Source organism: Drosophila nasuta, chromosome 2L (assembly GCF_023558535.2).
Source record: "Drosophila nasuta strain 15112-1781.00 chromosome 2L, ASM2355853v1, whole genome shotgun sequence".
In the NCBI taxonomy this organism is placed as follows: Eukaryota; Metazoa; Arthropoda; class Insecta; order Diptera; family Drosophilidae; genus Drosophila; species Drosophila nasuta.
Window position 1 is genome coordinate 28488697 of NC_083455.1, and position 111090 is coordinate 28599786.

The 111090-nt window shown below is 39.1% G+C and overlaps 14 protein-coding genes across 32 annotated transcripts; 10 read left to right on the forward strand and 4 right to left on the reverse strand.

The window, feature by feature from the left end:
* Positions 1-21958: 21958 nt before the first annotated feature.
* LOC132799027 (ubiquitin-ribosomal protein eL40 fusion protein) lies at positions 21959-22954 on the reverse strand. The gene is made up of 2 exons (XM_060811155.1): positions 22837-22954; positions 21959-22540 (listed from the first exon to the last, which is right to left on the reverse strand). The coding sequence occupies exon 2, from the start codon at positions 22525-22527 to the stop codon at positions 22141-22143; it is 387 nt and encodes a 128-aa protein (XP_060667138.1). The 5' UTR covers positions 22528-22540; positions 22837-22954; the 3' UTR covers positions 21959-22140.
* Positions 22955-23079: 125 nt separating this feature from the next.
* Positions 23080-25707, forward strand: LOC132799023 (putative lipid scramblase CLPTM1). Its single transcript, XM_060811149.1, has 2 exons — positions 23080-23474; positions 23536-25707. The coding sequence occupies exons 1-2, from the start codon at positions 23430-23432 to the stop codon at positions 25441-25443; spliced, it is 1953 nt and encodes a 650-aa protein (XP_060667132.1). The 5' UTR covers positions 23080-23429; the 3' UTR covers positions 25444-25707.
* Positions 25708-26035: 328 nt separating this feature from the next.
* On the forward strand, positions 26036-33922 carry LOC132799017 (ral GTPase-activating protein subunit beta). 13 transcript variants are annotated; one of them, XM_060811119.1, is made up of 17 exons: positions 26037-26456; positions 26521-26740; positions 26859-26888; positions 26962-27360; positions 27432-27692; positions 27818-28417; positions 28835-28936; positions 29052-29192; positions 29263-29806; positions 29863-30077; positions 30217-30387; positions 30524-30664; positions 30824-30841; positions 31166-31729; positions 31793-32379; positions 32447-33276; positions 33344-33922. In XM_060811119.1, exons 1-17 carry the CDS (start codon positions 26265-26267, stop codon positions 33456-33458), a joined length of 5130 nt encoding a protein of 1709 aa, XP_060667102.1. In that variant the 5' UTR covers positions 26037-26264; the 3' UTR covers positions 33459-33922. The 13 variants fall into 13 exon arrangements, with proteins under 13 accessions (XP_060667104.1, XP_060667105.1, XP_060667102.1 ...); XM_060811115.1 differs by lacking the exon at positions 30824-30841 and having other exon boundaries at positions 31112-31729; XM_060811117.1 differs by lacking the exon at positions 30824-30841 and having other exon boundaries at positions 31121-31729.
* Positions 33923-35516: 1594 nt separating this feature from the next.
* On the forward strand, positions 35517-56808 carry LOC132799016 (cadherin-related tumor suppressor). The gene is given in 12 exon segments (XM_060811114.1): positions 35517-36173; positions 38713-43162; positions 43164-43469; positions 43471-44367; positions 46144-46458; positions 46512-46745; positions 46813-47014; positions 47081-47373; positions 47673-52262; positions 52264-52332; positions 52334-53988; positions 54105-56808. Coding segments are annotated over 11 exon segments (15588 nt in total). The 5' UTR covers positions 35517-36173; positions 38713-38839.
* LOC132799019 (uncharacterized) lies at positions 56748-66229 on the forward strand. Of its 3 annotated transcripts, XM_060811129.1 has the most exons (10): positions 56748-56831; positions 57837-59699; positions 61276-61623; positions 61689-62164; positions 62231-62306; positions 62369-62402; positions 62466-62655; positions 62710-62927; positions 62993-63080; positions 64654-66229. In XM_060811129.1, the coding sequence occupies exons 1-10, from the start codon at positions 56820-56822 to the stop codon at positions 66221-66223; spliced, it is 4875 nt and encodes a 1624-aa protein (XP_060667112.1). In that variant the 5' UTR covers positions 56748-56819; the 3' UTR covers positions 66224-66229. The 3 variants fall into 3 exon arrangements, with proteins under 3 accessions (XP_060667112.1, XP_060667113.1, XP_060667115.1); XM_060811130.1 differs by lacking the exon at positions 62993-63080 and having other exon boundaries at positions 64654-64807; XM_060811132.1 differs by lacking the exons at positions 62369-62402; positions 62710-62927; positions 62993-63080; positions 64654-66229 and having other exon boundaries at positions 62466-62589.
* Positions 66230-66274: 45 nt separating this feature from the next.
* On the reverse strand, positions 66275-67332 carry LOC132799025 (RNA-binding protein 7). The gene has a single exon (XM_060811152.1). The coding sequence runs from the start codon at positions 67251-67253 to the stop codon at positions 66504-66506; it is 750 nt and encodes a 249-aa protein (XP_060667135.1). The 5' UTR covers positions 67254-67332; the 3' UTR covers positions 66275-66503.
* A 654-nt stretch (positions 67333-67986) lies between these two features.
* On the forward strand, positions 67987-69614 carry LOC132798519 (uncharacterized). The gene is made up of 5 exons (XM_060810402.1): positions 67987-68822; positions 68882-68923; positions 68984-69085; positions 69147-69258; positions 69351-69614. The coding sequence occupies exons 1-5, from the start codon at positions 68048-68050 to the stop codon at positions 69559-69561; spliced, it is 1242 nt and encodes a 413-aa protein (XP_060666385.1). The 5' UTR covers positions 67987-68047; the 3' UTR covers positions 69562-69614.
* Positions 69615-69676: 62 nt separating this feature from the next.
* On the forward strand, positions 69677-71285 carry LOC132798520 (uncharacterized). 2 transcript variants are annotated; one of them, XM_060810403.1, is made up of 3 exons: positions 69677-70672; positions 70734-70947; positions 71004-71285. In XM_060810403.1, exons 1-3 carry the CDS (start codon positions 69862-69864, stop codon positions 71206-71208), a joined length of 1230 nt encoding a protein of 409 aa, XP_060666386.1. In that variant the 5' UTR covers positions 69677-69861; the 3' UTR covers positions 71209-71285. The 2 variants fall into 2 exon arrangements, with proteins under 2 accessions (XP_060666386.1, XP_060666387.1); XM_060810404.1 differs by lacking the exon at positions 70734-70947 and having other exon boundaries at positions 71004-71108.
* Positions 71286-71595: 310 nt separating this feature from the next.
* On the forward strand, positions 71596-72413 carry LOC132798610 (uncharacterized). The gene has a single exon (XM_060810536.1). It carries the CDS (start codon positions 71884-71886, stop codon positions 72316-72318), a length of 435 nt encoding a protein of 144 aa, XP_060666519.1. The 5' UTR covers positions 71596-71883; the 3' UTR covers positions 72319-72413.
* Positions 72414-76680: 4267 nt separating this feature from the next.
* LOC132799024 (glutamine synthetase 1, mitochondrial) lies at positions 76681-79309 on the reverse strand. Its single transcript, XM_060811150.1, has 2 exons — positions 79114-79309; positions 76681-78781 (listed from the first exon to the last, which is right to left on the reverse strand). The coding sequence occupies exon 2, from the start codon at positions 78772-78774 to the stop codon at positions 77575-77577; it is 1200 nt and encodes a 399-aa protein (XP_060667133.1). The 5' UTR covers positions 78775-78781; positions 79114-79309; the 3' UTR covers positions 76681-77574.
* A 4446-nt stretch (positions 79310-83755) lies between these two features.
* Positions 83756-90817, forward strand: LOC132789247 (ATP-binding cassette sub-family G member 1). The gene is made up of 7 exons (XM_060797136.1): positions 83756-84265; positions 87164-87281; positions 88027-88216; positions 88512-89351; positions 89418-89586; positions 89654-89754; positions 89812-90817. The coding sequence occupies exons 1-7, from the start codon at positions 84073-84075 to the stop codon at positions 90310-90312; spliced, it is 2112 nt and encodes a 703-aa protein (XP_060653119.1). The 5' UTR covers positions 83756-84072; the 3' UTR covers positions 90313-90817.
* Positions 90818-91830: 1013 nt separating this feature from the next.
* LOC132798943 (ATP-binding cassette subfamily G member 4) lies at positions 91831-96898 on the forward strand. The gene is given in 12 exon segments (XM_060811018.1): positions 91831-92270; positions 93370-93507; positions 94015-94077; positions 94157-94426; positions 94491-94614; positions 94675-94762; positions 94832-94925; positions 94986-95139; positions 95223-95736; positions 95794-95962; positions 96031-96287; positions 96378-96898. Coding segments are annotated over 9 exon segments (2037 nt in total). The 5' UTR covers positions 91831-92270; positions 93370-93507; positions 94015-94077; positions 94157-94218; the 3' UTR covers positions 96807-96898.
* Positions 96899-98852: 1954 nt separating this feature from the next.
* LOC132798684 (S-adenosylmethionine synthase) lies at positions 98853-105860 on the reverse strand. Of its 4 annotated transcripts, none has more exons than XM_060810904.1 (7): positions 105844-105860; positions 104778-104944; positions 102517-102594; positions 102266-102388; positions 100921-101033; positions 99566-100245; positions 98853-99491 (listed from the first exon to the last, which is right to left on the reverse strand). In XM_060810904.1, exons 2-7 carry the CDS (start codon positions 104908-104910, stop codon positions 99386-99388), a joined length of 1233 nt encoding a protein of 410 aa, XP_060666887.1. In that variant the 5' UTR covers positions 104911-104944; positions 105844-105860; the 3' UTR covers positions 98853-99385. The 4 variants fall into 4 exon arrangements, with proteins under 4 accessions (XP_060666887.1, XP_060666811.1, XP_060666735.1 ...); XM_060810828.1 differs by lacking the exon at positions 105844-105860 and adding an exon at positions 105634-105762; XM_060810752.1 differs by lacking the exons at positions 100921-101033; positions 105844-105860 and adding exons at positions 102018-102130; positions 105229-105427.
* A 919-nt stretch (positions 105861-106779) lies between these two features.
* Positions 106780-109280, forward strand: LOC132798598 (sodium/hydrogen exchanger 8). Its single transcript, XM_060810559.1, has 2 exons — positions 106780-107608; positions 107684-109280. Exons 1-2 carry the CDS (start codon positions 106893-106895, stop codon positions 108939-108941), a joined length of 1974 nt encoding a protein of 657 aa, XP_060666542.1. The 5' UTR covers positions 106780-106892; the 3' UTR covers positions 108942-109280.
* The last annotated feature ends 1810 nt before the right edge of the window (positions 109281-111090 follow it).

Consider the following 111090-nt stretch of genomic DNA (forward strand, 5'->3'; position numbering starts at 1 on the left):
GAAAATCGACCGCAAAAACAGTAACAACTTGAGCGATTCAGAAATTGCAATATACGTGTACGTTAACCAACCAAGCCACAGCAGGAGGAGACAAGGTGCGGCAGCTGGTACGCTGGCAGCAGACCCCAGTAGAAGTTAGAGTGCTCGTATAGAGTACTCGCATTGCGGTGCCACACGACACGCAATTAGGAGGTCTAACCACAGCCTACAGTGTGTTTCAAAGCTATGCGACACTTAAGAATTTGAACTTGAATGGCTAGCAGAACAAGATTATTAAATCGTCACAATCATATAGAATCAATGCACTGAAAATTAGAATTATCTTTTTGCTATTTTTTTTAACGGTTTGCCTTTTTAATCAACAGTATTCTTTCTAAGAGAAGTGTGCATATTTTGGTTAGTTGCCTGCGATCCTGCTTTGTACTTGAAAGCATTCTCTGGAGGCGGCAGCCAAAATTCAAGTTGAGGAAAAGCTCTTCGACTTGTCGTCACCGTCTCTAAATTCTTCTTCCACGATTAAAGCATTCGAACAATTGGCAAATAACTGCCCACCAATCCAACCGTTAGTGTTCGCCACGAAAATGGAAGGGGAACTCCTTTCAAACAACAGTGGCATTTCCAGCAAACTAATTCAAGTGTTCCGTGAAATGAGTCGAAAATTGGCATTCGATTTTCGAGTCCATTGCACATTGCAACAGTGCACAACCAAAGAGAACGCATAAAGGCATACTGCTTTCAAGTGGATAATGTTAAGATTCTATTTTGCAAAGAAATGTTTCAAGTACTTGTTTAAAAAAATGCTGCCCGAAAACCTAGAAAGTTGCCATTTTTAAAGGCTAGCAACCAATTTGCAACTTGCATGTGAAGGCAAAATTAATTATGCCATTCAGGCTGGCAATAATTCTCATATATCCATACATAACCCCGAATCATATGCGTGATTTGTATTTCTCATGCAATCCAGGATAATTAGAGAGAGTTTCACAAAGCTAAGACTATGTAACAAGCGCGAATAACTATTTGTGTTTTTAGCAACAACCATATTGCAATCGACATAAATTATAAAAAGTTTTAAGTCTTATAAATAATGCAATACGCTTACATGATGGCTTGTCAAGTGCCCAAAACTTCGTTTTATAATCAAAGTTGTATTAATGCAAAATGAGAATAGTCAATTGAGCTTAAAAAACATTCTATGTCATAGAAGTCCGCAGCTTGTTGCACTTCCAAAACTGAAAATATCACTGCAACGGTAAAAGTAACAGTAACAGCAGTTTTGCTACATGTAGTCGCCATAATTATTCACAACTTTTGCGTAATGAGAGTGTCGCAATGGCGCACCAACAAGCAACGTTCAAATTGTGCCGACTATGCTTTTTACTGTTTTTTGCTGGTGCGCAGCTCATTAAATATTTAATAGTTAAATTAAAAGAATATGCACACTGTGCGCAAAATGAACTGACATGGCACATGGCCGCAATGGAAAATCACAAAATGTGCAGTTGCAGCTAAAAGTTTCAACATAGAATAGTATAAGAGAGCGACATTTTGAAGAGCGCCAAGACTATAGCAATTATTTACCAAAACGTTTATTAAAATTTCCCTTTTTACAACTTGTTAATTTCGTAATAGACTTTCATTGTCCTGACAAGCTCGTTGAGAAGAAACTTTTTGGGACTTGTAAAAGTGGTGCTCGCAGCCTACCAACGATTATAACTGATAGCTAATAGCTGATGGCTGATGGCTGGTGGCTGATGGCTGATGCCTGCTTCGGCACCCACCTAGTCTGCTTGGAGTCTAGGCCTGGTTGCGAAATAAACTTGTTTAAGTGTATTTTTGTTTTTATTGATCGCTTGCGGTTGTGCACAATTTAGATCAAGGATATCGATAACGGCTTCATGTTCATGCCAAAGCATTTTGTCAATGCTAAAGAACATTTATGCCCATTTTCATTTTGGCACGCCGACAACGGCAACTCAGTGAGCGCCTTATGAAAACTCGATAGGCAAAGTGGAAAATAATGTGGCTCGGAAGACAGCGACATTGTTGTTGTTGTTGCTGGCGTTGCCGTTGTCGTTGTCGTTCTCGTTGTGCTTGTCACTTGGCCGTTTGGCAGTCACTGTTCTGGCTGCGCGGTCGTTACCGGAGTACGGAGTAACAACAAAATTACAAAATTAAATTATTTTCAAGTGAATTTATCAACATGGCATAAACGATTCTGTGCAGCTCCCGGAAATTGCTAAATATTTTTGTTGCCAATTGAGTTTTTCCGGGGGCTGACATTAAAGCTGCTTTGGCACTTATGATTGTGTTATTAACGACATAATTATACAATTAAATGCTTGGTCATATCGCCCGATCGCATAAACAAATGCTGATTTCATTATTTCAATGGTTGCTTCCTCTCCAATTTCGATTGGGTCACAACTAATGAGTATAATGAGTATATAAACCTATTCATTGCGACAGCCAAGACGGAAGGTATGGCATGTGAGAACAAGAGATGACTCTTGCTCTCTAATTTATAGAATACAGCAAAAGGAACTCCGATTTCTCAAAGCACTCTGTCAATTAGATATGATGCTACATGCTCCATGCGTCCTCTGCCCCGTGTTCCTTTTGCCCTCTAATTCATCGATACACATCGATACAGACATGCTGCCCAACTGATTTCATAACAGACAGCTCGCAAAACACATTACTATCGATGAGGCACAGATAGTCGATTGCTTTTAAAACATTCTTAGACTCCTTAGAGGTGGAGTTGGAGCCACGAAAAGAGACAGATCCCGGCTGACCAATTGCTAAAGCGAATGCAGCCTGATTAATTAGGCCATTAATTTTGTTAAATTACTCTAATACATTAGGGAGATCGAAGCCATTTATCAAAATTAACCTGAGGACCAATGCAAATGAATAAACCTAGCACACTAATGACTCTCATGAAGCTCTAGTTAGGCTTGAAATAGCGATGAAAACAACGTCAGTTTGCTTGCTCTCAATGATTACGATTACGCGGCATATCAATTGCTCAAAGTTGCGTCGAATACTATTGTACAAACTGAGTACACCACGTCTTGCTTCTTTAAAATTTCATTGGTGAAAGCTAGTCTTAATCATGAATTTGCAGCGCAGTGCGGTTTAAAGCGAAGCTATCAAAGTTGAAGATGTTCAACAATTTAAAAATATCGAACAAACTTAAAGTTTCTCAAATTGTTCATCTACCCTATGTTTGAAGACAATTCCGCAAATAAGAATTTGAATCACCGACATTTAGACATGAGACTTATCTGTGCAATATATTGCAAAGCTAATTTTTTTTCGGTTTAGGAGTTAGGAGTCTAAGTATGAGTACAGATCTGAACCGTCTATGCTTATTTTCTTACAATTGCTGGCATATTATAATAAATGCACTGTGACCCATCAAAACACGCTGGAGCTATACATTCAGTTGCCTTTACCACTCCGCTCCTCTGCCTTCTGTCGTCTGTTGGTGTCATCAGCTTAAAGTTTCTAAGAAGCAGGGAAACAGCCGCACCCGAGATACATACACATAGGTAGTCAACTCGGCTTTACATTTTTATGTGTTGCTATACAAGCTATACAAGCTATTGGTGGCTGTCGAGTAGGGACAGGACAGCCCAAGCGAGGAGAAGACAGCAAAAAGAATACAACAACGAAGAGGGTGAAGGACAGGGCGGTGGATACTTCGCTACTACTGCGTGGGCGGCATTAATAATTGAAATATTCACTAACAGAAAGTTGAAGACGTTAATGGCGCTCGTCAAGGCGAAAGGGATGAAACTGCCATTGCCGCAGCCACTGGTGTTTCTCCTTTAGCTGGATGGTTCTGACTCCGACTCCGACTCTGACTGCGACTATGACTGTGACTATGGCACTGTTGGTTGTACGCCACACTTCTTGCTTCGTGCTTGATTGAGGTTTACTTTGCCGAGAGGCTAATGCATAAACCATGCACAGACATCAACAAGCATCTTACATGAAGTGGCTGCTGCGCTGCGCGTCTTAGTCCTGATCTCTGTTAGTGTCTGGAGCCTGGAGTCTCAAGTCTGGCCCAAAACAAGCTAGGCAACATATTTTCTAGCTCATTATAAGGCAATGGCAAAGGCAACGGCAACAGCAACGGCTACAGCAACGGCTTTGACAACTGCTGGCTACCACGGCGTCGTCTATGCAGCACAGAAGAGAGAACACACACACAACGGCAACGCCTCAAAGCGTTGCCCAAGTTGTTTAACTTGTCTTTTTGCCTTGTTTTCTCTTTTTGCTCCGTTTTTGCTGCTTCCTGCTTCCTTCCCCAACAAATATTTCTGCTTCACGATTGCAAATGGTGTAGCCCGTCATATTCCATTTCCATATTCCCAAAACGTTGGCATCTGTAATGAGCCTGTGCTCACAGGCTACGTACAACTTTTCTTGTTTTGTAATTTAAAAATAATTTTGCTGCAAGTTCAAAATTTGTATATGCGTGTGTCTCTGTGCCTGTGTATTTGTATGAGTGTGAATAAACATACATACACGTATATTCTATTTCACTTGGGGGGATGCCGCGGTCCCCACTCCGACTCCGACTCCCACTCGCGCTTCTGGTCCCCATTCCTGGTCACTGCACCACGTGAAGGAACACGAGGATGCCAAGAAGCTCGGCCTCTAGCCGGCGGCAGGCGTTTGCCTGCTCACCCGAATATTCCCGTAGCAATCATTTGCGTTTATTATCATAAGGCGTTGAAGGCGCTGCTGTGGCTGATGTTGATGTGAAGGGCAAACGTTCTTTCCCACTTCCATCTCCATCTCCACCTCCATCCCACTTTGACTCCCACTCCCATGGCGCAACCATAAAGTTGCTTCTCTACACACTCATATACATATATTTATATATACATACAGACCCAACTATATATCTACTTATATACAAATAAATACGCATGCAGATATACGATTTGTATTGAACATAAAGCAAAGTTATCCGATTTCGTGGAGCTTTAAAGCAATATGCTTAAACTTAAACATTGCCTGTATGTATGTATTTATGTGCGTGAGTGTTTGCACGAGTGTGTGTGTGTGTGTGCGTGTGTGCGTGTGTGTGTGTGTGTGTATGTGTGAGTGTATGTTTGCGAGGCACAAACTGTAACCGCAAGCGCCAAAAGGAAATAAATGTGCGACTTTGCAATGAAACAGGCATTTATGATGCCATAAAACAAACCAAGCACAAATATTTCTAACTCATCTTAAAACAAGTATGCCGATTTGTATGGAAGTGTGTGGGAATGTGTGTGTGTTTGTAATATATACGGACATGCATACTATACTCCAAATCGCATGCATTGGTGTCTGTATCCGTGTCCATGTTTGTGTGGAGAGTGAAGCCCTCTCGCCTGTTTCAAATCTTTTGTGTGTATTTGGTCGTGGTTCCAATTCAAGTTGAGACACGCATAAGTGGATAAAGTTGAGGTTTGATTAGCGCTCAAGTTAAAAATGGCGGCTTCAAATTATTATAACTTTATCGAAAGAGTATTTAGCGACTCTGTATATATTGTTCTCAGCCAACAAATTGAATATGCCTCGTTTGCAATAAAGTCTGTTGCATAGTTCGAGTTGTACTGTGTGTGGTAATGGATGTTCTTGTAGTAGTTATGTGTGCGGACCCCGACAAATTTGTAAAATTGCGAAATAAGCCAACACGCATTTTAATAAAAACGACAGAAACATAACGAAAACGCCGTTAAACCCATAACACGATGAAGGGAGTAGCAACAAAATTTGCAGAGCACAGCACACACACAGTGAAAAACCACAAAATACAAAAGGCAAAATTACTCCCTCAGGAGTTCGGTGTGCTCTCAACAAAAATACCACAAGCGTTGAGATGGAGCGGACACGGACGTGCCGGGGCAGACAGAGGAGAAGCTGTTGACTGAATACGTAGCCAGAGAGAAAGAGAGAGAGAGAGAGAGAGAGAGAGAGAAAGAGAGAGTTTGCCAAATGCTGAAAAGTAAGAAATGAAACGTCGCATATTAAAGTCGCCTTTCCGTTGTGACATCAACGTCAACGTCGTCGTTGTCCCCGTCAACTTCAACGTCATAGTCGACGCCCAAAAAACGGAAGAAATGGCAACGAGAAGGCAAACGAGGCGTGGAGGGATGCTGCGAAGGGAGGGGGTTAAATTATTTTAAAGTGCTTTGCGGTTATTTGGTTGCGTTCGTTACTGCTCTTTTGCCTTGACACTTGAGAAGATTTCAAACACACAACGTCGAAAAAGTTCGTGTATTTACATATTAAAGTGAAATAATTTTTTGTTCTTTCATGGATGTCGCATTTGCATGTTTGCAAGTTGCGCAGCTTTTCATTCACTACGACATACGGCACATTTTACGAGTAAACAGTGTTAATGAAGTCGCATTAATTTGAGTGCATTATACAAGACTACAACAGCAGCAAAGCCGGCTAGCAGCACACAGCAGACAGCACACAGCACAATACGAGTATAGCACAAAGAAAGTATATAGCACGCAACGAATTTCGAGTAAGATGTGTTGAGCAGAGGCCAAAAAGGCAAACAACAATACCGAAACACATGTGGTATACACACGCTCTCGCCACAGAGCAGAGCCAATGACAATCCAAATATTTAGTATCTGGGTAAAATGGCTAAATGGCACGTGGAAGAGGAAGAGCAACAGGAGCTGCTTGCAAGCAGCCACCGAGCAAAAGAGTTTGAAATCATCAGCGCCCTCATCGTCGTCGTCGTCGTCTTCGTCGTTGTCGTTGCCGGCGCTGGCCTCCTGCAGCGTCGTAAAAACGGTGTTGGCAACATGAAAATCTTGTCATATTTTTCTTGTTTACTGTCAACATCTTTGTACTTCAAGTCCCATTATGTTAATTATGATGAAGTAAACAGGACACAGTTGTTATTTATTATAATTACCAGCAGTCAAGCTCCGAGCTGAGTTGAGTTGAGCACAATGCCAGAAGACACAAGGCGCCAACGCAACGCAACGCAACATAAAATGAATTTGTTGCCAGTCCTGACCCATCTCTTCCATCTTTCCTCTACCCCAGCAGCCAGTAAAGAAACTGAAGTTAAAAGCCAGTAAGGAAGTGGCAAATTCTGCGACCAGTGAAGGGGGTAAATAATTGACCGGGTTGCTGGCATTGTAGTTACTATTAAGTTCGGCAACGGGCTTTGAGCTTGTCAAGCTTCTCCTTTAACTAATTCACTTTAATTGAAATCGTTGACATTCTTGCTATCTCTATAACTTGCGACAGCAGCCAGCAGCTGATTGAGAGATGCAAACCCAAACCCAAAGACACATCCTCGAGAGGAAATAGGAGGAGGAGGAAGAGCAAGAGGAGAAAGCCATAATAATTTCCTAATTACATATGTATACAGTCAGACAAAGACACAACGCCCCATTGAAGAGTGTTTAACATGGAAACGGTTATGATGAGTTTTATTGAAACTTTGTCTTTTGTTTTCAATAACAAAAATACAATGGAAATTCCTAGCATATTTTGCTGCTGCATTGTTAGATAGTGCGATAGGCATAGCATCGGCTTGTGGGTAGTGACTGAGAATGAGTAAGGTGCTTTTTTCGTATTCAGCACAACAACAACAAAATACAAAAACAATCAATAGAAAATGGTATGCAAACAACCTTTTGTATGCGGGTCTGCGCTTATTTGTTCAAGAAAGTAAAAGTAAAGAAAAGCAAAAGCCTCGCATACACGCACACACGCATATAAGCATACATACATATTCACATTCACACACACCCACAGACAGACAGCGAGCTATGAAAAAGCACATACGACAGCAAATCGATGCTGAGAAGTGTTTTTTTACCGAGAGCAGTCCTCTAGTCCTGTTTCCTAGCTCTGTGGAAGGCAGTCAGGACATCGCCGTTTACTCTTGAGTTTGTGGTGCACTTTACAAGTGGTCGTCTGCACCACGCCAACGGTTCGGACTATGTCGGATCTGCTCCGTTGCATTGTTTGTCCCCGCCCAAATGCATTTTTAATAATACAACGAACGCTGTGCTGTCCAAAAACAATGACATTAATTAGCAGCTCTTTGTGATTGCAGAACAAAAAGCAAAATGCAGTCATGGTTTGTCTTCTGCTGCCTTGCTTCAGTTACTTGCCTCATTCTCATAGCTATTCTACTTATTCTTCTTCTTCTACTACTACTGCTGCTGCTGCTCCCTCTCTTGTTGTGCTTATTGTGTTTTGCTGTATGTTCTGTCTATTTTTTGTATTATGTGTACAGACAGCGGAAAAATTCATTACACTTTTGCAAAGCGTGCAATTTTTATATTTAGAACAAAAACGCTTGAAATTGAGTGTAAATGAGAAAAATGGAGCCTTGCATAAAAGCCACACTAAAATCAACGAAAGTACGATAGTGTGTATGACTAATATTTCTTTACTTGAAACATATCTTAAACTGATTTTAGAGGCGATGAAATCCATTAAGCAAGTTACGTATATATCCTATGCATCTAATTTACTAGCCGTGTCTATTATTTTCTGGCTAACAGTTAACAGTCAGCCTGTAAATACAATAGCATAACCTTCAGTTCCATGGAATTGTTGTTCGACGTTATTGCATTCTTCTGCTCAATGTGCTGATAGACAGCCCAGAGACTATTCAATTCCCTCGCCTTTGCAGTTCACGCTCTCCTTGTTCCATGCCTAGCAACTAGTTGGCTGGAGCTCACACTGTGAATGGCGATTGATGTCCTGCAGGCAAGTTTTCAGCACACAGACCTCTTAAACATACAGAAAATTCAACTCCAGAGTCGCAAAAGCAGCAGCAACATCAAAAAAGTAGCAAACATGTACGTCGATTTATATAATATATCTCACACAATTTCAAGTGCTAGCTAGTTTGTGTGGATATGTGCATGTGTATGTGTGTATGTGCCACTGGTTGTAGGTGTCTGTCTATTTGAAAAAAATAAACAAACCGCGCCATAAATTGCAACTTTGTAATTTCGAGAATGTAAACAGGAAATGTTTTGTTCATTTTACTCACGACTTTTCCACTGCAGTTTTTATTTATTTTTTACTAAGGCGACAAGAACAATATCCTTCGGCTCAGTTTGTGGATATTACTGCTTTCAAAAGTACTCAACCAAAAATGTTTGATCACAAAAATAATGATATGGTTGACCAAATTAATGGGATACATTTGTATATCAGTGTTTATTAAACCCATGCCAATAAATATGCTACACTTTATAACGTTATGTACAGCCAGTTGCAAAGATGGCATATAAGAAACTTCGCGTCATTAGTAAAGTCTTGTATGAAAATTCTGTATAAATATCAATTACTCGAATTTCGTAATGACCGCAACGCCAAAATGACGCCATAAGACAAAGACAAAAAGCAATCAAGCTAATTTATTTTTAAATTTTCTATGTCCCTGGCTATCTTAACAAAATTACCTTATTTAAATTTTACTCAAATGTGATGACATTATTATAGATTGCAGTGCTGAAGTATAATTAGGCAATACATAAATGTGGCGTTAAACTAATTGAAGCTTTATCTCGCACATATGAGAATGCTAAGTACATAAATGGAAATATACAAACACACACACATCCTAGCGCTCACCGCCAATGCATTTAAAAGTTATTAATTCCCGAAAAATAAGCATTTCCCCAATAAAGCAGCGACCTGAGCTGGAGAAGAGAACGGCAGCATCGCAGAAAATATATATAAAACAAATTTATAACAGAGACGTGACGAGCTTATTGATAGACAGCTATGGTCATGGAGATGGTAATGGGATCGCTCCCCATACAAGTGATACAATCCTATATTCGAGTTTTTATTCGGACATACATAGATGCAATGAAATTTTATTGCGCATTGTAGTATGGACAAGAGTCCCGTATATTATCTTAGCTATGTACAGTATGCATTAAATCCTTAACTCTGAAACAAGGATAATTACACTTTTCACTCTATATCACTGCTATGGATTGTATTTTACATAATGCCGGGTTTTCTATAATTAGGTCATTTAATTATTGCACCTCAATTGCTTTCAGTTAAATTAAAATGTAATTCGATACTTCGATTTAGATTAAACCCAAGAGCGTATCTTGTTGTAGTGTTCATATTCTAATATCCTTCCGATTGAACACATCTGAAGTCATCTTTATCTTCGAGCAATGACCTTTCTTAAATCCAATTCAAAATACCTAATTTCATTACAAGACATCAATGTGCTCTCACCGAAAAATTTAATTTTCCAAATCACGAAGAGCATTTGTGGTTTTACGAAGGCTTCGAGCTGGTTGAAGGTGGTTTTCACAAAATTTCTGGTTTGGCAAAATGAAGGCTGAAGTGAACAAGAACAACAACAACAAAAAACGCATTTCCCATAGACTTAACACAGTTTGTCGAACAGCCCAAAGATGTGACCTTAGGGGCAGAGGGTCAGACCATCAGTTGGTCGAGTCTGTCGTATGTCGGGCGTATGTTTGTGAGTTTTGTTTTCAATAAATTGCGGCAATTGGAACCCCAAAAATCTACGGCAGCAAGTGCGAGTACGTCATATCTGTTATGTCCTTCTTGACCCTGCCCTACTTTACCTGCTCAGTGGCAATTCCATTTACCTAAAAAGGTTGCAGCAGACACGAACAACAACAAATGAAAATAGAAACGAGAAAAATAAAAGTAAGAGGAAGAGACAGAGACAGACCTGAGAAGTATATTGAACCAGTTTTATTTTTAGAGATTATAACAATTTTGTACCCGCTACCTAAAGATTAGAATAACGTGTTAGACAGTGGGAGGCACTAAGTTTGAAATCTCATTTATAATTCATTGCGCCTTAATTTAGAATATTGAATAACCAGTAGAATTGTGAAGGTCTAAAACATGAAAACCCTACAACTATATAATAAGCGCAAAAGTAATGAAACAATGAATACACTTGACTATTAGTTTTCTTCATTTGTTCATTTCCATTTTGCTATTCGTATTTCGTTTGTTCATTCATTTTTTCGGTCGTTCGTTGTCTAGTTTGTGGTTTCTTTTGGCTTGTGCATTCCAAGCACTTCTGCTTAACTCATACACAGATATACTCATATATGTGTGCAAGTGTGAGTGTGAGTGAGTGCACGATTGAAAGGTAAAGAACAGGGTAAGACATGCATGTGCCTTGGCCAACCCGTTGGGTAATAAGTAAGTAGAGTGTACGTGTGTTCGAATAAACAGTGACAGAGACCGTGGCAGAGACACAAGCAGACCAGAAACTAAAGAGATGCAGTGCAGCTAAAAGCAACGGCAAAAGCAAAAGCAAAAGCACGCGATCTCCAGCTAACGTCGCGCTGTCTAGCTGCTTCGCACTGCCTGCGCTGACAGTCGCCAGCGAAAATAGATTGTGGAGGCAGCTGCTGCACCAGTTAAAATGGGCGAACGAAAGGAAGTATTGCAAGTGGCAGAGCGGAAACGGAAAAGAAAAATATTGTTTCAATTCAATTGAAGTTGAAATTGCATGATTGTGACCAAGCCGGTCGATAGAAGAGACGTATCGAGGCCAGGCAAGACCTTAAAGAGTGCATCTCCCTGCATCTCTTGTGATGCAATGAAGTGAGAAATTACACTAAGTACAAACACGACTACGAACAAACTCCAATCTCTCTGAGCATGTTTTATATGACATCCGAATTAAGGTCTAGTTAGTCAACTTACAACTTAACATCTTTGCCGAACTTTCAGTTGTTTACAAGTTAAGCAAAACTTTTAGAAACATGTAATGTTTGTAATAATAATAATAATAATATTTGTAATCAATATTTTAAATGTGTGCAAAATTAAGGAGAAACAATGTGCAGGTGAATTTAATGAAAAAGCTGAGTTATCGACAATAATCCAGTACAAGGCATATCCAATCAAATTTTGCAATTAGTTGCAAGAGGCTTCTAACAGTTTTCGATTAATTAATTATTAAATAGCGGCTAAACGTGAATGTTAAGCAAATTGAGAGCACGGCAGGGAAATGCGCTTGCTTAAACATTTATGTATAATCTACATGTATAACAATGGGAAGTTAATAAAAACAGAGAAGAGCACTAGAACGTATGTGTATTTGCAAGCAATGATTAAATGATATGTTTGAAACGGTTCTGTTAAAAGTTTCTCTGTTCCTCCTATAATAAATAATTGTGAATCAATACAAGAGAAGACAGTGTTCTCAAGTCATCAAATCATGCTATCTCAAAGCGTCAACCGGGTTGTGTCCTGTCTTTCTTAACACGTAGCTCTGAGACCGAAGCAAGTATAATAATGTTTGCATAGCTTTTGGGTTTTATTACTCGGCTGTGTAAATGCAAGCGCAGCATGTTTGCAGCTCCACCGGTGCTAGGACAGCAACCAGCAACCAGCTGCCATTGCTGTTGCTTTCAACGTTATAGTCATAGTCGTGGTCGTTATGGTGCCACAAAGTCCTTCTAAATACCTTTTGTTTTACAGTGCTTGACTGCTTTGCGGACGGCTACGAACCCGCCATCAACGCTACACTGACTCTGTGCGGCCATTTACATGTTTTACTCGCTTCAGGATTTTATCTAGTAGCTGTTGCCTCTGTCGCGTGAAAGAAGCATCAACTTCTCTTTAGTCTCCAAGTACCCCCAGTCTAGCTGTTCCCGTCTTGTTCGCCTCGCTCTTTTGAGTTGATATACTTAGCAGTACATTTGTTGTCGTCCTTGACAACGACATCAGCAACCTCCTTCGTGCTACCGCCTGCTTCGCGTCAACCTTTCTCTCTACCCCAAAAGATGTGTTGGTGCTTATCTAGTCGTACTTGTCAAAAATTCGGTAGCTTCCTCGCCCATCGCTCATCGCCCAACGTTTTCGCCCATTTGCCCACCGCTTATTGTTGTTGCTTTAAAAGCCAAAACTTATAACTCTTGTACTATTGCTTGTTCTTGGTCCTTCGGCCCTTGGGTTCGTCATTTTAGGCATTTTCTTGTGCGCTTTTGTTTTAGTTATTTCTTTTGTTTCTTCATCTTTTCGTCTTTTCTTGTCCTGATTCCCCTGCTGTTCTGTTGCTGCGGCTTTGAAGTTTGTTGTCTTGTCTTTAATGACATTGGAAATTGCGGTCAGGACAATTAATTTCCGGTTGAAGAAACATTACTTTAGTTTTTGCAACCAACGCACAATTCCTGACACTCTACCTGACCATCATCTGGCCACGAACCTGATCGACCATTGCAACAATGTAATAAGTGGTCCATTTTGGGAATAGGGTTGCTAAATTTAAAGATATTTTTATTGATCTTAATCATTTGAAAGCAACCTATCAGATCAGCTCAGCAGAAATATAAACATACCGCTTATAATAAGCATAATTTAAGATCGGATTCGGATCGAAAAATATGCAAAAATTACTTAATAAATAATTTAATGGCATCTCATAGTTAAATACTCTCGACTCAGCTTTCTTCATTCATTTCGCTTTTTCATTCGGCACATATCTTACCCGGCATAAATATGAGAAGTTACCAAATTTCGGCGAGTCTTGCAAGTTCTATTGGCCTCTTGTCCCCCACACAGCACAAGGATTGACATAAGTTACAAATCACTTACTAACACATAGTCACACTATGCATGTACAAGTATGCAAGCGGACTTGTGTGTGTGTGTGTGTGTGTGTGTGTGTCCCTATGCGAAAAGTGTCGGAAAAGAAGCCGTACCTATTTAGCATTCAAACGAACTTATTCACCAACACCCACGACGAGTATTCTATACACCCTATACACACACATGTGTATGTTGTACGTATGGTTGTGTTTATGGATTCGGGAGAATGTACGTGCATGGGCCTAAGTGCTGGCTGGCTTGGCAATAGGAGCCAAGCCAAGCCAAGCCAAGCCAGAGCTAGCCTCTGCGACAACCGAGCGGGCGCATGGAATACTCATTAAAATTTCAGCCCACGTACCCAATCTGCACTTAAAGGACCTTTCGAGATTTGAATTTTTCACATGTTTGCAGCCAGTCAGTCAACGATTATTTTTTCCGATGCCCAAACTCTGCCCAGTGCCCAAAGTCTGTACTCGTGCCGTAGCGTAGTTGCGTCACCTCAGGCCAAGTGAGTGGAGTATATAAAAAAGTGTAGCATACATATGGGCTGAACGGGAGTGTAAACTATACTCGTAAGTGCTATGACATGTTATGCACGCACTTCCGCGCATGCTGAGGCTGGGATCGTGAGTGTGAATGTGTGTAAGGGTGAATGCGAGTGTGTAGAGAGGTTTGTAGTTTGGAGGCCCATTGTTATGGACAAACAAACAAGCATTGTTAGCAGCAAGGAAGCTATTGGCGACAGTTCTTGAGTTCTTCACTGAGGTAACTGAGAAAAAATACAAATTTGAACTGTAGAAAACGGTTTGGCTCCTGCTTCTATGCTATTTTAAGTACGGCTGGGTGACTGTTGTCCTGGCATCGAAACCACTTGGACCACGACTCACCCACGTCGTTATGGTTACGGATGCGGGTCGTTGTCGTTGTTGTCGTTCTTATTCTTTTTCTTGTTACTGAGGTAAGGCGGTTGTGCCTAGACTGGGCCCGGCCATCTTGACATGTCATCAAAAACACATTAAATGAGTTTTTATGAGCTCGTTTATCCAAACTGTTGTCCACCTTTTAAGCGGGATCTAGGCAAAAGTTCTACAACCAAAGTTATTCTCATCAGACCGAATCCGAGTCCGGAAATTGCCATTGCGTGGTAATTGAAAAGTTTTTTCTTTTCTGCTCAAGCTCTCTCTCTATCGCTATCGCTATCGGGCTCTCTGCGTTTGGCAACAAAGTGGCATTGCTGTAAATTAGTTTTATAATTTTTTACGCTTGCCACAACAATAAGCAAACTCGACGGAAATTTGACAAGTTTTTGCTTTTTGTCCACATCCATTGTTGTTGCCTACAATTATTTACAAATCAAAATAATATATTTAAACATTGGTTTCCAATTTGCTTTCCCGCTGTCGCAGTCATGGCCACAAAGGGAATATTATATGTCAAACGGATATAGAAGGAAAGCAACGCTTTAAATTAAATTATATCGCAATCTGTGCTATTAAATACGGGCGTAAGAGTGCAAACTGTTGCTATACTGCGATAAGTTCACCTCTCAGTTTTGTCCATTGGCCTGCGCATCCTCTTTACTGTGAGAAACTGATGCAAATTTAGCTCACAACAGACCACAGGCTCACCAAACTTTCAACCAATATTTATTGTGTAAAAATTCACGCCTAGTCGCAGTGCCCGGCATGCTGAGAGAGAAAAAAAAATAGAGATGAAGCACAAACTAGAAACTTTGTCCTTTAAGTTCAACATAGTCATACTCATTAAATTTGCTAATTGAAGCTATTAGAGAGGAAGACAGAAAAGGATGAGTGCAGCAAAGAATTTATCTAGCTCGTCGAGCTCGTGGCGAAAATGTTTGTTAAATTATACAGCAAATTACAAGTAAATGCGATTAGTCGAAAAAGTTCAACCAATCTTTAAAGTGAAACTTTCCTATTAGAAAATCGAAATTTTTAGCAGCTTTAAAGTATTGCACCCATAAATTATAGAAGCGACAAAACCTATAGATAATAAATGAATTATTCGATGTAAATTACACACATTATAAAAAACAAAGAAACAAGGAGTCTAGACTGCACAATTAACCAACTGCTAAGGAAGGCAGTTTAGTTGGCTGAGTTGACATTCTTTCGCTAGATCAAACTTTGCACAAATGTTGGCATTTCCATTGTGGACATTAATCAGAAATGCATGAAATTGGTAAAGTTTCAGAAAGCTCACGCCCTGCACAGCAGCTGTATGCTATGCTTGTAGCTAGCTGCATTACATTGCTCAAGTCAAACTTCCAATCGAAAGATTTCGTGTGTTTTGGACATTGAAGCATAAAACAGGCTCCGGAGAATTGCTTGTACTTTCCAATGTGCTGTTTGTACTGCTTGATTCTTGGTCTGTGACCTCCAGCTTATTGATATATTAATAGCGGACCAAAGGGGCTCTGAGGTTTGATGGCCAAACGCCAGAGGTGGCAACGTGTTCTCGACAAGTCCCCAGCGCAATTTGCACACGCTCTACAACCATGTTTTGTGGTTGCTACACTTAAATCTTCGAGCAATCCTGGCTTAGCAGCATATGCATTTGGCCGAAGGAGCAAATAGCGAGTGGAAGCTTTTCACGTCCGCGCATAATTGCATGAATAATGCACTTAGCATTTGGCAAACGATATACGCTCTCTAAGTTCTCGATTCTCTTGCAAGCAATGGTTACCTTCCAATTTAAGGTAAAATCAAAGAGTTAACTGCCTGGCAGCAGACTTTGGTCTGAACTGAAGCACAAGCAAGCTCACAAAAATTACGAAATAAATTACAAGACGTGCGAACATGCCTGATGAGTATAGGACAAGACAATTGTTACGCATATAAAGTGTTGGCCAAATCGAACACAAGTAATTTAGAAATAAGTGCTCTCGAGCAGTCTAAATCGAAATAAGCATGCACAGTATGCCAGTGGGAGAGCGGAGAGCGGAGAGCGGTAAAGGTTTGCATATGCGAATCGCATGTTTGCATTACACTGAAGTCGACTGACAAAACAATTGAGCATGCAGGGCATGTTACAGCTTACGAAATGTACTGTCAAAAGTGCCACCCAAGCAACCCAGAAAGGAGGCCAGCAAACTCGACCCGAAACCGACCCGAGTAACCCAAAAACGCAAAACAAAACATTAAATGAACTTTTCATTTGCAGAAAGGCCAAGCAAATTTTGGGTGAATAGTTGGCATGGAAAACTGAGCAGAAAGCTCTGAGTAGAGCATGCTTCCGCTTAACTCTTGCGTTATTTTATTTAGGGGCTCAAGTTTGTTTAGACTTAGGGAACTGAGAAGGAAGTGAAACATTTTCAAAAATTTCCTATGCACTATTAATGGACGCAAATAAGGCCTTCGACTGCGAGGGGTGTCTAAGATATTTGTATGTATATTTTCATTCCAGCACCATAAAAGAAATATGTGAAGCGACTTACCCTCGACTAATTCCAGTTTGTTTTTTTAACAGCACTAATTGGACAGACTCCTCGACGATTTTAGTATTATTTGAAATCAAGCAGGTTCTAGAGAAAAGGAAATATGCATTAATATTATATAGCATAGGCAGCCGTCAGATAAACAGTTAAACGAGTTCGTCACAATCTTTTTGATCAACTGCCACACACGAAGGAGTCTCGTAATGGATCAAGGCGCGGCGAGCTGAACAAGATAAGTAATGAATGTGCTTCTTGGGTAAGATGTAAAAATTGTATATTTTAATAGTCAAGTTATTCTGCATTGATGGGAGACACGTCGACGGCTTAGCTAACGCTTGGATTGGTTCTGGCCATGCCGCTGTGGTTAACCAAAACACTACAAGGGGCCAAAAAGTGCTTGTCTTGGCCAGTCAACCGTAAGATCGCTACAGAGCGAAGCGAGAGCACTTGTAATCTAAAATCAAGTGCTGCTCCTCGTCCATTCGAAATTTGTTGTCGTCCTGCAAGGCAAAATGGCAATATGGCAAAACGGCAAACCGGCAAACGACTCTAGTCAAGTGCTCTAGCCTGGCCTGGCAGCCAATCTGTCTATCTGTAGCATTTTATTTATGCAAAAGTAGCATTTTTTCTTGCAAGCCCCAATTTAAAGTTGCCCAGCAGAAGCAGTCGAGGTCTTACCAGCTGAAGAGGAAGGAGGGGACGAGAAGGGCAAGAGACGGCGTGGTAAGAAGAGGGCGTCATTTGCCTGGCCCATGGCCCATTTATAAAACAGGCAAACGAGCAGCCAACCGTTCGACCAACAAACAACTTCGTCGTCGTCCCACAAGTCCTTGTCCTAAAGTCGGAGTCGCCATCGTTGGTTTACTGCTGGGACAGCTGGTCAAAATTAACAAGTTCCAGCGCATGCCTGGATTCTGGTCTCCAGCATCTCCTTCGCTATCTGTACGAGTGTCTATATGTGTGTGAATGCGTGTGTGTGTGTGTGTGTGTGTGTGCGTGCGGGCATCTGTATATCTATATATGTATAGGTGTATGTATGTCACAACATAAGCAATTTGTTGCAAACTTTCGTACAGCTGGCTTTTGTTAGGCCCCAGCTCAGTGCAAAAGTGTGTCGCTGTATTGGTGTATTGGTGTGCTGTCGTGTCTCTGTGTTGGTAGCTTGGTGTATCGGCGTGTCGGTGAGACAGCCCGCAGAACTTTCGTCTCTGATGCGTGTGCGGAGCGAGCAACAATGGCCTCAGACTCAGCATCAGCCGCCTTTGGGCCAACATCAGCTTGTGTCCGGCCGTGGGCGTAAGCCTGGAAACAGGCGCCGTTTGTTCGCCTCGCTTACTTCCGTATTTTCGTCAGAGTCGGAGTCGGAGTTGGGAACGGTAAAGGGAGCGGGAATGAGAATCTGAATGCGCCGGGTTGGTTACTTGGTTGATGGCAAACTTTTTAAAAGATCTTAAATTTCTGTTGTTTTGTAAAATTGATGAAGTAATTTGTTTGGTGATTGCACAAACTTTGCGTGTCAATATTTAAAAAAGAAACACCAAAGTTAACCTAAGTTGGCACACACACATACACACCCACTACTTCAAAATTCGCATAGCTTAAAAAGGCTTTTAAGTACAACCAAGCAGTAGCAAAAATCGGTCTTCACTGCAACCACAGCACCAAGTTGCAGATCAGATCAATAAGTCGTTTGCACTGTTAATGATTCAAATAGCTTAGGAACTTTATGAGCACTGACTTTATGGCCAGTTGAAATCTACAATTTAGAGTGGACAGCGCCAAAAAAATGGCAATTGAAATTTACTTTAAAATTATATATAGGAAATATGGAACACGAAATGATACTATCAATTTTTGACATGAAGACATGAAATATTTAAACCCAAATAATGAAGAAATAAAATATAAAAGTAAAAGTGATTTTTAAGTTGAATTCGATATTAAAAAAAGGTAGTTAATATCGGACAAAATATAAGCAAGAAATATATGCTAGTTTCTAGCTAGTAGATTGTGGTGCACAGTGAATATAAAATAGAAGCAGCGAATGTCGCCAAATTTGTAAATTTGTGAAAGCAGTTAAAACCTCGCTCCAAATCCCTTTTGTATTGGCCTAACCAATTGTTGTAACATAAGAAGAGCAGTAGTGGAGTAGTAGTAAGAGTAGTCTAGTGTAGTTGTAAATGTTATTGTGAGTCAACCGCCCCACTTTAGCCCCGGCACTTAAGTGGATTTTTATTAAGTATTTATCAAGGAAATCAATATGTCATCTAACCGGTTGTCTGTCTGTTGCTTTGTACGTCTGTTTATCCTACGAGTCGAGTCTGACGGTCGAGTTTCAATGCTTCCGCTTGGATTGAGCTTATTGCTATTGCTATTGCAAAATGCTCATTCATTCATTGCCTGTGTGGCTGAAGAGTCCCGCAAACAAACGTCCCATACCCATTACCTGCTTCTGCCGCTGCCTCTCCCATCCTCAACATCTTCCATTGAAGCTCACACTCAGAGCCAGAGTCAGAGTCACAGGGAATGCTCGCAAGTACGATTGAAATTGAATAAAATGACTTTTCAAATTATTTGCGATACAACAAAGCGCCATGTGGCAGAAGTGCTTATCTGCGGAAAATGTTAACTGTATGACAAAACATAAATTGTAGATATGCAAAACCGAAGAAGCACACACACACGCGCACACACATAATAGCGCACACAGAAGTCAGTCGTACAGAGAATTGTATTCTACTCATAGATATCTGGCTGGATGCTCACACACTCACACATGTAAGTGTTTGAAGGGTAGATGTGGAGTCGACTCACATGTACACATCAGCATATGTGTGCATTTGTACGAGCGTGAGTGCGAATATGCGTATGCTGCGGAAGAGTGAGAGGGGGGAATGAGGATGGGGGTGCAAGTCTGAGGGGATATATAAAAAACAAATAACAATTTTGCGCTCAAAATAGAATACAAACAGCACAATGCGTTCGAGGCATGCCAATGCGCGAATGGTGGATAAAGAGAGGAAGAAGTGCGGCGATGTGTATATTCGTATGTATGTGTGTACGCATGAAATGTAAATGTAAAGCGTGGAAAGAGAAAGCCGGGCAGAGTATCGATTTATGCATATTAAATTACACGCGCTGCGTACAATACACATTTGTATCGAACGAAAGCCTTACACTTGGCGCTCCTTTGAAAATATTTATACTCATCTCTTATTGGCCGCCTGACATCTCAATTGGCGGCTACGCCGATTACCGCCTACACCCACCACCACCTCCTCTACCTATACAATACTTGCGGCATACACATACATCCATACAAAACAACTACTACTCTCCCTGTATGAGCCATTATTACCATTGTGATCCCACACTTGCGACCAATTTATAAACGTTTGGCTCTTCGGCTTATCTTTGTCAGTTTTTCTTCTTGCGTTTCGTCTTTTTTATTTTCTTGCTGCTTGCCGCTCACCTTCTCTCCTCCTCTTGCGCCCATCCTCTGTTCATGTGTGCACACAAAGATAGTAAGTTTGTATATCTGGTGAAACTTAACGCTGCCCAACTGCTGAATTGCCTCAACTGTATTGAACCCAACCGCAACTCGCACTCAGATCCACTCTATTAACAATTTGTATTCAGTTAGCTGGACCCTCATTTCACTCTTCAGTTGGACAAACGACACCGATTATAGCCACTGCACTTGTTCTGACAATGCAAACGAGGCTGAACACACTTATACATATTGTATACACAACAGTATCTGTGGATATAGTGAACACCCCATATAATAATCATCAAATATAAACAAGAAAGCATGAGGTTCAATAGATCGGATATTCTCGTAGTAAGAAGACATTATATTTTCCTACTAATAAATTTTATAGGTCTCATAAATTTAAACACACAAAGTGTAGTTTGAGCAAACGAACTGAGTATTTGATATAGTGAACAAGCTTAATACTTTGCAGTAATCAGTTCACTATACCCAGACATGACTATAGTACATATGTATTAGTGTAAGGAGTGGCCTTGGATGGTGTGTGGTTGCGCCACCCGCACACTCTGCAATATTAATGCTGCTGAACCGCCCACAAAGTTAATGCCAAGAAAAGCAACTGAAAGTGGCCAAAAGCATCAAAGCAGCAGCAGCGAGACTTTGTTGGAATCGCGCCCTGAGCTTTTGGGAGTGATAATTTTTGGGTCACTCGGAGACTGCGACGACCATTGTTAATTATTCTGGTCACATCTGTTATGTAAACTACGTCCCAAGCATAAAAAAAGAGCAAGGACAACAACACGACGTACTTCAAAACGGACTCCAAGCGAACTCGTGCGCCCAAAGAATTAAAAAGTTACAAAAAGCGCGTTAAAAAGCCACCCAAAGTGTTGGATATATTTGAAGTGTACCTTTTTAAGCCCTCTTTTTGTAATTTGCCTTCAAACGGCCGCCAGATCCCAAAAGAATGTAGAAACTGCACTTTGTTAATTTTTTAAATATTTCGCTTCATGTTCAAGATGCCTAGTTATATATATTTCATGAAACCAAACATAAGAACAGACTATGCGAACAATAGGGTAAGTTTCCAAATAAAACCATCGGACAATTTAAATTGCCCTTACTACCGTTTTTGTGTGTTCATAAGAGAACAATCCAAGCTGCATGGACATTTCCCATACATACTGAACATATAACAATTGACGAGACTTTCGACATTCTACAAGTTGAGGACTAGAGACGAGTAATGAATATGAAAACCACTTACATATTCAGAATGCACAGTGATGAAATGAATCCTAGGGTAACAGCTTAAGTTTTCTGCTCAACACACTTTTTTGGAGATTGCTCGCGAGACCATAACAAAACACACATGAAACTGGTACGAAGCGCCTTTCAGCAAGTAAATACATTTCGCTCTTAATCATCTTGATAAATTTACAAATTTATATTTACTTAATTGAATAGACGATGATCTTAAAAAGCGCCCAGACAATTAAATGTCCAAAGATGATGTTTTGGGCGGGCGTTCGAACAGTAAACTGCAAATGGAAATGCGAATCATCTACTTCAACTTCTTCTTGGGGCGCAGGTTGTTTGTGTGTCCACACTTCTTCTTGCGGCAGTTGGTGGCACGTGGATGCAAACGTGCGTAGCATTTGCGGCAAATCATCTTGTCGCAGTTGTACTTCTGGGCTAGGATACGCAGAGATGGTTCAATGATACCACCACGCAGACGCAGCACCAAGTGCAAGGTCGACTCCTTCTGGATGTTGTAGTCGGACAGAGTGCGGCCATCCTCCAGCTGCTTGCCAGCGAAGATCAGACGCTGTTGATCTGGGGGAATTCCCTCCTTGTCCTGGATCTTAGCCTTGACATTCTCGATGGTGTCAGAGGGCTCCACCTCCAAGGTGATGGTCTTGCCAGTCAAGGTTTTCACGAAGATTTGCATTTTGACGGTGTTGCTGGAATCGTAACATAGAATGCAATTTAGATGATTGTGTTGGCAATTTGTTGTAAACGACACAGTTGAATTTCCATATCAATTGTCAATTTTGTCTACGGTGTCTCATGTCTCCCATTCGAGGTTATGTTCGACACAAGTCAATGGGCGGCGATTGTTTGTTACACTATTTTCACGGAATAAGTTGTGATTATAAGTAATTATGTTGCACAAACGCAATTATTACACTTTACCAGCACAACTGAATCCATGATTTCACTTTCTACCATTTATTTTTCGTTATTTTCCGCAACTTACCAAGAGAAACGTGCAACCAAATGCTAATTCACAAAAGAAAAGAGTGTGTACACTGTATACAAGCAGCGAACACGTATGTTTAACATAGATAGAACAACACTGAACAGTTTCGTAGCAACATGCTTTTGAAATTATGTCAAAAAATATATCGATAATATTATTAAATAATTCTACGTAAAAGAATAGTTGAAATAGAAAATATGCTAAATATATTAAAATAATTATTTTGTTGTGTTGAAGAAGTTATCTTTTTACTTATAATATCAGCTGTTTTTAACAGACTTGTGGGCACACTGTTATCTAACATTTTGAGTCAATTAAAACTAGTTTACATGAACTGTTAACACAATTCGTTCATTGCGAATGCAGAGTGTAATTAATAAAAACACTATTCGTTTAATTTTCACAAGCATGGTAGTCAAGCCGCTAATAAACCTGAACATTTGCAGTGTATCTTAAATTGAACAGTGAACAAGTTGAGTAGTTCGTAATTGAACTGGTTCAGAACAACAGACAACTCTTAAATCTAGGCAACGAGAAAAAAAGTTGTGTAAAAGAAACGTGTATTAATTAAAAGTACACGTACACGCAGTATGTCGAACAATGATGTCGCCGTGCCGGCGACGGGAGAGGCTCCTGTGAGTTTATATTAAATTTACCGAATATCGCCCATCTTAATTACCCTTTTCTCAAATTTAGGTGGCGGGTGCTGAGGGTCAACAGCAACAACAACAACAGCAGCCAACGCGCATGGAATCTTTTTTTGCCATGACAAAATCGTTGATTCTGCGAGCGCTGATCATTTACTTTGTTAGCTCGTTCTTTCGCCGACCACAGCCAAACGCTAGCCAAGACAACGCAGTGGCCAATGCGGGTCCCAAAATAACCGCGTGGAACTTTTTCGAGAACGGTACAGATTTCGACTTGCACGTTTGGCTCTCTGAGGAGCCAGATGTGGTAAACTTCCAGCAGAAGGCGAATTTGTTGTGGCTGCAAGAGGACCTCACCTATGGCGACTGGATCTCAGGCCCCACTGGCAATGGCATTTATACACACAACCTTAAAATCAAAGCCAGCTCGCATTTGATGAACAATGGCAGCGTTTATCTACACGCATTTGTAACCCGCGCCGGCGAAAGCCCCGATCCTAAATCACCGAAGTACTCGCGAAATGGTCACATGGGTCATCAGCAACACCAGTTGAACAAGTACAAGAAACTGCGCGTAAATCGCAACTATAATCTGCTGGCAAGCGAGAAGGAGAAGTTGGAGCACGAGCTGAAGCACGCCAATCTCAAAGATCAGATTGTGTCCCATTGGCATCCCAACTTGACCATTAACCTGGTGGTAGATCAGACAAATTGGGCCCAGGGCAGCGTGCCTGCTCCACTGGATGAGTATGTGAAGTTCGTAGATGGCGGCAAGACTTATTTGCCAATCGTGTTTGTCAACGACTACTGGAATTTGCAGCGGGAATATCAACCGATTAACCAGACAACGCCTGAGTTGGATTTGCAGCTGACCTTTCAGCCTCTAGGCATGTTCAAGTGGCAATTGTATGCCGCCAAGCAGATGAAGAGCAAATGGGCTGGCAACATGCTGGGCGAAATAATGGCAGCTGGTGCTCCCGAAGAATCAGACGAGGATCAGGACTCGCTGAAGGAAACTTTGCTTGATACAAACATCTATCTGCTGGGTATTACAGTTGCCGTATCCATATTGCACTCGGTGTTCGAGCTGCTCGCATTTAAGAACGACATTCAGTTCTGGAACAATCGCCAATCTCTGGAAGGACTCTCAGTGCGATCTGTGTTCTTTGGAGTGTTTCAATCCTTGATTATTCTGCTATATGTGCTTGACAATGAGACGAACTTCATGATTCGTGTATCCTGCTTTGTTGGTCTTGGTATCGAGGTGTGGAAAATCCACAAAGTCGTTGATGTCAACTACAACAACCAGCAAAAAGTGCTGGGCATCTTTCCGCGCATCAGCTTCAAAGACAAGGGATCGTACTCGGAGAGTTCCACAAAGGAGTACGACAAGTTGGCATTCAAGTATCTGGGATGGGCATGTTTCCCACTGCTCATCGGCTATTTCGTCTACTCGCTGCTCTACAACGAGCACAAGGGCTGGTATTCCTTTGTGCTGAACATGCTGTACAGCTTCTTGTTGACCTTCGGATTCATTCTGATGACACCGCAGCTGTTCATTAACTATAAGCTGAAGTCAGTAGCTCATCTGCCTTGGCGAATGATGACCTACAAATTCCTCAACACCTTCATCGACGACATCTTTGCATTTGTTATCAAGATGCCGACCATGTATCGCATTGGCTGCTTCCGTGACGACATTATCTTCTTTGTGTTCCTTTATCAGCGCTGGCAATATCGCGTTGATCTTAAGCGCGTCAATGAGTTTGGCTTCTCTGGCGAAATGGAGGAGCAAGCCGCCAACAAGCGGCAGCAACTCGAGGGTGAGAAATCCGCCGCCGGTTCAATTGAAGGAGTGCCCAACAATACCACAGAAGCAGGAACAGCAACAGCAACCAAAGCAACGCCGAACGCGACGCCGACCAAAAAGACAGCTGCACAAAAGAAGAAGGACTAGATAGCCGTGCATCCTAGACTATGCATTAGAACAATTTTAACAAGTAATAATCGTGACATATACTCCATTTGTGTGTATGTATTGTACTATATATATGCAAAAATAATCACACTTTCAGTATACATAGCAACGGACGGTTAAGCAGCCAAATGTTAGCCGCAGTAGCAAACATATTTTAGTGGTAATTGTATGTGTATTTGTTTGTTTTTGACCCCATGATGGTCCATAGCATTCGTCATTGAAATAAATTCAGTGTGAGAAGTATATCTCTTAATCTTATCTTATCAATCAAAAAACATGTCGTTTTTATCTTCTACCTTTTTTTTGGGATGCAACAGGTGTTTCGAACTCGAGATAGGCCATTTTTCTCATGCGCAGTACCTTGAAAACTAATGCACCCCACTAAGAATTTTTTATTGGAGTCAAATAAATATTTGAAAGTTTTGACAATCAATACATATTAAATGCGTTTGCACCAGAGGATTAGGATAAATCAAAAGTCAATTTTAAATGCCCGCGTCAAACTGTAATCGAAGCTATCGAATAGTTACATGATGTTTTGCAACACTAAAAACGACCGCTGACGAACACTTGAGAAGAAGAAAAAAGAAACAAACCAAAATAAAGGAGTGTACAATTGGCAGCAGAAAAATATTTATAAAATTCATTTGAACTTCATTATTCAATACCAGGGACTATCCTTAACTTGGAATGCATCGTTCTGAACCATCTTGTCATTGCAACAAAGTTAATTTGTAACGAGCGACTACGAAAAGTTCAACTGCTTGGAAAGTGGAAAGTGTTGCGAGTGAACAATCGCCATGTACTCTGAGTGGGCTTCGCTGTCAACCCAGATTAGTGCCAATAGCTGTGGTGCGCAATGCTTTAGTGTTTTAAATAAGTTTCCCGCATCTGCTGGACGGGAAGTGGTTATATCTGTGGTAAAACAATTAGGCACAAATTTGGGAATCACGCAAAATGCAGAACCTAGCCACTTGGTCAAGGATGAAGAGGTAAATACGACGCACGCAGCCAGACAGAGAGAGAGAGAGCTCAACTATCATCTTCCTCTAACAGGTCAAATGGTGCATGGATGTCATTTGCTTTGGCCTCTCGTTGCCACTTCAGGAGCATGAAACCATCAAGGATTGCGTCAATGTTTATTGCGAGTGGTTGACGGCTTTGCATCCGCAGCCTCGCATTAGCGTTCCCAAACCCATTTGTGAGGATGCGAATCTCTATGCCAGACAAATCATAAATCATTTCCACAATCTCTTTGTGCCGCGCCAGGGTGAAAGTAAGTTGGCACAAGTTTTGAAAATAACACTTCACTACATATTGAATATTTGATGCCTGCAATCATACAATAAATCTATTAACTGCAAACCGTAACTATTCCATTTAAATATTTCAAGTCTTGCCATTTCTATACCAATCGAAGCTTGGTAGGTGCTGCTTGGATCTGTTATCATTTGGAATTAATTATCTTATAGTAACATAAATTCGAAATACTTGCAGGCAGTGACACCATCAAGCGTCAGGCTGTCCTTTGTCATCGCGTGCTGCGAACTCTTCAGCAAACTGCTCAAATATCACAGCAAATGGATCGTCAGACTTGGGACACACTGCTGCTGTTCCTGTTGGCCATCAATGAGATTCTATTGGCGCCACCAACGGTGAAAGATGATGTTGGCGACCAGTTATGCGAACGAGTGATCTCTGTGCTCTTCGAGGTTTGGTTGTTGGCCTGCGTGCGCTGCTTTCCATCGCCCTCGTTGTGGAAGACCTTGCAGGAGTCATGTGCTATGTGGCGTCACCGCGTTGCTCTGGTGGATCAATGGAACCGTGTCAATTTGGCATTAACGGCACGTTTGCTTGAGTTCAGTTACGGACCCGATTTTACTCAACTCAAGATTGGTAGGTGGCAATTACAAATATGCCAAATTTTATAATTGAACTAACATGCCTGGCATTTCGTTCACTTGCAGCCGACGAGGATAGTCAGCTTATACCTGCGGGCATGTCAAACGACTGTGTGGCCCAGACTTGGTATCGCTTCCTGCGCATGATCGGCAATCCCACCGCACTATGTTCTCCGCATTTGATTAGCAAGTCCTCGCACTTTGTGCAATGGGCGCTGACTCATGAGAAGGGCGCCGAAACACATCAACATCCGTGCCTGCAAATGCTGCCGCAGATCTTTCTCAATGCTATTAAGGGAATCTCCAGTCAAGTTGATGCATTTTTGGGTAAGATAAACCATAAACCTGTCTGCGGTATTTGATTTGATGGGTTCAGTAGTCTAGATGGTTCATTGCTATCTCTGTAATTTTCTCAATCTCACAACTTAAATTTTAAATTATCGGCGATGTAGGCGTTTATCAGCCAGCAGCTAATCAGCAGGACAACGTAGTTACGAATCTGCTTGAGATACGGCACTCCCTCAACGAGGCCACCTCGTCCACGCTTCAGCAATTCATACACTCGAGCAGCGTTTCAAATATTAGCACTCAACAAGCTGGACAGCAGCAGCATCCGCATCCGCATCATCACCATCATCTTCCGCATTTGCATTTACATGGCGCCGGTAGTTTTCTGCGCGACAACTTTGTCAGCAGCTCGGCTAGTTCTGCTTTAAATGCCATCATGGGCCACCATCATCAGCAGCAACCACAAACCCAGGCAACAGCAGTAGCAGCAGCACAAACTCAAGGGCATCTCAGCCATGGCCATGCTTCTCCCACCAACGTTTGCCACGGACCATCAACGTCAACAGTCCCTGTAGGCAGCGTAAGTGCAGGTGGCAGCCACTCAGCTGGCGTGGTAGGCTGCATTTCGTTCACTCCAGCTGAGCCAATGCTAATGCCATTGGCGAACTCGACTAGCAACAGCAGCTGTGTGACGCCAACGCCGCCTCTTCAGCGTCGCTTAGCCAAAAGTTTCAGCGTAGCTCCGTCTATAACGCAGCAGAAGGGTGCGATTTCATTAAATAGTCCATCGATATGTTGTGACGCATTTCACTGTTGCAGTTTATGTTTATTTTATTACAAATCTGCAGTTGACGCATTATTATGCCTGAATTTTTGTTTTTTCATTTTTTCTTGTACACCTGCATGATTTGATTTGCTGTGGTCCTCACATTAATATGTATTCTACTGCCTGAGTTTTTGAGTTTGCACATTCACTCTCAAGTCTGCGATGAGTTTGTTTGTACTCATACATACTCTGCTAATAGTACTCGTTCTCCCATGCATAATAGAATTTAATTTATCTATTGTACGCCCACAATTAAAGCCTCGCATGCTCCGCTGCATGTTGAAATATCCAACGATCCGCTGGCAGATGTACTAACTAATTTCTCACACGCTTTCCCTTCCCACTCGCTTTGCAGGCTTAAGCAAAACTGCGCTTATCAGTCTAACACGCAGTTCGGCGAATGCGGCGGCCCCCACAACGCCAACTTCAGGTCCGCCCTCATCGAGCAGCATCAATTGTGAGTGTTGTTGTGCCAAGTACTTGTTGCTTCTTTTTTCTCTCTCTATTAACTAGCTAATTACTCACGCTCTCGCTATGAATTCCATCTACTACCTATGCCTCTGCCTCTATAGCGTTGCCATCCATTGGAACTGAAGTTCGGACGACGTTGTCTGTGGCTCGTCCAAAGTGCAACAGTATTCTGCATTTATTTGGCGAGTGGTTGTTCGAGGCAGCGCACATAGGCGGCGACACTTGGTTACAGAACCGTAAGAGTGAGTATTCGCCTGCAGTTTGAAATACATATATAATCAAACAACAAATATTTTTTAACATTTGCTCCAGGACAAGCATGTGAAGCCAGCAAGCGACCGTCATCAATGATAATGGAAAATCGCAAGGGCTCAATATCGCTTTCACAACCAAATTCACTGAACGACCCGTCATCATTGCCGCCCACTCTGACCATAGACAAGTATGAATCTGGCCGTGCTGAAGCTATCGGCACTCTGTGTAAGATTTTCTGTGCCAAGAAAACGGGAGAAGAGATCCTGCCAGTCTATTTGGCCCGCTTTTATATGGCACTACAGCAGTGCCTAAAGATTACCGAGTCGAAAGAATGCGATGAAACATTGGCGAGTATTTTGCTGCACTCAGCCGATTTATTCCGTTTGGATCTGGATGGCATTAATGTGCTACTACCTGGCTATATAGCTGCATTGGAAATTGTGCTGCCCGACAAGGACTTGAAGCTAAAAACTCAGGCAACTGCATTTAATCGAACTGATCTGCGTCGCTCAGCAATTAACATTCTTCTGTCGATTATGGTGCTTCCCCTTCACTACCACAATTTGCCTATCCGGAATTTGACTTCGGACTCAAATGAAAAGTAAGCGTGCAAATACATTGAATATTCTGCGACTATATTTCCAAACTTAATGCTAGGCCGCTGACCTTCATTCAACTTAAAGCGCGCTTGATGAATATTTTAATGAATGCCCTGCAAGTTGAGACGGATGCTCAGAACACTCATATGCTGCTTGGCGGATTGTTGCTCTGTGTCCAGGATGCGGTTACTTTCGAAGAGTGCGAGTTAAGCGGCAATGAGCATTTAAGCGGACAAACTGGTCAAAATCATGAAGATAATTTGCTTAGCTCCGGTAAGAGAACATTGTCAGATTGAAAGCAAATATTTAATTTGATGCTTTTTCGTTTCAATTATTTATAATTTTTTGTGCATTTTGTTTTTGTTGATCTATCTGGTTTGAATTGGTGTTGCCAATGTGATTGTGTCATCAGCCTGCTCGGAGCGTTCCGCTTCGTTAGTCAGCGGCACAGTAAGCTTTGGTGGGCAAACCCCAGCAATGAGCTCGCGTGACACGGCCTCAGCTCACGAGTATCCGAGTCTGACTATATCCGATGATATATCGGTGGATTTTACACATGATTTTGAGAGCATTGCATCATATGGTAAAGTAGATCCATTTCAAAATTCCAATTATGTTATATTTATGTTTGTGTATTTGTGCTTCATATTGCATTTTTTCTCCACGTTAATCTTGTGCTTTTTCTATTAAATAATGAAAAACAATTCGAAATATTACAGATAACGCACACGCTTTGTTTGTACGGGCTACTTATTTGGTTTGCCACCGCCTCATTTCCTCGTGGAAAACGGATTTAAATGTTTCACTAGCGGCTCTGGAGCTGTTGTCCGGATTGGCACGCCTGCACATACGTGAAACAGGTAGAGTACTTGGCTTGCACACATGATTTATGATGTGTTTAATTCTCCTATAATATAGCAAATGTAAATTCTTCTCATCCTCACTGTTATTTGTCCTGTTCCTCACCACACTCTATTTTCCATTTGAACTTGTTAATGTTAATAACTAAAACACTGCAGCAAGGAAATTAGCAAATGGTAATTTACTAACTATACTAACAAATCTCACCACTTTTATTTTTTTCTTTTCTTTTGTGTTTCTCTTCTCTAACACCCACTCAATAATCCTTATCGGTTCATATCGCAACACTAAAAATATTAAATCACAATCGTACGGCGGTAATTGTTTTATTTGATAACTACATATATGCATATTTATATGTTTTGTGTTTTAATTTCAACGGTCACCATGTAAATAACCCACACAACCAAACAAACACCACCTGAACCCACATACATACATCTTAGATTCTTTAGTCAAAATTGTCGAACCAAGCCAAAATCTAACGATAATCTCCACAGACGCTCTAGAGTGCAAGCGGGCAGTCAAGTGGATATGTGACTATATTTGCTATCAATGCTCTCGACCTCCGCCTGCCCACAGTAAGGATCTGCACAGCACAATCGTTGCAGCGTTTCAATGTACAGCAGCATGGCTGATGCAGCATCCATACTTGCTGCAGGATAAAGATTGCCTGCAAACAGTCCTGGAGGTTGTCGAGCTGGGTATATCTGGTACGAAAAGCCAAAGCAAAAATGGCGATTTACCCAAATTCAAAGATGAAAAAGAACTCAAGCCTGCTTCAATGAGAGTTCGTGACGCGGCAGAGAATCTGCTTACAATTATTCTGGAGCAGGTCGGCTATTTCCCAAGCGAGTGCGGCCCAGAGTCCATATCTTCACTCTTAAATGAACTGGCCTTAATCAAACATTGCACGCATCCGACTGGAGATGGATCTGTTGGTGTTTGCAACACTGAGCAAGCAATTTCCAAGTTTAAGTATTTTGTTACCGAAAACTCGACTATTTTGGCGCTTCTAGAAGAGCCTTTAGGTAACGATCAGGATCCGCAACCAACAATCACTCGTAAGTAGAATTCGTACACTAATTTCATGATTTAATAATAATCCATTTCATTTAAATTCGCAGTCCTTATAAGGGGTCCATTTGGTCGACATGCCTGGACCATGCAACTGCGCCATCTACCGCGCAGCAAGTCTGGCATCAAGTATCATGCCGTTAATCCAGGTCGACCCATACCCTTGAATGACATAACACAACGTCCCGAGTGTGAGCAAAAAAATTTCCCCGAAGGTGTTGATAAAGTGCAGCCCTGCGTGGCCGACTACTCAATACCAACCATTGAGCAAATACGTGAGCAGTATGGTGCCAGTATAATAGGTGATTTAGAAGCAATGCTTGAAAACCAAAGCATACATGAGAAGCTAGCTTGGGCAGAATCTGACAATAGCATGGACAGTCTGTCACATGCTCAGGAATGCATACCTCCCGCTGTCTGCCACGAGTTCCACGCGGCTCGTCTGTTTCTATCTCACTTTGGTTTCCTTAACTTTGAGATACGTAATCCGCAGAATCCAAATGAATCTTTGGGAGCACCGCCGCAAAGGCCACTGATTGTACTTGACACGACTGCCAGCGCTTTTGCAGCAGACTTAGAGAATCTAGATAAACTCAGCGCTCGCACACACGATACTGTTTATGTATTCTACGTAAAGGTAAGGCGTAACTCATTGAAATCATTCTATCAAAATCGTTTCGAAACATTGTCTTTGCCTTTTTCAGGCGGGTCAGACAAGTGCGTCTCAAATAATTGGCAATATGGCAGAGGATCAGACATATGACTCCCACTTTGCCAACATGCTCCAAACATTAGGTTGGCCAGTTCAGGTGGCGGATCACTCGGGATGGACTGGCTTCGTACACAATTCATGGTCCCTCAAAAACACAACGGAATCGACAGATCGCAATCAATCAAATGTATCTAACGAATTGTCCTATAATGGTGCGCAACATGTACTTTATTGGGCGGATGTGTCCGCTGAGATAGCTTTTGTAGTACCCAATGCTTGGAATATGCGCTATAATAGTGACATTGATAGCTGTAGCCTGTCGAGCAATATCAGCGACCAGAGCACGGCGAGCAATGTATGGATGCGCGGAGAGGATACTGGGCCGTTAAAGTCGAAGCCAAGAAATCTCAGCTTAGAGCTTGACACTGGCAGTAGAAACAAGGAACCAATACCACCCACTCGACGAAAGGGTACTGTTTCGAAGCCTGTGTTGCTCGCTCAAGCTCCAACAAAGATATTTCTCGTATGGCTGGAGAGCTTTGAGGATTATTTGAATTTCCCTGTTGAAGATCTTCTGGCCTACGCACGCACTGGAGAAGAGCTACATTCGATGCAAATGCCAAAAGCAGCTGATTGCCATGTGATTTTTGTACATTCTCTGCAGTCTGGTTTGCTGCGAGTAAAACTCTTGGGACCATCTGGACGCATGAGCTTTGCTACACCACTTGTCGACGGCATGGTGCTCAGTCGTCGTATTGTGGGCAATTTGGTTCGTCAAACGGCGCTAAACATATCACGGCGCAGACGTTTAGATAACGATAAGTAAATACTAGTAATTTGTAACCAGTTTGAGTAAGTAAAATGCTAATTGCTTGTTTACTATTTGTAGTTACCAACCACCACACGTGCGTCGTCGCTTGAAGGTGCAGGACATAGTCCAAAAGTACAAAATGGATCTGACCGAGGCAGAGCTCTTGGCGCATTTGTTCCACCGCTCCATTTAAATCGAATCAACTAACAATAAGTTAACTTATTTTACTGGTATTGGCGCTATTCTAAATGCATTTCAATGTATTAAGCTAAAATAAACTAACAAAGTTAGGTTCTCAAAAACACAAGCAAACAAACAAGTTAACTTTTAAGCTATAAAGTCACACCTTGTCTCAACTAGCTAGCCACTTTTGCCTCATCGCCCACATGCTAACAAGACGCGATTAAAGCATTTACAGAATGCGCAAACTCCGTACTGAAATAACCCAACCACTACGTACAACTCATAGAGGCTGGCCTCGAATGCAGGCAGGCTGCATATATTTTTGACCGCAACTGCACAACGGCAGCAAAAGGCCTCTGCGTGTTATTGCAATATTTCTCAAAAGATAAGAATGTGACTATAGCTGGGCTTGGGTGCATGCCGAAGCTGAACGTTTGACGCTAACATTTTAGATCATACACAAATAAAATCGGGCAAAACATATTTTTATGCGCATTTTTACTATTTTAAGTGACTGCTTTATGAGACAGCCGCTGGTTCTTGGTTTCTGGCATGTCTGCCAGCTTGGCTAAACTATTTCCCATTCTTTTGGCAACCACGCTTTGTTTTTCAATAGGCACTGCGAGCGATTCAAATGACTTAGACAACGAACATGGCTGTCTCAGAACTCCAGTTTCTAAATAACGTTACCTCACATATTGTAACTAAAAGCTGACCCACAAAATAACTAATTCTCAAGTAAAAGAGCAAGTCTTAAATATACACTATGAAAGGCGGCATTTTAGAATCAATCCAAAAGATTGCTACCCCTTTACATGCATTTGACACTTGTCGGGATCATCTACTCGTAGTGTTCGTCAAACACGCATACTGGCATTTTAGTTCACACTAACACCGAAGCAAACTCAGGTCGAATCACCAAACACCAAAACAAAACAAAAAAATTATAAAAGGAGGCATCTACAAGCAAAACAACAGCGGCAAAGTAAACGACAACTAGCCATAAGAAAAATGACCAACGATAATTTTAATTTGAAACCAGTTTCTATGCTAAACGAAAATTCAGCGGCGCTGCCGAAGACCCAAAAGCAGCGATCCAAGGAATCGAAAAGAAGTGGCAAGCTAAACAACAGAAAATTATCAATAAGAGACAAAACTCATGGAGAGAGAGTATCCGCTAGTGAGAGAGCAGAACAAAAACAGTCACAAAACTAGAGCTTGGTCAACGCAAAAGAATTTCTTGTTTCCAAAAGACAGGAGACACTGAGTCACGGCGAACACCGAAACCGAGTGAATACGATCACAGCCAATAGCCAGCAATACTAGCAGCAAGTGAAGTAGTGGTCATGGGACCAGCAATATCAGGCGAGTAATTCTTATATTCTTATTCTTATTCTGCTTATATACGAGTTGCCGGTGGCTATAGAATCTCGTTGGATTGGCTATCGCACATACATACATACATATGTATAATATATAGCAAATGCTGGAAACCGCAGCTCTCGTGAAGTCTACGTAGTTATAGCAGCGAGAGCGAGAAAAGCGGGAGAGCTGTGTTAGAGCGTTAGCAGAGTTTCCGAACAAGAAAATGAAAAACGAAAATGCAACAAGTGAAAAATATGTTGCGGGCGACGGCAATGCAGCGGCAGCGCACTCTGTTCATTGCGCTCACTGCTCACTGTTTGGTGTTCAGTGCTTGCTCCTAGCATTGTCCGTCTATGCGCTTGCGATACAACAGGTAGACGGCTGGGTCTAGGGGCGAGACAGGAGGCAGAAGGCAAAAGGAAGGCGCAACAACAACAACAACAAAACAAGCTACCGCATTTGGTACGTTTATGACAAGAGCAAGAGAGCCATTCTCTCTCATTGTGTTTCTCCAGTTTTCTGTGGCCCAGTCCGGCTGTCCGTCCTTATTTCTCTCGGTATCGGTCTCGGCCTAAACCTGTCAAGCGACTTTTCGAAGCCAGGCTGCTGCCACTATGATCATAATTTTGTGTGCTGCTGGCTGCCTTTGAGTTGCAAGTTCTTCTCGCAACTCTCAGGCAGTTAGTAACGTTGCGACCACAGAGCGAGTGGCAGTTGGCTGAGTCTTTAGCTGGGAAACGTGTCCGCGTAAAATAAAGTCTTGACAAAAGTGAAGGTGCGTCGGATGCTCAAATTTCGTTCGCTCGTTCGATCACATAAATACGGTTACCCACACTCAGGCCCCCTCTGTTAATGTGTGTGCGTGTATGCGCACATGTGTGCGTGTGCTTGTACTTGTGAGTGTGCTACATATTAAACCAATAATTAGATTTATGTATAGATATTATACATACCCCAATACATAAGCACAAATTCCAAAAAATCTCTGGTAAATTAAGTGCGACCAGCATTGCGTATGGGCAACACGGTCCGCGAGTGGTTTTAAGCCTTCTATCAGTTTATATGTGTGTGTGAGTTTGAGTGTGTCTCTCTTGTCGCTGTCGTTGTATTTTTATAAGTGAAAAATTCCAACAACGTTGCAGCCCGCACTGCACTGCAGCCACAATAAAAGAGCACAAATGAAGCAAAACACGTTTTGTTGAAAAAAATATGCTGCGTCTGTTGTGGCTTCTGACGATGTTGCATTTGTGTTTTCGTGAGTGCGCGTGTCGTATTTGTACTATAGGTGTACCAGCTCAACAAACACCAACAGCAGCATCGAGACTATCACAACACCCATTTTAAAATGTGAACTAAAATGGTAGGTATTTTTATTCGTCTAGTGCGAGTAGATGAAAACAGTTTTCTATTTCTATTTTCCCATTTGCTATTGCCCAAAAGGTCCAGTACAACTGACGAAACATCACAATAAATTTGTCAAGAATCAATTAACCTTGCAAGTGCTTACCTAAGGAATTTCATATATCTTTCTCTCTTTATGGCTCTCTCTCTCTCTCTCTCTTTGATTTGAGCTCTGCTCTCTCCCTATCTCTCTTCCTCTCTTGATGCGGGTAAAAGTAAAAAACTTATAAGTCAATCTAGAAAATGGCGTATATGTGGTATGTATGGTAAAGCAGCTTGTGAGGCTGCGGCGCATTGTGAGGTAAAAAGCTAAGCACAGAAAACTAATGGAGCGACAAACCTAACTTTGAAATTCAAACAAGATTAATTGTTAAAATATTATAAGGCAACGGTAACGTAGGCAGCGAGTCGTTATTGTAATCTTTGGCGTCTTTTGTTGTCTGAGGAGGCTGGCACTGTCAGTTGTTCAGAGTTGAGCTGAGATTGAAACGCCCAGCGTTTGTTGCTGTCTCGTAATAGCTTAAATTGTGTTGTTGGCGTCGTTAGAGACATGTAAGAAAGAAGCATAGACGGAAAAAAGAAATACCTTCTCTCTCCCAACTAACTAATCTTGTACCTTTTCTCTGCCGCCTGCTTGTCTCCCTCTTTCTCTCTATCTGGCTCTCTTTCTATGCACAAAAAGAAAACATTTGAAGCATAGACACTGCTCAAAAGCGAAATGTAAATGACTATGGAAATATGAAAACACGTTTTTGTCAGTCATTTCCCAGCTTTTCGGAGTAATAAAGCGAAAACGCAAATAAAAAAGAAAATACATAATAATAAAGATTATGTATTGATGATGATCTATGTACATGTATGTATATTTCTATCTGACCTTATGTACAATCAATTTTGTAGGCGCCTCTTACCAACGAGCATTAATTCCAGTTGATGGTTGATATTACCATGATTCCTTGACCATATGGCCAAAGTCAAAAAAATACGACTTTAACAAAATTCTATCTCCACCTGAAAGAGCCTTTGCTCGTATTAGCATTGCAAATTATACACACAGATATGGTATTTATGAGCTCTTATAAATAGTTCGCATAACCATCTTGAAGTCTATGCATAGTAAAATAGAAGCTGCTTCCATATTGATATTCAGATCAATCTTTGCTAAACCACTTATGTATATGTGGGAACTATTGAAATGGACACTGCAAGTGAGAAATATGTTTAATAAATATCTTTATGAAACTGATTAAAACAAACGAGAAGAGCATTGGAGAGAGCAGACTCATATTAGTCAAGCAAGCGGCACTCAATCGATAATTCACGCCAACTGAATTTATATCTTTCTTTCTTTTTTCTATTCCCATTCATTCACATGTTTATGTTCGTAGCCATGTACATATGTATATGAAAGGGTATAATATAATACGAAACACTAATGCGTCTATGATTGAAAAGAAACAACAAAAGAAAACCAAAACGAAGATAGAAAAAACAACTAACAATACTCTTAGAACAGGTAGATTTTAAAGATTAATGAACGGGTTCAGTTTCAAAAGCTTTCGACGAATACAACATATCTAGGGTAACAAATTTACGATGGATGTGTCTTCAGTGCTTCAATGCTGATTAGCTTTACCCGCATAAGAAACAAGAAAAAACTAGGAGATATCTCTACATATATTTTAACGTGTGTTTTGTTTATAGATTCATTGGCATTGTGATGAAATCATTTTCTATGGTTAGAATGCAATGTTTGGGTCGAATTTATAGTATGTCAGTACTTACCTTTATCAATTCCATATGTAATCATCTGTGATCATGTTGTCTTTTGATGGCGTTTAAAGTTGCATAGACATAAAACATGTCTTTAGTTAAATCGCCACACACGCGATATAAACGGACGCTTTGACTTTACGATTTGTTGTTTATTGAATTATTAGGTCGGAATTCCTTCGAAATCACCTTTTGTTTGGTGTTTAGTAAGATCGATGAGCAATCAGCTTTCAATTAAATATGTGTTGATATCAATTATTCTGATAATTTATTTGTTTATAACTTCTGAAAGTAAAAAGAAGGAAGTGTTTTCATTACTAAAAGCGGCAGTCGAGTGTTACAAGCTTAAGCATTGGGGCCGTCATAGAGTCATAAGACCACAGCAAAGACTGTAAAAAATGTTATGCTCGACGAAGTATAAAATAGGCAGATAAATTGTTAGAGGCGTTAGCACGTTAACAATTAAATCAAAAGTATGTGTGAACTTAAACAGAGGGGGATGGATATAATAAAGTAATTTACTAGTTTGTATAATCATTTGACGCATGCTTATATATATAATATTTCAGTGACAAATTATTTGATTTTTTCTTGCTGTATCTCTTTTCTACTTATATAAAATTATTTTAATAAAATGTTGACTATATGAATATAGGTAGAATATTTATTTTTATATTTATTTATTTTAAATAATTATTCAACAAATTCTTCCTTCTTTATTGCAGATGTCTGTGAAGATTAAAATGAATTAAAAATATGACGTGTTGTAAGTTAAGTACAAATTGTCAAACAGTTAAAGAAGAGCAAAAGCTAATTGCTAATGAAAACTTTGCAAAGTAAGAAAACAAGTGAATGAAAGAAAATCTGCGAATCTCACCAAAATCTTTAAGGTTCTCAGAGAAGATGCACTCACATCTCTCGATCCGCCACAAAAAGAGATGGGGGATCCTGTTGCACTTGATCGTGCTAGCAAATTGCTGGCATGTCACATTTCAAGTACCTGAGGATTCAAGAGCTACGCTGGAATTCTCATCTCCCCGTGGACGCAGTTATGCGACAACTTATGAGCAATATGCTGCGTTTCCAAGGCGTCGTAGCTCCTCACCATCAGGTGAAATGCAATCACGTGCCGTGGATACTAGCGCCGATTTTGAAGTATACGAAGGACAGCCTCGTGGAACACTTGTTGGATTTATTCCAACGAAACCCAAATTCACATATCGCTTTAATGAGCCACCACGGGAATTTACACTGGATCAAATAACGGGAGAAGTCAAGACGAATGCTGTGCTGGATAGAGAGGGAATGCGCAGTCACTACGATCTTGTGGTGCTCTCCTCACAGCCAACATATCCCATAGAAGTACGCATTAAAGTGCTCGACATCAATGATAATTCGCCAGAATTTCCAGAGCCTAGCATTGCAGTTTCTTTCTCGGAAAGTGCTGTGACAGGAACTCGTCTGCTCCTTGATGCGGCAACAGATGCAGATATTGGCGAGAACGGTGTAACAGATCATTACGATATTGTGGCTGGTAATGTGGACAAAAAATTTCGATTGGTGACTACAACGAATCCCAGTGGAGATACTTCCTATTTGCATTTGGAGACAACGGGCAATCTAGATCGTGAATCACGTGGGAGTTATCAGTTAAATATATCCGCGAGTGATGGTGGGACTCCACCTCGACTAGGCTTTCTTCAAGTCAACGTCACTATACTGGACGTAAATGACAATCCTCCGATTTTCGATCACAGCGATTACAGTGTGACATTGAATGAAACAGTCATGCCAGGATCGCCAGTTCTGCAAGTGATGGCCTCCGACAACGATCTGGATGATAATAGCAAATTGACTTATTATTTGGCAGAAACAGAACATCAGTTCACGGTTAATCCCGAAACTGGTGTTATTTCTACAACGGAACGCCTAAATTGTCCGCAACAAACCACCGAACAGACACGAGAGCCCACGAGCAAAAATCATGCCCTGAAAAGTTGTGTTTTTACAGTCTTTGCTCGTGATCACGGTTCGCCTCGTCAAGATGGCCGTACTTATGTGACTGTGAATCTAGTCGACACCAACGATCACGATCCTATCATACGCTTCCAATACTTTCCGCCTACGGGCATCGTAGCTACCGTCGATGAGAATGCCAGCAATGGAACTGTGGTAGCCGCTGTGTCCGTAATAGATTCGGATGATGGCCCGAACGGTGAGACAACCACTCGAATTGTCTCCGGTAATGAACTACATCACTTTCGTTTGGAGAAGACGCCGCTGTTTCACATTGTGCGCGTAAATGGAATCCTTGATCGCGAGGAGATTAGCAAATATAATCTGACTGTTGTGGCCACCGACAAGGGAACGCCGGAACGCACAACGATTGCATATCTCATAATAGATGTAAACGATGTGAACGACCATGAGCCAGTGTTTGAGAAGTCTGAATATTCTGCTGTGCTCAGTGAACTGGCACCAAAGGGTAGCTTTGTTGCCTCAATCGCGGCCACAGACGAAGACACAGGCGTCAATGCTCAAGTTTACTATGAAATTTTGTCCGGTAATGAACTCAAGTGGTTCAACATTGACACTGCCACAGGTCTTATTGTAACAGCCGGATCATTAGACAGAGAAGTCCAGGGCAGTGTGGAGCTAAGCATTTCCGCTCGTGACGGCGGACCAAATCCTAAGTTCGCTTATACTCAGCTTAAGGTCACTATTCTTGATGAGAATGATGAGGCACCACACTTTAGCCAGCAGGAACTTAACATTATCTTAAGCGAGGATGTTGAGCCCCAGTCTATGGTCGCCTTATTATCTGCTACAGATAACGACCAGGGCACGAATGGCTCGGTTACATATTCTTTGGCGCCTAGTGTGGAGCGACTGTACCCACAACAATTTGCGATCGACTCCATAACGGGCCAATTAATGACGCGCCGAACTCTTGATCGTGAGACAATGGCGAATTATGAAATTTTTGTGATTGCACGCGATCAGGGAGCACCGGCTCCGCAATCTGCCACAGCTACTGTGCACCTCGCTGTTGCCGATGTCAACGATAATAATCCTGAGTTCTATCCCAAGCATTACATCTACACACTAAAAGACACCGAGTCAGATAACAAGGAAGGTAGTATGAGAGCTCTGCTAAATGTCACGGCCACTGATCGCGACGAGGGCGATAATGCCTTAATTACATACAGCTTGGAATCTGGCGGTGAGGATATTTTCAGTGTCGATTCAGCAACTGGTGCTGTCATCTTTAAGCTCCATGGCAACAATATGAAAAAATCTTACTACAGTCTGCGCATCTCTGCTCGAGATGCTGGACAGCGGCGTAGTACTCTGGACGCCATTGTAGAAATTGTATTGGAATCGACTACTGAACAACTCGAATTTAATTTACAAAAACCATACGAATTTCAAATAGTTGAGGATGCGGATCAGAAGACAGCAAAGGTCGGGCGGGAGGTGGGCATAGCGCAAGTAAAGCGTGCAAGTGGAGCCATTGAATATATGATAATATATGGCGACAAAGCAGAGAATTTTGCGATTGATCAGCGCAGTGGGCGTATAACCACAGCACGCCCAATTGATCGAGAAATGCAGTCACAGTATCAGATAATTGTCATCGCTCGCAGCATTGATGCAACCACTTCTCAACATCGGTTCGCCTATGGCAAGTGTTCTATTCACATAACGGTACTCGACTTGAACGATAATGCGCCCAGTTTTGTGCAAGAACGAGATGCAGAGACTTCTATTTGGCTGCCCGAAAATACGGCTGCGGGACAGGAAATCTTTTTGTCACGTGCACGGGATCGTGATGCGGGTGTGAATAGTCGTATCACCTACAACTTGACCTATAATCCAGATCAACAGTTTCGCATTAACGCAGCAACAGGAGTTCTTTATTTGCAAAAGCCTATACGTGCCGAGCCTGGAAGTGTCTTGCAAGTGGAGATTATGGCCACAGATGGTGGGTCGCCAGCTCTAAGCAATAAACTTAGATTGCCTGTTCATGTTGCTGACATCAATGATCATACACCTGTCTTTGATCACACATCTTATGAGACTTCACTCTTAGAGACGACAAAAGTAAACACTCGTTTCTTTGCCTTAGCTGCTTCCGATAACGATCTAGGCGCCAATGGTCGAATTTCCTATAAGATCATCGAAGGAAATTCCGATCGTAAATTTGGCGTTTTTCCTGATGGATATTTATTTGTTCGTGCTCCTCTAGATCGCGAAGAACGTGACTATTATGCGCTCACAGTATCCTGCAATGACGGCGGTTCTCCTCAACGATCTTCTATGGTTCCCATTGTCATCCACGTCATAGATGAAAATGATAATCCACCACAATTTACCAACAGCACATTTACTTTTTATATACCCGAGAATGCACCGCCAGATACATTTGTTGGCAAGCTTACTGCAGTCGATCGAGATATTGGTAGAAACGCCGAGCTGAGTTTTAGTGTCCTAGCGAGCTCCCAGGATTTTGCTATAGATAAGCACAATGGGTTTATCAGAACACTGCGACCGTTCGATCGCGAGGCTCTAGTTCGTAACGCCCGTGGTGTGGACACCGCCGACGACGAGGAACGCAATATAAATAGTGGTGGCTCCAACTATCTGTTACTGGAGGCCATGGTTTCGGACAATGGTGTTCCCCCACTTCACGATAAGGTTAAGATTAAAGTCATAGTCACAGATGTTAATGATAATGCGCCAGAATTCTTGCGAGCACCTTATCAAGTAACCATTTCCGAAGAAGCCCCCGAGGGCACTCATATTATGCATGTTTTTACTCAGGACGCAGATGAGGGTCTCAATGGTGATGTATATTATATGTTGTCTTCCGGAAATGAAGGAAACCAATTCAGTTTAGATAGTGCTACAGGCCAGTTAAGTCTGCTTCGCAAATTGGACCGTGAATCACAGGAGGTGCATCACCTAACTGTGACAGCGCGGGATGCAGCACTAAAGAATCCTCTTAGCTCAACTGCCAATATTACCATTACCGTACTAGATGACAACGACAATGCGCCGGAGTTCACGCAGTCCAGTAGCGAAATTTCCGTATTGGAAACTAGTGTCATTGGAACTGAACTAATGCGTTTCCGCGCAAGCGACGCCGACTATGGTGTCAATAGTCAAGTAGTTTTTTAGTATTACGGCGGGCAACAGAAGAGATACATTTCACATTGATAGCATTAGCGGAAGTTTGTATCTGCATAAGCCACTTGACTATGAGGATATCACCAACTACACTCTGAATATTACTGCATCTGATTGCGGCACGCCACCTTTGTCAACAACGGTACTTTACAATGTCATCGTTATGGATGACAACGATAATCCCCCGATATTTCCAAGCACGGCAATCGTGCGACAAATCAAAGAAGGCATACCACTAAAGACCCCAATTGTCACAGTCGTCGCAGATGATCCTGACTCTGGTCTTAATGGAAAAGGTTACATACGTCATAAGCAAACAGGAACCAGAACTGACCGGTGGTCGGCACTTTGGAATTAACACGCAGACGGGAGTGATTTATACACTACGTGAAATCGATCGCGAGTCTATTGATAACTTTCGATTGACAGTTGTAGCTACGGATCAGGCGCAACCCTCGGATCGTCAACTTTCCACCGAAAAGTTAATCACAGTCATAGTCGAAGATATCAATGACAACGCTCCAATATTTGTATCAATGAATGCAGCTATTCTTCCTAGCCTACCCAATACGACAATACCATCAAGGGGCAATGGAGGCTATGTTATGCAGGTGTTAGCTCGCGATGCAGATTCTTCGAGCAATGGCCTGGTAACATATGAAATTGTTGGCGGCCATCAAGAACTGTTCTACTTGCAACGCAACACAGGAGTCATCACTCATGTCCATGCTAATCACTTGCAGGACAACTTCGAAGTGCGCTACCAATTAACCCTAAAGGCCACGGACGAGGCAAGTGGTGAGCGCAAGAGCACTGAGACTTATATAACAATTATAACGCCAGGAACAGCGATGAGCGATGAACCAGTTTTTGATAAGCACAACATCTTATTTGGATCGGTTTATGAGAATGAGCCGATTGGTACTAGTATCTTAACCGTAAATGCTCAACTCGGGGGGGCAGAAATCGAATACTATGTGACAAATGTGACTGCACCTATAGACTCGACCTTTGGACAGTTAAGCAATAGTGAATCACGAGTGCAAGTTGATCGTCTTTTCGACATCGATGCAAAGCTGGGAATTTTATCGACGGCTGTGGAACTGGACCGCGAGGCTGGGCCTCCAGCCTATGAGATAGACGTGTATGCCATCGCATTGGGTGGAAGGCCTCGAACCGCCCTCACGAAGGTAAGTTATTCTATATATTCTTTATTCAAAACAAAAACAATTTTGAAAAATTGTGTAATAGAAACGTCAAACGCTAGATTATTTTGTAAAACATTCACTCTAGAAAAAAGCCATAAAATGTTAGCCGTCAAAGTTCAAATTCCTAATTGCTTATACATATGTACATATGTAGTATAGATTACTTATCCCAATAATAAGAATCTGGCTTTAAATAACAACTTGAAATATTATATATAATAATATAAGAATTATATGTCTTTTGTAGATACATATAGATTTTAAAGTGAATATTTTTTACTTAAATTTTTAACGGAACTTATTTTGTATACACACAAAGTGCGATTTGCAGCTCAGATATTATACATACATACAAGTGAAACCTCAACCTTTTGTTCATTAACAATATAGCTGCAGTTCAGACTGGAGATGCAGAAGGAGATGTAGTTGTGAATGCTGTTGGGATGGACATTATTGGGCCTGTTTCAAGTGCTTATCAGTATAAGTTGAGGCCACGCTAATGCGCTTTTAATGTCTACTGTAGATATGAAATGTTGATTGTACGCAAAAGCTGGAAACTTCTCGAGATTCGGTCACCTAAAGAGCACATGGATACAACACTCTGTTTGCTAGTGTGTGCATGTGTGGAGGCCTTAAAATGCAAATCACATCAGACATGAGGAGCGATACCCATGTATTCTACTCAATGAATGCGGTGCTCGACTAAAAGAATCATTATATCCAATCATTCCTGTACCAGCCAGTAGGGGATCACATACTTCGAGCAGCGAAACTGCATAAATAGGCCGTAGGGATAAAATTATAATATATAAGTTGTTTCATTGGCAGTCGCCTTTAATTATGGAGAATGCCCCACCAGAATCCTTAAGATGTATTTCAGTTGGAGACCCCTTTCCGTGTTGGTGTGTAGCGCATACCACAGTCGAAGTCCTGATGTCAAGAATTGCAAAATCTTCGACCTGTTTTCACTCACAACAGTAAACATTTTCGGGTTCTCCTCTCGTCGCTCTCACATTCGTATACACATACATACATACATATATATACAGTCATTCTCGCCGTCCGGCCCTTCAACGGACGTCTTGTTATGCGCCTCACACTGTTGATTCGATGCCAACCCGACGCTGTTTACTGCTTTCCTCTTGGCTTTTTCTGGCAACCATTGGTGTTTCTTGATCCCCCTTCAGGAATCTTCCGCTTCCCTTCCCACATGACCTGATGCATGCGTAGGTATGCCAGCAATGCACGCATGCAAATGTGTATACGAGTAGTTCCAGTTCTGAGCAGCGCAGCTTCTTGAAAGAATTGCTTGTACCAGCGAAGGTTTAAGTGCACGCACACTTCCACATGCATACACCATATGTACATATATACAAATACGGGTACACAAATTCACACATCTTTCACATACATGTGAATCTGCAGCTTGCGTGTTAAAAGTATTTCAATCAATTTTATTGTTTCTTTGATTTAAAACGATTGTCATGTTTTTTCGGAATTTGTGTTAATTTTGAAAATATGCATTACCTGTCTGCAGAGTACATTGCAATGGCTTCAAATACATATAAATGAAGGCATTGATATATATATATTTCTAAGGGGGGTTGTCGATCCCCTATTTCCCCACAATATATGTTGGTATATAGTAAAAGAAAAGAGACAATAAGGAGACGAGCCTGGCATTGCCTACGATAATAGGAAAGTTAAATTATTTACAGCTTAGTCATCGATTCCTTTGGAACCCCTTTATATTTGCAGGTCAAAGTAAATGTACTGGATAAAAATGACAGCCCGCCAAAGTTTCTTGATACGCCACTAATGTACACAGTGAGCGAAGACCTAGAGATTGGTCATACCATAGCAACAATTCGAGCGACTGATCCTGATCCGGATACAATGGGCAGTATGGTTTTCTCTCTAAGGGAAGGCCATGATGGCAAATTTACCCTTGAACCAACAACTGGTAAACTTCAATTAAAAGATGCATTGGACCGTGAAACAAAAAGTAAATACGATTTGCGTATACGTGTTAGTGATGGAGTCCAGTACACGGAAACTGATATTGTGATTCAGGTAAGCATTAACTTCGTCACTTCTTAACGGTAACTTATTACTGAATCTTTAAGGTGGACGATACCAATGATAATCCGCCGGTATTTGATGAGTCTATTTACTCCTTTGATATACCGGAAAATGCACCACGAGGCTATCAAGTTGGTGAAATTGTGGCCAAAGATGCAGACTTAGCACAGAATGCTCAAGTGTCATATTCAGTCATTTCTGATTGGGGCAATGATGTGTTTAGCTTGAATCCTCAAACTGGAACGCTTACTCTAACAGCGAAGTTGGATTACGAAGAAGTAAATGTCAATTGACTATTTGAGATAATTTCCTTACATAAATATAAATATTTATATTTATAACCAGATACAGCATTACATATTAATTGTACAAGCCCAGGACAATGGTCAGCCCAGTCTCTCAACTACCACGACTGTATATTGCAACGTGCTCGACTTGAATGATAACACACCATTATTCGATCCTATGAGTTATTCGAGTGAAATATTTGAAAATGTTCCAACAGGCACAGAGGTGGTGACCGTTTCCGCAAAAGATATTGACTCTGGTAAGTAATATTATATACACAAAAATTAACAATAGAAGTCCGAAAATATCTCTTATTTTGTTATAGGTAAAAATGGTCTTATTGAGTTCAGTATAACAGGCGGAGATATGGATAACGAGTTCGAGATCAACAGCAATGGTACTATCTCCACTCGCCATCAACTCGATCGGGAGCATCGCAGTTCTTATACCTTAACAATTACTGCTCGCGATTGTGCTGATGAAATTGCCACATTCAATGATCTTAAGGAGACACAAATGAGGCTGAAATATCGTTCGCCAAGACGTTTCTATAGAACACATGAGGAGAATCAGTTTCTGTCGCATCAAAAACAAGAGCGATTATCATCGACGGTACAGGTAAGCTACTATGCTAGATAAAAATGTAAAGGTAGATAGTTATAAAACAGAATAAAACTTAAGAGAGCTGTGCCATTTAAGAAAATAAGTCTGAGTCTGATCTATGGCAAGGTCTGTTTAAAATTTGTATGTTACTTTGGCAAGCCCTCATTAAAAAAAAGAACTGGTTTCACTAAAACTGAAACAAGTATCATATCACATCGTTGGCCATGAAGATCGCAACATTATCTAGTTTACATTGCGCAATTACAGTCGACAGATTTTCTAATCTCAATTCTTTCTCTTACGATATACAACAGGTCACCATACTTATCAAAGACATCAACGACGAAGTGCCCGTGTTTATTTCCGCAAATGAGACAGCTGTTTTGGAGAATGTGGCCGTGAATACAGTTGTGTTTACTGTGAAAGCCATTGACAACGATGAGGGACGTAATGGCTATATTGATTATTTCATCGATAAGCCTGCATTAACTGGCGGTTATAATGGAGTAAAGCTGCCGCCGTTTACTTTAAACCCAACTGATGGAGTCCTACGTGTAGCCGATGCACTGGATCGGGAAATACAAAATAGCTACATTTTGAATATAACAGCTCGAGATCGTGGAGATCCACCACTTAGTACGCAGGCGCAGTTAACTATCAAAATACTAGACGAAAATGATAATACTCCAGTGTTCGACCCAAAGCAGTATTCAGCATCAGTCGCTGAAAATGCCAGTATTGGTGCCATGGTGCTGCAAGTGTCCGCTACAGATATGGACGACGGAGACAATGGCCGTGTGCGTTACTCTATCTTTGCAGGCGATCAGAATCGTGACTTTACCATCAGCGAAGATACAGGTGTTGTTCGAGTGGCCAAAAATTTGAACTACGAACGAAAGTCGAGATATGTATTGACTGTACGTGCTGAGGATTGTGGTGAACAGGAGAGTGCCAGTGATACGGCTGAACTGATAATCAGCATTATTGATATTAACGATAATCGACCTACATTCCTTGATTCCCCATACATTGCTCGCGTAATGGAAAACACTTTGCCGCCCAATGATGGATACCTCCTCACTGTAAAAGCTTATGATGCTGATACACCTCCTCTCAACTCACAAGTGAGATACTTTCTAAAGGAAGGCAATGTCGATCTGTTTCGCATCAATGCATCAACAGGCGAAATAGTTCTATTAAGAACTCTGGATCGTGAATTGCAAAGCGAGTATATTTTAACACTTGTAGCCATGGACACTGGATCCCCGCCCTTGTCGAATACTGGCATTGTCAAAGTTGAAGTTCAGGATATAAACGACAATGATCCCGTCTTCGAGCTTCAATATTATCAAACCATTATTCAAGAAAATCTTCCCATTGGATCTTTGGTGCTTATAGCTAATGCCTCTGACAAGGACACTGGTCCCAATGCCAAGATTCGCTTCAATTTGCTGGGAGAACATATGTCTCACTTTCACATCGACACTGATACTGGAGAAATTGTCACGGCTGTAATTTTGGATCGGGAGAGCATTAGTGTTTATCACTTAACTCTCATGGCGCAGGACAGTTCTATTACCGAACCAAGAGCAACTTCTGTGAATCTAACAATTATTGTGGGGGACACCAACGATAATATGCCCAAGTTTGATGCGAGTACTTTCAATGTTGTCGTGCCAGACAAGATACAAGCGGGCGAGTTTGTTTTCGGCGCTAAAGCTACGGACTCTGATGAAGGATTGAATGCAAAGATCATTTATAATATTAGTGGAAAGGATCAGCAGTATTTCGATGTACATCCCACAACGGGTGTTATACGCACTAAAATGGAACTGGCGCATAAGAATACACCCCACGTTGACATAGTTTATAACATAAAAATTCATGCAACTGACCAAGGTAGCATGCCGCGCAGCTCCACAGCTGAGCTAACAGTTCAAGTGCGTCCTGCTGAACTCTTCCCTGTATTTTCGTACATGCCCATTACACAATTTACGCTACCTGAGGATGTGCAACCAGGGAAATTAATTGCCAAACTAAATGCTTCATCGCCAAAAAAGGGTACTGTAGCTAACATAAGATATAAGATTGCTGGCGGTAATATGGCTCAAGCTGCAGAAGTGGATCCAATAAGCGGTGTGCTAAGTGTTGGATCTGATGGACTCGATTACGAATTGGCTCATCAATACGAACTGTGGATTGAAGCAGCTGACTCTGATAAACCAAGTCTGAATACTGTCACTCTGCTCAAAATTAATGTCACCGATGCCAACGATAATCCTCCAGTTATGGAGAAACTTGTGTACAACAGTGAAGTCATGGAGGAGGAATCTCCACCACAGTTAATTGCAACTGTCAAGGCTAATGACAAGGACTCTGGTGATAATGGCGAAGTCAGTTATCGTTTAAAAAATGATTACAATGGCACATTTGAGATATTTAATTCCGGAGAAATATACACGACTATGCGGCTAGATCGAGAGGAGCTCAGTGATTACGCCCTGATCGTGGAGGCTGTCGATCAGGGAGCACCTCAGCTAACAGGCACAGCAAGTGTTTTGCTCCATCTGCTCGACAAAAACGACAATCCACCCAAATTTACACGTCTCTACTCACTGAATGTGACGGAAAACGCGGAGATTGGCAGTTTCGTTATTAGCGTGACATCTTCAGATCTGGACTTGGGGGAAAATGCACATGCCACATATTCGTTCAGTTCAAACACTGGAGACAAATTTAAAATTGATCCACATAGTGGAAATATAACGGTAACGGGTCACATCGACCGTGAGCAACAAGATGAATATGTTTTGAAGGTAGTGGCCTCCGATGGCGCGTGGCGTGCTGAGACGCCGATCACAATCACCATTCAGGATCAAAACGATAATGCACCTGAGTTTGAGCACAGTTTTTACAGCTTTAATTTTCCAGAACTGCAGAATGCTGTCTCATTTGTGGGCCAAATTATAGCTACAGATCGGGATAAGCAGGGACCCAATTCTGTAATCTCATACTCCTTACAATCGCCATCGCCCATATTTAGCGTCGATCCCGCTACCGGGGAAATATTTAGCAAAACTAAAATTCAATACAAGCACTCACAGTACACAAGTTCACCAGAGAACATGTTTGCACTCAATATTCTGGCCACGGACAATGGCAAGCCGCCTCTGTACTCCGAGTGCTTAGTTAACATCAACATTGTGGATGCCAACAATAATGCACCCAAGTTCGAAAAGGAGGAATATCTGTCTCCATTGCCAGAGCATGCTAAAATGGGACAACGTGTGGTTAGAGTTCGAGCAAATGACGACAATGATGTTGGCGTAAATGCAGAGATTGATTATGCTCTGGTCAGCTCCAATACAAGCTTATATTTTGCCATCAACAAACATGATGGTTGGATAAGTCTGAGAAAAGAAATTGGTGCTCGGCCAAACACACGATTTGAGTTTAAGGTCAGAGCCACTGATCGTGGTGTGCCACCACAATCAGATGAGTCGCATGTCGTTGTAATTGTAACCGATGAGAATCGTTATATTCCCGAATTTATCCCACTCACTTATCAAGTGATTGTGCCCGAAAACGAGCCCATTGGCTCCACAATACTCACAGTTACTGCTACCGACAAAGACATCGGACCTAATGGCATGTTGCGATATGCTATTTCTGGTGGCAACGAGCGAGAAGACTTTAGTGTTAACGATAAAACGGGAGCTATTACCATAATGCGATCGTTGGACTACGACTTGTTGCAGGACTACCACTTGAACATTACTGTCCAAGATCTGGGCTATAAGCCACTGTCTGCTGTGGCCATGCTTACGATTATACTAACTGATGTCAACGACAATCCGCCAATCTTTAATCAATCGGATTATCATGGTTATATAGCGGAAAATCAGTCAGTGGGCGCTAATGTGTTCCAGGCCCATGCCACAGACAAAGATTCGCCAAAGAATGCTATTATACACTATTCATTCCTCGCAAGCGATCCAGATCGTCACTTCTTCACCATTGATGCCAAGAGCGGAATAATTCAATCTGCAGCTAGTTTCGATTATGAAGAGCGTCGTACTTATACACTTCATATAAAGGCTAGAAATCCCGACTCGATCATGGAGAGTTACGCAGTGCTGCATATTCACATCTTAGGCGTCAATGAGTTCTATCCTAAATTTTTGCAACCTGTTTTCCACTTCGATGTATCGGAAACTTCCATTGTCGGTACTGCTGTGGGATCGGTTCAGGCCACAGACAAAGACAGCGGAGAAGATGGACGCATCTATTACTTGTTGGTTGGATCTAGCAATGACAAGGGATTTAGTATCAATGCTGACACTGGCTTACTGCACGTGACAAAGAGTTTGGATCGTGAGACTCAGGATCGTGTCGTGCTTATGGTGATGGCCAAGAACTATGGCAGCATACGAGGCAACGATACGGATGAGGCACAGGTGATAATTTCCATACAGGATGGAAATGACCCCCCAGAGTTTGTAAAGCATTATTATGCATCGAGCATATTGGAGTCGGTGCCGGTCGGAACATTGGTGACCACAGTTAAAGCTATAGACAAGGATGTGCGTCCGCAGAATAATCAATTTATCTATTCAATTATCAACGGCAATCTAAAACACAGTTTTAAAATTAACGAGGAAAACGGCGAAATAAGCACGGCTGCCATGCTGGATCGAGAAGACATTGGGCGCTATAATTTAGTGATTGGGGCTATCGATACGGGATTGCCGCCTCAAACTGGCACAGCCACAGTACGAATTGACTTGGGCGACATAAACGACAATGGACCAACTTTTAGCGCCGAAGGTCTCCTGGGTTATATATCAGAAAACGAGCCAGCAGGCACAACTATAATGACCTTGGCAGCGAGCGATCCTGATTTGCCCAAAAAATGGCGCACCTTTCAGTTATAAAATTGTAGGTGGCAAACACAAGACCTGGGTAAGTGTTGATAAAAAACACAGGTCTCGTAAAGTCTACCACCAGCTACGATCGCGAAACAACTTCGACTCTAGAAGTTGTTATTGAGGCAGAGGACAGTGGCATTCCCAAGCAACGATCCCAACATAAACTCATTATTAAAGTCCTCGATCAGAACGACAATCCATCAACTCCACGCACTGTGCACGTCGCTGTCAACATATTCAACAACGAATTGCCAGCCAATATAAAGCTCGCTGATGTACATCCTAACGATGTCGATATTGTTGGAGATTATCGGTGCAGTTTGCACGGCAACGGTCAGCTGGCCATAAAGAGTGGCTGTGACTTATATACAACATCAGTGACAAGTCCAATTGCATATTCTTATAGTGTCAGGGGTAGCGATGGCAAGCACAACGAAGTGAACTCAAATGTAACTGTTGATTTCGAGAACTTTAATAATTTAACCATAGCCAACACTGTGTCACTACTTATAAGAAACATGTCTGCTGTGCAGTTCCTTACGCAACATTATCAACCCACTTTGGAATTAGTAAAGTCAAGATTTGCTTCCAACGATCAAGTGCATATTTATAGCCTGATAGATGTGGAAACCAACCAGACGAGTAATACAAATGTTGAAGCGCTTCTTGCGGTACGGACACAGCAAAACTATAAACAGCCAACTAAAATTGTAGAACGACTGCGAGAGAAGCGCTCCGCTCTCTCAGAGCTACTGCACTCCGAGGTGGTCATCGGATACGAGCCTTGCAATACACCCGAGGTGTGTGCCAATGGAGGTGTCTGCAGTGCAATGATTCGACTATTGGATATGAACACCTTCAGCATAGTTGACAGTCCAACACTGATTCTCAGTGGTCCTCGCTTCGTCCACGATTACACTTGTCAATGTGCTAAAGGATATGCTGGAGAACAATGTGCCAGGAGACAGGACCCTTGCATACCCAGTCCGTGTCAAGGGCAGGCACCATGTCGACGGATGGGCAATGATTTTCAATGCGACTGTCCCACTAATCGAGAAGGCAAGCAATGTGAAAGGGAACGTAGCGATGTCTGCTGGGGCAAGCCTTGCCGTAATGGCGGTAGTTGTCAACGCAGTCCAGATGGCTCGTCATACTTTTGTCTATGTCGACCGGGCTACCGTGGAAGTCAGTGTGAGAGTTTAGCTGATTCATGTCGTCCAAATCCTTGCCTGCATGGCGGCTTGTGCGTAAGTTTAAAGCCGAGCTATAAATGCAGTTGTCCTTCTGGCCGATATGGCCGACATTGTGAACGTTTCAGTTACGGCTTTGATCCGCTCTCCTTCATGAGTTTTCCGTCTTTGGATCCTACCACAAACGACATTTCAATTGTATTTGCTACAACTAAATCGACAGCCCTTTTGGTCTACAATTACGGTCTGCAGACTGGCGGGCGTTCCGATTTTCTGGCGATAGAGTTAGTGCAGGGACAAGCGTACTTTTCATCAGGTGGCTCACGAACTGCAATAAGCAGAGCTATGGCTGGCTCCAATCTCGCCGATGGCAGTTGGCACAAGGTTACTGCCACTCGCAATGGGCATGTCATGTCATTAAGTGTCGCCAAGTGTACTGAATCTGGTGATGTTTGTGCTGAATGCACTCCAGGAGACTCCAATTGTTATGCGGATGTTGTCGGTCCAGTGGGGTAAGTCATTTTTTTTAATTTCTCAGAGAAAAATTTATCAAAAGCAAATTACAAGAATTGAAATTTTTTTCCCAATACACTCGCCTAAATTAAAAAGGAATGCATTCTACTTTCAGAACTCTAAATTTTAACAAGGAACCAGTGCTTATTGGAGGCCTCGCATCCGCCGACCCTGTTCTTGAGCGACCTGGTCAAATACACAGCGACGATTTTGTTGGCTGTATTCACAGTGTTTCAATTAATGGACGAGCCTTGAATCTGAGTGCACCGTTGCAACAACATGGCATCACCCCGGGCTGCCATAAACAATCCTGTCAGCCATCTCTGGCAGCAGAAAGATGTGGCAAGTTTGCTGGGCAGTGCATTGATCGATGGACAACTTCGCTGTGCCAGTGCGGAAGTCACTTGCAATCGCCGGACTGTGGCGACTCGCTTGAGCCTGTAACTCTTAGCGATGGCAGTTTCCTTGAATTTAAAATCTCAGAGCAATATCGTCGCATGCAACTTCTTGATAGTCTTTACCATGACAAGAACGCATGGACCACTCGCTCAAAACGTCACTCAATTGACAATAATAATGTCAATACATCGACGTTGTTTTTTGAGCCACCTAAGCTGATAAGCTTGCTCTTCCGCACTTACAAGTCACAGGGTTTAATTCTGTATGCCGCTACTAATCACATGTACACCACAATCTCTTTGCTGAGTGGACAGCTTGTGTACTATTCCAAACATCATTTGTCCATTAATATGACAGTGTCCACACCAAAGGCGCTTCACGATGGCAAGTGGCACAACGTTAGTCTACACAGTCATAGCCGTATACTGCATCTACTCTTAGATGGCCAGCGAGTTGGCGATGAATTGGACCTTGCTGGAGTGCATGATTTCCTCGATCCCTATCTGACTACACTCAGTGTTGGAGGTACAACTAATGGTCAGTTAGATACTGAACCATTTGCGGGTTGCATTGCCAATTTTACAATAAACAACGAACTGCAGCCTTTGAACGGATCGGGAAGCATTTTTCAACAAGTGAAGCACCACGGCAAAGTAGAGCTGGGCTGCAGTGGAGCGGATCTTGGAGTTGACGCTGCCCAAGTTGCCGATCCATTGAGTATTGGCATCACACTGGTTATTGTGTTCTTTGTTATACTGGTTGTGGCCATATTTGGCTCGTATATCATCTATCGTTTTCGCGGGAAGCAAGAGAAAATCGGTAGTCTCAGCTGCGGAGTTCCCGGATTTAAAATCAAACATCCTCCACCAGCAGCTGTGCCACAAAGTCAAGTGGCGGACCATGTCCTAGTACGCACAATACACACTAACGAAACTCCCACTCCCGCTACAGATCACATACGTCCACCTGGACATCATTTGGCTGGGCCCGAGCTAATTACAAAGAAGTTCAAGGAACGCGGTGACCTGCCACCCACAGCAGATCTTCCGCAGCCTCAGCAAAGGCCTCAAAGGCCGGACATCATTGAGAGGGAAGTTGTTGGGAAAAGTCCGCCAATTCGAGATGAACATCATCTTGCAATTCCACCACTGAATCCACTACATCCCCTCGATCACGGCAGCTCCGTTGACATGGGCTCCGAGTACCCTGAGCACTACGACTTGGAGAACGCAAGTTCAATTGCTCCCTCTGACATTGATATTGTATATCATTATAAAGGATATCGTGAGGCAGGTGGCATGCGCAAATACAAAGCAACCACTCCACCAGTTGCTGCATATACCCACCACAAACATCAGAGCACAGCAGCCCAGCAGCAGCATCGTCATTCTCCACGTCACGCTGTCAACGCCCCCTTTGTACCTCGCGTGCCCAATCAGAACAATCAACCACCACCCTCGACATCAACATCTAGAACGCATCAGACAACACCACTAGCACGCCTCTCGCCCAGTTCTGAGTTAAGCTCGCAACAACCAAGGATTCTAACCCTTCACGACATTTCCGGCAAACCTCTTCAGAGCGCTCTTTTGGCGACCACGTCGAGTTCAGGAGGTGTGGGCAAGGATGCGCTTCACAGCAATAGCGAACGCAGCCTCAACAGTCCAGTGATGTCCCAAATGTCTGGTCAGAGTTCGAGTGCAAGTCGCCAGAAATCTGTGGCTCCTCCCCAAGCGCCACCACAAAGCTCAATGGGTCTAACTGCTGAGGATATCGAAAGACTTAATAGTAGACCCAGAACTTGTAGCCTAGTTTCAACACTAGATCTATCATCGAGCAGTGAAGCGCCAACGCCGCGTGTTTCAGGCGGAGCACTTCATCTATCGCTTGGCGGAGATGTTGATGCGCATAGCTCAACATCGACAGATGAGAGTGGCAATGATAGTTTTACTTGCTCGGAAATTGAGTACGACAACAATAGCTTAAGCGGCGATGGCAAGTACTCCACCAGCAAGAGTATGCTTGACAGCCGGAGTCCTGTGGCTCGAGCGCTGAGCGGGGATCCAGCGAGAAATCCAAATGCGGTTAAGACTCCGCCGATACCACCACATGCGTATGAGGGATTCGAATCGTCTTTTCGTGGTTCACTTAGTACACTTGTTGCCAGTGACGACGACCTGGCGAATCACTTGAGTGGCATCTACAGAAAAGCAAGCGGCGCCGCTTCGCCATCTGCCACAACTTTGGGCTGGGAGTACTTGCTTAATTGGGGACCCAATTATGAGAATCTAATGGGCGTATTTAAAGACATTGCTGAACTGCCTGACACAAGCTCACAACAACAACCACAACAGACAACTCAGCCCGTGTCAACATTACGTATACCTAATGTACAAAAAGCACCAGAGGAGTATGTGTAAATGACTCTCTTATGTATCGAATTGTATGTATATTTTATGAAAACTATGCCTTCCTAAATGTTAAGTATTGCCATTTGATTTTGTAATGTACAACATAACCGCAAGGATGTTTTAATTAAGACCCAATATAACCATTGCATTAATATTTATCAACTGTAATTATAGTTAAAAACAATCATTAAACGCCTTGTATCAAGGTTACACACATCCTAAGTGCATTCCTACTTCCATAAGCATCAAAGGGAATGCACTGACTGATTTTTGAATATGCCAATAGAAATAGTAAGCTAATGCACAACTACAAAAAGACACTATTCTTAGTTCTTAAATATGAATGCAAGTACTTGTGCATGTGTACTTCTGTTGTACGAGCATGTACGATATATGTGCTATATTACATTAGATTGAGCTATTCTATTTATTGCCATTTAAGTACATTGTAATTTTCACCAGCATTTATACTAAACTGCATTAGTATCTACAACTTTCGCATGAATACAAAATTTATTAGGAATCTAGATGTAATATTCTGTAAATTACAATTAACAAATAAATACAAGCTTACATATCTTTAATCTCGAATTATTCTCAATTAGATGTCCAAACTGCTGATTAGTCAATTTGACACTTTTCATTTGCCAGACTTTATTTTCGAAGAGACAACCTGCGCTTGTGACCTGCGCAGAAAGTGCTTCTAATTTTTCCTTAAATAAGGGGTACATTTGCCACTACAAAAACAGAGCAAAAGTAACTAAAAGTTGCAGTCGTTGCTGACTACTGGGAAACACCAGACACAAGTGAACAAAGTTGAAATAATCGATGCCTTAAATTTCTAAGTATATTTCTTGAAATACGAGAACTAATTATGAGATACTTTAGTTTGAATTTTAGTAAGCAAACTCAATTATTCAAGTGAAAAGACGATGCATATTGTGAAGCTCTGAAAATTGGTTAGATAATTGCAGTAGTGTACCTGCGGTTCCGCCATGTTCTTTCAGCGAATTTTTGACCGAAAACCCATTTCACAGAATGGATACACCGAAAACAATGAAAGTGTCATTTATGATTTGAGTGGCACGAGTGTTGGCATTGACGATACCAAGGATAACAACAACAATAATAACAATCAATCAAATAACAGCGAAGTAGCCCCCGTCAGCGGCAGTGATAATAGTAAAATGCATCAACGACGCACAGAACCTACAGTAGGATCAGTGCAACTAACCCCCCTATGGGAACATGTTCTACGTACGCGGCGCTTGCCGGAAGCAATTTGCCCGGCTACAATGTTTGGCGAATTCCATGAACGTCTACAGGATCCAGAGTGGCAAGTGCGGCAGCATGCTCTACGCGTTCTCGTCGACGTTCTGGTGGTGATGAAATCGAAGGCCGACAAGTACAATATTCATTTCTTAGTGGATCTGATCAAAAATCTGGGACATCAAGCGCCCACAGTGCGCAAAGGAGCTTTAGATTGTTTGAGAGTATATCTCGCAGAGACAGCCATACCCGAGGTGGTCATGCTGCAGATTTTAGACATCGGTTTGAATCACCAATCTATCTATGATGAGCGTTTGAGCTGTGGAGTTTTGCTGTCACTGCCCGCATTGCTTCAATCAATTTTACACACGCCGCAACGACACTTCATTGTGAAGCATACTATTGAGCGTATACTGCAGCGATTGCAGCGTAAGCAAGCCCAACAAGAAATTTCAATAAAAGTTCTGGCAAAAATTAGCGAGCTGCTTGGTTTGCAAGAGTTCGAGAGTTATTTGCATGACGTGAATGGTCAGGATGCCTTGGCCCTGTACAGGCATCTCTGCAAAGTATATTTAATTTCAAATAAGCCTACTACTTCTACAAACGGTAATGCTGGAGCCTGGCGAGCTATTCCTCGAGAATATACTTGGCGTGGCAGTGGATTTTCTCAAGCATCTGAGCCAGAATCTTTACTGATGACCGAGAAAGGCGGCAAGGTGATTATGGAAACGGAAATTAAAATCAACGATGATACCCTTACTATGCGCATCCTCGAAGCAGAGACTGAAACCGAGGAGACAGATAGTCCCATTATGGGTTCAACTGAGCTTGTGTGTCGACCATTAGCAAGTGCTACGTCTCAAAGAGATTTAAATGCGGGTATTCTGCAAATTATTAGCGACTCGGAAATGGAAGAAATAGCGGAGCCATCTCACAATGAAAACAATGAACTTGGCACGCCCATTCGTGGCTTGAAGCGTGTCACTTTTGGTGGCGAGGTTGTAAAAATGCGCACACCTGACAGCGATGCAGCACCTTCGGCACATAATAATGAGAGCACAACAACAGACCAAAGCAAACTCAGCGCTATTTCAGTATCAGCGATTAAAGGACATTCATTGTTATCAACGCCATCACCATCACCAGCAGAAGAGCTGAACTCAGAAGAGAATTCGAACTCACCAAATGAAAATGCCATGACAGAATTAACATTGGAAATTCCCATTGATAACACAAAGCCCTTGCCTAGGGCACATAGTGCACATTCCCCAAAGCGAAGTTACAGTGCCATGAGCGAGCCCCCAATTTCGAATTCCAGCAATTTCACATCACCAAAGCCAGAAATGACACAGTCTCCTGCCTTTCGCTGCCGTAGCATAAGTCCGGCTGGCAGCAGCAACGTCAGTCCGAAAGTGCCCCACAAAGAGATCGAAGTGCTGCATAACCTACAACGTGATTTAGATCCCTCGCCCCGTTCAATGCGTCGCATCGACTGTGTGGCAACTACAGACACAGTTACACCTTCGCCTACAACAGCATCTGTAATGTCAGTAGAACTGCCTTCTACACCAAATACGTGGGAAGACCTAGACATTGTGAGCTATAAAACAATAATGGACCTTCGCTCAGGGGTAAGTGTATAATCTGATTTTATTGAATTTATTTCTGGCCTTTTTGCTCTGGCAAGTTGAAATTATTATTTTGATTTTAATTTATTCAATATAATCGAATATAAAAAGTATTTATAATTATGCGTCTCATATTCTCGAGACAACTATTCTCTAATCTTCTACACTGGGCATGCTGCCATTAGTTTTATTGTTGCTTGCACATAAAAATTAAAAAGTGAAATTGTAACGCACGCTACCCCACTGCCAATGACCATTCTATATGCCAACTGGCTAACTGGGTTACTAGGATATATACATTTTCATATGCGTTCATAATTTGCCTTCATAATGGCCACCCAAATTTATTACGTACACGACACGCATTGCCCCCTCTTCCTCCAACATCAATATGTACACATAGCTGCTGCTATTATTTTACCGGCAAGCCGGGTGCTTACTAATGAAAACTTAGCGATAAGTGCAGGGTTCAGTCATACACATATTAATGGCAGGCAGAACAATGCTAGCCACTGCCACTGAGGAAAGCTGTACCCTTTTTGTTGTAGTAGAGAACTCCAACCAATGACCTATTAATTTTTGACATGAACTATTCAAAAGTTATATATTTTATGAAACGATTTTGTGAGTACTTCGAGTAACTATGCTCGTCAAACTTTTAGGTAAATCGTGGGCGCTGCAAATTTGAAAGCAACTTCATTTGAATTGGAACATGTGATATGCTTGTAAAATTGAAGTTGAACTGTGACAGCAGAATACGATTTAAAGTCTTAACCAATCCTTTTTATTTTGATACTGTATAAACGTGTACACATGTCACAATCGAACGACTCGAATAGTTGACAAAAATTGTGCTATCCATATTCTCATAATAAGAATTAAAACATTAATTCAAAATTTATTTCTTGAGCATTCAAAACATTGGATCTTTTTAATTTTAATCCGAAGTTATTGGGAATGAAACTCAGGTCATAATTTTTTCTCTGTGTAGCAAAACTCAAGTAAAAACTCTTAAGAATTTTTGATAGAGCTGCATGCTATTTGTAATGTGTTATTGGTAGCTGCTGCAGAGTGCCAATGAGTACGGTGCCAGTGGTTGGTCTAGCCGGCCAATCATTTAAATGCACGCGATATTTGTAGCTGGTAAAAAAAATCAACAACAATAACTCACTAACAGCATGCATACGAGTACGAGTACACGGCGATAAAATAATAAGAAATACATTGGGTACTGTTGGTTGCTGTTGATGGAAACGCAGCGTAACTTGGAATGGGTTGGGATGAAGAGAGCCAGAGCCAGAGCGTGCCAACAACTGGGTCAAACACAAAAATAATAAAACATTAACAAAAATTATAGCGCGTATAGAATACAAAAAGGCGCCAAAGAAACCCACTTACGGAGCATGGAGGATGGCGCATGGGTCAAAAATGATTACATTTAAAGTAATGTTCTCGTTGAATACTTTTGCATTACTTTGAAACATTTCACAATTCAACAAAAAGTGCCAAGTAACAATGGAGGCAATTATTGAAATGCTTCTCGACAATAAAGCATTCTCCATTTTCACCCAACTCTCAGGACTGGCGCAATCGTTTGCAGGGAATATCACAACTAGAGATAGCATTGAGCTCATCAGCCAACTTGGTACAAGTGCTGCCCTGTTTGGATAGTCTGTTGCGCACCTTGTTGTCTTCCGAGCGCAATTTAAAGGTATCTGAGCTGAAGCGCGAGGTTTTAGTGAATCTTATCTCACGGCTTCCGTTGGACAATTTAGAGGAGCGTACGCACCAAATTCTTTCAGGTCTCTGTCGCCAAGGCAACGTCGGAGCTAATCGTGTTTGCAAGGCACTTATGCAACATCTTCCAGCTGGCACAATTGTTGCCAAACTGACAGCACCAGAGTATTTGCATGCCAAGAGCTCCAAGGTGAGTATACTGTTCTCATATATATTTTTTGATGTTGTTAACCTATTTTATATTCATTTGCGCAGTTTCGTGACCATGCGTTGCAAATGTCCATATTCGCATTGATGACTTTTCCCGGTACTTGCTTTGACATCAGTAGCCTGTCCGAGCAAGTTACGTACGCCGCCCTTAATCGAAAGCGTCGAGTGCGACAGGCTGCCCTAGAAGTGTTAGCCGTGCTTGCTGATATATCATCGGCGGAGCAAGTCTTGGAAATCGTAGCAGAAATTGCAGCTGGTGTAGAATCGGGAACTGCCCTGTTGACGGCTGTTAAAACACGTTTGTCACGTCCACAATTGCCCGTTATAACGTCGGACGGAGCAGTTTTATATATTTTTCATAAAATGGAGCAGATGGGCATCTCAAGTACAGGAGCTGATATCGATTGGATTACACAAGGGGACGGATCAGCCTCGCCCAATTCTATGAAAAGGCGTCACATGTCAAATAAAAAACGAGTTCTCCAAGAAAGAACGGATGTGGATAATAAGACTGGAGCAAGGTTAGTCGACACATATGATATGTATGACAAGATATGTAATATATTTTAACTTATATTATCTTTTAGTTTTAAGACTTATGAAAATTTGCACCGGCATTCCTTTCATTCGCCACCTGAAGCCCTAGACATGTCTAGACCAAATGTAAGTACCAACAATAATCGATTTAGAAAACAATTTACGCACTATCGTTTATCAAAATACAGGATTTTTCTCAAAAGAAAAACTACGGTACTAGTGGTAAGTACTACCGTACTTTTCACTTTCTCTTTTGTATACTACAATATATTCTTTAAAACGTAGTCATCCAAGGCAACTTCATGGAGCGCCGTCTAGTCACCCAGGCATACTCTGAATCTTCTATTGACGGTAGAAGCTCTGACAGTACAACAACAACTTGCAGTAGTGGAAGCGGGAGCGGAAGTGGAAGTTTTATACAATTGACTGCCTGTAACGCGGGCTTGAACCGACGATTGGTCAGACAGAATTCACGGTAAGAATATCAAAGCATACACTTTAATTAAACACTAAACGCATTTGCTTTCAGGTTTCCCGTTATGCGGCAACACACGGATTTCATCAATAATTTCATGCGTAATGGACAGCGAACTACATATCCTTATAGTTTTGAGGATTCCAATTATCCGAAAGTACACTGTGCATCACACAAAATAGAAAAACAGCAGCCGACTAGAAAGCCACCGACATTGCATCAACAAGCTAACAACCAAAAAAACTGGATTACCACAAACAATGAATCTCAGGGTAAGTACATTTTAGTAACAAATTCATTAAATACTATTTATATTTCAAACTCAAAATATATACAGAAAACGCAAAGGTGAATGAAACAATTAAAAAGAATTCCAACACTGGATTAGAGGTAGCCATTCAAGATGTACCCACGAGTAAATCCATGTAAGTCAACAAAGAAATATGTTATGTGTTATTAATTTTAGAAATTCGCGATTATAAACTAGTCAGGTCAGAAGTGGAAATACTTTTACTTCCGACCTCATCGCACTAAGAATGGCAAGTAATAATAATAAATTGACTGCCAGCGTCAGCAAATGAGTTTGTCGCGCTTTTGACCCAAAAATTCGGCAACTTACGCATTCGATACATAACGTTGACTGTTGGCGACTTAAAGGTGCCACAAAGAACCAAAACCATTTCGTTATTTAACCTAAATAATTTAAATGCGCCCTGAAACATTTACCACGACCATTTAGGATATAGACCCAGAATGGTTAGCAGAGCCAGTGACGAACCTTCAAGTGACCACTACAAATACATATGTATACACACATAGAACTTTAGCTACCTGTATCATAGTCGGTATTATTCTAGTTACAAAGTCATTCATTCCCAGCTTGTAAACTGTTTTTTCTGGCGAAATCAATTTTTTCTTTTGTTTTAAAAATTACATGCAATTATGGGATTTCTTCCTCACGCAAGCAATATATGTTATTCGGTCATTAACTTGCTCTAAATAGTTTCAAAACTTGTTGCTTTGTACTATCGACAATAATAAATGTTGAAGGATTTGGAATTCTTGAAGTTAAGTTTTTTCACTTACCATGCGCTTACAGGAGGTTAAAATGTCGACATAGCCGACTGTGTTTTTTTTCTCCGTCACAATCACACGAAGAAACCCGAACTTGGCTAAGAAGGTACTCGTTCAATAGAGAGTAAGTCAAACTGAAATACCACCAGTGCTTTGTTAGCCAGACCAATGGCTAACTCTTCGTCATCGTTGTGGTCGGTTAGCGTTATTGGGGGTGCTCCTTTTGTCGCAAGGAGTGAGTGGAAAACGCAATGTCCTCTTTTACATTTGCAACTTTTGTTGTTGTATTTTCCTGAAATGGAAATAAAGACTGTTGTGTATAGTAGGGAACTGGACTCGGCATTTCTGCCCTCTTGGTGAAAGAGACTGAAGAAGTGGTCAACGAGAGCGTTACAAACAGTTTGTAAAGCGACGTTGTTGCTTAAAGTGCTCAACCGGCCGACAGCCAGCGAGTGGCCTTAATAGTTAACAAGAATTTATTACTAAAATGTTTTCTTATTTAAGTTTTCACTAAAATGAAATCAGCATTCTACAATGCAAAATATATTTTCCTGTAGCGGTCAACCCGCAAATCTTTTGCGACAATTGCAAACTTTCTGGTACATAGCTAAAGATTATTTAGTGGCAAAGGCCACGGCAGCGCGTCAAACTCTGATACCCTATGATCGGTGTCTATGTCCATGTGGTGTTGGTCACACCAAGCCGCAACGCAGAAAATCGATTGGTAAAAGTGATACAAATGTCGCTGATAATGTGACGTGGCAAGTGTTGCAAACGCCCGAGGTAGTTGATAAAAGTTCAGTAAATGCGTTGCCCTCTCAAAAGGATTTGTAAGTTTATTACCGTTTATTTACGAATTTAATGCAATCATATATTATTAACTAATATTTTATTTAATATTAATAAAATGAGTAATTTTTACAGGATTATGGTTGAGCCAGAAAATAAAATTTCAACAGCCCCATCAACGTCATCCTTGATGCTAGAAACTGAGTCAGTTAACGTTACCAATCATAATGTAGATGGCTCTCCACTGTCAATCAAATCGACAAGCTACTCTCAAAAATCAACAGCTTCAGCTAAATCGTACAGTTGCCACAGCGAAGATAGCAGGCAACCAATCGAACAATCTGCTACTCGGAATGATTTAGAGTCGATAAACTTAGAGCAACAATTTGGGGATCTCGTTGTGAACGATGTAGAGGACGAAACGGATTCACTGTCTCAGGAGCCAGTATTAAAGCGCAACGAAAGCGTCAATAGTCTGCACAGCAAAACAGAAAGCATCAAGACACAGTTAGAAGATGCCACGCCACAGATGTCTCGAGCACAGTCTATCAAATCGCTTGCTATTGAAGAGGAGATTGAAAGTACCAATAGCTTCGTAGTGGTTGAGGAACTGCAGCACGAGCTTGAATCGCCGGCTGTGGAATCTCCCGTCGTCAAGATGCAGAAAAAATTAATCGATAATCACGGAACACCCTCACGAGCTTCAAGCAGCAGAAAGTCCGCTAATGCACATGACGAAAGGACCATTCATTCACGAAGTATCTCTCTGGATTCTCTGTATGGCGCACGTCCCGTATCGAAGCAAGACTCACTGGATACCAGCCTCTGCACGACAGATAACAGCTCGCACACAGGGTCCCAACTGGAAAACATACATTTGCCTGCGAAAGTACAGCACACTCCATTAAAACAAAAGTCAAAAACATCATATTTTCTCCGAGGTCAACGGCGAATTTCTCCGGTGAAGCAGGCCATCAAAATGTCGCAGACGGAATTGTTCCCGCCGAATATGACACGTTTTGAAAAGCCACGCGACGCCCTGATAAAGACATTCGATCAATTGGATTCCAGCAATTGGGAGATTAACATGACTGGACTGAAATCCATTGTACGCTTAATCCGCTATCACTCAGATTTTTTGGATAGTCACATGCACATGACATGCATTCAGCTGACGCGATCTGTTCGAAACTTACGTTCACAAGTAGCTCGGGCATCATGTCAAGCAGCCACTGAGCTGTTTACTTTAAAGTGCAAGTCGCTTGAGGTTGAGTGTGATGATTTAGTCTGCGCGTTGCTCCATCGCACTGCAGATACTAATCGCTTCTTGCGTGCAGATGCCACACGTGCCTTGGAGTCGATGGTCGATCACTTGCAACCGCCTAAAGTACTCACTATATTAACGACAAAAGGCGCTCAACACCAAAATGCGCTTGTCAGGACCACAACTGCAAAGCTGTTATTCAGACTAGTCGAACGCTTAGGAAGCGATCGCATCTATGCGATGGCCCGTGAAAGCCGTGACAAGTTTTTCATGGTGGGTGCAAATCTATTGCTTGAGGGCAGTCTGGAAACACGCAGCTATGCCAAGTCTCTGTTCCGCGCCTTGTCAGAGCACGCAAGCTATCAGCGTATCATATTGGAAGTTATTCCCCCTCGAACTTATCGCAATGTGGAGAAGACACTCAGAAGCATTACTCGATGATCTCTTTGATATAATATGTAAGCATGCGGATACAGTGATATGATAGGCATACATATGTACATAGACAATTAAAATAAATCTATTTATTCTTAACATAAAGCTGTACACTGTACGCAATAAAAATATACTAATTTATATGTGGCAATGACTTCAATTGCAATAATTTCCCTAACTATGCTTAACTGTGTGTAAAAAGTTGAATAAAAAATATTGATTAGTCAAAACTAGTGAAATAAATGTTATTTTAATTCTATACATCTTTTGATAACTATTCTAAACCTTAAATCAATCTTTTCTTGCCATGACTATAGCGTTGATCAGATCTTCGACTACCTCCACTGCTGTTATGCGGATGTTGTTGATGCATTCTACGTCGATTGCTCTCTATAATTGCACTATCGGATTGTCGTCTTATATCATTATTATTAAATTTGTTTTTGTTATCATGCATGCTGTGACGAGAATGCCTCGGACCGACATGGTCATTTAATGGCATTGCAGGAGGACCCATGTCGTGGGCGAACGGATTGCGTTGGTTACTCCGGTTGGGTGTAGATGATTTTGATTTATCCAGACACTGCTGCCTAATTGTGACCTTCTTTTGGAACAGCTCCAATCCTTGGTATAGCTCTACTGCATACGGCACTGCACTTCTGTGCTGATATGTAATAAAACCAAAATTCCGTTGTCTTCCAGTATTATCCAAAGGAATACGTGCGCTTTCAATGGGGCCAGCTTGTAGAAATACTTCATACAGAATCTCTTCTGTAACGCGCTCGTCCAAATTATTGCAGAACAGGGTGCGCATCTGCTCTTCATCCTCATCATCTTCATCATCGTCATATTCCTCATCAGCAGCACCATTAAATGCTTGGAATTGCGGCCCAGCTTGCGGCCCGTAACCAAGGTAAGCGCCATTCATAAAATCCACGGCATGCGCATTCGACAATGTTGCATAGGCATTTCTTAAAGCGTTGCACATTTGCTGCTGCTCAGCAGAATATTGCATAGCCGTCAAAAAGTTATCCATTGCTTAATAGTTTGATTTAAATAACTAAACTGTGAACTTAGCTTGTTCAGCGTATAAAATATAAATGCCTTTTTTTTAATCGATAAATTTAAATGCAGCTCTGTGCATGGCTGCCAACTCGTACAATTATGTCAATGTGACCACATTTAACAAAAAATTCAAATCAAATTTATCGAAACAAATAAGTATATTTAAAAATTAACAGCATAGTTTGTTAATATATTTATACATTGGCTATACGTACAATCATCTCAAATTAGACAAATTACATATATTAATGGGAACTTTTGATTCGCAAACGCAGGGTACAAAGTAAACGGTATTATTCGTTAGACGATAACATTGATTGTTGTTGTTGATGTCTCTGCCGCAATTGTTCGAGTTATTTCAAATGATATCAGTACTACACAGTGCTAGTAATCAACACGAGACGATTCAAATCAAAAGTACCTTGTGTTTATTCGGGGTACGATTGCTGAATGAACGAACAGAACCAGAAATGAAAATAGTAGTTCTACAATTCTGTTTATCAGTTGAGTTGAGCAAATTTTTCGTTTTTGCGAGAGCCAGTCATGTTATAATGCGAACACACGGCAGCAAGTGTATAATCATTTTTTATTATCAGCAGACATATGTAGATATGCACAAACATACATACCTTGTATATATGCTTTACAAACACTACTCAAATGAGCTGAGTGCTGAGCCTAGGCTAGAAAAGAAATTGCAGTCCACTATTACAATTTCAATCAGTCGTCGTGAATAAGCGGAATAACATAGCACAGCTCGCAGAAATGGCTGAGGTCCCGAAAATCATCGATTTACATAAAATTGTTGAACCTTATTTACAAGGTGCTACACTTGAGTCTTATGAAAGTGGCTATCTAACAAAACCTGGCGATAATTATGGCAGTATCATGCTGACCATAAAATCAAAAATAAAGCAAACTAATGGTGAAATTCAAGATTTCCCACTGATAGCGAAATTGCCGCCTCTTACCAATGATTTGTATTGGCAGATCTTCCAGCCAGAACGTACATGTATCACTGAAAATTCAGTTTACAAGTATTTGTCTCCAGAGCTTAAGAAGCTTCAACTGGAGGCTGGTGTACTGCCTGCTGATGCATTCGATGGCTTTCCGCGTTACTATGGCTCCCGCATCTCACTTAATCCGGATACCCCCAAGGTCGATCGAGATGCAGTTTTAGTACAAGAAAATGTCACTAAAAGCGGTTACAGACCTGGTAATAGGCATAAGCCGTATGATCTAGAGCACACTGTCCTTATTTTGCATTATCTGGCACAATATCATGCTTTGCCACTAGCATTGCGTCTAAAGAAACCAAAAGTATATGATCAATTTGTGCGGCCGTATTTCAAAAAATTTAACATGAACGACAATATGGAAGCAGACCTAAAGAATGTATTAAACGAAGAAGCTTTAGCAGACATTAAAGAGATCTTAAAGGACAACGATCGTGACATTCAGCGCGTTCAGGAGCTGCAGGATTTGAACGAAAAATTTCAATCTTCAGAAGATGTACAAGATGGACTCTGGACTTCTATAGGTAAGTTTAATTTTGCCCATAATTGACTAAATATTAAGGATGCCACTCATTAATTTTAGCTCATATGGACGCTTGGATAAATAACATTATGGTTAAATATGGTGAGTAATCAATTAACTATTGTGCGTTGAATAAAATGATTTAATTTTGTTTAATTTCAGATGAAAATGAAGTTCCTGCTAAGCTAAAAATTGTCGACTTTCAAATTGCCCAGTATGAATCAGTTGTGCACGATATCATCTTTTTGCTTCTGTCGAGCGTAGGTGAGAGTAATTTTGTAATGTTAAATGCATTTACTTGATAATGACACATTTATCTTGACAGACACACCAGTACTGGAGGAAAATTATTACAATTTTCTAAAGATATACTACGATGCTTTCATAAAATCACTGCGTAGTGTTCATGTAGATACAAGTGAATATAGTTATGAAGGGTATGCATTTGTATGGATATTTAAGCGTTATAGTTGTAGAAACATATCAATTGTGCAAACGTAAATAACATTTATTAATTGTTTTCTTACAGATTTCTCGATGAAGTTAAACGTGTGGCTCATATTGAAATCCCACATGCTCTGTTTATGACCAAAGTTGTTTTGGCTGAAAACGATACGTTACCCGACGACTATAAAGATGTGGATTTGACTGTCTTAACCAAAAATAGAGGAGTTGGAAAGATCATGGATAAGATTAGGGACATTTTGCGTTTGTCCAAAAAGTTTGGAATATTTTACTAAAATGTAACGTGATTAGCCCGAAATATAATGTATTTCACCATTTTCTAAACGTACTCGTGCATCTAATTTTTGTTTAGTATTTATTTGACAAGCCCTCAAAGTAAAAGTCCAGCGGAAAAAAGAAATAAGTTTAAACGTAATCAGTTTTATAAATTACCACAACGACCACAAAGCTTATCAGTGCGATAACGATAAAGAATACAAAACTTAAAGCTCAGCGACAAACATGGGATGATGGTTTAAGTGTTCATTAAACTATAACATTTATTAACACGACACGCCACATTAAGACAACACGACATGGAAATTCTTCCAGAAATACAAGAGCTAAGTCAGGTGATTGAACCATCACTACGTGGCGACAGCCTCTTTCGCTACGATGTGACCAACTTGACGCAACCAGGTGATAATTACGGAAGTGTTCTGATATCTATAAGAGCTCACCTGCAGCGACCTGGCGGGGAATTATATTTCAAGCGTTTCGTGGCCAAAGTCCCTCCAACCGACGAAAAGTATTGGCGATTCATTCAACCAGAGCGCACATGCCTTGTTGAGAATGCTATTTACAAAATATTGGCCCCAGCTCTGACCGTTTTACAATATGAAGCAGGTATTCCTAAAGATAAACACTTTGACGGGTTCGCCGACTTCTTAGGCTCGCGAATCTCATTAATACCTAACGCCAAGGCAGTAGACAAGGACGCCATTTTGATTTTAGAAGACCTGCGAGATAGCAATTATATTCCAAGTCAAAGAATGAATCCTTTTGACCTACCTCACGCAGAATTAGCGCTGAAATATATGGCGCAATTTCACGCGTTGTCAATCTCATTGCGATTAAAAAAACCAGAGATATTTGAGAAGGAAGTAAGACCATCATTTGGAAAGTTCGATTGGCATGCAGCGGCACCAGAATCAAAGGCAACGATGATTGCTGAAACATTACAAGATATAAGAGAAGCAACTAACAATGATGAACTAATGGTGGAGCGTATCGAGCAGTTATCAAGCGAATTCTTCAGTTTCTTAGCAGCACCAACTAATGAAAATAATCCCTTTAATAGCATTATTCATTCCGATTTCTGGGCAATGAACCTCATGTTCAGACATGGTAAGTTATTGAATTGATAAACTGTGAAGACTTATTTTATTCGTCATTGTAATCTATCCAGATTCGTTTGGCGAACCTACGAAATTAAAAATAATCGACTTCCAAACGGCACAATATGATTCTATAATTCATGACTTGATATCATTTTTGCTAACAAGCATTTCAACCAATGTATTGGAAGATAAATACCAGCAATTGTTACATGTCTACCACGACAGTTTTATTTGTACTCTTATAGCAGTAGGTGCAAATACATCAGCATATAGTTTCGAAGCGTAATATAAACTCTTTTTAACAATGTACCTATAAATAATATTTTACCCCAATACAGATTCCTTACTGAGCTAAGCCGTATAGCCTACATTCAAGTACCACACGCTATATTCATGACCCGATTCATTCTGGCCGATGATACTACTTCCACAAGTCAACAAGACCTAGATCTATCTCAGATACTGAAGAATACGAACTCGAAGCATGTGCATTGGAAACTTGCCGAAATTTTGCGATTAGCACAAAAATTTAATATTCTCTAAATACTACATTACACATATGTTCTTATAGATTTCTTAACTTTAAATTGCTTAAAATGTGTATTTAAAAAATACAAACTATTTATTAATATGAAGTGAATATTTACAATACGATTTATGACGATTTGATTTTAACGAAAATAGACGTCTGATTTCTGTGTTATATTTGATTTCGTAGAATCGGCCTATTTAAAAATGCAATGACATCAAATGCTTTTTGATTTTTAGCTAAATTACGATGTTGACTTTAAATATATTAAGCTAATGAGTCAACAATGTTTATGATGTTTTTTTTTTAACAAAGCAAAAAAAGGTAGACTTCCAAATTATGTAATTGTTTTGTTTTCAATCGGAATAATATTAGTGTCTTAATGAGGCGTGATATTTGTTTCTCAACATTTTTGGGGTTTGTTAGTTATTTGCATGAAAATGATATTGCATTAACATAGTTTTGAGTAGGTTCTCGATAGAAACACTATGTATTTTACAAGCGATTATCAATCATTTTCAATTGCATTTATATTCTTATATACTCTTATGGAAAGTAACTGTAAAGAGGCAAGTTTCCATTTTAATTCATGTTGTTCTCAACCATTTATATAAATCATATAGAACTGTCATTATGTCGATTTGAAATATACCAACTGGACAGACGATCGCCCACGATTTGTCGTCAATATGACATTCTCCAATCAAAATGGCATAGGATCAATTACGACGATCAACGAGGAGGTTTCATCCCCAATCTCCAGTCTACTAATTGAGCAGCAGGTTCCAAAAGAAAAGAAACGAGTTATCTACAATGTGACTACCAAATTATGTACACTACAAAGCATATTCAATTCTGTGCCTCTGTTCAAGCCTGTCCAGGAAAATATGTTGAAGCAGAGTAACTACACATTTAGCTGTCCACTTAAGAAAGGAGTTTATGTTATGAGCAATATGCGCATTAATCCAAGAAACCCTCTGTTGGGTTTAATGTACCAAGTCAAAGGTACTTTTTTCGTTAAGGGTGCTTTATATGCAGAAATGCCCCATGATATATTACATTCTTTGTCGACTTACTATTTGACTGGCAGGATTATAAAAAAGAATTGCGTTAAAAATGATTAAATCTCAACTATTCTTTAACATCACATTTAATCCCTTTAAAGCACTATCTGTCTATTATGTATTGTAATGTAATGCAATGTATTTTTTTCAATATGCTGAAAATAAAATGTCAGATTTAAAATTTTATATTATTCTTTGGTCAGTGCTATTTCATTATCACAACCGTATAACAGCAATCCAGAAAAAGAATAGCATATTTTTGGGCTGTCACAAAAAACATATTTAAAAGGAAAAGTGTGCTGCATCGCAGTTTTATTAAAGAATCAGTATAATCGCAATAAGTTCTATGAATCCTTATATCTAAAATTTAATATGCTCATACACTGATTAAGTATATAGTTTAGCGATGCGACTAAATATTCGTTATTGCATTTTTATGTATTCCTATTTAATGATTGCCTGCCTAATGAGATGCGCCATTGATTATTGTTTGATTGATTTCGTTATTATTGAGAGTCGTACTTGCTCATACTCAAGTTGGGCTCAGAAGTGAATGAACTCAACTTAATTGAACTTGGTGAATTGTGTGCACTCTGTACTTATTGCACATATAAACAATACAAAGATGCATTGTGGATTCATTTGCATGTAGTATCTACTACATATAGGCATTCTTTCATTTTATCTCTTTAAAAATACAAAGAAGAAAATTACTGTACATACAGATTGGGTAGTTCAGTCAACTTAAATGGTATATATCATACATATAAAAGTGTTTATATAAACATACATACATATTGATATTGTCGTTTTCAACTTCACACACACTCATCCCAAACTGCGCTTATCGGGAATTCATTATCAGTCGAGCACTGCGCTCACAGTTTCCCTTTTAATGTATAAAAAACAAAATAACAACAATGGGGTAACAATTGAAAGCAATGTAAAACACAATTTTAAAATCTGCTGTCTTCTATCAAGACAAAAGATACTCAGGCATCCACAGCTATGATCCATTAGATCATCATTAATTAGAGTAAATTAATTGTTAAATAAAACAATTATTAATCTAAAAAAAACGTCAATTAAAATATAATAGACGCTAACAGACACTCCCAGATGATAAACTACCAGCATAGATGCGTCCAAATGCCGCTTTTTTCTTTATTGTGCTGTGTGGTTCAATGTGCTAATCAACCAAAGGAAAAGAAGATCACTTGGCAGACGCGTGCGAAGCCGATGACGTAAAGAATCGAATCGCGTGTGCTGCGAATACGACAAGAACGCTATACTCTCAGTCAAAGTCGAAGAAGAGTGCAATATACCTATTAAGTGAGAGTGAACGTATATAGTCCATTCTCTTTCATCGTTTTTATACCACAAATGTGTACTAATAACTACACGTATTCACTAAACCGCAATATATCTACATATGTATGTATGTGCATACATGTGTATAAAGCTAACGAATATTGTTCACCAATTATTCCACAACCGATTCATATATATTGGACATTTGAAATATCCAGCATATATACTAGATTATTAACAGCAAAAAAATAACTGATAAGAGAAACAGAATATTGAATGGCAATTCAAACAACTTTTCGTTGTAATGTTTGATTGTTTTTCATGTGACTGAAGCAAAGCTCCACTGAAAAGACACGCGCATTTGATAAAGAAATATGTATTCGAAAATAAAGAGTTTTTAAATAATATATAATTGTTTGCAATTGGATTTTTGGTTCACAAACATACGCTTTCAAAATAATTATAAGGTGTTTAGTCTGCGATCATTTGAAAATATTTTAAAACATGTTCAATAAAGTTGCTACGTGACCAATTTTTTAGCTAGCAAAATGAAATTTTACCCAAGCGAAATGGTTAGTAATTATTTATATGTATATACCATATGTGTTCCTATCCTTAGATATTTATAGCTTGCTAATGTTGATGTTTTAGATTAAATTTTAACGACCACTTCAACGTTAACATAAGCTATAATTCGTGAAGCACTCAAGCAAGTATGTTTTATATAAAAGTGCCATAATCGTAATTGGCAGGTGAACAGGCGTTTGATAAAACCAATTGGTACAATAAAGTACAACCACCAGCAAAGAGGGCGACTTCACCATAATCAGGTTCGCATTGTATTTTTATATTTATTTTTTTATTATGTGTGACGTAGTCAATTATTCGGAATAGTAAACTTAGCTAATATCAGTAATTAGCACTAAATGCTGTTGTTTTCTTTTTACTGAATATCGTCTGACCCAGTAACTAAATTTGATAATGATTGTGATTTCTTTCAGTTATAATTATTATATTAATGTCTATTAGCACATAGTCTTGATATTTAGTCAGCAAGTAAGTAAGATGTATGTACATACGAGTACGTTGTATGAATAGATAAATGTGTGCTGTGTGTCAATATATCTATATTTTGATAAAAACGTTTACGGTCAAGCAAAAATATCACGCAATACGTGCGTGTGCCATTTCATACACTTGTTTATATATGAAAATTGGATTTTTGTTGTAGTTTTCGGATTAAATCAATCTAATTTTTGAAACCATACATTTTTCCCATTCTCAGGGGTAGACGAATTTAAAAAATGATTTATGGCAGCACGATAACGTTGCCTGATAGCTTCCCGATGTCATCTATTGACCGAGTTAAGAAAATAACACACACCCGGCGTCGTATCGCACAAATCAGAATCACTTTGCACAGCAAAAACATTTCGCTGGACGCTTATCAAATTCCTCTGGACTTTATACACCAGCGAGGTAATAATTATTTCACATTTAAAAAGTGTAGCAATTGCATTTAAATATTTCGTTGATTCGAAGTCTACTTTCTTCGCGATACGGCATAAAAAGGCATGATCGATTATAACATACATATTATTTGATATCTCAATTGCTTTACTCTTTTTATTATTATTTTTGGTCAACGATCCAGTTGTCATTAAATAGGTCTTGAAAATATCGAAAGAACATTTATGTTTTACATTATATGTTTCTTGTCGAAATCATTATTGGTCTTTAAGCTCAACTGCAGTTTAATATAAAATGTTTAATGTTTTTTTTTGGGATTCCGAAGCGGCATTAATCTATGCATTTATGTATGTATATACATAAGCATACGCTCGTTTAGTTTTTATGCAAATCTTCTAAAGAAAAACTTAATTGGACTAGCTTCAGCTGAAGTTGATCTCGATAGACCTGCATTGTAAGATGTCAACATAAAAAACTAGTTATTCGCATATAAATAAACTTCATTCATTTAAATAGTGATTGGTGCGGAAATCAAGCGTATTGCGTTAATAATTAGGCGTAGACTTATGGTTGTTTATGTAGCTTTAAAAACAGACAGGTTTTGTTGCTTGAGTAACGCATAATACCTTATCGGTTCAGGCATTCAGGCATTCCAACAATATATATGAGTGTTATGTATTATTGTTGTAAATATTATGTGCAAGAAATATGAAAATTCCAAAGGCAACACTGTCATGGCAGAATTCACTTCTAAGTCACTTCAAAAACTAATCTATGCAGCTAATGTCATGATTTTGCAACACGTGTTTTTCAATTGCAGGCTACTGACCTGATTACTTTTATATGCTTACCTTCTATATGCTTAAGTGCAATAAATTACAGTTACATTGTGTAGCCGTTATTCATATTCACACATATACTATATATTACACCGGGTAGCGATAAAAACAAACGAGCCAATCAAATATTGCAAAACATGTGCCAATATTGGCACAGCAAAACTAATATATAGAGGGAATACAAGCCAACCCATATCTGTGGAAGTGCAGTAACAAAACAAGCTGTGTTAATGCAGCAATCGTCAGTGCAAGTGTCACAAATGTCGTCAGCTCAAGGTGAAGTGCAGCGCTCAACCATTTAGTTGCGAACCTAAATGTTTGCACGGTTATCTAGAAAGAGTGAACAGACTTTTTGTACCGATTAAGGTCACTTCTCAAATGTACTTGAAACGTTACACATACTATATGTACGTATGTGGCTTTAATCAATATTTGATTGTGAAATATAAATCCCTCTCATAAACGTAAGTCCAAGAAAATAAAGTGCATTAGTGCCGTAGGCAAATGTTATTCCTGTACAATGCGTATATATATATTATTATATGTATTCATTCATTATACGGGCAAATATACAAAAACTTATATATAGTAATCTCGGCTAATATTATCTTGCCACTGATTAAAACCCACATTTTTCATTCTCTCATTTAGAGCAATGACAACTAGTCAATTACATACATATGTACATATGTGTTGTACGTACATATATATGTATATTATTTTTAAAGCACAGACCCCAAATAACAAAACAAAGACATGTCATCAATGAAACATATAGAGTCAAAAAAAACACACCGTGGAATATTTTGGTTTTCAATTTTATCGTGGAATTTTCCAAAGAAACTTATTTTTAATTTGAATATGATAGTTGATATTTTCTTTGTAATATGTATATGTATGTATGAATATGTATTATGATTTGTGTCGAAATTTAACCAACATTAACGATCTACATTATTTGATTTTAGATTCATTCTGTTTAACAATAACAACGGATAGATCATGTGCTCAGTATATGTATATAATTCATTTTTTTGTGCAGTATATGATACATAAATGTATGGCGCTCATGTAAACACACGAATTTTACACGATATATGAATATGTATGTTTAATAAGGTCATTTCATTTGTTCATTTTTCATTAACATCACTTGACGTTTTTGGTTTATTTACTTTTGTTCCGAGCATACATAATTTACTCACTTAATGGAAAATAATCAACAAAGTCAATCGAAATGCATTTTTGACTATATAAATAATGTATGAAATAAAATATATTTAAAACATACAATAATTAATTTGGTCATGCAGAGTAAACATAATTAATTTATACAATTTATATAAATTACAAAATAATAATAAATCAATAATATGTATTTTATTCATATTTTGGCAGAATATATTTTATCTCCATTTTAATCTTCACTGTTCACTTCATACTCTTAGTTTTGCATTACTTAGATTCTAAACATATTTCTCATTTCTCAATTTATTTGTCTTCTTACACACAAACCAAACAATTCGTATCTTTAGTCAAATCGGATAAATGGCCAAACTATGCATACAACAGACCAACTGCCGGCCGCACGTTCAGTATTGTATAATGATTATACATATATATACATCAAAAATTGAACTCCCACTAGTAGCGTATAAAAAGGGCCCTTAATCTTCTAAACCCTCCTACTATTCCCTTATTCCAATAGGCACGTACGTACCAACGCACCACACACCGCATAAGGATCGCAGTTCGAACTGGGACGTCGATCCTCAAAGTATCCTTTGCCAGCTGTCGCTACACCACGTGGAACGCGAACACTTACAGCTCGGTTGGCAACGCCCCATGAGAATTTATCAATGCTAGATGTCTCTAGGCGACCAACCAGGCGACGCTCATTATCCTTACCCTCCTTAGGATCGTATGCCTTGATATGACGTTCATGTTGTTTGCTCAGTTTCTCGATTGCCTGCTCGATGGCTTTCATGCCGCCGTCAGCACGCATGGCTTTTGTGGAAAAATTTGTGTGGGCACCAGCACCATTCCACTGGCCCTCCATTGGTTTGGGGTCGAAGGTCACAACTACGCCATACTCTTCAGCTATGCGCTGCAGAATATAACGAGACACCCAGAGATCATCACTGGCCTTCATGCCGTTGCTGGGGCCAACTTGGTATTCCCATTGTGCTGGCATAACCTCAGCGTTGGTACCGGCGAAATCAATTCCTGCGTAAAGGCAAGCAATAGCATGGGCCTCTACAAGATCGCGCGCATAAACGCGGTCAGCTCCTACACCACAGTAGTAAGGACCTTGTGGTGCCGGAAAACCGTTATCGGGCCAACCAAATGGTCTGCCATCGACGTCAAGTAGTGTGTACTCTTGCTCGATGCCGAACCAGGGTTCCTGGTCGCCAATCTTGTTTACAGCTTCCTGGAATGCGGCGCGTTTGTTTGAAGGCGTGGGTTTTCCATCAGCACTATACGTGTCACACATGACAATAATATCGTTTTTACCCGGCTTAAAGGGATCCCGGTAAACAGCTCGAGGCTTCAGAGTTGTGTCGGAATTCTCACCATGAGCTTGATAAGTTGAGCTACCATCATACTGCCAATCAGGAAGATCCTCCACGGAGCTGGGCACTTTGTCCAGTACACGATCCTTTAGACGAATGTTCTCGCCTGTTCCATCGATCCAGAGGTAAGTAGCTTGCACACGGTTTGAAGGAGTGTCCAGGTTACGATAACGTTGAAGTATACTCTTGTCCAGTGCAGTATTCGGTGAATTATTTAAAAATTGCGCCTTGTTGGTGGCCGAAGTGCGCATTAAACGCAGTTGCTGTTGGATGGGAGCTGTAAGCTCCTTTTTGAGAAAAAGTCCAGCGGCGCGGAATGCCATTGTGATGCTTTTTGGGTATATGTCAAGAAAAGGATACGTTTACTTGTTTGCTTATATGAGAAGTTCGTGTGTATGTATAAGTGTATACATAAAGTTCAAGGATAATAGTAATGCCAATACGGCTGTAGAGCACGAGATGACATCTTAATGTTACAGCATTTCACTTTTGATTTTTCTGCGCAGAATTATTTTCATTTACTTCGAACTGGTTAAGTTTTCCTTGAACTTTTTACAAACAAATTTACACACGTACATTTACATTGAAATGCATATGTACATCCGTAAATCGCTTGCATTTACATTTACATTTACATTTACATTTTACTTTGCTCAACTTACAACTTGCACTAGTCACACTGTACAGTTATATATTTTTTCAATTTTGTATTTCTCTTCTTGGTTTCCTTCGTCGAACTTGCGCGCTGTTTTTGTGTTTTTGTGTTTTCAGTTGGTCAGTTGCGGAACGGAACGACTGCTTGCTTGGGACGCCCAACCTATACAAAGTTAGGAAGGTTTGTGAATACAATTCGCGACACAACATTCACTTTTCTCGTTTGGCTCGCTGGTCTCGATTTTTCTTTATCGCATTTTCAGTCGACGCGACGGCGCTCAAAATGAAGGCAGCAGCAGCGACGAAGGCATCGGCTGTGACGAAGCGTCCTACAGTGATACCAACGAGAGCGTGTCCAAAACATACACAGCTGATACAGTATACATATACACATGACCAACGGAGAGCAGCACAATTACAAATATGCGCCCACACATATTCACCATCGCTATCTCAGAGAGCAAATGAGTGCCATACGGAGTCGCGACATTTAACTGAGCATGACTGCGAGATACCATTTGTTTGACAATTTCTACTACACAATGCTTAAATAAATTTAAAATCACTGAAACAGACTTTTCTAATACCAATGTAGAACTGTATTCTTTTGTTATTTTTAATTTTTAGCATGGTGTGATTCCTTATCCAAAAAATGCAATCCCTATCGTTATTTTCTTGTTGCATTTATGGAGGGCGCACTGTACAAACTTGTATAGAGCAACCAAAACGTAAACATGAAGAGAGCAGTATCAATGTTTACTGCGCATACTCTCTCATCTCCCGCTACGCTAAACATCCCCGACACCCGCATTCTCTTACTTTATCATTAAACTACTGATACAATATTGTTTGACCTCTACCTAGGTGTAAACAATATATCAGGTCATATACATAGTTGCAGCAGGTGCCTGCAAATGCTCTCTCTTTTAAAAATGCAAAAGACTCTCTTATTTTGGTTGGTGCAAAGTCCAATTATGCCCATTTTTTAACAAACTGTTTCAAAAAAGAATCAACAGCTAGAAAAGAATACATATGGTAATAAGTTGAAACTTGTTCGTGTGTTTGTAGTAAGCACACGAAAACTAATTTCCATATAATTTATCTGGTATTTTTGTTGTTTGTCATGCAAAGCTAAAGGAACAGTATTTATATGCAAATCAGTTTGAAATACATGTAAACTCCTAAAAAAAAAGCCCTACATTTTCTGCTGAGAAATTTGTTTCCCAGAATATATACTACTTTTCATACAAATTGTCTATATTCGAATTTTAGATAATGGATATTTTCGAGCTTATTCAATGAAATTTTAAAATTCACAACTTCCGGCAAATATCAGAATTTCGTTATATATACATAAACATTTTATTGAGGCCTAAAAGTATGTTACATATTTATTAATGCTTGCGACTTTTATACCCGGTAGATTGAAACACAAAATCTATTTAAAAATCAAAAAAAAAAAATATTAATATTTTAAAAATATAGAAAAGAGATAGTAGACTAACTATAAAATCAATGTTATTATTTAGTAGTTTAGTAACTTAACTCAACTAAAGTTTTCAATTATTTGAATTTTAGGACGGAATGATTAGGTCCATTTAATAAATAAATAATTGTGTTATTATATTATACATAAAAAATCATAATATCGCCAATTCACTAACATCTATGGAAACATATGCTTAAGTGTAGCTTGTGGATTTTCATGTGTATTCGTTACATAGCCTGCCTGACGTAATTTTGGCTAAGTTTCAAGTTATTTTCCGCACACAGCTGTCTTTATATGTGCGTATACACAATTGCATATATGTATGTATGTGTATAGTTTTCCACCATACTCGGAGCGAGTGTTAGTGTTTGCAATTGCTGCACATTTTGTTGCCAGTCGTTCAATGCTTTTCCAGTTGTGTTGAATCGCTTCCAGTGGTTGCCGGTTTCAGTTTTTCTATCGCATAAGCACAAAAGTTAGGGCTTTTCATGTACAACTAATAATTGGCCTACACTTCATCGACAACAATGTAGGTTTAGACTGATTTTGACACTTGTTGAATAATCGTTTGATCATCGCCTCTTAAACAATGAAATGATTAAACACATTTTAAGCGTAATGTAAAAAGTGGATTACAAATAATTTATATGTGTGGTCATCAGTGAAAAAATCATTGAGATTATCATGGACAACCTCAAGTGGGAACAGTTCTTGGAAAATAACAATCTGTAAGTCGCACTAAAAAAAATAATACAAAAAGAAAAACTTCAAGCAATTACTTTGGGAAAAAGAAACCGGTTTTTCTTTTATACGTGCTTTACACCTTAAAATTATGATTAAAGGGTAAAATCCACATCTAGATTGTGGGGAGAGCTCACACTATGTGGAAAAGTACTAGTATTTGAAATATCTCTATTGCTTTACGGGAATAGCCGTAATAGTTCTTCATAAACTAATAGATGCGGATATCATGAACTGCGCTTGGAAAATACTTGTAATGGAAGTCTTGAAAATACCCGAAACCGGTTTTGTTTTCATTGCAATTCGCAATGTTTACGGTTGGTATTGCGAAATCCCAGGTCATTTATTTTGTAAGTCAAGTCAAAAAAGTTGTTTAATACTGTGTGTATTGTATAAAATGTTCACTGTGTATTAACTTCTTTTTGATAAGTTGATTTCATCAAGTTCCACCCGAATACTAATGCACAAGACATTTTCTCACTTGTATAACATGTAAGGTTTTTTTCAAACAACATTTGTTGTATGATATAAAAAAATGTCGCCAACAATTTTTGTTACCATCCAACATTTAATTACTGCGTTGCTACAATAAATAACAAGAATAGACCTTATCTGCAATATCCATTTATCAAACTGGACATACGATTATGTGTAGCTCCATGAACTTGGTTGGTAATCGTCCAGACGATAAAAAGTATCAAAGTCCATCCACTTCCTATTTTTGTTACGTGTGAAAATGAGAGAGCTTTTAAGAGACTCAAACCCGCTTATCATAGAATAACAACAATTATGTATGTATGACTTGCTTTATCAATATTGTATGTAATATTAGTAAAGCAAGGGAGAATGTTTTTTATGAAGTTCTATGAATGAAATCGAGTATGCATTCAAATAGAATTAACTTATAAGTATATAAGTATAATGTTAATAAAATATTAGTGATAACCAACATAAATGATTGGAAGTCGAACACTTTAATTAGCAAAGGCAACGGAATCTCAAGGACAGGCAATTCATACAAATGTACATATTCATTGTATGTACAGTATATAAAACTATGATTTTCCATATGTACATATATGTCCCGGCATTAGCGCATAAAAGTTTTAAGTTCCTTAATACCTTTCTAATTAAATAGAATGCTCCTAATTATCTAATTTCATGCATACAACCATTTATTTGTACGTATGTACGTCGCACATTGCTATAATATTCAAAAGCACATGTACATGTTCATTCATTCATATATGTTTGTGTGTACACATATTTATAGGTATGTATGTAGAGTGTTTGCATGCAAACAGTGTTGCCAGTTTAGCAATTTTATGGCTAGTTCTAGCCATTTTGAAAGGCCGAATGCTAGAAAAATTAAGAAATTGCTACTAGCTATAAATCTAGCTACTTTAAAATATACTTCAGCTATTTTCGGCAATTTTCTCGAACCCGTGATTTAGGTCTGTGAAAATTACCAGTTACAGCGAAAATACTCTAAGTGACTTGAGTGAAAATACTTATCGAACAGTGATTTCTACTTTTGACCATCACTGCTTTGTGTGTTTCATCTCTAGTTTGTGGTGTACATTAAGTGACGCAAAAAAAGTGATGCAAAAATGCCTAAAGTGCTTTATACGCAAAAGTTTCGCGATGCTTGGATGCAGGCTAGTGAGTTCAAGTCCTAGATCCGGAAGGATGAGACGGATTTGTCAAAAGCTTACTGTAGCTACTGCAAATGCAGTATTAAAGCGAAAATATTCGATTTAAGGGCTCATGCTGAGACGAAGAAGCACATTTCGGCATCGAGTTGCTTCAGTCAAACCAACAAAATTTCGTATTATTAATATTCCTCTTTATAGATACGGCCTGCGCAGAAATGGAAAATGCTGCCACGATTATGAAGTGCCAACAAAATTTTTAAAAATGATGGCCGAAAATGAAAAATATAACAATGAAGACAGTGAAGATGTAGATTTAATAAAATCATTATTGGACATTTAAATTAAAATTCAATTTTTTGGTTATTTTGGGGTAATTTGGTTATTTTTTGGGGTAACAAAATGTTAGCCATTTTTTCAGCCATTTTTACAAACAAATTTGCTATTTTCAGCTAGTTTTTTTCGTAAATCTGGCATTATTTTTTGTTCAAGACCTGGCAACACTGCATGCAAACAATAAAAGTAAGCTCTGAGAACCGATCAATTCAGCAATAGGTATTCTCGCTTAACGCAACGCCTCTCTGAAAATGAATGTAAGAACACAAACTGACTATTGCCATCGCGCTCCAACCCTCAGTTAAGGCACTTGCGTCAGCATTGGAATTGTGTCAGTGTATGCGTGTATAAAGAGTCAGTGTGGTGGTGAGTGTGCTCGCTCACTCGCTTCGAATTTTTAGCTTTGTTTCATTGCCACAACTGCGACGCATTCAGTAGCGATCGCGGCGCGAGCGTGTCAAGTACTCTATACAAACTCGAAAAGCAGAATACCCGTGTTATTATACAAACGGGTGGAAAATTTTCTATAGCGACCTGAGGACGGTGGTTGAAATACTGTGGAAAATTGAAGGGGTGGCCATGCAACAGTGAAGCAAAAGAAATAATATTATAAAGCCTTTATACAAATACATACATCGAATACATCACTAAAGAATATTGTGATATCGAGAATAGTGCTTCATGTGACTTAGGCTTGCAGCGTTAATAATATAAATACTATAACTCTTGCTTGACATATAAAAAGCAAGATGGTTACGAACGAAAATAAAAATCTATTAAACGACAACAGATTGGGCGTCAGTGGAAATGGAGGCGCAGGACAAGTTAAAGCTCAGATTGTGCCTGCACAACCCAAGACTTTGCAGCATTTACCTAAACGACCAGCTGTAGATTTGGCGTTCCACAATTTGACATACCGCGTCAAGGAGGGCAATGGAAGCAGTAAGTACTAAATTGTTATATGTAATTATAATATTTAATCTGTTATATTTCTTAACATTGTGAACTGCACTTGTATATTTATTAGCTTTTAATAATTTTGTTGTGTTATTCACTCGAAAAGCTGTCAGCTGCTCTCTAATAAGATTTTACTTTATCACGCACTGGGCTCTCTTGAATTCAATTCTGCTGTAGTTGTTTTTGTCTGCTACGCTCTGTGCTGGTTTCTGTTTTCTTTGTTCTCATCAGCAGTTGTCCGACAGCGTTGCCACATCACTCAGACTATGTAGTGCTTGGCCAGAGTTTTGCGGAACTTTGGACTTGGTTACTCGTAGCTATGAGTAATTACGGGAACCTTGCCATTTAATGTATAGATAAAAACCCTTAGTGATTAACCCCCGTAATTGTTTTGAGGACAGTCAACAAGTTGTTTCAAATGCGCGTCAGGTCTGCCTGCTTTAGCCATATTAGATATACCCAATGACATACTATAAATATTTATTCTATGGAGACTACATACATCGTGTAGAAATATAGTCATAAAAGAATATACATATATACAGAAAGTTTTTTATGTGCATATGCTAAGGGATAGACAGAAAGTCAGAGAATGGAAAAAATATGTTCCATGTTCATAGGTCAATTCAAATAATGAATTAATTAAATACTGTATGAACATATTTTTGAATATGAAGGTATGTATACAACCTTGCATTGGAGTATCTACATTTGCCCGATTAAATATTTTTCCATTTACGTCACCCTTTTGTATCGACCCTATGAAGTAGTCTTCATTTACTGATATTGGAAGTTCAGGTCATAAATATAAGCTATCTTGCAAATAGTTAACGCATATATACATATAACTATGTAAATTCGTATGTCCGGTTGTAGATACACGGATACTACCTATTTGCAGTTAGCTTATATTCTTTGATTTTCAATATCAGTATATAAATATTTACTTCGTATTTCCAATGCGGTCGGCACATCTGTTATTCTTCTCAGGTATCCATCAATTAATTACGACACACTATAGAGAGCACACTCGCTTGCATCAATTGAAGGACTGTAATTGAATTTGAAATGGGGCACTAAAACTAGGGAGACTTGCTTGACCTGACAACCCTGTTAGTTACCGTAACCGGTTGCCAATCAGACATTGTATAAGTAGAAAAAAGCTTGCAAACTTTGAACAGACACATTTAATTACAGCTCAATATAAATTTTATAGAATAAGTAGTACTTTATGCCAATCACAGGCATTTAAAAATACAAAGGTCGAGAAAAAACAACTTCAGATTGTATTTATACTTATACAAAAATTCTTTGCTCCGCGCTGAGAATGTATAATACTTATTGTATATAGTCTCAATAATATTGAACTGCGGCTATTGCAAAGAAAAGAAATATACGTGCCACAAATAATGAACTAAGTGGCGAAAATGAGAAAAAAAACCGCAGCAAATTATGTGATTTTAAAGTAAACACACCCTAAAGTATTTCATTTTTAAATCTCAAATGGCGCTACCTTGAAACTCTTGTATTCTTCTTTCTTAACTTTCGCCTTCGACTTTGGTTTTTAAATACTCTACCACGTGTTTCGTACATTTTGAAAACAGTTGTTAATTTTCGATTATTAAAACCTAGCATAAATACATATAAATATGTGTTTGCAAAAAACACAAGGGTGTATCTTTAAAATGGTGCTCGTAAATTGTTTTTTATTAGTGAATACTCAATTCACATTTATCTAAAATAGATGACAAACACCTTACACAAGCGTTCCTAATTGGGGTCAAATGTGCCTTTTTAGGCCTCTGCTTGAAAAATTTTCTTGGCTTAAGAGGGACAGAAAAATGGTATAGAAACATAAGTATAGAAAAGATGAAATTGCATTGAAATTGAAATAATGAAACTGCAGACTCAACGTTTCGCTTTCAACTAGTTTTTTACAAATGGCACATCATAATTGCTGCTTGAAAAACTCTAGCCGACAGACCGTACTATAAAATTATCAATGGACTAACCTTAACGCTTGGCATTAATTCGTCATGCGTGTCGTATTCATTTTTATTAAGTAGTATTAGTTTTTCCTCAGTAACAACCGGCTAGTCAACATATTCACTTTACTTGTTTTTCGTAGTACAACGCAAAGCGTTGTGTCGACGTAATGTCTATGCAATCTTCTATTTTGTTTTTTTGTCTGCCTGTCGAGGTTCACTGACAAGGTATGATATAAAGTGGTGCCAGGTTAATTAAGCACATAACAGACTTATTAAGTAAGCTGACAAAAGTAATGTGCACTAGCACTGAAAGGTTCGAGTTATGGCGGCAGCCATCAATTTATGTCGAGATTGAGGTATCTTGTAATGCCATGACTATGAAGCTATGACTAGTCGTACTATGAATATTTTACATATACATAATAATTAAAAGACACAAACTTTTTAATTTAGAAACTAAGTCATAGTGTACACGTATGTATATATTATATGCGAAGTATGTATAACTAAAAAATAAACTACCGCAACAACTCAGTTATTTCAAAAATAAATACATACGAGTATATTGCCTTCCGATTGTTTTCCACTTATTTGCTTTATATGCATATACGTATACAAACATATGTACATCTTCACAATGTTAGATACGTTGTCATTAATACTTTACTTCCCACTTTTTGACGGCAACAAAGTCAAGAAAGGCTAATGACCGCACGATTTTTGTTTATTCAAGTTTGTACATTTATACATAGTTTGTATATTTATGTTACTGATTTTACATTTGACCAATTACTGAGTATGTTAGCAATGCTGAGCAAGAGAATTATTATTCATTTTTTTTGGTCTTAAGAATGTTTAAGAATGGATACATGAAGACGAAAATTTTCTATTGCAGATTCCAAGACCATCTTAAAGGGTGTCAGTGGACGTTTAAGGTCTGGAGAGCTCACTGCCATAATGGGACCTTCAGGTGCCGGAAAAAGTACTCTACTCAATATTTTGTCGGGATACAAGTAAGTTTTTGTACTTATTTTTAGCTTATTGTATTTAATATTTAAGTTAGAGATGTTGTATATTTCTCCTTTATCAAACAAATGTCTTATTGAAACTGTAGATAACTAGTAACTAAGTGAAAAAGGCCAACTTATGTTTCCGGCAAATAATCACCAGTTTTCAAATGATTATTTTTATATTATTTACTACACTCTTAATATTGATCAAAGGGAACGAGCAAATGCTACCGCAAAATCGAACTTTGGAGCAACCGCGCACACACAGTCTCACACACACACACACATATGCTCTCACGCTCTCTATATATGTTTATACCCAATTATTAGTAGCAGACTTAGGTTGTCAATTTTACGTGCGCGTGTTGATTATACAAACTTACATATATTTATGCGTACAGACATTCGTTCATAATCGTATATATGTACATAAATATGTACTTATCTTTCTCATGTGAAATGTGATTAGTAGCTAAATACATGAGTTCATAATACTGCATTCATGTATGTATTATATTGTACCCATATGGCTATGTAAATAATGGTGAATAATTAGAAAGACTGCTAAATATATAATTTGATTGATTAATCTGATTGACCATCAATGCACCTTCTATCTTGTAAGATCTAGGAAATGAAACAATTTAACAAAAAGTGTAGCACTGAAATTAAATTAAGTAACTAATAGACAATCATCGAATTTGTTTATAATTTTTACGAATATTTAAATGTTTGGCTCTGTTTTTAGAACCACAAATATCGAAGGGAGTGTTACAATGAATGGATCAGAGCGAAATTTGAGTACCTTCCGTAAATTGTCTGCATACATAATGCAGGATAATCAGTTGCACGGGAACTTAACAGTTCAGGAAGCAATGACAGTGGCAACGAATTTAAAACTGAGCAAGAAGTTCACAAAGCTCGAAAAGAATTCGATGGTGAGTTAATGTAATATGAAACATTATGTCGTTGCAGTGGACAATTGTTATAAAAGCGTCTTAGAATGAACTCAAATCGAAACAATTGACAACTTAACAATAGAGTATTAAACTGAGCTCAACAAAAACTGAGCGTTCAGCAAATAATTCGATATTGTCATGTTTTCAACCACATTAATCGAAGACACTATGGCGTACTGTCCTCTCGCAGCATATTTGTTTTATATTTGATAACCGATTTCAATTTAAATCGTCAACAAAAATACTATATTTAACATTATATTTACATTTACAGATTGATGATATTTTGCTAACTCTAAGCTTGAGTGAACATCGCAACACAATGACCCGTAATTTGTCTGGAGGGCAGAAAAAGCGTTTGTCGATTGCCCTGGAGTTAGTTAGCAATCCACCAATTATGTTCTTTGACGAGCCTACTTCTGGTCTAGATAGCTCCACGTGTTTCCAGTGCATTCATCTGCTGAAAATGCTTGCCGCTGGCGGCCGTACTGTCATTTGTACTATTCATCAGCCGTCGGCCCGACTCTTTGAAATGTTCGATCAACTTTATACTCTTGCTGATGGCCAATGCGTGTACCAGGGAAGCACCAAGCAACTAGTGCCATTCCTCTCCACTTTGAACTTGGAGTGTCCCAGCTATCATAACCCAGCAAGTTATGTGATCGAAGTGTCTTGCGGAGAGCATGGCGATCACACTCGCAAACTGGTGGAAGCCATCGACAATGGCAAACGGGACATTCGTTCATCGGCTGATTATGCCGGCTTGAAGGCCCGTAATGATCTGGTTAAAGTGCAAAACTTGAAAGCTATTTTGGACAAGAACGACGTGTCTAACGTCAGCGGTAGCAAGTACGAGGAAAACCTTACTTTAAACAATGGTCTGCTTAATGGAATGGTTAATGACATTGTGAAGGAAACAAACGGATTGGGTGGTTCATCTGTGGTGACCACCAATGAGAAAGGAGACGCTATGATCGACGTTGAGAAGACAGACAATTGCACAACAGCTCTGCTTTCAGAGGAGATAATGTCACCCGAGCGTTATCCCACGTCACAGTTCCATCAATTTTGGGTGGTTTTAAAGAGAACTTTACTTTTTAGTTACCGCGATTGGGTATGTCATAAAAATCAAATCTAATACACCTACGCTCTTATTGTATTATTGTATTTGCATTTATAGACTCTTATGTATTTGCGATTGTTTGCCCATCTGCTGGTAGGATTCTTAATTGGAGCTCTCTATTACGATATTGGAAACGATGGCGCAAAAGTGCTAAGTAATTTGGGTTTTCTGTTTTTCAATATGTTGTTCTTGATGTACACATCCATGACCATAACAATTTTGTCATGTAAGTTACGAATACATCATTTCTTTATATGAAAATCTATGAACTTATTTATTTCTAACGTATGCAGTCCCACTCGAAATGCCGGTGTTGCTAAAGGAGAACTTTAATCGCTGGTATTCTCTAAAATCGTACTATTTAGCTATATCAGTTGCTGATTTACCATTCCAAGTAAGTTCATTTCGCATTATACTTATATAATACGTTAATACATGCTATCTATTACAGGCGATTTTCTGTGTCATCTACGTATCCATAGTATATTACTATACGTCACAGCCATGGGAACTCTTCCGTTTCACAATGTTCTTGTCTGCATGTCTGCTGATCTCCTTCGTGGCTCAATCCGTTGGTCTGGTTGTCGGCGCTGCAATGAATGTTCAAAATGGCGTTTTCTTGGCTCCAGTAATGTCCGTACCATTCCTGCTTTTCTCTGGCTTCTTCGTTTCTTTCGACGCTATACCGGTTTATTTACGGTGGATCACATATCTCTCATACATTCGCTATGGTTTCGAAGGAACGGCTTTGGCCACCTACGGATATGGACGTGAAAAGCTCAAATGCTTCCAAACTTACTGTCATTTCAAATCTCCAATGACTACCTTAGAGGAGTTGGACATGGTCAATGCAAACTTTACACTAGATATTGTTGCCCTAGTTGTAATTTTTGTGGTGCTGCGAATTTCGGCCTATCTCTTCCTGCGCTGGAAGCTCAAGACCACTCGCTAAGGAGTACAACTAAATGTTATTTTCGGGTTTTAAAGCTTTTCCGTGTGTATAAGTATCCAAATTTATATTCTTTTAATAAGATTACAAAATGTGTAGTTTGTGTATAATAGCTTAAAGTCTAAGTTGTATTTCAAACATTTGTAGTCTAAGAGTGATAGGGTTTCCCATGTGTGATTTTAAATTAAACCGCATTTGTAAAAAAAAGTGCAATATTCATTTACAACTGATCAATTTTATGGGAATACGAATCCAAAATATATAATACATTATAATGCGTCATTAGTAACAACACGACCAAAACAATATGAGCATAAATATGAATGTATTAAAAAGCCTAATAACAAATGAACTTGTAACGCCATGTCAAAACACTTTTTTAATGGATGTTATATATTAATGCGATCAAATGTTACTTATAAATATCAAAACGGGACTATGTTTTTGAAAATATTTTATATTATTTTTTATTATATATAAAGTTTAATAAAAATGATAAAAACAAAAACTTTTTCTTTATGTTATTTCATTTTATATACTCGTATGTATAGCCGACAAACTGCTCATTGTAATGTGAAGTGTGGCTAAATATTAATAATTAGTTGGTTAATTTTTAAAATTTCACTTTACACAATGTGGTAGTATTCTCTTTACATTACTGCTACGGGTATTACAAATATACATAGATACTCGGACTGCATCGCATTGATACAAATCATGAGCTCTCGTATGCATTATAAATGTCTAGGTAAAATATAGTGCCTTGGTTTATATATTGCAACATATGTATATTTGTATGAAATATGATACAACAGTTATTGTTGCAGGCGTTTTCAAGACACTTGGCAACCGCTTAATGAAAGTTGCTAAACAAAGCACGATGAGTTGACACTAAAAGCGGGAACAACAGGCTAAATCGAAAGCTCGTAACATTTTGCACTCTTCAACAACTCTTAACTAACTTTCGTCAGCTGTCTGACTCGCAGCATATTGTGATAGGTCGGAATAAAAGCCCAGGGATGTACACGTGTACATCGTATAATTTATATTCTTCTTTTGATATACTAACAACATATAATAAAGTTTATATAAACTTTAATAATGATACTAGACAAGTAGGCATTCACGAAACTATAAATGTTTATAGTTGGGGTAGAACGGGAAATATTCAGTTCATTCGTACATTAATATTTTCTAGAAAGGATTTTGATACTCATCCATACAAGTCCCTAGAAGAAGAAACCGGATTTTCAACGTTTAAAAATAGTTGTTCTCTTGTCGCCTAGAAGAATTCTTTCATTATTTTCTTTGTTTGCCGCTCACTGCGAAGCTCAGATGATTTGACTCTCAATTTGAGTGCGCAACTTGCTTTCAAAGTCCCGTACCCCGTACATACATATGCATGTATTCGTACTGTATGTATGTACATAAACACATATACGAATGAATATAGTATGTAAGTGTGGTCGTGTGGCAGGCCTCCACTCTGTTATTCTTCCTCGATTTGTTTTCAGTACATTTTCGTTTCTCGGTGCAACAAGTCGTTGACGTCGTCGTCGTCCCAACATTGATGTTGTTGCATGCATAAAAACGCCCGCTACACAGTGTTTAGAGAGTGGAAATCTGCAGCAGTTACAAATGCAGCCCTAAATAGAAAGTGGAGTGAGTGCAATGCAACGCAACGCTGTGCCGCACACATTATTTCAAATCGAAATTTAGTACAAAGCACTAGTGATACTGAAGCCTACATAGTGTCTTAAGTCCGATCATTGAACCTGAAAATTGACAAAGGTGTAAAACGTTCGACTTTACTACGGAATCAATGCATTATTAATTGTATGCAGCAGAACTTTGACTTCCGTCAATAATGTATCTAGTGTACAAGTAGAACATTCTTAGTATGAAACCCATTCTTGAATTATTTCAAATGCTTTCCGAGATAGATAGCCCATGTTCGTTGTGTAAGTAAATAAATAATATTGTATGTTAAAATAATTGTATAACATATAAAATGAATACTTTAATCAATTCATAATGAAATACTTAAATTACCTCACGCCAACCAATGCATGTCAAAGATCAACATTCGACGCTCTGTTGCATTTGCATGCACACTTAGTCACATTATACGGACATTGTATATAAATGCAAACAAATGACGAATACCAAAGTAGTAAACACAAACGCTAAATGTTTCGAAGAAGAGTTGAAAGAATTATTTTACTAACAACGAATAAATGAAAAATATTACGCATACATTCAATTTAGATGAGAATATGTTTACGCGCGGACTCGCAGACGCAATACTCTAATTTGGATGAGTATGTGTGAGTGTGACTGTGAACAAAGTGTATAGGGCAATGCTCTAGTTCACGCTCTTGATATGCGACAAGGCAAATTTGTTTTACATTACATATGTATGTATGTATATATATATATATATATATATATATATATATATGTATACAAGATATTTGGGAGATTCACCAAAATACGCGTGTCGACATTCGAATAAATCGACATATAATATATACTTACGATTCGATGTATACACACATCTGGTTATCAATAATTTCAATTTCGGGTAAATCGTTGTCAACTGATAAACCAGTTAAATAAAATGAAACATCAACGGCAGAGTTACGCACCCGACAAAAGCGCAGCCGCTGCAATCGTCTGGTGAATGCCTTAGAACTCAACTCAATTTCCGCTGCCTGATAACATTTTAAAAGCTGATGCTTCTTTAGCTTCAATACCCCACAGCTTATCTGAAGCTCACATAGCGCAACGTGATAATTGTAGTACTCTGAGCAAATATTTGTTGTTATGTGAATACTTGTCTTACTCAGTCACTCAGAGCTCTCACAATTGTCCCCAGAAGAGGTATATTGACAGTCGTTGTCAGACCGTCAGTTAGCCATTTACTAGTTCCAAATCAATTGAGAATCTTGTTTCATACCTATAAGTGAGTGTGATAGGGGTGAGGGGTGAAAGTGTACTTAATAAGCTCAGTTCAGTGCAAATTTAGTTTTGAAGACGCTTCGTATTTTTTTTTTATAGGCAACAGAAGTGACTCTAATTAATTAAAGCGAAATATGAGAACAATTTGAAACCCTCATATTTTTGTATGTCGCGTCGCCAGTAAGCATTAAACACTTGTGGAGAACAGCTGAACTTAATCTGTCGCTTATTAACTGTGTAAGTGCTTTGCAAAGATACACCATTAATTATCAGTAATTTGTCTAACGAATTGTTTTTTTGTTCTTTTGCTGTGACATTAATTGTTGTGTATAATTTGTTAGACAACCAGTTCAATTTCCATGTTACAATTATAAAATAAATGCTTAAGATTGAAAAAATAGAAAGAATGCAGTCGGAAGCAATTAATAGCAACTATTTACTATATTCAATTGATATACTATATAAATTGGAAAAAGTTTAAATGTAATTGCTGTATATGATTTGTTAAACAACCAGTTCAATTGGAAAACCATACTGAGAAGAAGAATAAATAATTTACCTTATTAAATTTATATACTATATAAATGGGAAAACGTTTAAATGCTAGTGATTAACGTCAAATATTCGCAGTAATTATAAAGATCTGACAACAAGCAATTAAAAAATAATTGATAATAGTCACAGTTTTTATCTTAACAACGAATTTATATTTAGCTTATTAAGTTTTAGTCTCTCGACTTACAGAACAGTATACAGAAAACCACGAAGCTATTCAGATAAAGAACGGCATAACCAGACGCTCCTTCAGTAAGTATTTTTATACATTTATTACATTCTATTAATTAATCAATATATATGAACAATACAACTTCTTGCAACTCTTCAGCTTTAAATATGGACTGATTTAGAAATGAATATTTAAACTGTACATTGATTCTCGAATTCACAATGGAAATGGATGCTAGTGTTAAGACCACCACATACTCTCAAAGTGGTAGTTCAATAGATTACAGTAGCGATATCAATGCTATTAGTGTAGAACTACCCGAACCAGATGATTATCAATCTTTGAATGGCTTTAAATATTTGCCTGCCTGGCCAGCTGTTAACTTGGAGTTTTCAGGTCTTACATTCGAAGTGCCTGACGAAAATAATGGTAATTAAATATACAAACATTTACTCGAATACTAACTTTCAAGCTTGCACTACTTTTATGTCAGCTCCAAAAACAAAGAAAATCTTACGTGACATTCATGGGGAGTTCCGTTCCCATGAGCTGAGTGCAATTATGGGGCCATCCGGTGCAGGGAAAACCACACTATTAAACTTATTGGCAGGATTCGGGTAAGATAACAAAAGTGTTTCAATAAATTGATAACATAACTTATGCTTATTTGCTTAAAGCTCTTTTAGTTCATCTGGAGAAATTCTAGTTAATAACAACCCGCGTGATATGAGAATCTTTCGCAAAATGTCTAGATACATTATGCAGGTGAAGTTTACAACCAACATCAGCATACACGAAATCAGCCCAACAATTTAATCTTTAAACTTTAAACAGACGGATATTCTCGACCTACAGTTCACAGTTAGCGAATTAATGTTATTAGCCGCCAACTTGAAACTTGGAAACGAATTAAAATTAGAACAAAAAAATTGAAGTGGTAAGAACGCTTAAAATAATATATAAATGAATTTGAGTCCTCTTAACACACAAGCTTAGATAGATGAAATATTAGGAATGCTACGCTTAAAAGGTGCTCAACACACAAAAACTGATAAAATCTCTGGAGGCGAACGGAAACGTCTTTCCATTGCATTGGAATTAGTTAACAACCCACCAATATTATTTCTAGACGAACCAACAACGTAAATATTCATTTCATACATACATACATATGTTTACAAACGTAAGAAATGATACAATTGTTTATTTTTTTATTTTATTTCAGAGGCCTGGACGATCTGTCTAGTTCCCAATGCATAACATTGCTGAAAATGTTGGCATCCGGTGGACGCACCGTCATTTGCTCTATACATACACCCTCGGCTAAGATTTTTGAAATGATTGACAAAGTCTACGTTCTCGCTGAAGGACAGTGCATCTACCAAGGGAGCGGTGTAAACATTGTCCGCTACATGAATCACATAGGACTATCATGTCCGCTCACCTACAACCCTGCAGACTTCATAATTGAAGTAGCATGTCATGAATACGGAAATGGATATCATAATCAGATGGTAGAAGCTGTACGCAATGGCAGAGTCTTCCGTTGGTCTCCATCCACGGAAGATGGCAAAAAGACTCCAACCAAATCAGATACAACATCAGGAGCCTCAACGTTCTACGAAATTGATCAGTTTGAGGAAGAAATGAAGCCAGAATTATTAATATCGAAATCAAGTTGGTGGATGCAGTATAAGTTACTGCTTGTGCGAATGATGATACAAATGTGGAGAGACAAAGTAAGTTCAGAATATATGTATGTATAATACATGCAATAATGGATTTCGCATTTACAGTCGCACATTAAACTGAAATTCTATATGAACATCATTCTTGCTCTAATTGTTGGTGGACTTTATCAGGGAGTGGGTCGTCAAGCTTCTAAAGCTCTTTTCAATTTCGGATTTATGTTCACCATTGTGATAGCCTATTTATATTTGCCAATGATGCCGGTGCTACTACAATGTATATTCTGTTATTTTCTGCAATTTTTGCGTTGTCAAGTAATGTTAACGATTCTTTTTTTATTTCAGTTCCGACCGAGATCAAATTATTAAAACGTGAATATCTTAACCAGTGGTATCGATTGAGCTCCTATTACGCCGCTATGCTCTCTGCCAAATTGCCTTCAATGTTTATCTTGGCTGTTATTTATCTATCAATAGTGTATTTAATGTCGAGCCAGCCTCTGGAATGGTTTCGATTTATCATGCTCTTCATTATCGCTTTTCTAACGGCTCTCACTTCGGACAGCTTTGGCTTGCTGATCTCCAGTAGGCTCAGCTTAGTGGTTAGTACTAATAAAAATCTGATATGCTATCAAAATACTCAATATTTTAATGTCAATAATGGTTTTTATATATTCTTGACTTCCCATTAGAATGGCATGTTCATGGGACCTGTTCTTGCTGTCCCATTAATCTTACTTTCCATTTATGGCATTGGTTATGGCAAGGATGCCTACATTTCCCCGATCATGCGATTTCTAATGTCGCTCAGTTTCTTACGACACGGTATGGAAGGATTAGTGGCCGCTTTATACGACTATGGAAGAGGGGATACTATATGTGAGGATTCGGAAATGTTTTGTATGTTCAAAAAATCACAGTTTTTGTTGATGTTCCTCGGGTTTGAAAACATGCATTACTTATGGTCCGTCTTTTGCCTAATTGCATTTTATCTTTTCTTCACCGTTGCTGCCTACATATTGATACGGAAACGATTGAAAAGAACAGAGACAAATCATATTGGTGCTTATGTCTTACAACTCTTGACAAAATACTTCAATTTTACTTCCTATAATTATTAGCTATTGTCTAAGCCATGGGTAGTTTATTTTTTTATAATAATTTCAAGTGTATAAACTTACCGTATACAAATAACATTTAAAGTGTGAAAATATTCCAATTTTTTACTCCTCGTGTTTACATATGTGCAAATGTAATGGATTTTATATGAGCAAAAGTAAAGATGACGGGCTTTTACCAATTTCAACACACGCGCAAAAATAAACGAACACAAGAAAAAAATTCACTCAAAAAAAAAAAAACACCACAATAGTAACGGTAATAATCGCATACGTGTAGAATATTTAAAAACACGATTTCACTCGCGGAAATACATACAAACGTATGCATGTATACACAAATGCAATACTTTTTCAATTGCTTCAATTATGTGAGCTTCTGATTTATTTTTCGGTGCTCCTACTAAATTTCAAACACACACACAAACACACGCGCGCCATTTCACTTGCACCATTAATTATTATACCATTAATTAGGTGCGTAATACATCATTTTGTGTATTGCCTTCATTTTACCGTATTCTGACATTATTCGAAATACTTTTTAACGTAAAAAACTCTATCGCGCACTCGTAATTTGTTAATTATTTTGCAAAAACGTATTCAGTTTACCGCTTGCCGTCGCGCGTTTTTCAACTGACATTGTTTTTTCATTCGAATTTCACAACACTGATGGACAGCAATACCAAAGCTGATTGCTGTGACCCTCAAGCTAAATGGCTTACCACCAATATGTTGGTTGGTGCCTGCGCTAGGGAAGTTTTTTGCTTGTGCTTATTTTAATGTTGAATCAACACACATGAAAAATATGCACACAAACAAAAATTCACCACAATAGTAACGGTTAATCAAGACACGTTATAAAAAATTAACACAAAAAAACAAAATAGTAACGGTAATTAACGCATACGTGTAGAATATTTTAAAGCTCGATTTTATTAAAATTAAAAACACGATATAACTCGCGGAAATACATACAAACGTATGCATGTATATAAATGCAATACTTCTTTTATTTGCTTCAATTATGTGAGCTTGTGATTTATTTTTCGTTGCTCCTTCTACATTTGAAACACACACACAAACACACACGCGCCATTTCACTTGCATCATTATTAAAACATTAATTTAGTGCTTATTACATCATTTTATGGATTGCCTTCATTTTCCCGTGTAGCGACAATATTGGAAACACTAACTACAGTTAAAAACTCGTTCGCGCACTCGTAATTTGTTATTATTTTGGAAAAAGTTATTTAGCTTACCGCTTGCCGACGCACTTTTTTCAACTGGACATTGTTTTTTCACAAATGAATTTCACAACACTGATTGACTGCAAAACCGAAGCTGATTGCTATGACGCTCAAGCTTATTATTAAGAAAGCCGAATGACTTCGAATTTGATGCACCAATTACCAGCAACACCATAACTGATTGCTGTGACACTTTAGATGAACTGCCTAAAAATAAAATGGTTCTTGTCTGTGTTAACGAAGTTTTATACTATCCGGGTCAATGTTAACGTTTACGATCCAACGGTTTACAAGCTCAAACATGTTCGTCCCAAGCATGACGAACTATGTAAATAAATACCCATTCTTATGTATGAATAAATTATCCTAAAGTTTTATCTCAAGAGGTACTAATCATTACTTTGAACATCTAGAATCTAGTTTCTAGGCAATATACACCTCAAAAGGTACTAAGCATCTTATCATCATAAGGAGAATATGAATTGACTAGCTCGTATATCTCATTTACCTGTATAATAATGTAATAAAAATGAAAAGAAAAAGTTTACTTTGGATAAACATATATTTTGGAAGTAATCCACTATACCTCTCTGAATGGGTATTTCGTAGACGTAGCATATTTGACAATCATAGTATTTGAGTAAGGGAAATACACACACAAACAATGTGTACTTAGATATACAATTATTTGGTTGTATGCACATAGAATGTACATTGTCTTTTGCTGGCCAGATGGGTACATAATTTATGGATTTTTATGTTACAATAACGTATTAAATAATTTAAAACTTTCCACTGTATTTTAGAAATATATTTTTGTAAAGGAAAATACGGCAAATACAAAACTTGTTAAGTGTAAGTAATGTACAAATAGGTTGTCTACAATTCTGGTTTAATACCACCACATTGACAAGGGAAAGCATATTAATTATAAAAAGAAATATGTGCATGATCGTTGTTTTGTTTTACAGCCGTAAAAACCGAAAAGTCAAGAGAAATCAGCTGTTGGTGGTAGCAACAATTCATTGTGATAAAACTGAAGCTCTTCAGTTAGTATTTGAGCCTTCTTTTGATAGTATTATATGCAAACCATTACAAATAAGTTGTATTAATGGTATCTCATATACATACATATGTATAATTTAAAGTGGGAGGTTCTAGCTTAGAAATGAAAGCCTATGTAGCTGACAAGCCTATTGCTTGCGTCACTTATTTTGTAAACTAAAAAAGAACTAAAAATTACGTCGTCGCTGCTGTTGATTCTGTTATCGTCCTCAATCTTTTAGCACATGGTGACTGCGGCATCGGCATCGGCGTTTCAGCGTCTAGTCAATTGATTTCCAAATGCTTTGCCTGCTCCCATGAGAAACCATCGCGTCCAAAGTGGCCATATGTGCTAGTGCGTTGATAAATCGGTTGGCGCAGATTGAGGTCTCTGTTTGATGGGAATTCATTTACGTTAAAAATTGCAAATATTTATCAAAATCATTATTCATCATTATCACTCACTTGACAATTTTTCCAGGGCGGAGGTCAAAGTTGTTTTTGATAATGGCCAGTAGTTCCTTTTGCGACTTGTGAGAGGTGCCGTAGTCAAACACGGTGATCGAAAGTGGCTCTGCCAAGCCAATAGCATAAGAGACTTGCACCAAGCAGCGCTTGCAGAGTCCAGCCTTAACCAGCGACTTGGCTACCCAACGCGCCGCATATGCTGCCGAACGATCGACCTTTGTGAAATCTTTGCCGGAGAATGCTCCACCACCGTGGGCACCCCAACCACCGTATGTGTCGACGATGATCTTACGTCCAGTCAAACCAGCATCACCCATTGGTCCGCCAATGACAAACAATCCGCAGGGATTGATGTGGACAATTGTATTGGCATCAAAGTATTTGGCGGGAATGACAACTTTCACGACTTTCTCCATAACTTCAGAGCGCAGAGTGTCCAGAGAAATCTTGTCCGAGTGCTGCATGGACACAACAATGGTGTGTACGCGCTTAGGCACTGCCGATCCCTGGTTGAAGAGATATTCACATGTCACTTGGGTCTTGGAATCTGGACGAGCCCACCAGAACACATCGGAGCGGCGCAGTTCAGCAATCTTCTCGTTCAATTTGTGTGCCAGCACAACCGTTAGAGGCATACACTCCTCTGTCTCATCGGTGGCATAGCCGAACATAATACCCTGCAAATTATTGATAAGGGCAATTTAGTACTGATGATTATTTTGGAACAGCCAATAGAAAATTAACAATTACCAATGCCATCCAAATTGTTATTATTTAATGGGAATATCTTGCATTTTGGGTGAAGGTTAAATAATAATATGATTTTATAGGGGAAATAAGGATAATTGCTAGGAATATTGAAGTGAGTGATAAGGTTGAAATATAAATTCTACACACTACCAAATGTTTAGATACAATGTATGGAGATGTTCGTAGTAGTTGATTAAAAAAGACATAGGAATAGGTCATAAGATATCATGAATGCATTACATTAGACAAACAATTACAATTTCGATTAATTTTAGTGTCATTTGTTGTCTTATGAAGGCGTATGCAGAAATGAGCCTACAAATGATTTGATACACAGTTTCTTCAGCAATGCAATTGATGCGTTACATTGGCATTGACATTGACATTGACTTACAATTAGCTACGCACATGAATAGTAAGAGTAAAGTAAAATAAGGAACACAAATTGTACATATTATAACACCCTTTCCTAAAGAACGATACGAGAACGTTAACTACAAAATCCATAACCAGTTAAATGAATAAGCACCTCTAATGGAAAGGGTATTTGAGAACTCGACATAGCCGAGACTGATAAATTTGTACTTTGTTCTAGTCCACACCTGATCTCCGGCACCGATTTCTTCCTCAGCGCGATTTACATGCACACCGGCAGCAATTTCGGGCGACTGTTGGTCCAATGCCAAGAGCACGTTGCAAGTTTTATAATCGAAACCTTTTTGTTTACGTTTTAAAAACCAGTTGCGAATTAGGTATTAAAGGTATCATTTATGGTTAATGTGTCGTGTGTTTGTTTGATTGTTTTATATGGAACGAAAGAGATAAAAAGTAGAGAGCACAACACATTTGAAAATACATAGAGATACAATGTTGTTGGTAAGTAATGTTTATGTAATGGTATATATCACCCCTTTAATTATAAGACGTGTTTACACAAATTGTATTCAAGGCTCGAATGCATTAACTTAAGCGAAGAAAACATCAATACCCATCGGCTTATACTTAGGTGATCCGTTGCTGGTTTCAAATTCTTTCTAAGTTTTCATTAAATTCTAGAATCTAGATTTTTGATGAGCTGTTTATCTGTTATCTGAAAATTGGGATATTTGTTATGGTTTCTTTTAATGGCATGCCACGTGCAAATTTGTATGCTGCCTGTTTGAAATTAACTCATCGGTGTACAATGGATGGCTTTAGTTTTTGGTTTGTTAAAATGAAACACTATGGAGTTAAAACCCATAAATAAAATATGAAATTAGTATAACGCTTGTATCTGAGTCCAAATGCAGTTAAATCAGAAATTTAATATCTGCATTGTATTTTGGTCAAGATATTATTTGATTATGAGAATGCTTGAAATGTTATTTAAGTCCTATGAAAAAAAAAAAAATAATTTAAGGGCGCCAAGATGATAATGTAATCATAGCACTTTTAAAATTTCCCAGAATGTGAATAATAATTTTTAAATCGCGTATATTCTAATCTGAATAAACAGTATGTGGGAATACCATCTGTAATACCTAATATATATACGCGATAACGAGCTTATGAAGTGTTGGTTCACCATTATGCGAGCAAATATATGAGAAACATAAGATTTAAAACTGACATTAAACGAAATGTAAACGTAACAAACGAACGCACACATTCTTCGGTATCACTTAATCGATATGAAGGATACTGATATGGTTTGATATACCTGGTCACCAGCGCCGACATCCTCTTCTTCGCGATTCACGTGCACACCATTAGCAATATTGGGCGACTGTTGTTCAATGGCAACGAGCAGATTCAACGTCTTCCAATCGAAACCTTTTTGATTTTGAGTTGAGTTGATTTTTATGGTATATCGTTTATTTTTCTTAAATATGAGTTTACTTAGCAAATCGTTGCTGACACCCACCCACAATATTCTCAACTCTTTATGTTAATCCTAGAAACACTTACCCTTGGATGAATCATCATAACCAATGTGCTCCACAGTTTCACGCACCACTTTTTGATAGTCCACAACAGCCTTGGAGGTGATTTCGCCACAAAGCAGGATCATTCCAGTCTTTGCCACAGTTTCTGTGCGAACAAAATTCTATTAACTTAAAGTCACAATAAAGAAAGGGTATACAAAAATCAGGCAATGTCAGCAGAGTCGGACTCCATGAAATGCATAATTTTTGCATTAAGATTGATTAGTTATTTACCACATGCCACCTTAGCGTTGGGATCTTGTCTAAGATGTGCATCCAAAATAGCATCACTGATTTGATCACACATTTTGTCTATAAAAAGAAAATACAAATAAATGAAGAGACTGAGTACACAAGTTTTGAAGTAAGTTATGAAACGCCTATCATGCAATTTATATTCTTTCGAATTGTTGCTATTGACAGCGAAATTCAATCCGTTCAGAAATTTCAATTCCCTCGTCAAATCGCAGATGCCATATTGTGTCAATAAATAACCATAAGAATAAAGTGTGTGCTGGCGAATATGCTAGAATAGGCAGAATATGTCTCAGACATTTAATCATTACGGCCCTTATTAAATGGAGGCACACGATGACGACTGTTTAATAATTTTAATGGCGCATCGCTTTGATTTGAATTATACATACATACATATACATATGTCTATTATATTAAAATAGTATTAGTATTATTAATAAGGCAATAGTCGCCCTCTGTTTTTTGGGGTCCCGTCGAAGCTGATAACCCAAACCTTGCCTTTCTAGCTACTGTTTGCCATAATGACTTAAAAAGATCGAAAACAAAATTGCTGTCTCATGTCCGGTATATGTTTTGTGAAATGACCAGCGTATTTTCATCTCTGTTCTGGGTTTCATTAGATTACTCTTCATAATCGATTCTTGATTTGAATCAGGCTGAGCTTTCTACAAGCTGACAACTCCAAGATAAAATGAATGCAATATATTTCATTACAATACGAGGTTATATATGTACATAGATATAATCGCTTATCAGCTACATACATATTTATGTGAATATCTATGTACATATGTAAAATATTTGTGAAAATTATATTTTCATTGTCAGTTAACGCCGACGGGAACGTCCTTTTCAATCCTACTTGACTTAATTAACTTTCAAAGTGGCAATAGCAATCATCGTATCTGTTCCTTATCACACACCTATGTACATACGTATATGTATTTACACACATACACACACACACACACACACAAAACAAACTTACGCATATCCGCATGTCTGAGCATATTGACATGTTGGAATGTTAACACAAGCAAAGATCGCTGCAAATGTATTGACACCTATCTCAATATCTCAATTAAATGAAATTAAAACATGAGCATTTACGTTTCTAAAGCTAAGCGACACCGCAACACGTGTTTATTTTGCAAACGCGATAAGAAACTTCGTAATATGAGTAACTGCATAGATTTCAATTGTCTTAAAGTATCTTGGTTCATTTGGCCACTTTACACATATGTATGTATGAATGTATGTACATGGTGTACATTTGCATAAATACATATTTTATGCCAACTTCATTTATGCATATAATTACATACATACGTATATTTATTTATATATATGTATGTATGTATATGCACACATATGTATACAGACGGGATGCATACGATCGTTTTAAGAGAGCCGGCGACTACAAAGAGAAATACACAAGCGAGCACATGGCGCGCATGACGCAGTGTGTGGTTGTCCACAAGTTCACACAGTCAATAGCCAATACACGTATAACCATACATATGTATGTACATATATATATACACATACATATGTATGGTTATGCATGTGTTTGACTATAACACGTTGCCTGGCATCACACTGGCACTAAAAACACAGAAGAGTGACCAGCTGTAATTTGCTGGCTTCGCAAATGCATGTTCATATAAACATATACATATGTACGTACATGTGTGTGTATGCGAGTTAACGCCAACTACAGATGTTGACACCTAGAAATGCACGTATGTATGCATTTTTACAAATGCATAGTTCACAGTATTTGGTTCATTGCTTAAACACCGGCCAATTGGTATGCGTGTATAACTTGAAGTTGGTCACACTAACAACCGCTTTGGTAGACGGCTGCTGAATAAACAAGCACGTTTTGCCGAGAGTTGGCTCCAGAAATTTTCGTTAAAAACCAAATGAATGAAATATCTATATATATATTAAAATATGTTTATAAACTAGACACTCATTAGAATTGACGGGGCAGATAGCGCAACTTCATTAAAGCTGAGACAACTTTTCTTGTTCTTGTTGGATGTATGTATGCCTGTATATATACTATATATGCAAGTGTGTGTGCGTGTATATACATAGACATACGTTGTTATTATATGATGCAATAAGGAGGTCGAAGACAACTCTCGATTTGGCGTCCTCTTTTGTTTCAAATTCACTACACTGCAACTAATGCATATCGATATAATTTGTAATGTATATTTTGCACTTACCTGGGTGTCCTTCTCCAACTGACTCGGAAGTAAATAAGAATGTCTGTCCATCCTCCATGTCGTAGGAATTTCCATTGCCGTTGCTGCCATTGCAGCCGTTGGCAGCGCCGTGTCCATTGGTCTTTTGTGGCATTTTGAATGTTTTTTGTTGTGGATAAATGGTTATGCTATATAAAAACAAAACAATTATTACACATTTAAAGTGGTATATACTGTTATATGCAGGTGTAGACAAATTGATTTTCTCATAACCCCGGATTGGTCACATGAAATGTTAGTCCCCTCGGTGCGAAATTACGTTTTTTTTTATTTTGCAAATACTATTACTTGTATTTTTATATAACCACACAAGGCGCACGTTATATTCATTTGATCATGCGTTTGATGTCAAACTTTACACACAATACGCACAATACAGTACATAAATATAAATATGAATGAAGATACACACCGCTAAACACACAAACTAGAAAACGCCAAAGCCTATTCGAAAATTTATATTTTGCGGGCTTGTAATGTTTTTGTTTAAAAAATAAGTCGGCCTCGGGAGCAGTGTACAATGACTTTTTCTTATATTTTAGCCGACGGCCAATGAAATAAACGAAACTAACACGCACGTCCTATCGCCGTCACAGTACTGTAGAAAAAGAGCGCACACTTTTTGCCAGCTAGAGAATTTATAGCCGCGAAGCGGTTGCGGCCAACGATAGCGGTGTCAAACGTCGGGTAAGAGCGAAGGTTCGCTCTCTCTCTATCGCTTCGAGTAGTAATATACATATGTACATACATATGTGTATATGTAACAATGTGTGTACAACATAAGCATACACGATTATATATATGTATATTTATGTACCTTGATTTGGGCCCACGTTGGTGCTCGAATTTAGAGCTACTAATACACTAACTACTACCGTACCGATGCTAACTTTGGCAGCATCTCCACGTTTTTCACTGCTGATTGTGAAAACAGCTGATATGATACAGACGTGGGCGTTACAGCGTTGCCACTGCGTATCAACTTCGTGTGACATAAAAACTAGTATATTTTTAAAACTCTACTTACGTTTTCTTGATGTTTACGTAAAACTTCCTTTTTGGTCTTAACAGTGGCTCGACCAGAGCTTCTCTGGGTTTGTGTTGAGCAAATGAACATAATTTATAATTTATTGCAGTCGAATCCGGAAAGATGATTGGGCAAAATTAAACGCTTATCAGTCTTAAAATATTGTAAAAAAAATTAGTTGAGTGACTATTTAAAAACCCTGTTTTTGTTTTTCCCAAATATATGGATGGCTCTTTATTTTGCGTATGTACAATCTATGTACATATATTTAAATAATTGTATCACGTGTTGTCAATTGTTTTACGTGTCTTTCAAAGCGATACAATGGTTACACGTGCCCATTGGGTATGTTGGTGTAACCCCCCAGTGGAGTATTTTTGAAAGACGCTAACGTAAGTAGTTACTTACAATACGTACGTATTATGTATTATATACATACATACATACATACATACATATGTACAAATGCTCTGTTATATGAGACTCCTAGAGAAAGGAAGTATGACCAAGTATGCGGTCGACAACAATTTGGTTGATTTTTAAATAACAAAGAACCTTAGAAAGCTCATGTCATGCTAATCACAAAATAAGGTCGCTCAAGATCAAGGCGTTCTATAATCTGTTTTCTGCATAATAAATACACAAATCTTTAGAAACTGAAACTGAAAAAACAAGCTCTATTATCATTGAATTGATTTTGACCCCCTAGATAGAGTCGTAGGTTATACATAGGTATAAATTAAGTTGTAAACAGATGTCTATGTAATTTTTAATTATTTAATTTAATTTAAGTTATACACACGCCACACATGAACATACAAAATATCGTTGAAATAATCAGTCTGCCGATATACCGATAAAAATTCTGATACAACATATTTCGAGGAAATTTCTTGCAGGCATACCACTCTTTATTCGCCGTAACCAGTGTGGTAAAATACCAGGAATCAAAGTAGAACGTTAAAACAGCTGCTCATGACGTGTTTGTACTTCAGTAAAGAAAATAATAAAGAATTTCGGTATCGCGTTGTAAAAATACGTTGTTAAACATGAGGAAAAGACTGGCGCACTCGTGGAAAAGAATTATAATATTTGTTATTTTCGCTGTCTGCACCACACAGGCATTGGATTCACACGATGCCAACCAAGACACTACTGGTAGTCTGGTACAATCTGCTGGCTCGCCACAAAACACAATTGTTAATGCATCTAATGTTAGCAGTAATAATAGCACAGGCAACACTAATAATATAACCGCAAGTGTCTCACCTGTACTGTCCACCGCAACTTCAGTGGCACCAATAAGGAGAAACACTACTGGAAACTCGTCTACAACAGTCACGGAGCCATCATTAATTGATTCTCATGCAGTTGAACAGGAACACAATTCGTCGCTATCGCTTTTTTTTGTGATATGCGTAATTATGCTGGGCATACTTTTGATACACTCAATGCTTCAAACTGGATTTCAATATTTACCCGAATCGATTGTCGTAGTCTTCTTGGGTGCCTTTATTGGCCTCTCGCTGAATGTGATGTCTGGCGAAAATAATAGTTGGAAACGAGAAGAAGTATTCTCTCCAATGGGCTTCTTTCTCGTCCTTCTACCGCCGATTATATTCGAGTCTGGATATAATCTGCACAAAGGCAATTTCTTTCAGAACATTGGCTCCATATTGGTGTTTGCTATTTTTGGTACAACAATATCTGCCTTGGTAATTGGTGCTGGCATTTACTTATTGGGAATGGCTGAGGTAGCATATCGGTATGTTTTGTAATTGATTTATTTATTAGCGTGTCTTTTTGTTTCCAAATACATCTCTTCTTTTTAATCTTTCAGACTTAATTTTTCCGAATCATTTGCGTTTGGTTCGTTGATTTCGGCCGTCGATCCTGTGGCGACGGTGGCTATCTTTCATGCCCTTGATGTCGATCCAATCCTTAACATGTTGGTCTTTGGAGAAAGCATACTCAATGATGCCATATCCATTGTCTTGACAGCATCCATCACCATAAATGCGAACGCCGATGCAAACACTGGTGAAGCAATGATGAGCGCCTTAAAAACGTTTTGCGAAATGTTTTTTGCATCTGCTGGCATTGGAGTCATATTCGCACTCATATCAGCACTGTTACTCAAACACATCGATCTACGAAAGCATCCCTCTTTGGAGTTTGCAATCATGCTTATGTTCACCTATGCACCCTATGTCTTGGCAGAAGGCATACACTTGAGCGGTATCATGGCTATACTCTTTTGTGGCATCGTGATGTCACATTACACGCATTTCAATTTATCGACTGTGACGCAAATCACCATGCAGCAGACTATGCGAACACTGGCATTTATTGCAGAGACATGTGTATTCGCTTATCTGGGACTGGCAATTTTTTCATTTAAGCATCAGGTTGAAATGTCATTCGTCATCTGGTCGATAGTGCTATGCCTAATTGGACGAGCCTGTAATATCTTTCCGCTGGCATATTTGGTGAATAAGTTTCGTGAACATAAAATTAACAACAAGATGCAGTTCATCATGTGGTTTTCTGGTCTACGAGGAGCTATTTCGTATGCCTTATCACTCCATCTGCATTTGGATAGTCAAGAGAAACGGCATGTTATTATCACAACGACTCTCATCATCGTACTTTTCACAACACTCGTTCTGGGTGGCTCCACCATGCCCCTGCTTAAATATCTTAAGCCTGGAAAGAAACGACGGGCTCGTGGATCTGTGCGATCGACGAATGGAAGTTCGTACTCAAATCGAAAACGTAGCAAGTCAATATCCCTCTCAAAGACTAGAGAATGGGGCCAGGCAATCGATTCCGAACATTTATCTGAATTGACCGAGGAAGAGGATGTCACGTTTACCCAGGCTAGAGATCGTTTTGGCCGCTTAGATCGCAAGTATTTTATTCCGTTTTTTACACGGCGATTCAACAGCCAGGAACTTAACGAATGCAAGTCTCAAATGGCGGATTTGACCAACAAATGGTATCAGGCTATACGCATAAGTCCTCTAGATTCAGATGAATCAGACGATGAGATTGGGCTCTCAGCTACAACAAGTCAAAGCAATTTGACGCGATCTTAAATTTACCAGATTATTCTAAAACAATATATCTTAGTGGCCAAAATTCAAATATAGTCACTAAGAAGAGTACTAATTATATTATCAATATTTTGTAAAGTGTGCAAGCGCAATTGTTTTTCAGTAGAAAAATCATTAATTTTAAATGTAGAGTTTAGTATGGATAGTATTTGTTGTAAACTCAACAATGTTTTAATTTATGTTAATTGATTGCCCTTGGTATACTGTTTCGTATATCTTATATATCACTAATGTTACCTCATTTTAAAAGTGCATCAAACAGTATTCATTCTGTTTATTTGTTTTTTATTCAGCTGTCTCCTAATATATATAAAAATAAATATGTATTGAATGTTTATAATACTTTACAATATATATATATATATATATAATAGTAAAATACTTATGCTGTATGTACATAATATGAAAACCAAAAATATTTGTATTTCCTGCGAAAGAAATTGTGATAATAAATGTCAGTATATTTACTTATGAAACTGCAACAATTTAATGTTTATTTATATGTATACATATGTAAGTTAATATGCGCCACATAAAAATACATTAATGTTTCATATATCAACTTGCAATGTTCTGTTGTAGAATTAGGTTATTTTCAACATCAGTTTTAGTTTTAGTACGCAGGAGAAATGGAATTTAGTGCAGTCTACTCACAAAGAGTACAAGTCCTCTTATCAAATAGGCTTATTGGAGAATTTCCAATCTTGGTACATTTGAGCTTTTAGAACACAATACAATTCTTGCGTTGGCGGAGCAAGCAGTCACGTTTATTGCGTTCCGGTATATAATTTACGCACCAAAATACAATTTGTAAAATTTGCTCTTTTTTTTTATATGAGATGTTTATACATACATACATCATATATAAGTGAATCAAGTGTTGTGCCAATTTATTTTTAGAACTTTGGGGATTATGCCTCAAGCGCAACTTTCGCACAAAGAGTAAAAGTCCTCTCCAATATGAATTTCGGAGGATTTTTGAATTTTAGTACATTGACAGATTTTAGAACACAAAGCAATTGGAACTGACATTTTAGTTCTTCTTGCATTGTCGGAGCAAGCAGGTCACGTTTTTTCTTATTGAGATTGCGTGTGTTTAAATATTTGATTTCAATATGATAATTAATATAAAATGTGAACTTTTTTAATTACATCGTGTTATTGGTGTTCGCGATTATGAATGTTAAGCATATTACTTTGCTACTCAATCGTCGTAATTATGCTAAACGAAAAGAAAAAAAAGTGACGCTCGGCGAGAAAAATGGCGCTAAACTTGTAAAATTTTGCGCGTTTTTGCATTTTATATGTGAGTTAATTTGTGCGCTTGGCACAAGTCGATATGTAAAGGTGATAATTCATTTTTAAGTGTAACTTCTGTATTATAACATTGCAATTGGACTCCTCGTCGATAAAAGCAAATCACTTGCAGATAAGTGCCAACGGGTCAAAGTCTCTCTTCGAAGGACAAGATGGCGATCCCCTAGCCAACATGCATTTTACGCAGAAAACTAAGCGCGTTTTTGTTTTAGTATTTTTTTTTAGTGAGTGTGATGTGCACTTTGACAAATGTGCATATGAGTATATACATACATACATATGTATATATGAAGGCGGAAATATGTAACGGTTTGAAGTGTGCTGCAAGTAAACAAGTGATGTGAGTCATGTTTTGCGCTTAGCGTATATATAACGGCGTATATGTGACGGCAAATATGTAACGGATCTTGCCTTGCGTTAGTGGCGTTCTCGTCGACAAAAGCAAAGCGTAATTAATTTAGTAGACGATTTTTTGGAATATGCTCTTTGTTTAATATGCTTAGTTCAAACTAAAAACGTCGCGATCCGGTGTATAATTTACTTTTTTTTTTTTTTTATTATGTGAGATGTTTATACATACATGTGTATATACATAAGTGTATCAAGTGTTTTGTAAGGTGCTCAAAACATTATTTGTGCGGTAAAATTGGTTATTTTTTTTATGTGAGATGTTCAAAATATAATTTGTGCGGAAATGTTGGTGTTTTTTTTTATATGATTTGTGTATAAGTGTATCTATCAAAAGTTGTGAATGGTGATCTGATAGAAAATGTGCAAGTGCACTGTAAAGTAGTTTCATTTTGTTTATTTTTTT

Bases quoted from the DNA above. Each gene is read 5' to 3' on its own strand.
- LOC132798684 (XM_060810904.1), bottom strand. From the start codon at position 104,910: ATGCCACAAAAGACCAATGGACACGGCGCTGCCAACGGCTGCAATGGC. The intron at 102,595-104,777 runs GTAAGTGCAAAA...TTCTTTTTATAG, and splicing joins AGTTGGAGAAGGACACCCAG to ACAAAATGTGTGATCAAATC. The intron at 99,492-99,565 runs GTGAGTGATAAT...CCCATCAAACAG, and splicing joins CGCCCTGGAAAAATTGTCAA to AGACCTCAATCTGCGCCAAC.
- LOC132799017 (XM_060811115.1), top strand. From the start codon at position 26,265: ATGTACTCTGAGTGGGCTTCGCTGTCAACCCAGATTAGTGCCAATAGC. The intron at 30,388-30,523 runs GTAAAGTAGATC...GAAATATTACAG, and splicing joins TGAGAGCATTGCATCATATG to ATAACGCACACGCTTTGTTT. The intron at 32,380-32,446 runs GTAAGGCGTAAC...TGCCTTTTTCAG, and splicing joins TTTATGTATTCTACGTAAAG to GCGGGTCAGACAAGTGCGTC.
- LOC132789247 (XM_060797136.1), top strand. From the start codon at position 84,073: ATGGTTACGAACGAAAATAAAAATCTATTAAACGACAACAGATTGGGC. The intron at 87,282-88,026 runs GTAAGTTTTTGT...CTCTGTTTTTAG, and splicing joins AATATTTTGTCGGGATACAA to AACCACAAATATCGAAGGGA. The intron at 89,587-89,653 runs GTAAGTTACGAA...TAACGTATGCAG, and splicing joins GACCATAACAATTTTGTCAT to TCCCACTCGAAATGCCGGTG.
- LOC132798520 (XM_060810403.1), top strand. From the start codon at position 69,862: ATGGAAATTCTTCCAGAAATACAAGAGCTAAGTCAGGTGATTGAACCA. The intron at 70,673-70,733 runs GTAAGTTATTGA...TAATCTATCCAG, and splicing joins GAACCTCATGTTCAGACATG to ATTCGTTTGGCGAACCTACG. The intron at 70,948-71,003 runs GTAATATAAACT...ACCCCAATACAG, and splicing joins TCAGCATATAGTTTCGAAGC to ATTCCTTACTGAGCTAAGCC.
- LOC132798598 (XM_060810559.1), top strand. From the start codon at position 106,893: ATGAGGAAAAGACTGGCGCACTCGTGGAAAAGAATTATAATATTTGTT. The intron at 107,609-107,683 runs GTATGTTTTGTA...TTAATCTTTCAG, and splicing joins ATGGCTGAGGTAGCATATCG to ACTTAATTTTTCCGAATCAT.
- LOC132799024 (XM_060811150.1), bottom strand. From the start codon at position 78,774: ATGGCATTCCGCGCCGCTGGACTTTTTCTCAAAAAGGAGCTTACAGCT.
- LOC132799023 (XM_060811149.1), top strand. From the start codon at position 23,430: ATGTCGAACAATGATGTCGCCGTGCCGGCGACGGGAGAGGCTCCT. The intron at 23,475-23,535 runs GTGAGTTTATAT...TCTCAAATTTAG, and splicing joins CGGCGACGGGAGAGGCTCCT to GTGGCGGGTGCTGAGGGTCA.
- LOC132799027 (XM_060811155.1), bottom strand. From the start codon at position 22,527: ATGCAAATCTTCGTGAAAACCTTGACTGGCAAGACCATCACCTTGGAG.
- LOC132799019 (XM_060811129.1), top strand. The intron at 62,307-62,368 runs GTAAGTACCAAC...ATCAAAATACAG, and splicing joins TAGACATGTCTAGACCAAAT to GATTTTTCTCAAAAGAAAAA. The intron at 62,656-62,709 runs GTAAGAATATCA...ATTTGCTTTCAG, and splicing joins TTGGTCAGACAGAATTCACG to GTTTCCCGTTATGCGGCAAC.
- LOC132798519 (XM_060810402.1), top strand. From the start codon at position 68,048: ATGGCTGAGGTCCCGAAAATCATCGATTTACATAAAATTGTTGAACCT. The intron at 68,924-68,983 runs GTGAGTAATCAA...GTTTAATTTCAG, and splicing joins TAACATTATGGTTAAATATG to ATGAAAATGAAGTTCCTGCT. The intron at 69,259-69,350 runs GTATGCATTTGT...GTTTTCTTACAG, and splicing joins AGTGAATATAGTTATGAAGG to ATTTCTCGATGAAGTTAAAC.
- LOC132798610 (XM_060810536.1), top strand. From the start codon at position 71,884: ATGACATTCTCCAATCAAAATGGCATAGGATCAATTACGACGATCAAC.
- LOC132799025 (XM_060811152.1), bottom strand. From the start codon at position 67,253: ATGGATAACTTTTTGACGGCTATGCAATATTCTGCTGAGCAGCAGCAA.